Source organism: Odocoileus virginianus, chromosome 12 (genome assembly GCF_023699985.2).
Source record: "Odocoileus virginianus isolate 20LAN1187 ecotype Illinois chromosome 12, Ovbor_1.2, whole genome shotgun sequence".
Classification (NCBI taxonomy): domain Eukaryota; kingdom Metazoa; phylum Chordata; class Mammalia; order Artiodactyla; family Cervidae; genus Odocoileus; species Odocoileus virginianus.
Genome location: NC_069685.1, coordinates 17,419,137 through 17,563,315, shown reverse-complemented (window position 1 = coordinate 17,563,315; position 144,179 = coordinate 17,419,137). Strand labels below are relative to the sequence as shown.

Genomic DNA, 144,179 nt, shown 5'->3' with positions numbered 1-144,179 from the left:
TCGGGCTCGTCTGCCTGCGACCTTCCCCCGAGCCGCGGCTGGAAGAGAAGGAGCCCCGGAGCCTCTGCTCGGACGGCCCCAAGAGTCTGCTGGGCTTGCCCGCCTCGGCGGGGCCCGCAGGTCGGTGGGGCGCGCGAGGGGCCGCGGCGGTTTTGGCGGCGGCGCCCGGCATGTATCAGAGCCCGCGGCGGCTCTGCTCCGCCCTGCTGCAGAGGGACGCGCCCGGCCTGCGCCGCCCGCCCGGTCCGCCGCCGCCGCGCCGCCTCTCGCCCACGGCTGCCCCGCGGCTCCAGTCCCCCCGGCTCCTGGCGGCGGCCTCGGCGGCCCGCGACGTCGCGAGGTCGTGCTCCCGAACAGGTGAGTGCACCGCCGTTCCGGGCGGAGAACGCGGCGGCCGCCACCTGGAGACGGCGGGGATTGAATGGGAAGCCGGGGGCTGCCGGGCGGTGGGCTGCGAGCGGGAAGCGGTGCCTCTTCTCCCGGAGCCGCCGTCTCTGCTCTTTTTTGCCGCTCTGCTCTCGCTATCTCTTGCCTGGGGCTTGCATTGCGTCCGGTAGGAACTGGAACCGCGTGCTAGGTTTCCGTTTAATCCTTCCCGTTTGATGCCGCAGTTTCAGTATTTCTCGCTCTTGACTTACGTTATCTTTTCCCCTTCCGATGCCACAGATTGTGTTTTACTTACTGCGCTAATGGTGGAACATTTTATGCAATATGTCTATAAAGTTACACTTACCGATCATGTGGCCTGTGTGGCTTAGGTGGTCTGAATTTTGAAAAATGTATGAACACGCATTGACTCTTCGGACTTGAATTTTGGGGGACCCTTCCAGTCTTTATATTTATAGAGTCATCATGCGTCCTGTATACCTGGGGTTAAGATCTTGTAAAGGTGATGCCATCTCTTTGCCAGGAACCTGTTCTATAGGTCACGTGCTCTGGATTTTCCTTGGGTTGAGGGGAGGGAAACGGCGGGCAGGATCTTCCATGACCAGGGATCGAACCTGTGCTCCTTGCATTGGAAATGTGGAGTCTTAACCACTGGAACCCCAGGGAAGTTCCCTGGATTTTCCCTTTTCTGGGCCACGAAAGTATCTGGCCGAGGCCTCAATACCGCGGCCTCAATTTACATACAAGTTAGCCATACTTTTAAAATTAATAAAGCTTCTCTTTCAAAAGTGGGCAGTTTCGTTACGCTAGCAGGTATACTTTAGTCGTACTCAAGTTTACTGCTGTTTAAGATGTATGAACATCTTAGATCGTAAACGACTACCTTTTGCTCCAGAAGTTCTGTGTTACCTCTTTTATGCTGCCCTACACGGGTTGCCGGATCTTAATTCCCCCACCGGGGATTGAACCGCCAGGGCAGTGAAAGAAAGCGGAGCCCTGAACACTAGACTGCCAGGGAATTCCCAAGTTTTGTATTAACTTCAGAACAGATAGAGCAGTAGAAAGTATGTTCAATGTGGCTTTCTTTACTGAAAGTGATCACCCAAAATGTGATTGAAGTCAAGATACTAAACTCTATTCAGATGATTGGCCTCTATTCAGATTATGGGCGGATGTTTAGATTGAGACATACTGTTTAAAATCAGGATTTTCTTTTTGTAAAGGGACTTCGCTGGCGGCCAGCAGTTGAGACTGCGTTTCCACCGCAGGGGTCACAGATTCCACCCCTGGCCAGGGAACTAAAATCTTGCATGCCACCCAGCGTGACCAAAAATAAATAAAATTAGGATGTTAAACTGATTACTGGAGACTAAACTCTTTTGTTCTTTTTTTAAAAAGGGTGAACTTGACAGTCATTGAGATTTTCTTTGCAGTTCTGTAGGAATTTGACATTTGTGAAGTAACTGTTAGAATGGAAAAATTTCTAGAGGCACATTGTTGGGTTTGAGGTGGGAGAAGTAAAAGAAAATCAGCTGGTGTCTTCTGTAGCACCATATCTCTTGTCTTAACCTCTTACCTTAAATTTCCTGCAGGTCCTAGGGCAGAGTTAGCCAGTAGGTTCATCTTGGGAATACACATAGCTTGTGTAATCCAGATAGAGATCTATGCTGTTAGTGGGAAGAAAGGTCAGGACATGTTGGATCTTAGGCCTTTGACATAGAAAGATGTTTAATGAACTTCCTGGAAGTCCCCTGAAATCCCCTAGTTTTAGAAAGAAATTGAAAGGATTTATGGCTGTAAAACTATTACAAGACCTAGGCAGTTTTCTCATCTTGCTCAGTTTTGGCTTCAGCTGCTTGTTGGGAGAAACTCATGAATGCATTCATTTGCATATCCTTTGATCACTCATTCATAAAGTCTTTCCATTTCTCATCTGTCTCAATCTATTTGTGTTAGTCGTTCAGAAGTGTCCAGTTCTTTGCAACCCCATGAACTGTAGCCCGCCAGGCTTCTCTTTCCATGGGATTCTCCAGGCAAGAATACTGGAGTGGATTGATGTTCCCTTCTCCAGAGGATCTTCTGACCCAGGAATCAAACCCTGGTCTCCTGCATTACAGGCAGATTCTTTACCATTTGAGCTAGGTGCCACCTTACAGGAGGTAAAAGAATGTGAGACATAGTCTGCCTCTAAGGAGTTTAGTACCCAGTCAGAGAGATGAGTTTTGCACAAAGACCTGAGTGTTTCATGAAATAAGACACCTTTCATTATTCTCTTTCAGTTAAAGGTTTGCAAATGGCACAAGGGTGCTGGAGAGCATGAAGTGGTGATCATCTTGGCTTCAAAAAGTGGTTGGCATTTGAGTTGGTCCTTGACGTACAGTTAAAATTGAAAGAGATTAAAAACAGTTTGCTTGGGAAAAGCCAGGAGCAATGTGGAAGGTGTGAAGCATGGATGTGGCAAGGTGAGAGAAGAGGTACCTTGCCAAATGTTTCCCAAGATTCATAGATCCTATTGTAGACTTATTAAAAAGAATCGTTACAGGTGGGTCCCGAGTTCCACGTTACTTAACAGAATGACAACAATAAATAAAAAGCAGATTATTACAGGCCTCAAGGTTTAGACATCTGGCTAGAGAAAGTCTTCAAGGAACTGAAAGCTACACTTTGCTCCCTCCAGCATCTTTTGGGGTGCGTGTGTGCTGAGTTGCTTCAGTCCTGTCTGACTCTTTTGGACCCTATGGGTCATAAGCCCGCCAGGCTCCTCTGTCCATGGGACTTCTAGTGGGGTGCCATGCCATGTCCTTATCCAGGGGATCTTCCCAACCCAAGGATAGAACCCAAGTCTCTTAACGTGTTTTGCATTGGCAGGTGGATTCCTTTACCACTAGCACCACCTGGGAAGCCCCAATCTTTATTTTGGGGGAGGGGTGCTAAATCCCAATTGTTGACCCTATTTGTTAATCAGTTCCTTGATAACCTACGCCCTGTGGCAGTCACATGTCACTGCAAAGGTGAGTGCAGCCCCTTTGCAGTCATCAAATGCTGGGTTATTAGAATTTAAAGGGGACCTTTTCTCATGGAAGGATCACAGGGCCCATAGAGAAGCAGCAGCTGTCAGTTACTCTGCTGGATGAAATGTGGTCTGCTGTCATCTGTGGATTTCTAAATGCCATCCTCCAGATCCCACCTCCTCAGATAATGAAGAGTTGGCTGAGTTACTGTTCTCCACCACTGGAACACATTGCTTTTTTTCTTGGTACGATTTTAAAAGCAAATACCAGCTCATTTGAGGAGGTGGTTTTATTTAGTATGTCCTTTAACAATGAATAATCTGCTTATGAGAGAGAAGTGCAACAGCTTGTAATTAACAAGCTTCTATAGAAATATATTTTCTTTGTAGGAGAACCATGGTATTTGTTTTCCCATAGCATTCAATGGTAAGGGCTTAAGTACAGTGAGTTACTGGGGGCTTTCGAATTAGAAACCATTATATCAACTGATCTATAAGTTTTACTGAACACAGTACATCATGACTAATTGCATTGGAAATTAAGAAATGAGTGTGGCTGGATTTGTTAGGGAAAAAACTTCGAATGCAAGAGAGGAGGGTGACAAACAGAGATAATTTGCCTGGAAGCAAGTGTGGGAACAGGGGTGAACGGCGGTTGTGGGGGGGGGGGGGGCGGAGATTGACCCCTGGGCCGGGAAGATCCCTTAGAGAAGGGGATGGCAATTCACTCCAGATAAAATACCTACTGGGTAGGTTCCTCTGGTGTTTTGCTAGAAGTGAGGCAGGTATATTCTGGTTCTTGGAAGGAGGAAGGGACACTCAGCGTATATTTACTGTTGGGAATGACTCTTTAATCAGGATTCCTAGGACTTTGCTAACACTTGAATGGTTATCACATTTGAATAAAAGGATGATGCGCATGGGTGTTTAGTTCCATAGTAAACCCACTTGTACGTCAATGAAAAACAACTGAAATTTTGAATTTGTTATTTTTAAAAAAAATATTTGGCTGTGCAGTCCATGAAATCTTTGTTGAGGCATGTGGAATCTGGTTCCTAGGGACCAGGATCTAACCCAGCCCCCTGCATTGGGAGCACAGAGTCCTAGGCAAGAAGTTCCTGGATTTGCTGTTTTAGAATGGGGAGAGCAGCCTTCCTACAGGAAGGAATAAGACCTCAAGCAAAAATCTTAGCTGTCTTCTTGTCTCTACATGATCTCAAAGCAGCAGCTGAAACCTACCAGCTACACAGAATTCAGCGTCAGTGTCGGGGAGTGTCTAGGAGAAAGAGGGCTAAGAAAAGATCATACCTGTCAGATTTAAGTGTCTTTATGAAATGCAGTCCCCCCCCCTTCCCCCTGGGTTCCTCATCCAAGGTTGGTTGAATCCCCAGATGCAGATACCAAGGGTGTACATCATTATTTAAAAGGAGCTTGAGCATCCAGATTTTGGACATCTGAGGAGAGTCCTGGAACCCATCCCCAAGGGATGACTGTACTTTTTTTTTCTTTTAACACTATCAAAAGAATGCCTGATCATCTCAAATTCAGATCATCTGAATTTTAGTTTCTGCAAGTGGGTCTTGAGCATCTGCTAGTTCTGATGTATAGCCTGGGCAGACAGCCAATGAGACACTTGTTTTGCTAAATGCTTGGAAGCCTGCTAGAAGTTTCTTAACTAGTGTCCCCAGAAGTTAGTCTCCAGTAGAGATGGCTATTGGATTATGAGGGATTTGTGCAGAATGGTGTAAAAACTGCTTTTTCCCTTCAGAATGGAGTAGTCTGAGAAGTCCAGAGATACCTGGAGCCAGAATCATGGAGCAGTAAAGAAAAGTTGCAGTAGGGTGTCCAGGAAGTGCCTTGTGCATCGTTTTCCTTTGCCTTTCCCAGCCTGCCCCCCGACTCTGAGCGTCCAGTGCTTGGGCAGGTCCATCCAGTACAGGGTACGAAGAAGTTATTTTGCATGTCCTAGTGATGCCCTGGACATGATGATTTTCTGTTTCCTTTATGTTTTGCTTTCATGTTCATCTTTCAGATCTTTTCAGGTCAAATAGATTTGCTGAGATGTGCTCTACAGTTCTCTTTCCTGTGGTTCAATCTGAATTTTATTTGGAAAATTTTCATGACAATTTCAAGAAATGATTTTTTAAAAATAACATGTCTGTTAATTTTGCCTCAGAACGTCAATCTCTTTGACAGTACCAATTATCCTCTAGAAGTTTAGGATTGTTTGTCCTTGGGGTTCAGAAGTTCTATCAGGATAAATGTCTCAGTATCAGATGAGCCCATTCAGTCTAAGGACATACCATTCTTTTTTTTTTTTTTTGGCTGTGCTGGGCCTTCATTGCTGTGTGGGCTTTTCTCTAGTTATGGAGAGCAGGGCGTATTCTCTAGTCGCAATTTGCAGACTTCCCCAATGTGGTGGCTTCTTGTTGCAAAACGGAACATTGGGGTTCTAGGGTGCAAGTTCTTCAGGAGTTGCGGCTCACAGGCTCTTGAGCACAGGCTCAATAGTTGAGCATGGCATGTGGGATCTTCCCAGATCAGGCACTGAACCCACGTCTCCTGCATTGGCAGGCAGATTCTTTACCACTGATCCACCAGGGACAGAGCATTCTTTAGCCCAGGAAAATTTCTATTTCTTGGATTTTCATCACTATTTTATCAAATTCCCTGTTCTCATATTATTAAACCTCCTGCTAGACAGATTGTTGTCCATATGGATCCACCCTCTGTGGCTCCTCTTGCATTTTTAAAGAATTATCTCTTTATATTTCATGATTTTTGGAACATGCCTATTTTGCAGCTGTTTATAATTTTTGGACATTCTCTGCTCCTTTGTTCATAGAAGCCTAGTCTTACTTTGTGTCCTATATAGTTGTGTGTGCATATTTCAACCCCAGACCTTTCCTCCTGGGAGAGCAGTTTGCATTCTCTGTAGTTGGGGAGGTTTGGGGGTGGGGGAGTGCAGGCAGGCTCCCTTCTGTGTTCGCCAACGCTCAGCTCACCCCTCCAGCCACGCCTTCAGAAATATCCCTGAGGTCCATGGTTAGCGCCTGGTCTGCATTGCTTCCCTGCCGGTCCATCACTCTTGGGAGCCCTTCCAGGGCCTGTCTCCACGTCTCTGAAGTCTGCTTTCCAGCTGGCAGAGGCCACCCTCTTCTGTCTTGAGAGGGGAAGTGAGGGAGCTAGCAGCTGTCTCAAATACCATTGCTGAAAGAATGACCCTAACGATGGCCCTCTGTCTTTGTGGACTTAGCTTTGGGTTTCTTCAGAGCTCCCTTGGGAAAAGCCATATTTAATTTACCTTTGGTAGTTTGTACTGCATTGCCCTCCACTGTGGGTTCTCTGTTAATTCAAACCTGTCTCTGTCTTCCTGGAATTGTTTCTTAAGCCCACTGGTGGCATCCTTTCTGGTTTTACCCGTATTCTTTCAGACTTTAGAAAAACATGCATGTGTGTACTTTATTCCAGAAAGCTCTTAGGAAGGAGAATAATGTATTTTTGGCCTCGTGTCTGATGAGCTATTGTACATTCTTTATCAATTCCCATCTTAAAAATGAGTCATTGGACTGGAGATTTAAAAACTGCTGCCAGTGTCGCTACACATTTTAGATGATTCTTTTCCTACATGGGCTGTAATTATTCAAGCAAGGCTATGGAACTCTATATATGAAAGTTAGTTTTTCCCTGTTTTAAATGACGGAGTCTTTCGAAGTATGCACACATGGACTGTACAATTCACAATCTAGAGCAGGAGTCTGCAAACTCTGTAGAGAGCCAGCTAGTATATATTGGGCTTAATAGACCAAATATCCATTATAGCTATTCAGCTCGGCTGCTGTAGTGTGGACAAACCTTATTTACGGATGCTGAGTTTGGAGTTTTGCATGATTTTCACATGTCAGGAAATATTAGTTTCTTTTTCAACCATTTAAAAATGTAAGCAGCCATAGGCATCTCATACCAGGCACTGGGAGATGTATGTGGACCTCTGACCCCCAGGGAAGAATAGCAGAGCACTCCTTAGCCCCGTATTTCCATTCATAGCTGTGGACCCAGACCACCTCTTGAGCATCCTGGGAATGTTATGATGGGCGCCAGGTAGTAACCTACACCTGATGTCTTAGTTGGTGCAGAGCAGCTGGCACACCAGATTCTTTGTTTCTGCCTTTTCAGTTTTCTAGCGTTTTGCTGGAAAAGTCTGGCTTGTGCAAATGCTTGGCCAGCCCACTCATAATCAAGCACCAGTTTTAACACGCTAACCTATGTATTCGTTGTGGAGGGATTTCTCTTTCCTTAGCTATATTTTCAAGATGAATCTGGCATGACTGAAGGGACAGCTCCGCTTTGTCCAGAACGCAGTTGGGTATTCTTGTGTCTGACTCCTGCCTAGCAAGAAAGGTCACTGGGATTGTCGCACTGTGTCCAGGAGCTTGTATTTATAGAGCCGCTGGGTTGGGAGACATGACCTTCACTTGATACCTCTAGTAATGTCACGTGCCAGTAAAGCGGGTCATTATTACACCGCTTTGGACACTTGTGCTGTGCCATTGTGCACACCCTGACGGTGGTGACTTGGGCAGAGGGACGAGGTGAAATTGGACCTTTGTTAATGCCACGCGCGCCCCTGGCGCAGCTCCATCCGGTCATCCTGACTCTGGGTCAGCAGTGTCGGAGATGTTGATGAGCAGGGGTCCGAGGTGCAGGCAGCCCTCTCCAGGGCCAGATCCTTGGCCAATTGTGCAGTCAGTCTTCGTGTCTATAAAATGGAGAATACAATACCTACTTCGCTGGATCGTTGGAAAGATAAGTGTGGTACATGCTTGGCTCTCAGATGTTAATAGCTGCCCTTTAAACCCCGGCAAGAAAAGAACAAAATAGCTGTACTAGGTATAGCTCGCTTAACTCTCTTAACCCTCACAGTAACACAGTGAAGTAGGTCATGGTGATCCCCAGATGAAGAAACAGAGCCACAGAGATAAATAATTTGTTCAGGATCTGATTAGTGAAGAGAGAAGCCCTGATTTCTGGAAAACCAGGCGACCTACCTTGAGTCCATAAACAAGGCAGATACAGTCCCTATCCTCATGGAACTAATGAGTGAAGAACAGGGGTTGTAATTTAAATATTAAGGGTGACTTAAATAAGAGTAAGAAAAAGGGAGCCACTTGAACTTGATCCATGAAGCTGTGAGCCACGGGGACTGTGAATCTTCATTGATTTATTCATTAAGTATTAAATAAATATATTGCATACCCAGCATCCAAGCTGTTTTAGCTCGATGGTAATCTCGTGACTATTTTGAAGGTGGCCACATTTATTCAGGCGTCTCTAAGACCAGTGGAAATTAGCTGCTGAATTGTTCTCTAAGCTGTCCGGGGTGGTTGAGCACAGTGGCCAGCGGGCGGCAGCAGAGGCTGCTGTTTGAACGGGGCCTTCCTGCGACGTCAGTCCTTTTCGGTTTGCGGTGCTTTTCTCTTCGCTGGGCCCAGGCTAGGTCAACTCCAGCAGCGTCTCAGGTGTGTACCCAGATCATCCTGGCTTTTGTCTAGGTTTTACTTTTTGACCAGCATTTTCTTTTCCCAAATAAAAAGATTAGTTGAAAGAGTGGCACCATGTGACGGTTTTGGAAATCTCTTCATTTGAAAGTCTGGCTTAATGGATGACAGCTGTCTGCATCCTCCTACTTGCTTCTCCATTGAGCCTGTTGTGATATTTTGGTTAAAAGATATGAATCCAGTCTCTCACTGGTTATATAATCGGAGAGAATTATTTTAATAGCCTTTTATAATAATTGTGGGTAGCCTTTTGTGGTAGCTTATGTTAATAGTTATTTGCAACATCAAATCTGATACCATATCAGTGAACATCTTATTGGTTATTTGGGAAGTGTGGTTAACTAGGTCATGTGGCTCTTCCAGATGTTATACAGTATAGAAATAACCTTAACTATCACTGCCAATCTTGTCAGAAGTTTAAAAGGTACTGGGAACTTGTCAGGCTCCTGATGGCAAATATGTTTTCCAAAATTTCCTCTGGGAAATTTTTCTCATGGGCAAAAATACTGTCAGTTGTTTTCCGTAAAGTGACAGGCTCACTTCTTACATTTTAGTGGATGAATGTCTGCCTTGTATCCATATGTGCTTGACTAAAGTTTAAGTGAAGACGGGCGAGTTCATTTTGCAGGCCAGACACTCACCCGAGTGCTCTTGCTTAAGGCAGCGTATTTTATGTGCAGTACAAGTGTTTATGTGGGCTTTCCTCTTGGTCTGATTTAAAGATGGGTCTTCAGGGCTCCAAGTTAACAGAAGTGCTTACTGCCACCTCACTGAAGGACATTCAGGGCAAAGCAGGCAATTTAAAAACTGAATAATGGTGAAGAGCACAGTGGCCCCTCCCGGAGCCTGGGGCCACTGCCTGAGTCAATGCTGACAAAGCGGCCGTTTCCTCACAGTTGCGGATAAGGAAGACAGAGAAAGGATGCCTCAGTGTTGCTATGAAAACCTTTGCCCTGCATTTCTCCAAAGGTGTCTCAGACATCCCTAATAGCTCTTTGTCTATACATCTACATGTACTGTAAGCAAAACATGAAATCTGGATGATGTGTGATACCTCAGTACCACATGATTCCTTCTAAGCCTTCCCTCATTTATCTGCAGCTCTCCTCTTTCACAGAAATCAGACTTCCACCATCCATTACTCACTGTATCTGTTCAACCGCCATACCCATGTAAAGCATTTTCGGAATTGCTGACACCCACCCACCCCCACCAAGAGAAACAGCTTTGCTAACCTGAGTGCACTTCCTTTAGTCTTGAGCAGTTAAAAGCTGTTTTCGAAAGTGACACCATTCCTTTTTTCCTGAACCCCCTTCTGTGAATTTGTCATGCATTTGTAATAGATTTATTTGTCAGAGTCTGCGTTTCCTCTTGACCCCTCCACGTTGACCTTGTGAATTTTCACACACTAAAGGTCCAGTAGCTTTTGCAGATAAAAGCCTTTGGTCTACTTCCAGAGCACTGAAATGGCTGGTTTTGACGCCGAGGTTCAGGGGGAGGACTTGTCAGCTGCCTCCGCCGTCACGCCTGCAGTCTGCTTGATGGGTTTCTCCCTCTAACGTGTCAACCCTGTTAGCAAACAGACCTGTAGTCTGCCTGCTCCAGAGCTCAGTCCTCCATCTGTCAACAAACATCTCCCACCTGTTTCCAGTTTGCCCCTCTCTCCTGAACATCAGTCCTACCTAACTGCCAAACTCCTACTATTTTCTGCAAACCCTACCCAGTTTTCCTAACCTGTATTGGCAGCTTCATCCTTGTAGTTGCTCAACCACCCATCTTGGAAACTTTTTTGACTGCTCTCTCATAGGCCACATCCAAGTAAGTCATCAACAAAACTTGTCGGCTCCAATTTTGGATTTACTCAGAATCCAAGCACTTAAACTGGGGCTTTGATGGCCACATTGCAGTATGTCCTTCCTCTTTTTTGCTGCAAAGCCTTTGTCTTTAGGTGGTAGATTTAATTTTTGAAAACCCTCCAAAAGTCACAAGTAAGGTGAATGACAAGATATAGTAATCCACTATTGGACCAAAATGAGCTGACTTTTTTTTGAGCTGAGCTGGCTTTAATAAGAATGTGTTTTGGGATGTTTCAAGAGAACAGCATTGAAACATGTATATTATCTAGGGTGAAACAGATCACCAGCCCAGGTTGGGTGCATGAGACAAGTGCTCGGGCCTGGTGCACTGGGAAGACCCAGAGGGATCGGGTGGAGAGGGAGGTGGGAGGGGGGACCGGGATGGGGAATACATGTAAATCCATGGCTAATTCATTTCAATGTATGACAAAAACTACTGTAATGATGTAAAGTAATTAGCCTCCAACTAATAAAAATAAATGGAAAAAAAAAAAAAGAATGTGTTTTCCTTGAGTTTTCCAGCTAACAGCCCTATAAATACATTTCCAAAACCCAAACCAAAAAAGGACAACAGGGAATAATGAAATTAGAATACCCAGTTTAAGCAGTCTAGAGTAACAATTCTGATTCTACTGTAACTAATGATGATCACTGCAAATAATTTTTAATTGAATATGCTTGCTTCTTTCTGGTCCCTGCCCTGTCCCACCCCCACCCCTTATCCCAAGCTTTTTGTTCTTTTTTTATTTTGTTGTACTAAATCCTCTTTGGCTCATTCTTGGATCACATAGCCAGTGGATAGTGTACTGTCTTAACCTCATTTAGACTTGATTTGCTATGTTTAATACAGCACCACCAGTTCGTATATCAGTATCTCTGGTCATTTTGGTCTAAAGCTTTTGTTCTCTAGTTCCAGGGGTGGTAAGACTTTTCTGCGAAGGGCCGGATAGTAAACATTTTGGCTTTGAGGGCCAGAAATGATCCTGTCACATGTTGTGTGCTTGTGTGTATGTGTAACATCTCAAGATCAAGGACTGCAAAGTACATCTGGCTGCAGTTGGCCATCCCCTGCTCTAGTATTTTCTGGAAGAAGTGCTCCTAGAGTCAGTATTCCAGTTTTGCTGGATGTGAAATTCTTGGCTTACATACCATGAGTCATATATATAAAGCCTGACATGTTTCAAATATGTAACTTCATTTTCTTCTGGTCTAAAAACATTATAGTTGAAGTCTGATCCTCTAACTTGTAAGTTACTTGCTGTTTTTGGCCTGGAGTCCAAGGGATTTGTTTGTTTCTTTACAGTCCAGCTGGTGTTGGTCATTCTGGGTTGATAGTCTCAGGTATGTGTGTGTGTGTGTCCATGATACATGTTTTTTTAACCTCATAATTTTTCTTTTAAACCACTGACCTTTTTTTCAGCTTTATTGAGGTATAATTAGCAAACATTGTATGTACTTGAGGTGTTCTGTGTGATGGTTTGATATTTGTAGTAGTTAGTTAAGTCGCGAAGTCGTTTCCGACTCTTGCGACCTCATGGACTGTAGCCCGCCAGGCTCCTCCGTCCATGGGATTCTCCAGGCAAGAATACTGGAGTGGGTTGCCATTTCCTTCTCCAGGGGATCTTCCCAACCTAGGAATTGAACCCGGGTTTCCTGCATTGCAGGCAGATTCTTTACCGACTGAGCTATTAGGGAAGCCCATTGATATTTGTACACATCTTGAAATAATTACCTCAATCAAGCTAATTAACATGTTGCTCACATAGTGTGTGTTTGGGGGGGGGTGGGTGAGATCACTTAAGATCTAAGATCGCTTGGAGGATTTTAAGTATGGGATATAGTATCCTCAACTGAAGCTACCTTGCTATACATTAAACCTCCAGAACTTAATTCATCTTGCATGATTGAAACTTTTTACTCTGAAGAGTTTTTATAGTTTTTAGTATCAATACGTGTTTCATTTCCTTGCATTGGTTTTCCTGCTACAAGAACCTTTTATCCATATGTTGCATCTTTGCTTTAAATTAGTACATAGTATTTGCCACTATCTCTCAAGCTTTATTTCCTCATTTCTTTCTGCTGTGTGTTTTGTTACACATTGCCGCATTTGTAAGTTTTCTAATTTAGACTACTTTGTCATTTTCTTTTTTTTTTTTAAATAAAGTGAAGTCGCTCAGTCATGGCCCATGGGCTGTGACCCCATGGGCTGTAGCCTACCAGGCTCCTCCGTCCATGGGATTCTCCAGGCAAGAGTACTGGAGTGGGTTGCCATTTCCTTCTCCATGTCATTTTCTTAATATCTTTTAGCTTATTTTGCAATAGGATATAATTTTGATTGGCTTTCTGGGCATGTCTTCCAGCACTTTCATTGTATTAGCACATTATACTGTTCACTTTATATTGAAGGTTTTTTAAAAAGTTTTTAGGAGGAAGTGTGGTTTAGGATAACTCCTTAAATCTTCAACTCCTGTTGGACACAATTAACCTTTTTCACATTCATTTTCGCATGGTACTTGCTTTTTTATCACAGCAACCACCCTGAAACTCAGCTTGGCGAAGCTGATGTCATCAAAAGGATGCAGAGCAGTCCTGTTAAAACTGTGAACAGCTTCAAGCTGCTCATTTGCCTGGAGCCTGACAGATGTCAGATATTGGAGCCCTTGTGAGTTTGCCGTGATACCCCGACAGATTGGTCTACTGTTAGGCTATTACTGATGCTGGAAACCATGCTTGAGAAAACAGTATTTTTTTACTGCTTTTTGCTGAACTAGAAGTACAGAAGAAAGATTTTCAAAGTTGTACTACCAGCCAGGAAGAAAATTTCTTTGGACCCATGTACTCAGATAGGCAAGCAAATTGATAAAAAAGAATATCAGGCATCCAGGAAATAAGTGTGTGGACGTGTTCATGCATGTGCCTTTGTGAGAACAGGCTTGCAGGCAGTTGCTCGTACGCAGAAATGTGTATTGGGAAAACTAGTGTTTCTTTGCCTCATTTTCTCATTGGGGAACTACTTGAGTCATTGAAAAGGAATAATAGAGCATGCCTGCATCTTGGTCTTGATGTTTAAGGATAAATCCTAGAGGTAAACACTTGAATTTGCCTTTGTGACCTGCTATTTAAGGTGAATTCAATTGCTTGCTAGTTTCAGGTGCAATCAGCTTGTCAAATAATGTATTTTGTAAAGAAAACGTTGTGTCCTTCAAGAGAAGGCAAGGACGTGGATGAGGTCAGGAAATCCAAACCAGGAATCTTAAATATGGTTCCAAGCAGAATCTGGCCTAATTTACACTGTAATGAAGAGAAAACAAAGTTGACCTTTAAAAGCAATCAACTGCCTCCTAGTGAGGTGACAGACAGCTCTCCCCTCATGTTAACTTGTTGAAGACTGTGCTCTGTCGTCCCTAGTTATTATCCAGTTAGGTAAGAATCAGAAGCCCCAGGAAATGGACCTAGAAAGTGCTTCCTGCACCACCATTCCCCACCCACCCCACCCCCATCTCCAACTATCTCTCCCCCCACCACCGCCAACCTCTTTTCTGATTTTTTAAAAATCTGGCAGTTAGAGATTAGATTGCAGACTATACTGCTCAGTGATGTTCACAGAATCCTATAGAAAGCCAGAGCCCTATGAGAAATGGATTTAATCCAGCTGATTCTTCCTGTAACAGGGATCTGAGTAGATGACCTACTAAGAGCCTGCTCTAAGGTCATCTCGGAGTAACCAGGCTTTCTGACATCTGGCTGTTTAAAACTGGTCTTCAAGTTCTCATTTAAAATACATAGAAAAAGGAATGTGAATTTTGTTTAGCCATGCTTTTGTAAGACTGTGTCTATAAATTGTCTTTATAATTTATTTAAGTCTCAGGTTAGAATAAGCCGTAAAGATCAAGGTATTTCAAGTAGTTGTCCTCCTAGAAAGCTAGAACCTGGGAGCTCCTGTAGTCCACTCCATAGACCATGAATGTGGCAACATCGGCCCCAGCTTCTGTGGACGCTAACTGCTTTATCTTGTGGTCGCTCTGAGTGAGAACGGGAGAGAGGCAGGAGAAGGCTGAGTGTGTAACCATGTCTCCTTCCCTGCAGTGTATCCCATGGGAAACGGCACGAGCAGGCTGTACAGTGCTCTCGCCAAGACACTCACCAGCAGCGCGGCGTCCCAGCACCCGGAGTACCTGGTGGCCGCCGACCCGGAGCACGTGGAGCCCATCGACCCCAAAGAGCTCCTGGAGGAATGCAGGGCTGTCCTGCACACCCGGCCCCCGCGGTTCCAGAGGGACTTCGTGGCTCTGCCGGCCGATTGCCCCAGCAGCCACCCTCCCATTAGGGTCATGCAGTGGAACATCCTTGCCCAAGGTAGGCCTGCTGCATCTCTGCCTGTACCGCCGCCGCCTCGCCGCTTCTGCGCATGCCCGACGAACCTCCGCCTGGGCGGGGGCGGGGTGTCAGACGGGTGTGGGGGGCGGCTAGAGCCGGGGAGCTCTCACAAGGGGAGGTGGGGAAAGGGAGTCCTTTGGTTTTCACTGATAAATCCAGCGATTCAGAGGTATTTCCTTCTTACGTGTCGGTAGACTTTGCGTATTCAGTGACAGCTTCTGTCTCCCAGCACATCCAGATTTCAAGGCCCCGGTCTCATTAGCCTGAAATTTTCTGTTGTCTGCAGCTTTCAGTCTACAGCACTAAGATAGCGTTTGCCAGGGAGAGACTGAGTCTACCGAGTGGGCGATGTAGAATCTCCTGCAGGAGATGGGGGTGGGGGGGGGGGGGGAAGTGGTCTGGGTACTCTGGCCAGATTCTCATCCAATCGCATCTTTATCGTTTGAGGCCAGAGATGTTGCCTCTGTTCTCTGTGCTTCGAGATACTTGTTGCGGTAGAGAGGACGCCTTTCCTGGGTCTGCTGCGTTTAAAAACAGCGGTGTCAGTCAACTTTGTGTAGTGGTGCTGATCGTGGAGCTCTTGAAATTTTAAGAGGAAACCAGGGTCACCATTTCCCCCTCCTTTTCTGGAATAGAAGGGCATACTCCCTGACTTTTCCAAAATTTTGGATTCATTTTTTTTCTTTTCCCAGATAGAGGTAAAAGTTGCCCGTTCAAAATAGGTGTCATTTATGGTATCTATAAAGGCTTAGTACAGGGCTAAATGTATTCAAGAATATTGTTTAAAGCTAAAACTTAATGTTTTATGTCCTGGAATATGTGGCTTTATTATGTCTTCTGGAATAGAGACAGATAGTTTTAATATGAAAGAGTCAATTCCTTGCTTCATGTGGATGGTAAGAGGTAAAGTTTGGAGGTCAGTGCAGTAAGAGAATCCCCCCAGAGCACTTGAAGCAGAGAAAGTACTGTGAAGGTCTTAGGTGGCCTTACACCCAAGGAGACCCCCAGGTATTTAGCAGCTGACAACCGACCGGCTTTTGTATTTCAGCTCTTGGCGAAGGCAAAGACAACTTTGTCCAGTGTCCTATCGAAGCCCTCAAGTGGGAAGAAAGGAAATGTCTGATCCTGGAAGAGATCCTTGCCTACCAGCCAGATATCCTGTGCCTCCAAGAGGTGGACCATTACTTCGACACCTTCCAGCCCCTCCTCAGTAGACTGGGCTATCAGGGCACCTTCTTCCCCAAGCCCTGGTCGCCTTGTCTGGATGTGGAGCACAACAATGGACCCGACGGCTGCGCCTTGTTCTTCCTCCAAAACCGATTCAAGCTGGTCAACAGTGCCAACATCCGGCTGACAGCCATGACGCTGAAAACCAACCAGGTGGCCATCGCCCAGATCCTGGAGTGCAAGGAGTCCAGCCGCCAGCTCTGCGTCGCCGTCACCCACCTGAAGGCTCGCACCGGCTGGGAGCGATTTCGATCAGCTCAAGGCTGCGACCTCCTCCAAAACCTGCAGACCATCACCCAAGGGGCCAAGATTCCCCTGATTGTTTGTGGAGACTTCAACGCAGAGCCCACAGAGGAGGTCTACAAGCACTTTGCTTCCTCCAGCCTCAATCTGAACAGCGCCTACAAGCTGCTGAGCGCTGACGGGCAGTCGGAACCTCCGTACACGACCTGGAAGATCCGGACCTCAGGCGAGTGCCGGCACACGCTCGATTATATCTGGTACTCCAGGCAGGCGCTCAGTGTGCGGTCAGCCCTGGACCTGCTCACCGAGGAGCAGATTGGACCCAACCGGCTACCGTCTTTCAATTACCCTTCAGACCACCTGTCCCTAGTGTGTGACTTCAGCTTCAACGAGGAACCCTGATGGACATTTATAAACACTTGTCTGTGTCTTTTTAATCGCAGGGGTCTTAACCAGGGATGTTTCGGAAACTAAAATAGAATAAGTTGACTGAGGAAGGGTTCCCAGTTTCTCACTTCTTTCTTTCATTGTTTCCAGCATGCCCTTGGGAAGGAACCCCATTAGCTCACATTGAAACCTTCAGCGAAAAAGGTTTTTGCACTCCAGTATTGCTTTGCATTTTCTTCTTTCCCTTAGGATTAATTACATGTTGATCATTTAAGGGCATTGTATTAGGCTTGTTTTGAAGCTTTTTCTGTTAGAGGATACTATATTAAAATATTAGACTTGCTTGAGTCTCCCATAATTAACAAGTATGCAGGAACAGTTTCTCTAGGCATTTCAAGTTATTTATTTGTGTTTTTTAATATCAAGTTATGCATGGCAATATTTATTTTTTTATATCCATGTAAAATTAAATTATAACATGAACATGTTAAAACCATGCAAAACATAAGTTATAGAATAATTTATAGTAATTTTCTTAAAGCTTTAAAGATGTTTTTATTGGGGTCTAATAGTAGTGTATAAAGGAGGTATTTAGTCTTGAGGGGGTTTTGTTATTTAAGTGGAAATACCAGTTCTCCTTGATTCATTCTTCATAAATCTTTGCTATGCCTCTGTGTTCTCCATTATTGTGTTTCTTGAAGAGATTCCATGGCCAGTCTTCATTATTTAGTCACTGTTAACATTTCCGGTATTCCCTTGGAGTGCTGTTGGTATTCATTTGCAGTCACTCTGCCATTATTTGTATTGAAGGTGCTTTTGCACAGTAGATATATTTAGGGGCTGTTAGGTGGTAGTGGCTAAAGACAGTAGGACCTTCTTTTCAGAGATGGGAAACTATTCCTGGTCTGTTCATGAAGCTGTGGTTGAGATTTACTAAGATGGCCAGGTAACTGGTTTTAAAACATCTAGAAAGCAGAATATAAGAAGTTAACCTGGAATTCTCTTTGCTCAGAAATAAAGTGGTAAAGTTAACAGGTGAAACTCCTTCCTAATGAAATCCCAGAAAACAGCCCACTGGTAATAATATATTTTAACCCGTGAGTTGTAAATATTTGAGATTAATAAATTGTCTCTTAAAGCTAGTGTTTAAATATCTTGTCTTTTTAATGCATAGAGAATAAATTTGGTCTTTTAATTTTGTTAATGTGGCACCCACACAATCCCTGACAGTCAGACCTTCATTTTAAAGTGGACAAAGGTGGCTGTGTATTTGAAGGCAGCATCTGATGCTATATTTGTGAGGTATCACTGGTGACAAGGTTGGAGTCTGCAAAAATAGCTCCTCCAGGTATTGGAAATGCTTTTGAAACAAATGAGGGTTTCAATATATATCAAAATATCATTGTACCAGCTATCACCTGGTTCAGATCTTAACAGTGACTGAATTTGTACATTGAGAAGCAGAATACTGATTTGGACAGGCATTAAATACTGTTTACCTGCCCTAAAGCACACCAGTTTGAAATTATCATACCCATATCATAAGCAAATCTGGATGAGAATAAAAGCCAAAAAAGTGTTTCCATTTCAAATGTTAACAGGCTATGGGAGAAGGGTGGGGGTGGGTGGGAATGCCTCTGAGCAAAAGGGCTCCTGGAAATACCGACAGGTCACCCTTCAGTATTGCTGTGGACGTAGGCTAAACACATACTTTTGTATGCTTTTATCTGTATTTGTCTTCATTGAAAATGTAGTCATGTGAGCATTTTATGTAAAGTTTTTTTAGTAGTTTATAAATCTTGCTAGGTGGCACTTTATTTTTACTTCTCTAGTCTTTCTTTTGTAGACAGCTCTGCCTTGGGGACCATCAGTTACCTGAAGGCATAATGGCAAATAACAGATCTCTGTTCTAAATTTCTAAAATTATCAATATGTTCCATTACTGAGTTTCTTATTCCATGCCTATGTCCCTTTTGAGCCAGCTTTTCCGTTTATAGCCCATGATATTTTGACTACTGTTAAGAGTTTTAGAAGGTAAATTGTACGGATTCTTGAAGACAGTGAGAGTGGATTTTTTTATTCCTCCATGGCCGTATTTCAGGAGATATTTCAGGAGGTGGTAGGGATGACATAGTAAAGCATAATGGTGTGTATAACATTTGAGTCCCTTATTTTGGCTCCAGGATCTTTGCATATGACTTAAAAACTGCTCCTAATTTAAAATGGAGCCTAGGGACTTCCCTGGTAACGGAGCAGCTAAGACTCTGCACTCCCAGCGCAGGGTGCCCACGTTCGATACCTGATCAGGGAACTAGATCCCACATGCCATAGCTTAAAACTATGTGTCACAAGGAAGGACCTAGCACAGCCAAATAAATATTTTAAAAAATAATTGGGCCTAAAAAGCCCAAATAATCTGAGCAAAGTCCCAGTGGGACTAAATTCTAAAAAAGAAGAAAATAAAAACACATGCTAATAATCATAATTGACTTCAACTGGAAAGGCATCCAAAAAATGAATGTGCTTGAATAAGGAGCTCTTAACTTTTTTAAATGACATGTATAAAAATACAGCACAGGCAGGCTTTTATCTAGAGTGGTTGGATACTGGAATGGCAAGAGGTCTGGAGCTGGGCTTATAAAAGCAAATTCTGTAGAAGAGAATGGGCTGTAAGTAAAAGGACTTAGCTGTGACCACTGTGACTCGAGGGCCTCCATTTTCTCATTTAGATACAGCATCACCCCTACCTTGTCAATCTCAGATTTGTGAGATATTTGTAAAACAATAATGTAAATTTTTGGTAAGTCATTAAGTAAAGGTTTAAGGTTAAGGTCAGCGCTTAAGGTTCAAAGCAAAAAAAGGAAAGGGCACTGTACTTGATGTCCTAACATATTCATGATGTCCTAACAAGCCACTCTTAATCCTTCCATTTGAAAGGGCAGATAGTGTTAATAGAAATTAAGACCCAAATAGGTGAGGGGCTGTTGGGAGTGGTAAGATTTTTTCAGCCCCATTTGTCCAGGCAGATCTGAAGTTGTAGGTTAGTGCTTCAATTTCAGGAGAGGATGTCATCCCTACTTTGACCTGTTGCGATGAAACAGCAGTCACAACTCCAGGCCTGTTGTTTGCCAGATGTCTGTGGAAAGCTCACCTCTAAGAAACTATTCATTAGGACGCAGTCGCATCCATTCCTCTTGACAGAATATTTTGAGAAGCCTTGCAGCTTCTAGGCTGCTACTGGTAAACCAAGATGAAATCTCAGGATGGATTCCTATTTGCTTTGGCTGCTGAGACATGCAAAACCAAACCTTATAGCTGGATTTTAATTACTGTGTACCATTCTGTAGTATGTATTCCTTTTGCCGTCCTGCCTTTTTCTTCATGTCATTGTCTTTCACCTGCTTATTTTTGTTGACTTTCATTTGTTCTTACAATATATAAACTATCTAAAAGTTTTTCTTTTTTAATCTAAAGCAGAGTCTAAACTGCCACATCGAGCAGATTCAGGCTTCTAGATGTAGACCACTTGCATATTAGAATGCTGGATGTATAATAAGAGTATAATTATAATAAGAGTATAAATACAATAAGAGTCCTGCATCACAGGGAGGAAACACCAGGCAGGAGAGATGATGGAAAGCTGGATACGGGCTACCCCTGACATCTTAAGATTGGTAAACCTGAAGAGAACACCCAGTAAAATTCTGCAGCATTTTAGTATTTACGTTTGTGAGAGCAGGGATCACACTGCATGGTGAGATAGACTTACTCAGACACTAAGCTTGTTTTACCCCAACCCCTGCCGTTTTGTAGATGGGAGGGAACAGAGATTGAGGTCAGAGAAAAAGTTCTGTCTGGGTCTGCCACTGATTAGCTGAACTGAAACTGAGTCAAGTTTTTCTGAACTTTAGTTTATTTACAATACAGGGAATAGACCAGAAAATCTCTTGGGTTTCTTAAAAGCATTAAAACTGATTTGCACTTCAAAACAATTTGGGTTAATTGCTGGCAATTGTTAATTGCAATTGTTAATTGCTCAAAAATATTTTTGAAACATTTTGGAACAGATTGGATATACAGTTCTATGAAGGTCTCAAGAAAACTAGTGTGAACTTTAGCCATGTTTCATTTTGCCAGGTATGGCAGCACCTAGCTTAATTCACATCAGTTTCTTAAGTAACTTTACCATTTCTAAAACCAAAACCTTCCTTGGTAGGAAAATTTGTCTCTTATTCTTGTCCTTCTGTTTGTCACTCAGTCATGTCTAACTCTGTGCGACACCATGGACTGTAGCCTGCTGGGCTCCTCTGTCCATGGGATTCTCCAGGCAAGAATACTAAGGTGGGTTGCCATGAAGGGATCAAACCCAGGTCTCCTGAATTGCAGGGCAGATTATTTACCATCTGAGCCGTCAGGGACTTACCATCTGTGTCCCTAGTTAAGTATGTTTAAAAATTTAGCTTCTACTCCAAGAAGCAATTCAAAAGTGTTTTTTCAAACAATGGTAGCATTGGTGGCACTTAATATATAGCTTTCTGAAAGTAATTTCTTTTAGAGGACAAGGTACTAACATAGTGTACTCTTTCATAAGAGTTTTAAAAAAACTCATCCTAGTTATACATTAAAATGAGAAAACAGCTTTAGAATCAATAAAATATACAGTATATAATATCCTAAACTACCTTTTTCTGTTGAATGTTTTAGAAAAGCTTAGATTAAGACAGATGTCTAAATGTAAAATTTGTGACAGAGGTGCCCAAACCTGGCTGCATAATGAAATCACATTGAGTTTTTTTTTTTTTTTAAATACCAATACCTGGCTCCCCCTTACACACATTGTGATTTAAGTGGTATGGGATGTGACCTGGGCAATAGTATTTTAAAATCTTCCCAGGTGACTTCCAATGTGCAGCAAAGTTACCACTGTATTTTGGTGAATTCACGTCATACAGCCCAAATAATTTGCAGATTCTGTAAAACAGTTTAGTACCCAACTTTCATGCACTTATCACGTCATTAAACCTTGTAAAATAAGCAAGAGTTTTTGTTTAAACATACAGTGTCCAAAAACTCTGCTGTTTACAGTCTAGAGTTTTGTTTTTGTTACGGAGCATTTTGCATTAAATACTCATGTTTTTCTAAGTTCTCACTTGGAAGTTGTAATATATCATTTATAAGTCCTGAACCCAAAGCATTACTGCTGAGGTGCAGTGTTTAAAAAGATAGCTACAGGTATATAAAAAGTGAAGCAGATGTATGCCAAATCAAATACAGCGTACCCAGAGATATTGGGGGTTTGGTTCCAGACCACTACGAGTATCTCAATAAATAAAGCATCATGTGAATTTTTGGTGTCCCAGTGAACATAGAAGTGACATTTGTATGACAGTCTATTAAGTGCAATAATATTCTCTCCAAAAAAAACAAAACTATGTGCCTTAATTTAAAAATACTTTATTAACTCTAGTTATCATGTAAGCCTTCAGTCAGTTATTTTTTGCTGAAGGAGGGTTTGAAATATGAATATTACCAAAGAGATGAAACTGAGCAAATGCTGTTGGAATAAGGATGCCGATAGACACATGTTGACAGCAGTATTGTCACAAATCTTCTATTTGTATAAAGCAGAGTATCTGCGACATGCAGCATAGTGAAACGAAGTGTGCCTGCAAGTCTCCCTGCCACACTCGTGTTTCAAAGGTTTCTGGTGTGATTCAGGAGGCACATCAGTGTACTTGCCAAGGTGGGGAAACTGTCTTATTCTCAAGAGGACTGGCCAAGCTTTAACTGTGGAGGATGCTAACAACGAAGGCACTGAGGGACAGGTGAACCACAAGTACAGAGGACTCATACTATGAACAGTGAAAAGCTACAAAAGAGAGTTACTGGAATGGCTGGGGAACTGCAGGTAGGGTTCCCCTTGCCTCCCCAAAATACAGATCACATATGTAATGTCCTCACATAAAGTAGACCAGGAGGCTTAAAGGACCGCCCAGACATTGTTATTGTTAAGCCCCACTTGCACACAGGGGCCACAGCGGCTGAGCGTGAACCGGGTGCTCTGCCCCTTCCATCTGGTTTCAGGTCATCCCCTGGTGGAGCTGCCCCTGTTATCACTACATCAATTCTGGCGGCTTTTTCTTTGACCTTCCTCACTTGGTCCTTCCTGTACTTGATAATGTTCCCAGCACACACTGAAATGTGACCTCATCTGTCCTGTCGCCTGTCCGTGAACAGTCCTTGATCTCCACTTGCTCATTACTTTTCTTCTCTCCTAGCCCTTTATATACTTGATGTTTTTCAATCTTCTCTGAGTTCACGCAGAGTAGACTAACCCCCGCCTTTAATGGCTTCCATGCCTATTTCAGAAATATTTTGATGTCTGTCACCTTCACTTCAAATTCAGGTGAAGAAAGAGCAGTCCAGAGAGAGGCCATTGAGGCATGGGTCAACAAAGGTACAGATGCCTGAAATATTTGAGAAAATACATGTCAGTAGGTCTATAGCCTGGAGATGCCTAAAATAGAGTCAAGAGTTAAGACCTGGGAATGTAGGCAGATGCCAGATCAAAGGACTTTGGATATTTTATCTTTTTAGCACAAGATGCGCTGAAGAATTTAATGCAGTCACAAAGTTGAAAATACTCATTTTGGAAACTCAACTGGTAGCATGGAAAACAGTAGAGAGAGGCTTGAGAAGACTAAGCAGTAAGGTAGGGAGGATGGGAAAGGAATTTATTTAGAATGAACCGTCAATAGGACTTGGTGAAAGACTGGATGTTGGAAATCAACTGTCTAGAATGGCCTTTCAGGCAAGAGTAATTGGTTGCTGGTAGTGTCATTTATTGAGCTAAGAGGACAGATTTTAGAAGAGAGTTCAATTGGACATTCAGGAGGAAATAACCAGTAGGTAATTAAAGCCATCTTAAGACTTTAAGTCTAGCCTATGACAATATATTTGGTAGTAAAAACCATATGCATGGATGAGATTATTGAACAGTTATATTGAAGCAAAATCATAATAGTAAATACAACTATTTTATGGAGAATAAAACCCCATGGTAAGTACTAACCTTTAAATGGGAAAGCTGACAGAAAACAAAAGACTGAGAAGTCAGGCACAAAGTACACTAGAAGAGTGGTATCATGGGAAACCAAAGGGGAGTTTTGGGAGGGGGGTTCGGGATGGGGAACACATGTAAATACATGGCTGATTCATGTCAATGTATGGCAAAAACCACTACAATATTGTAAAGTAATTAGCCTCCAACAAATAAAAATAAATGGGGAAAAAATAATAAATTAATAAAAAAGAAAAAAAGCGGGGGGGAGTTTTAAGAAGTAGGCTGAGCACGTAGAAAAATGAAGTATCTGTTGGACTTGACTACTGGACTCCTGGAGACCTCAGTGGGAACTTTTTCTAAGCCAGAATTAACTGCAAGCTACTGAAGAACCATGGGCTGCTGGAACGAAGAAACCAAGGAGCTGTGAAAGGGGAAGAGGTGCTGAGGACAAGAGAACAGCACCCCTGCCCCCTTCCCAAGGCAGGCGCTCAGGATGGATGCTGGAATGGGGAGATGCTCTCACAGCAAGTGGTCCAGAAATGGAGTTCACAGCTCAGACCTCGATTTTCTCTATAAAGAGGTATACTGCCTGGTAAGCAGGACGGTGGTGAAAGGCTGAAACTGTTGCTGGAAGATGACCCAAGGAATAAATGGGCTGACTGCTGATTCACTGTTCAAAAGCCTGGCCAGACTGGAAAATATAGTGGCATCAAGTCATTGCTATGTGGTTCTTTGTTACAGTGGACACAAAATGCAACTACAAGTTATAATGGTTAACAGAAGGGTTGCAATTAAAAGCCATACCACTGATAATTCCCATCAGAAGAAATACTCTCATCATTACATACTGTCAACATGTATTTCTAAATCGAGACCTTAGGTGAACTTACTCTGCAAGAGACACAGAAGATGTAAGGTGGAGTGGTAGAGGGAAGCAAGCAGCCTTGGCTTAGCCTAATGAAAACCAGTTAGTAATACAGCACAGCTGGGAAAGAAATGCTCGTTTAAGATACGTCTCATTAGCTGTCTTCCATGTGACTTCCTGGGCTTCCCTGGTGGCTCAGCCAGTAAAGACTCTGCCTGCATGCAGGAGACCCAGGTTCAGTCCCTGGGCTGGGAAGATCTGCTGGAGAAGGAAATGGCAATCCACTCCAGTAATCTTGCCTGGAAAACCCCATGGACAGAGGAGCCTGACAGGCTATACAGTCCATGGCGTCAAAGAGTCAGACACGACTGAACGACTAATGCTTTTTCACGTGACTTCTTTGCCCTAACAGAATATTATGGGAGACATGACTCAAAAAATGAAACTGCAGTGCAAGAAAAGACAATAGTTATGTGTCAAGGCATATGATACAGATTTTGAAACGTGAAATATTTAGGAAATGTTTTAAAAGGAGGTAGAGTTTGAGATTAACCCCAAATGGGATAAGAATCAATGAGTTTTTCTTTGAGCTTTTATTAAAAAGTACCATCAAGTATGTTTATGGAAAAGATAAAAGATTACAAAGGGAGCTGTTATAAAAATCTGTCAACCTAAGTAGTGTCTAACCAAATGCACAATTAAAGGCCACAGATATTAAGTATCAGTTTAAATTTCTAAAAGATGTAAAAATAGACAACTTTTCTTTGTAGTAGAAACAGCATTATTATGTGGAGTTACGGGACCTAGCTTGTTGTGAAATGATGTTCCTCTGGTCCCTCCAGTTCCTAAAAGGGCTAGAGTATTATTTGTTCTTCCTCACCCAAAAAAGGTCTGATTGAGAAACAAATGGTCTGATTTCAAATATAAATTACTTAAGTGTGGCCAACACTAAAATAGTAAATTCATTATGGTTAAGTAGAACATTATAATAATTACATGACAGTAATTAGGAAGTGGAAACATGCAGGTTATTTGCCAAATATTAATGTAATGGAACAAAACAATTTCTTCTCGCAGCAGCTAGGAAGGAAAAATAGGACTTCTATTACTTCTTAACTAAAACATGTTTATATAGTAGCTTTTGAATATTGTTATAAATATCACCAGAGACCAAAACACAAGGTAAATTTCATTTCTATATTTCAGAAAACCTACTTGAATACACTTTGAAACAAGAGTACAACAAAATAGAATATACTTCAAATGTTGAATATACAAACTATTATAGTTCAAATCTGAACACTGGTACTTTCCCTCTTAAACTTCAACTAAAAAAAAAAAAAAAGGAAGAAAGAAAACTCCAGGTATTAAGAGTTACCTGACAAAAATCATGCTGAGCCTTAACTTCCAAGTGACAGTAGAACTGAAACGGATATGTCTGCACAGATGCCAGGGCTAAGTGAGTGACAAACAGGCATGTTATAGCAAAAGGCCAGAGCCAACTGTTAATTTGTCCACAATTAAGAAACTGACAGACTTAAACTACCATATAAAATGTTACATGTAAATTCTATAACAATACTGTGCTAGGTACAAGATTTTTAAAATTTTTCTTTTAATAAAAAAGCTTTACACAAACAAGCCATTAGCTTATTTCAATAAAGAAAACCGAAAATTAGTCTAAGGCCTTTGTTTTAAATCAGCTTAAGCTATATGATAAAAACAAAAAAAAAACACACTAGATCTTTTTTGCTAACCTCTTTCTGAAGCTTTTGGATCCATTCTTCAATTCACATTCTAAAATACCTATATTAGCAGTTTTCACATAGCACCAGTTAAGTGAGTTCTGTGTGAACACAGTAATAATTGCTGGTATGCATATAAAATGCATCAAAAATTGCTATATGTAACAACAAGATCACCCATCCCAATCCCTCCCCACTGAAAACTATATAACCTCTTACAGAATGTTAGTGTTCCAAGTCTTAGTGTAACTTGATATTGTAGTGAGTTGCTTGGTCCCTTTCAGTCCTTTTTCTTATTGACGGGTTCAGTTGTTTCCTACTGTAAGAGGCAGTTTTCTGTCAGCATCTCAATATGTAGTTCATTTCCCACTGAAACATGGGATAGGTAATTTATTTCCAGTAAGTCTGATTGTTTTCTTAAATGCACTAAAGATGTTTTAAAGTCTTCTGACTTCTTTCGATGACATCCTTGCAAATACTTATACCAGGACTATCACTAACATTCTAATGTCCACGGGAGCGCTGCTGTTTTATTTCTCACATGTTACCAGTCCTTCCGTTTTCATTGTTACAGGAAGGGCAAGAGCTGAAGGCGCACTGACAACCACTACGTGGGTCACTGTCTTATTTCCATCTGCTGGTTTTTCTTCTTGTACCAGCTGCAAAGTTTTCACATCATGTTCCTGCTTTTTCGCCACTGCTTCTGATTTAACCTCTGGCCCTTTTATGACAGCGCTGATAACCCGGGGAGGAGTCTGGCCAGATGCCTGTTGAGGGGGCACCGATAGTCTCATTACAGGGGCCCCGTGAGCTATTGAGACAGGGGTAAGTGCTCTCACAGCCAGAGGGGTGCCCACAATGTTAATGCTTCCCGATCCACTCAGATTCGACTTCGTCTGCAGCTGACACTGTGCAAGTTGTGTAGCTGGGATGGTAATAATTTTGGCAGGCTGCATGGTGATTTTGTCTCCATTTTCAGTAGAGGCTGGCATCACAGTAGGGATTGTCTGAATAACTACCTTTGGAGAGGCTGCTGTTGTCGGACTAGTGCTGGTTATTAATGGTGCACCTGCATTAACTGACTGAACTGCCACAGTTGAAATTTTCTGACCCAATGATGTCATTACAACAGGTACTTGCATTGCCACACGAACTGTCCTGGTTGATTAAAAAAAATAAATTTGATTATATGTAACACTAAATTATCAAACAGGTCTCTTTGAGAGAGAGAAAAAGATGAATGCAAACCCAACATATATAAAACTAGTGAACCCAATTTTACAGATGTGCCGAAAATCTCTGAAGTTTACAGCATGAAATAACATGAGATGAATATATTTAAACATGAGCTGAATATATTTATATATATATTTAAAAGCCTACATTAAATTCCATCTATAAAATCATAAAAATCAATTCAAGTAAGAAAAGACATCTACTTTAATAAGAATATTTTAATTAATACATTTAAAAATACCAAGCACTTTTCAAAGTCTTGACAAAGAGTCAGTTCTTAGAATGCAAATATTAAAAAAGGAACATCCCAGTTGTGCCAGAGTTTTCTAAAAACTAAACACATTACCACTACTGGTTTCCCTCACTTACCTTGGGGCTGCGGTTGCTGATACAGATGTGGTAGTAGTGGGAGACCTGGATGAAGCATCATGACCAGGGGGAGTGATGTTCACAACTCTAGCTACACCCTTCTCTGCTCTGGAGCAGTTCAGGGAGGCTGAGTTTTTCCCACCACGAACAGAAGTTGCTGCTTTTAAGAGACTTTCTGCAGACAATGATACTCGTTCTAATGATTTTTCATCAGTAGCTGCTGCTAAATCTTCACTACAGGTTTCACTTTTGTCATCATCTATGACCACTATGTTTTTGGGCATATCCTTGAACTGATATACAAGCCTCTGTCCTTCAACCTTTGCAAGAATACCCCTTTGGTAATAATATCTGTAAGGAAAAAGTATTAAATAAGTCAAGTATATTATGTTTGCCCCCCCACAATCCCCAAACAAAAATACCATGAAGAGATGCTAACAGAAACACTCACTCACTCTAGGAAGCGGTAAGGTGGGACTCTATTCGAAAGGCCAAGAATGTGAAGTGGCTATGAAATTAGAGCTTGGCACCGTCTACCCTATAACCCTGAAATCTGTGAATGAGCTAAACGCTCACTTTTTATTAAAGGAAGTTATCTAACTTGAATACAGAATGTATTGCTGTCCAGTTGGCCCTCTATATCTATGGGTTCCTCATCCATGGATTTAACCAACCACAGATTGAAAATGCTCAAGGAGAAAAAATTTCCACAAGAGTTCCAAACAGCAAAACTTGGATTTGCCATGTGAAAGCAACTACTTAAGATTGCATTTACACTGTGTTAGGTATTGTATCATCTATAGATGATGTAAAGTATATGGGGGATATAAGTGGGTTACAAGCAAACACCACCCCACTTTATATGAGGGATTTTGATCATCCGTGAATTTCTGGCATCCAAGGAGGGTTCTGGAGTCACACCCCTCAGATACTACTGAGGGACAACTAGATTTTATAGATACTGGTAAAAATTTAGTTCTGATTTACATAGGTTATAAAAGCAAGTTGGTGTTATATGGAAAAATTACCTAAACCATATTTAGTAAAAATGAATTTGTGGCATATGTGAATACTGTCACATAAACTATGTTCATTTACAAATACCCTTAAGCCGTGTACATTACAAAGTTATGTAATTGGGTTATGTACACAGAAAGTTTATGTATACATAAAGTTATGTATTTGGGTTCCTCAAACTGACAAAACTTATAATGGATTTATTGTGATATGAAAATTTTAACAAATTTGCAGAAACTAAAAAACAAATTCACAGTTTGGAAACTGTACAATGTTTGGGTTTAATTTTCTTAAAGGCACACATTTTCCACAAATGGATTTTCCAATAGTGTTCAAATTGTAGCCATCTAGACTAAACTTCTCTCTTCATCTGCCTCCAGATCCAAGAATTTCCTCTAGAAAATCCACCCAAATTAAAAGCTATAAATAGTAAGAGATTTTAAGAGCTTCTCTTTAAATATAAGGTTTCCCAGGTAGCTCAGTGGTAAAGAATCCACCTTACAGGAGACACAGGAGACCTGGGTTCAATCCCTGGGTCAGAAAGATCCCCTGGAGGAAGAAATGGCAACCTAATCCAGTATTCTTGCCTGGAGAATTCCATGGACAGAGGAGCCTGGCAGGCTACAGTTATGGGGTTGCAAAGAGTTAAGACACAACTGAGCACTCTCACACAAAGTATTAACAGACAGTATTAAGAAATAAATAAGTTTTCTTTGAAAACTCTTTGTGTTCTTACCTCAAAGCTCGTCCCATAGTTTCATAGTTCATGTCTGGCTTGTTCTTATGCTTCCCCCAAAGCTTAGAGACAGCCTTTGAATCCACAAGCTTGAATATGCCTTTTTCTCTCTGAGTCCACTTAATATACCGAGGACAAGTATTTTTATCTTGAAGTAGATCTAAAAGAAACTCCCACAGATAGGTTGTGTTTCCTTTGAAAAAAATTATAGATACTGATTAAAAATTCATCAACATAACTAAAAGCAAGTAGTTACTTACGCTGAATAAAAAATCAGCTTACTACTGGTAAAGAACAAATGTACTAAGAGTCTGCCATTAAATACTTGACTATGTTATCAATCATTTGTACAGTGTCAAACTGTGTTGTCTAGTGAATGACAATTCAAGAAATAACAGTTTTGAAACAATATAAGCTATATCATAATGCCATGCAGTTCTATTTCAAATCAATGACAGAAAATAATGTCTGGGATCTCAGGAGTGAAAATAAAGTGGACTTGTAAGACATTAAGTCTTGGAAGATGGCTAAGATTTGCATACCAGAAGAAAAGGAAGGAATGTGGGTAGGCAAAATAAGGAACTTAGTCCCAAAGAGAAGAGAGCATCATTCTTTTCTTTTTTTGGAAGGGTGGGGAGGGGTAGTGGGCAGTGTTATGAGAAGACTAAAGACAGGCTGCTGTTTTTCTTTATTCCCTCCGGTACGGAGGTTCTTAAACTGATGAGAGAACAGAAGAGAGTCCTGAGAAGATTAGAATACATATGCCACCACTGAACCACCGGGTCATCTCTAGGCTCCTGCTCATTAACCCTTTACTATCCTCAAAAATTCAGATTTTGGGGTGGGGAGGCTTCCACTACTCAATCTAAACACTGATGCTCTTCCTCTAGCATTTCATCTTCATCCTGTAATTTCCCCGAAAATTCAATAAATCCATTAACCCATAGTTGAGCCCTGTGTGCATTCTCTTGACCTAAAAAGATTAATCTTCAACTTTACAATGTTATTACATTTGTATCTCCGAAGACCTATTACATCAGTATCAATACCTAAAAACTCTCAGTGTTAAATCGCAACTTTCAACTACATCAGTCTCAGCTGAATCAAGAGGTATAGTTGGGAATTTTTATTCTGTTTATGACCTGGAGATAATAAGAACTCATTCTAGAAGAAATTTTTGTACAACAGAAAATGCCTTGTACATAGTAGAGGTCTGAATGCTCCTGCGTCTAATGAATTAGTTATAGTTAGACCCATTGACATTCTTCAGGTTATCTTTAACTGCTTCACTCCAGTTACCATCCCTAAGTTAAAATGAACAATTCTATTTCTGGTTTTAAGGAAAACAGAATTCAGAACAGGAAGCCTTTTTCATCAGACAAGGTAGTTCACAGAGTCTATGCAGACATCATAATTTTGCAGAAGATGAAGCACTGACTGGATTTTTTAATCCAGGTGTGACTGTAATGACCTTAATCTTCACACAGTAACACATTGCCTCAGGTTTAATAATACAAAACTGAAATTTTAATGAAAGATGATTTTGACTTGTAAAAATAGGTTACCACAAAATTTTTTTCCAGTGTTAAAACATAAGGTCTTTCAATATAAGAGATACCATTAATGATGGGAGTAATTTTAAAAACAGTAATAACTGTATATTTACAGTTCAAATTTCTAACACTACTAATAAAGTTTTAAGGTTTTCAATACAAATTAAAAATTAATACAAATTAAAAACCTAAGATGTTAGGAATGTAAAACAACCAAAGACAGAGAAGAAAATAAAACTATCCTAAACTTGTCCCAAACTGAGTAACAGTTCGTAAGTAAATGAAGGTTTACGTAACTGGATTTTTAAAAATCTAACCAAATTTCTTGGTAGATTTACTGACTTAATTTTTTTTATTAAAGACTTAATCCAACAAATTAAGAGAGCAGAGACTGTAGAAAGCTTATTGCTATTTTTGCTTTTAATGAGAATATACAAATTCAATATACACATCAATATTTTAAAAATACATCAAAGTTTTGTTTAGACATCCTTACTGACATGACTGAAATTTGTTGGTTGGAAAAGTAAATTCACCTTGCTTCTATCAGTTAAGAAAAGTATGTATCAGAAAGGAAGTCTTCGTTTTGTAAACCTTTTCAAATATAAGTGACTCCATTTGACTCTCCATGAGGATGGGTGTAAATATACACACATCATTCAAAACACAAGTGTGCATCAGACTGCACTCAGGGCCTTTTCCAAATCCAAATGCTTGCCCAGCCCCAGCTCCACTCCCTACGGTTTCTATATGCCTACAGAACCTCACTGGGTAAGGACCAGGCAGAGATTAAGTTTGAAAAAGCTCCCCATGTGATGCACATACACCCCTGATTAAGAATTACAATCCAAGACAGCACTACAGGGCATGTGCATGTACTAGAAGTAATTTTCCTACAAATGTACTTGACTGGGGGAAAAAAAAAATCCATCTCACCTACAAAACAGCCCTCCCCAAATTACCTTTTCCTTCTCTGGGTTTCTTCTTTATACCTAAGTCAGGAGACCCATTGGAAATTGGCGACTGCTGGGTCTTTGGTTTACGCCCAACTGAAAAAAGAAGATATTGAAACCATACATGGAAAACAGGAAAACTAACAGAAACATGATAGCAGGCTTTTTGATAACACATTATTTATGAAACTAGACACTAATTTATGGATTAATATACTGTGTATATAAAAGCTGCTTCTAAAAGGAATATTAAAAGCACTTCTACAATATAAATTACAGCAGTTCAGTTCAGTCGCTCAGTTGTGTCCAACTCTTTGCGACCCCGCTTTGCATTAATTGATAGTAAAATCAATGTACATGGCAAGTCAGGTACTACTAACCTATTATTTACATGGTCACAGTCTCAATTTGCTAACCTTTTCCAATAATGTAGCAATGGAAACAAATTCTAGTATAAACTTTTGTTTTCTGTTCTACAGAATTGTTAGAAAAAGCTTTACCTACCTATTGCAGAAGATCTGATAATCTGCGAAGCCCTTTGAGCTCAAATGAGGAAAAGTAAAAAATATTATTTTAAACACTCTCTACTGCTCTGAGCCAATCAATTCACCAGAATTTAAGCATAAATTTCCCCACTTCAACGTGCAGCTATAAGGATAAAAAAAAAAAAACCTTCCAAGTAATTGCTTCACATGTTTAAGAAATGTTTGTGCCCTTTCATTACTCCTCACTCACTTCTGCCCTAAGCCACACTCAAGACAGTCCAGTATCCACAATGAACAGAAAAGCAAGAGCTACACTTCTCTACAGTAAGGAAAGCATATTTCTGAAATGTATTGTGTTCAGCCCTCAGCATTGAGGATGAATGCTGGCAGGTGAGCCAAGTCTAAACAAAGAGACTGGGAATATTAAGTATAGTATTACTGATTTGGTGATGGTCATACACCTGGGATTTCTGATGTCTCTACTCTTCATTAACAACATTTATCTACAGCTAAATTAAAATGCCCTAATTTATATTTGAAAAAGCATAGCTATATATTCTAGGATTTCATCATGGTAATTCTAATCAATAAGAAGTATGTTTTGGCAAAAATTAAAACAAAGTTCACCAGTCTCCTAATTTAAAATAAGCTTAATTTCTCAATTTAAATAATATTTATATATACAAAGCAGTCAATAGCAAGACCAACATCTTCTCTGTCTCCTAAATTCAAGCACAAAAGCCCAACTCCTTAATGGAAAGGTTAGTCCCCAAAGGCTTATTTTCTTATAAAGCAGCATGTCCTAAATCATGTTACTTGACAGATAGGTTATTCATCAGTAGGAAAAGGGTTCTACAGTCAAATTAACTTTCAGAACTGCACGTAATCATCTCTTAGAGATTTACAATGCACATTAGTATATTAAAAGGTCTGGAAATAAAAATAAGGCCCTACTATTAAAAATAACCTACCTAACTTTATATGTCCCAAATGTACTTAACCACAAATGAATAATTTGTGGTGTTATATGTAATTTTTAAATTGGCATTCATTAAGACCATCTATTTTCAAATACGTAAGATCAGTATTAAATTGGCAAATTATTTCCTGGTTTATACCATACTATCATGTACGCAGATCAACCTATTTATCTAGAGATCTTGGTTTCCTAAATACTCCCAGCTTTTCATAGTCTTTTTCCTTTTCATTTAAATCTAAAATTTTCTTAGGTATTTTGTAACAGTTTGCATAAGATACAACCAGTCAAAGGCTACAGTGGGCAGTGGGTAAACAGGGTTTTATTTATATGTATGTCTTTTGTTTAAACATTTACAGTGGAAAGTAATTCTTCCTTCTAAATTCTCTCATCCATGCCTTTCTCAAATATATATATAATCTATAAGAGGGAAGGCAACCTGTGTTATTCTTTGTTGTGTCCCTCAAAGCAATGAGGCACACACCTGTGAACATCACAGCAATCTGAAATACTGCTACCTAATAAATGATTAGATAATACCATTATTTCTCACACAACTGTTCCCCTTATTTTTCGCCTTTAATTGTTTTTTCCCCCCAACTCTAAAATGTGCAGAAAGAGGCAGAGAAAAAAGTGGAATTAGGTGAGTACCCATTTACACAGAATCTCACTTCTTTCAAGTTTTAACTTTGATTCGAAAAGAAAAAAAGAACCCACTCAGGATGCTAGAGATGGATGGAGCACTGTGCGCCACCCCCACCACCCCCAACCCCCAGGATCAGATGAACACAGGTTTCAGCAGCAGTCAAAGAGTAAGTGGAAATGCTCTTTACCCAAAGGTGAGTTTAGTCCCCTCAGAATTCCCTACAGGCAATCTTGGTGTTTTAAGGCCAAAGATAGTGGGGAAGAAAATTGGGCCTTTTATTTTAATGCCCACAAAAGAGTAAGAAGATAAGGTTATGAAAAACAGAGTCAAGAATACTTTTCTTTTAAGTAACCAAGTACCTAAAAGGATCAGAAAGTAGAAAAATGTGCAGTGAATCCCTGATCTTCCTTCTGGGTTGTTCAGTCGCTCAGTCATGTCCAACCCTTTGCGACCCCATGGACCCCTTCTGTGTATCAAGTTCTTACTATAATCTCATTTTTGGGCTACTACTTTTAGGGCTCAAATATTAACTCCTTTAAACACTATGAACATGTTAAAAGACACAATTAACAATCTCAATTTTTTGAGAATATCTAATCAGTATAACATCGATCATAAATATAGCATGTATTTCCCATGTCCCTTGATGGAGAAAAAAGATACTAGAAAAAATTTCACCCAATTTCCCAGAAATTTATAAATACACCCTACCTTTTTTCTTTTTCATTGGTTCATGGCTATCTGGTGATGTCGGAATAGGAGAGGCATCCATTGGTTCAGATTCTTCGGTTGACACCTCCACTACAGTTTCTGTAATGACATCTGGCCTCATAGCAGCATGGATAAATTCTGGAGTTGATACACAAGGAGGGACAAACACTTCCACTATAAAAAAAAGTTGAAAAATTAAAATTTCCCACCCCCATTAATGCCTCTTAGCATGGACAATTCAATGTTTAGTAAAGGTGAGGTTATTAAGAATTCATCAAAGCAGGGGAAGAACTTGAGGTTAATTTGTTGAATATACAATACGATCTAAAGTATGTAAGTAAATAAATGCAAAGAAACTCAACCTGGAGAAAATGTTAATCTTCTGGGTAAAGGGGAGATCATGAGTAGTCAACCCCCTTGCTTCACACTTTAGGTACTTTCAAGTTCATTGTAGAAGACTTTGTATCATTTTGACAATTGGGAAAACAGTTGAAAATAAAACAGTATAACAGTGAGTTAATAATTATTTTCCTTCTACTTACTCATCATTATTCTCTAACAAGGTAAAACACACACCTGGTATAACATTAAAATGATAAAAGCATATTCAGTGGAAGTAAGCACTTATGGTTCTCTCTCTCTCTTTTTTTTTAAATAACTTTTGGCCACACCCCAAGGCATGTGGGATCTTAAGTTTGCCCACCAGGATCAAACCTGCCCCTTCTGCACTGGAAGGCCGAGTCTTAACCACTGGACCACCAGGGAAGTTCCTACAGTTCATTTTAAATATGAAAAAAAACCTGCTCATTATAGCCAAATGAGTATCACCTTTCAATGTTTTTCATTATAGCCAAATGAGTATCATCTTTCAATATTTTATTTAATGCAACAGTCCCTAATACTTTGGGTCACTGAAATGGTGCATACATATTTTTAGTATTCTATTACGTATAATAACGTTGCTCTGGCTTCCTTTCAATGTGCCTGAATAACTAGGATATGACACTTCCATTTCAATTAATACATACTACCATAGATGAATACACTGACCAATATGCACTAATTTTCTTCTCATATCCCTGAATAACACGGGATTACTACTCTAATTAAAAAGTACAGCTGAAAAAAAAAAAGTACAGCTGATCTTAGTATTTACTGTAAATCCCTAAAAGAAGCATCAGTCTTACCGTATTAAGTCAAATTAACATTTGGACATTAAAATTAGGGACAAAAAGATTCTCAAAGGCAATCTGTAAAAAGAGACCAAAACCAATGGAAAGCCTGAAGCCTGAAGGGAGTGTGAAGAGAGGTGGACACTATCCTCTCTCTTCCAGGGAGTGGTCCCAGAGCTGCTGCCCCTTATCGCTGAAGGAAGGACTCACAGTGGGCATGGGTGGCAAGAGCTCCCATCGACCATTCTCCAGCCATGCTCTAAGGGTTTCTCATGTACCCAGAGTTAAGGAAATGAGACACAATAGTAGAAACAGCAATTTGACATTATCTGTCTACAGTGGGCACCTTCTGTATCAATTATTTTGAAAATTAAGTATTTGAAGCATTTAAGACTTGGGAACATTGACAGGTAAAAAGACCAGTTACTGCTGTCACAGGTATTTATGTATAATAGACTTTGAGAACAACAATTCCCTTGGATTAAAAAAAAATTTTTCATTCTAGATACATGAAATGATAGGATATCTTTAATATAATAAAGAACAGTTCACATACCAGGACTTCTTGAATCTCTCAAGCAGGTAGGAGATTCCATATGAAGCAGGGCTTCAGCAGCTTCAATTGTCTTATCTGTACAGTGTGCATTACTGCCATGAACTGATGCTTCCACTGGAGGGAAAATAAGGTCCACTCAATAAAAATGCATTGAACACTTTACTGAACTAAATGCTCACGTTTAGTTCATAACTCAAAATAAGCCATTAATACATATTAGTCTATACAAATTACAGAAATCATTTAAAAACTAAAACAACAAACCTGCCACTTATAAAATGTATGTTGATTATAAAGCAACTATTGAGATTAATTAGAAATTTCTGAATCTTATCCAAAGGAAAACAAAGTCAGACTCTTGAAATTTGAACTCTGTATCAATTTTAGGCCAAAACTAACTTGGGATGGGGGGAAGAATAGTTGTAGATTAACAGTCCTATGAAGTCTATTGTAATTTTAACATACTGCTACTAAAATCGGGGGTTAACACCTAGCAGAATCAGTCAGAAACTCATATTTCTAAATTACTTTAATGAATTAGTTCAATTCTTACAAACCCTCCTGGTGAGTGCACTGGGAACTCAGAATTTTTCTTCACAATTATCTGCTTTCTTTTCAAGATTTCACTGGCCTTTGCTGGGTTTCACCCAAGAAATTTAGAAAGGCAAAAAAAGAGAGAGTGTTCCTATTCCCACCCTTCATGAAGCCTTTTCTAATTCTATCACCTTTTGTAACTCCTCTAATACTTACTTTATGCTTTGCTGATTAAATTATTTGTGAAAAAGCTTTGGTTCTAGTCTCTGCCACTTATTTCTGTAACCTAAGGCCAGTAATTTAAATCCTTGTATGGTCCAGTTTCCTCTTTCACTAAACAGTAATATTACTTACCGCATACAGTTTTGAGAATTAAATGCAGTGATTTCCTGAAGAATTTAGTAAAGGGTGATAACTTCTTATCACTACTATGTGATTATAAGCTCCATGAGGTCAGGGAGGGCTAGCTCCCTGGCCCCCCCCCACCACCCCCCCCCGCCCCTGCCTTTTTAGCCACACGGCATGGCATGCAGGATCTCAGTTCCCAGACCAGGGATCAAACCCATGCCCCCTGCAGTTGAAGTGTGCAGCCTTAACCACTGACTGCCAAGGAAGTCCAAGGGAGGCCTGTCTTAGTCATCCTCATATCTGTTATAGACCCTAACATAGATTCTTCATATAGTAGGTATGTAAGTATTTCTTTTATTTATTAAAGTTAAGGACAACTGACAGACCTTACAGAAAAGTAGCAATCCAAGCATAAACTCATTATCCTAATGATATATTAATTTCACATCCTGATTTGAAATACTGAAATTCTACTTTTTAAGAGGTTCTGAAACACGAATATGTTTAACAGTTTCTAATTTGATACATCTTTCTCAAGATGTCCTATCAAGGACTAAAAGAAATATACAAATTTCATAAACCACTATAAATTCACAAGTTCTACACACTAAAGACACAAATCTTTTAAAATTATTTCTAGTAAACTTTTAATTGAAAAGGATTTTTTCACTTAGTTTCAAAATTCACCAAGTGCTAAGGCCTCAGCCTTAAACACCAGTCATTTGGAGAGCATTTATAAAAAATCCAGTGACTGCTTTACCACCTGTTGCACATCATCCACACTCTCCACCAAGGTACCGAGTCTCTCCAGTTGCTCTTTCCATTTATGGAAATCTGCTCAAAGCTCAACGGCTCCAGAGAGGCAGCCAAACCTCTGAGTAAATCTATCTTTAGGTGACCCTGCTCACTCTTATCTGCAGCCTCACTGAAGCAGAGGATTCAATCCGTCCTTCTAGCTCAACTTTAAGAAACTTACCATTAGTAAGTATAAAATGTATTACCATTCTCAAGAATATTGTTTTCAAATTACCTCCCTACTCATGTGCACTAAAGAACCTTAGGAAGAAGCAGTTTCAGGGTTTTAAAGTTTATTCTAAGAACTTCATTCTCTTTAAAGTCGGCTTGTGTTGCAATTTAGCTGTTGTCTGAGGTGCTATTAATAAACTACCCTGGGTAAACTAATTCCTTATGTAATTGTATTAAGACACACCCTAAAATTCTACCATATTAAAGTTAGAGCTCTGAGTATTTCATAATAATACAGCAATAGAATCTTACCAGATATTTTAATGTTTTAAGTTATAAACAAAATTTCCCAACAGTTACATATTATACTGCCCCAAATTCCTACATAGCTTGAGGTATATTTTCTTTCTTTTTTTTTTTTTGAGGTATATTTCCAAAACCATGATTTCATGTTAGTTATGTCAGTGAAAATTTCCTAGCTCTTATTTCCAACCTCAACCTCCCCTTTTTCCCTAACTTCAAAATATTATTTCCCTAAAATATTGTACATGTACATAGTAAAACAAATAGAAAACATACAAATTTAAGGAAAAGATTATTAACTCACTTATAAATTTAGGATGAGAATATTAAACATGCATAAATTCTCTATAAACTAATGATCGGATCTTATACTCTATGTACAGTCAATAAATGGCTGTTCAGGATCTACCCTGTGCTACAAACCTGAGATACAAGTGTGGAAGGATCTCTGGCCTCATGAAGCTTATACAAATAGTTCAGAAAGTATCAAAAAGATAAACAGGAGTAAAATATTTCAAAACAAAGATGCAAAATAATTTGACAGTTTCCATGAATACTTAATCCATTTTGTTAAAAGGGAACACTATCTCCTTTTTCTCTTCTTTTGTTGACCTAAGTCAATAAGTACTTTTGGGAACAGAAATTTAAGAAATATTTTTCCTATGCAAGTTTCTGTAATAATTGAAAACTTTTCAATACTATTTTATACTTATCAGTAATTCAAATACAATTTGAATTCAATACAAATACAACTAAATAATAATTCAAATACAACTAAAATTCTGCACAGTTCTTAAGGTAAATAAGACAGTGTTGTGCCATCAAAGTTAGCAAACTTAGAAGTGGCAGTTGAGAATTATTATCTCTTACTTAAAACTTGATTTACTGGTGTTTTTCTAGGCCTCTGTATTAAATTTAAGGGAGTTTAAAAAAAAACTCATTTAAAAAATAGAAACAATGAAGCAAAAAGTTATCTGACAGACACATCATCATCTAGTTACCCCTAGTAGTTAGGTCTCTGGTCAACATTCCTCGAAAAACTAAATGTATCAAATAAATTTCAAAACTATTTTAATCAGTGTCAAAAATTAAATTTGCTTATGCCCTCCTTTACTATTGGTAAGAGTCTTGTTCCATTTCTAGCTTTCTAATCAACTGGTGTTTGTATGGTAGACGATTCCAGACTCACTCAACAGCTGTTACTAAATACCAAACTTGGTAATTAAGTCTGACAAGAGACGTACCTCTCAGCTTTGCAGAAGAGAATGCTGGCAATAGACCTAGCTCATAATAATGTTTTTAAAAGTCAAAAGTAAAAATTAACAGCAATTTGAGAGCCATAAGAAAAAATTAGAAAACACTTCACTAGGTGATAGTGGTATTCCCCTATAAGACCATAAACTAACATTTACAAGGCCATCATCACTCGGCTACCCCACCTGACTCACCACAGCTTATTCTCTCAAGCCCCAGGACTGTAACACTAACAGATGAGTAAAGAACACAAATGAACACACTGAAAAGGAAGAAAGGTAAAGGCCTCTAATCTTTACCTGTGCCCTTTGGCTTTCTACAGCTTCATTATAAGGTTAAGAACGGAAAGAGAATAAAATAATTTTCTAAAGTAGAGCTGTCTGATAACAAGAGCCACATGTAATTTTTAAATGTCCAGCAGCCACACTGAGAAAAGTTATTGGAAGGTGAAATCAGTACCTTTCATTTAACCCAGTATATTCAAAAACATTGCCATTTCAACATGTAAAAGAAATGTACATGGTAAAGAAGTTTTCTACTGTTTTAGTTTTTATGTTTTAATAAAATTTAAAATTTGGTTTATCCATTACATTTCCAATACTCAATCACCACATAAGGCTAGTCGCTATGGTACTGAAAAGTGTAGACTAATTAAACTATAGTACAGCTATTTGCAAACTTCTTTGGTCAAAGAATCTTTTTACACTCACAGGACCACAAAGAAGATTTTGCTTATGTAAGTCTCATGTTTAGATATTTATCCTATTTGAAATTAAAATTAAAGCAACTTTTAGTATTTTTTATAAAAAGTAACTTTTTTTTTTTCTATAAAAATTTAAAGAGTAGCTTTAGTTCACATTTCTGCAGATCTTTTTAGTACATAGTAGAAAACATCGGGGCTCTCATACTTGGGGCTCTCATACTTGCTTCTTCATTTGATCTGTTACACCCAGCCATGCAGCCTCTAGAAAACTCCTGTAAACATTCATAAAAGTGAAAAGGCACATGTCTTAGCATTATGAAAATAATTTGATTCCACACACTCCCCTGAAAGAGTCTGGGGGGACTCCCAGGAATTTCAGTTTTTAAGAACCGAGGGTGTAATTTAGTATCAAACATAATTAAGAACACCCAAATTCTATCCTCATATTTCTGTAAGTTTTAGCTTCTAAACATAAAATCAATGTGTGGACAAAAAATTATGATTCCGTTTCCATAAGTTTGACAATAGTATTTTGTCAACTTACAAAGTTTTTTTTTTTTTTAACTTTTCATAAATCAGAAACACTCTCCTGCCTGCCCCTTTCCACCAGTTAAATTTGTCCCTAAAGGAAACTGATGTTGAACTACCTGGAATGACTATTTACAGATTGATGACTTACTCTTTAACTCAATTTTTATGAATTTTAGTACTAATGCTGCAATGAATTCTAAAGAGTAATTTCTTAAACACATTTTCAAATAAATTTTTTAAAAAGTAATGCCATTCTTCCAATTTTATTTCAACACAGGCCCTCATTTTTTCATTGCCTGCTAAACTTTTTTTTTTCAAAATAATGATCTTTTCAAGGTTGATACTAGGTATTCCTGTTTATAATAAATCAGATTTAAGTTCAAATTTCATGATGAATTTTGACAAACTAGACAGATTTGTTCTGTCCGGGAAAATACTTAGGCTGCATTTCCAGAAAAATTTCCCCCCCTTCCCCCTTCCCTTCAATAACTCAGTTAACACAGAACAATACTTTTGGTTACCCTATTTCTCAATTCGCAAATTCTCCACTTTCCCAATTTTCAATTTCTCAAAAAAAGATGGAAAAAAAAAAGTCAAGGAAAGTATGTACTTGATAATAAAGGATAATATTTTAAACTCAAAGTCTTCAAAAAATGCAGACCACATGTACAAACACTTTTGCATAAATATTAAGGAATATTTATTTTTCCTTAGACTAAAAATGGGTCTAAATTATTAAATAAACTATATCTTGTGTCTTATTCAACATACAGACACAACCGCAAGCTCCAATTTGTTACAAAGATTGGTGAAAAGAAGTTAACCTCCCCATTACATAATGACCTTAGACAAATTCACTCACATGGTATAAATAAATCCAAGAAAATGAGAACCTTCACTTTCCATTAAATATATCTGAGCTGCCTATAGTTTTAGAGCTTTAAAAGTTAGTAGAGATCACCTAGTCAATCCTGTTCTCTTACTTAAAATGAAGCTTTAAAGAGCAGTTTAGTGACAGCTAGATGAAGATCCTTATCTCCTGACCTCAGGGTCAAGGCTCCTTCTCAAATATCATGTTGCCAGTGAAAGTTTTTAATAAAGTATGACAAGTCTTTACCGCAAACAAGTATTTTGTATGTTAAAATGAAAGTGATTTTTAATAAACAAGCATATTTACTACATTCTTCATTCAAACGCCTCTGACAACATAAACACTGATAACTAAAGCTGAAGTTGACAACTAAAGTTGACAGTTAAGTCTCTAAGGGAGGAAAATAAAAGCAAAAATATATCCTCTAACATCTTAACATATAATAGTAGTGGTAATTCTAAGTGCTTTGTACCTACTTAGAAACAACAGTTATGCTAACAATATTCAGTTTAAAGCTTATCTCCTCTAAAAGTTTTCCTTACTATCAGTCATTCTATTCTACACTTATCATAAACCCATATAGCAATCACTGTAATTAAATTTAACATTTATGTATTATATAGATTTTCACCTGTCTCCTCAATTAGACTCTAAAGGTTTGTGAGGAATAATCCTAACACTTAATGACTTCGCTCAAGGGAATAAAAGTATCATTGTGTCCATTTACAAATACAAACCCTTTAAACATTACTCTCCCAACATCACTGGAAACTGGCAGCAATAAAAATTTAGACCCATGATTCTTCATTTTTCAGGTCACGTTTCCTCCCCAACTTTTTCAATGAATAAACCTTAGATAAACTAGCAAACCTGTCTCAAACTTCCTTCTAAAACAGATTATAAAGGAATTTCAGATTACACGAACATAACTGCGGGAATATTTGAAAACAACTGTATTAAAATGTATTTGTCACAGAACACTATTATCACAAAAGAAACTTCAACTGTAAGATTTGTAAATACTTGTGAAATGCAGCAGAACTCGAAAGCAGCATTTCACTTAAAAAAAAAAAAATCATCAAAAGAAGATAGAACCTTTGTATTTTTAAAACTGTAGACTGTTTGTATCCACTCCTAGCAAAATATCTACAGATCACATTCGGTTTTGATAATGCCAAAAGCTTATAAAAAGGATCTTCTCTTAGCAAAATTAAGCCCTCTTATCTTCACAGTATTTTTCAAAATTCTAACTGCATGGGCTATCCTAAAGTTCTCATAACCACTAGGAACGCTTCTGAAAAGGTACACGCTCAACATGACTGACTTAATCAAAAGTATTGTTAGTACCAATAATATAAAACCAAAAATTCCATCCCTTAATTCATACAGTGTTATTAACAGACTGAATGTACACAAAGGGACCAAGTTCTCATTGTACTCTGCCCCCTTTTCACTAATATTTAAGATCTTGCTCTAATCAGAAAATAACTGTCAAATGTGCTTTCATCACTACTCACTGTGATTTTTCTTTGGGACTGTGCAGTGCTACATTTTAAAGATTAAGTTCTGTTAAATATACATTTATGATTTCTCCCAATCGAACTGAAACACACAGTTTCACCAACTAAACTACTAACTTCACTACCTAAAAACAATGGATGGAAAACAGACGGTAAGACCTTTCACAGCAATGCTCTTCGATGAATATTCCCCATCTTCCAATTCCCATCGATGGCGATATGAAATAGAACCCTGGGAAAGGAACATTATTGCTCACTACAGTAAGTAAATCGTATTCAAGCACTGCTACGCCTATTCAGGACTCTCACTGCGCTGTCTGCTATTAAGTAAAGCTGCTTTTTCTATGTAACTTAAGTCCGTGCCCTTCCGCTGCAGCAGTGGCGCTGCACATCCCCCACCCCCGCGGCCACTTCCGTGTTTACACTCCTCTTCCCTCCAATTCCATGCGTACATTGTCAGCTTCACTCCCGCCCAATCTTCATTGGCCCAGCGCGGGCCCGGAGTCCCGCCCCCAGAAACCAACGTTCTTATTTGGAACAACTCAGCGAGCAGATTGGAACCAGAGGCCTGTCAATCCCGTCCGTTCTGTCCTTTCCGAGGCGCTTCCGCTAAGGTGGGAGGCTTGGGGGGGAGGGGAAAAGGGGGCAATTCCTTGCGGAGACTTCCCTAGGGCCAAGACTCCCTCCCGCCCGCCCCACCTTCACCCACTGTTTACCAAAATAAACGTTCTTCTCTGACGCCCCAACGCTCCGGGGCAGGGGTACAAAATACATTCCAGGTCTTTTCCATTCTCCCCCCCTAAAAAAAACAACCCACGAGGGAAGGGGCATAAACCTACTTCTCCACTGCCGCCCACTAAACGAGGAAAGGGAGGCGGGCCCTTGAGAGAAACACCACCCCGGGCCGCTCCACGTTATTAAGTGACCCTTTCCAGAACCGTTACTCCTGAGACCGCACAAGGTGGAGATGTGAGGAGGGTCAGAGTTTTTTTTTTTTTTTTTTTTTTGGCGCGTATCGATCTACCGGACATGGCCTGGGGTTGCCTCGTCCATGCGGAAGTCGAGGATTTGTGGACCAAGTCTGAAAGAAGGATGGGGCGGGAGTGGCGAGCGTCCACCCGAGAAGCCCGCCGCCCCCGACCGCGGGCAGTAGCGGCCTCTCGGGTCAGACAGCGTGGCAGGCGCTGCCGGGAGACAACAGCCTCACTCACTTCCTGGTTCCTCAGCAACTGGGGTGAAGCGCACAACTCGTCCGCCCCCGAGTCCCCAACTTAACTGCGGTTCCGTTCCCCGGCACCCGCTGCCAGCGCTGCGCCCGGCAGCTGCCGCCGCTGCTCCACAAACCCACCCTGGAGCGACAGCGCCGGATTCAAGGCAGGTTACTCTCCAAGGTGATCACTTCCTGATTCGTCGCCTCCATTACTTCATTCACTACCCCCCTTTCCCCCGGCCGCCCCAGTGACTGATGGACATGGTCCCCCCTGCACTGACCGCTACAGGGGAGCCACCCCGCCTCCTGTGCACCCCCTCTCCTGCTGCACTGATGCACCGGAGGAAAGTTCCCCTGTCCTTACCAGCCCGGATGAGCAAATCCAGCTGGTTCGTGGGTCCCTCATGCAGAGACGTCGCCATGTTTATCCCGGGGCTGGAGCTGCTGCTTCACATTGACTTACACCGTGAGCAGCGGCGGCAGGGGAGGAGGCGGAACCCGCGGCCGGAGACACACGCCGTGCGGCCGACACACACTCACGCACTCGCACACTCAGACGCCCGGATCCTTGCGCGTCCTCCGACAGGAAGCCGAGGCCGGCCCGCCTCCCGCCGCCGGGCTGAGAAACCCCACCACCTAACGGCAGGGGCGGCGGCGGCGGCGGCCGCCTCGGCTGGCAACGCGATCCTTCCGCCCCGCGCCCAGACAGGAAGTCCCGGACGCCCGCCCCGGAGAGCGGCAGCGATCCGCAGCCGAGGGGGACACCTGAGGCTGGAAGTCGCCCCGGGAGCAGCGGCTAGGACGAGGCCCCTCGGCAGGAAGGGGCACATTTCACGCTCTGCGGAAAAAAGTCTGCAGTTGTCCCCACTCAAGAAAAGAGTCATTAATCAAATTTTCTTTCTGGAAGAGATCTAATCCTAGTCCTGCAGCTGTAAATAAAGGTAGCTGTTTAACTTGTTTGGCCGTGTCAAAGCTTATGCTACATGTAACCCGTTCACTTGAAAAGCTGCACTTTAAAACAGGAATACCAACTAAAAAAAGTCATACCCGGAAAACATTATAAAAGCTTTCCTTGAACAAAGTAAGGAGCATCCAGTTACTCTCTGGGACCGACTTTGTCCTTTCCCCCTGCAGAAGTGTTAGCACTCTAGATAACTATTTATTAAGAAACAACAGAACATGCCAACCTCTGAGAGATTAGATTATCCTCCCCCCCAGTTTGCTAGTCATGAAGTTTATGTACCCTCTTATATTTCTATTTGGTTCATTCTGAAGCAAACGTATTTCACATCATCTACTTTTAAAGATCTTTTTGATAAAACTAACCTTATTACAAATAACGTACATATTAAAATACAGTAGAAGCAGGAGCTAAACTGCCACACAGTGACTACAAACTTACAACACACGAAATCAAGCCTATAAAATGACTTAGATGAAGCATCATTAAAACACACAAAAAAATGCTTCCTTGGTTTCAGAGTTTCATAATGTTAAAAATAAAAAAAAACCCTGAAACAAAATGTTGCCCTATAGTTTCACAGTGCCTCCCTCCAGAATAAGTGTTCAAAAAGTATTTGCTGAATAAACAAAAGAAAATTTTGTTACTTATTTTGAATAACAAGGTGTAATTTTTATGACCTAGATTGAATGAACTATGCTGATAACTACAGAAAAAACTTTTTCCAATGGTAGTATTAATACGTCATTTTACAAATATTTGCCCAACATGTCAGAGCAACTTCAGAGTAGATTACACAGTCCATGACTTTTTCTTTTCTTCCAAATACTCACTGATTCCCTTGGACCTTTCCCCTAGTCCTGCCCCCATAATCCCCAGCCTCCCCAAAAAGAACCTATCTGCCATTTCCAACGTACAACCTTCCCTTAAACCAAACAGTGATTTCTTTCCTGTAGTTAGGTAAACTTGCCACCTATTGGACAAAACTGTATGATTGGTCCCTTTTTTTAAATTTCTCGTTAATTTAAAATAAGTATCATCCATTTACCGGGAGTATCATAAACTGAGAATTTCCAGATGAGAGAATGGTAAGGAATACTAAGGAGCTAATTTCTAGCTTTAGACAGAACACTGGAATTGGTAACAAACACGAATTTCCACTCTTATCAATCAATAGATATTAATATGTTTTGAAAGGAAGAGAGTAAAGTAAGCCAAAGGTTCATTTTTTCTGGAGGCAACAGTTGAACTTGGCTCAAAAGGAAACAAAATCTCTTCTCACTGTGGGAGTCACTTTGAAGCCTCATACATAACTTTCATCTTACTATTTGCTTCTTGAGGTATATCTTTTAAGGAAGATAACAGTGTGTGTCTGTGTATTTTACTCTGGGTATATCTTAATTAAGGGGATTCCCTAGTGGCTCAGTAATTATCTGCCTGCCAATGCAGGAGATGTGGGTTCAATCCCTAGGTAGGTAAGATCCCTGGGAGAAGGAAATGGCAACCCATTCCAGTATTCTTGCCTGGGAAATCCCATGGATATAGGCGACTGGTGGGCTACAGTCCATGAGGTCATAAAAGAGTCAGACATGACTCAGCTACTAAACAACAACAGAATCTTAATTATATAGACCCATATCTGCTGTATATTTTAACTTTCAAGGAAACAGAAGCTGTGTCTATTCCTGCATAATGCTTCAGAGTTAATATATACACATATTTATATTTGTGAAATATTAATAAAAATTATGTAGAAAGGCTAGAAAATATTCCTATATATGTAAAGCTCTTATAGAAACATAATTCCCTAGAGTTTAATGCAATTCTGTTTTGGTCCTATAACTAGGCTTTCAAAAGTCACCAATATAATAGGAATAACAAGCAAGGTGAGACCAAGTTACGAAATAGATGAAAAATTAAAATCCACTTTACTATTTTAGAAATTATAGCTGCTGGAAACATAAACTGGTACAAACTTTCAAGAAAGCAATGAGTGTCAGATATCAACAGTTTTAAAGAGGTAAATATATACTAATTAGGAATTTCATTTCCAGGGCCTAGTTTGAGGAAATAATGAAGAAATTTAATGGATCATTTTATTAAAAACATGTTCAAAGAATTTTTAACAACATGGTAAAATGTTAAAATATAAATGTGGCAGGACTAAGATATAATGCATTTCTTCCATACAATATCACTCAAGCCATGTAGACTTTGAAAATGTGTATATAATGCATATATGTGTATATATATATACACATCCACTACATACATCTGCATTTCTGAAGTCTTCAAGATTAAGCAGGTATTCATAAGCAGAATTTTTAAAATTTAGTAAAAATAGGTTAGCATGGTAGAAACTTTAGAGCAAATTCATATCCTGCTCATAACACTGCAGAAAGACATCCTCTATATCAAAGTATTGCTATGACCTAATAGGGGAAAAGGTAAATAGTAACTTTTACTGAAATCAAAGCCACCAGAGCAAGTGCTTTACCTTCAGTTTTTTCACTTATTCTGCTTTACATTTCTGTAACAGATATTACCACTGTGCTCATTTTATAGATGAGGAATGTTGAACAAGGTCATGGTGTTCAAGAGAAGCAGAGCCAGGATTTGAACCCAAGAACTCTTAACTCCATAGCCCTTACTCTCAAACACTTCCCCAAGCTCCAAAGTAACAAGGCTTGTTTATCCGTTATGATGCATTTAGTACCTACTTTTCTGAAAATTCCTTAACATTCCTTCCTTCAAGAGGTAGAATATAATTTCCTTCTCTCCCTTTAAGTGTAGGCTGAACTTAATGGCTCAGTTCTAACAAACGGAACAGAGTTGAAGTGATGGTATGTGACTTCAGAAAGTGTTTGATCTCTTGCTTCTGGGTCAATCTGAGGAAGCATCTCTGTGGAGAGGCCCATTAGACAAGGGACACTGGCATCCTGCCAACAGTCCTGTGACTGAACTCTCTAGGACACAAACCCTCCAGCCCTAATCAAGCCCTCAGGTGATTCCATCCTCATGAAAGATCCTGAGTTAGGAACCATACAGGTAAGTCAATCCCCAATCCTTAATCTCAAAAACTAGATAATATAATGTTTATTATTTAAAGCTGCTAAATTTGGGATGATTTGTTAATCAGCAAAAGATAATTAGCACAGAAAAGGAGCAGTTTAAATTCCCAACGCTGTCACATTTTACACCTTAAAGAAAGAAGGGAAAAGTTTAAAAAATGACCTGTAACTTTCAACTACAGAGTCCTGAGCAGTCTGTCTTTATAGTCTGAGCATCAATTCTTTCATCCTCCAGCCTCTCCATTTTAAAAATAAGTAAGTCATCAAAATATAATCATTACCATTAAAGTCTAATATGAATGAATGAACGAATGAATGAATGCATGTGTTCTCAGTCATGTCTGACTATTTGTGATGCCATGGACTGTAGCCCACCAGGCTAATCTGCCCATAGAATTTTCCCAGCAAGAATACTGGAGTAGGTTACCATGTCCTCCTCCAAGGGATCTTCCTCACGGAGGGATCAAACCCACATCTCCTGAAGCTCCAGCATTGGCAAGCAGATTATTTTTAAACCACTGAGCTACCTAGGAATCCAGGTCTAATATAACCGAAAATAATTAGATCCCCTTGGGTATTTCAATGATTTTATGGTCCTGGAATAGCCAAGATGGTAAAAATTCTTAAGAGGTATGTAAACATACAATTGTTTCTTACACCATACAGGTTTTAATGTTTTTAGCTTATTCTTTACTTCCTGTATTTTTTCTTTCTCTAGAAAAGAGAATCATAAAATGTTATGGTTGAAAAGGTGCCTAGAGACCACATCACCTAGAGATTTTGAAAAAATTAAGGACCTGAACTGAACATCATGATCTCTTTTCCTGACTTCCATGAATCAAATATATTACACTTTAAAACCAAATATGTAACCGTGTGCTCTATCAGATACAAGGGCAACAGGCTTTAAAAAAATTACAGGTAGGAATCAAATGGAGACATTTTATCCATTTAATGTCATATACATTTAACACCCTATAATTTTGGAGAAGGATAAAAACTTCCTATTTTAGTGATAGTAACTCTGTAACCACCAATGGTAGGGTTATTTGAGAATCGCCAGCTTTATCCAATGCCCTATTTTACACATCAGGAAACTGAAGCCCCAAGAAGTTAAATAATTTAACCAAAGTCACATGGTAGCTTATGATTCTGAGCTTAAAAATTCTACTAAACAATCTTCTATAAAACTAAGAAGCTACAAAATGGATGAAAAGTTAAACCCATTTTACCATTTTATAAATTTATAGATAAAATATATCTATTAGGACAACAAACTGGAATCAAGAGATTTAGGATCATTAAGTAAAGCTCAGTTCATCAATACTAGTAAGACAAATACATATAGGTATGCAAGTCTGTAGATTTACAAAGAGAATAGACTATCTCATATGTTTTTAAACTACTGTGGTTACTTCTCTGTTTTTAGTTATTTCTAATACTGATACATTTTATTTAATGTTATAGTTAGGTTTTATAAAATATTATTAAAATGAAGATGTTTGAACCCACATTATAGTCACATGTCCATTCATTTATTCAACAAATAATTAACCAGCACTTACTTTGAGCAAGTAAGTATTGTAGGCACTTTGTACAACACTTTCTGTTGTAGTCACCTATTACTACATCTGGTAACACTGAATTAGATAACAAAAGAAAAAAATTAAGCCTTCTCAGTTCACACAGAACCTCTGCCAAGGGTGAAATTCTTAGACAAGTGTGATATACAAAATTGCCTATACATGAAATTAAGACAGTAATGATAGTAAAGTTAGTAAGAAAGTAAGATAGTAATTAAGATAGTATATCCTACATTTACATGTATAAAAGCCTTCATAAGGTATGAATTTTTGATAGGGGGTTCATAAAGGAAAAATTGTTAGCAAAATATTCTGTTAGCAAAAAATAGCATTTTTTTCTGAAGAAAAGAAAACTATGACTAGTCAGATTCTCAAGGAGGTCTGATTCCCAAAAGTTATTTTATCATAAATTTTTCTCGGCATATGCATTTATGGACCATAAAAACCTATGATGAGTAAGGATCCAGCATGTACCATTTTTGAAACTGATAATCTAGCTTAGTTTTATTCATGTTTTCTGCATTTTACTTAAGCTATCCCTGGGCCAAACTCTCTTTGAGCCTGCTGATTCTTCTTTGAACCTACTGGTTTATACTAAGCAAAAAACTTTCTAATCCTTAGCAGCCACTCCTAGAACAACACATCAACTGATTCTTGTAGCTGGTCTTTTCTAATGGATGTTGGACAAATAATTGTCTTCCAAAAGCATCCCTTATGTGTATGACACTATACAAGGTGAATTAAAATGGTTAATGATCTATTTTAAATAACATTTATAAGAACTGATTTCAAGGACTTGGGTTCTCTATTATCATTAGGGAATGTATCTTGAATACTCTGGAAATAGTTTTCATTCCTGTGAAAGTACAAGGGCTATGCATGATTCTCGTTTGGCATATTCACAAAAATATTTACAGTGGAGTTCTTAACTAAAACATACTGCAACGTAAGTCAAATTCTATTTTGACTCTAAAAGGAATATTCAAATTAACTAATTTCTTCTCCTGTTACAATATATCTTCTGCACCTACCCACTGAAAAGTTTTTCAAAAGTCCCTTCAAGTTTTTAACTGCCAAGCCCAAGGACCTCTTCTTAGTTTTCACCTGACTCTACCTCTTCAAACAAATGACATTTTTGACTATCCATTATTAACTTTCTTCCCTTCATATGACTTTCACAATAATAGATTGTCTGTGTTTTTTTCCTATTTTCCTCAGTTGACTTAGCCTACATCTGCACAACCCTCAAATGTGACTGTTCTTCCAAAGCATAAGCCTTAGCCAGCTTCTCTCTCCATTCTCCACTCTCTGAAGAATGACAGTTGATAACCATGCACCACCATGACTTTCAATATTATTTCTGAACTAACTCAAAAATTAGCATCTCTAGGCTTGACTTAATTTTTTCTTTTTTTAGGTCTAAGTTCTAATTTCCAGTTGTATGGTAAATGTCTTTGTTTGGATAACCCACTGGTATCTAAAGGTCTTTTACCTACAAATCTCCTTTGTTTCCTCTATCAATAACATTACATCATCCCAGGCTAGACACCTTCAGTCATCTGTCTGTGTTCCTAGTTTAGAAAGTCATCTCTTAAGCAACCTAGAGGTCCATCTACAGATGAATGGATACAGAAATTGCAGTATATATATATACAATGGAATATTATTTAGCTGTTAAAAAAGAACACATTTGAGTCAGTCCTAATGAGGTGGATGGACCTAGAGTCTATTAGAGTGAAGTAAGTCAGAGAGACAAATACCGTATATTATTAACACATCCGTATGGAAGACTTAGAGAACAGACTTGTGGACACAGTGAGGGAATGTGAGGTTGGAATGAATTGAAAAAATAGCAAGGAAACATATACATTACCATATGTAAAACAGATAGCAAGTGGGAATTTGCTGTGTGACACAGGGAGCTCAAGCCAGCGCTCTGTGACAACCTAGAGGGGTGGGATGGGGATGGAGATGAGAGGGCCGGTTCAGGATGGAGGGGATATGTGTATACCCGTGGCTGATTCAAGCTGGTGTGTGGCAGAAGCTGACACAATATTGTAAAGCAATTATCCTCCAGTAAAAAAAAAATTTTAAGAGAAAGTCATATAATTTTTGAGGAAATTTTAAAATGTATGTGAAATTACAAAAAAAAACCATATATATATATAAAAAACAGACAGTTCATGGCCCCACCATCCAGAACAAACGATTGTTATCATTTTGTTATTTATACTTGAAAGTGTTGTTTCTCCCGAAGAAATAGTCCATTACAAATGAAGATAATAACACCTTTGAGAACTATCCCCAGTCTTCATTCACCATTCTATCTCTCCAAAGAAACCACTATCATGAGTTTCTGTGTATATTCTTCCAGCCTATTTTGTATACTTTTACGTGTTCACATGTGTGTGCATATATGCCAGAATGACATACAGTATTATTTTACATGCTTTGTGTACATAAATGACATTATACTATATATGCCATTCTAAAATTTGCTTTTTTCATTCAAGATTCACATTCTATCCATGTTATTATAAGTAGACATAGCTATGCCTTATACATACTTCAAATTATCTCAGAGCATAAATATACCCCATTTTGTTAAAAAATTATCTACTGATAGGCAAATAGAGTTGTTTCCATTTTTCACTTTTATAAACAATGCTGCAAAAAAAAGAATCTTATCTATGTTTTCTTAAGAATGCATGCTACAGTCTCTCCATAGTACATACCTGCAGAGAGAATTTTTAGGTCAAAGAATAAGTGCATTTTTAATTTATTACAAAATATAATCAGACTTTTAAAATGTTTGCCATCTCCTGGATGGCAGGAAAATTTTCACTGCTCCATTAATTTGCATATACCTAATAAGTACTGAGAATAAACATTTTTTTCACATACTTACTGGCCATTAACCGTTTCTCCTATGAATTTTCTATTCATATCCTTTGTCATCTTTCTATGACACTTTGTCTTACTTATGTGTAGAATGTTACCATCCAGTGTAATAACACTAATTATCTAGTGTACACTAGATAATAATAATTCAGACAGGTGTTCCAAATGTCTTCTGCCAGCCTGCTGTTTGACTTGGACTTTGGTTGGTCTATGGTATCTGTCCTACAAACATTTTAAGTTTTGATACACTCAAACTAATGTGTGCTATCACTTACAGTGTATTTTAAATGGCCCAAAGAATAAAAGGGAAATCATAAAGTAGTTAAGAAATATTTAGAAATTAATTACAATAAAAATACAACATGTGAAACTATATGCAACACAGCTAAAACAGTACTTAGATACCAGGAAATGAAAAGGTTTAAAAATAAATAAGCTAAACATTCAGTGATAAAGACGGGAAAAAAAAGAAGAAAAAATAAAAAGCAGGAAAAATGAAATAGAAAGCAATCATTTTTAAAAATACAAAAGATTCACAAAATCAAAAATTGATTTTGGAAAGGTTACTATAACAGATAGACCTCTCTGCAAGAGTTACCAAGAGTGCTCGCTTCGGCAGCACATATACTAAAATTGGAACGATACAGAGAAGATTAGCATGGCCCCTGTGCAAGGATGACATGCAAATTTGTGAAGCATTCCATATTTTAAAAAAAAAAAAAAAGAGCTACCAAGAAGGTACAAATATGATACAAGAACAAAAGGGTAGAAATAACCACAGATATAATACATACAAAAATAATATATCAGGATTATGAACAATTACACACTAACAAAGCTGAAATCTGGATGAGCTGTATAAAGAAACTGTGTAAGTTGTATAAGGAAAAAAATCAAACAGAATAGTAAAGCAGCAAAGAAATTAAAATATAGTCTTAAACTTCCGTTACAAAAACAAAAGAAAAAATTACAGACTTAAATGTCCTTTTTAGAAAATTCCAGCAAAATTTTAAACTAATTCTTATAGAAAGTGTTACAGAAAAATAAAAAAGTGAAAGCAACCTAGATTATTTTATGAGCCCAGTGTGATCTTGATTCCAAAATTAGATAAAGATAATACAAGAAATTATAGTTCCATACTACTTATGAAAGGCCCTTAACTAACAGTAAAACAAGAGCAAAATGATGTAGCCTCAAATGCAAGGAGAGTTCAATGCCTAAGAATTCTCCTATTAACTGATCACATTAATGAAGAAAAATCATAACTTATCAAAGAATGCTAAATAAGCATCTGATAGGATTCTGTAAAAAACTAACACAAAAGCAAAACCAATGTCCTACATGGAAATTCCTTAACCTGGTATATATTATATAGTAAAACCTACAACAAACACTAAACTTCAGGTTGAAACTTCTGATACACTCTCAAGATTTAGGAAGAAAACAGGAATGCAAATGAGAATGTAAACTGGTACAGCCACTGCAGAAAACACTATGGAGGGTTCCTCAAAAAACTAAAAATAGAACTACTTAGATCCAGCAATTTCACTCCTGGGTATGTATTCAAAGAAAACAAAAACATTAATTCAAAAAGATATATGCTCCCCAATGTTCACAACAGCAGTAGTTACAACAGTGAAGATACAAAGCAGTCAGAGTGTGAACCAACCCAACAAAGGATGAAGGAGACGCAGTGTGTCTATGCAGACAGACAGACACAGACACACAGACACACACACATAGACACAGACACACAGACACACAGACACACACACACAGACACACACACATAGAGACACACACACAGGCACAGATACACACAGACACACACACACACACAGACACACACATAGACACACACACAGAGGCACAGATACACACACACACACAGACACACACACACACACGCACACACGAATGCCACAGAAAAGGAATAAAATTTTGCCGTTTGCAACAGCATGGATGAACTCGGAATGTTATTATGCTTGGTTAAATAAGTCAGAGAAAGACAAATACTGTATATCACTTGTATAAGAAATCCAAAATAATTAAACTAGTTATTATAACAAAAAGAAACAGACTCAAAGATACAGAGAACATACCAGTGGAGAATGGAGACGGGGAGGGGCAAAATAGGAGTAAGGGACTAAGAGGTACAAACTACTATGTATAAAATAAATAAGCTGTTATAAAGCACAGGAAACATAGCCAATATTTTACAATACCTAAATATAGCATAACCTTCAATAATTATGAATCACTATTGTACACCTGAGACATACAATGTATATAATAAGTTAACTACACCTCATTTAAAAATTCTTCTAATTGAAAAAAATTTTAAGAGAAAATCCATTAACAAAAAAAAAAAAAAAACACCCAATAAATGCCAATTAATATAACTACTCTCTAACATATTAGAGTTTCTTGATCAACATCTTAAAAATAAAAAAGATGATTGGAGATTAGAGAGGAGAGGGCTGAGTTGTCCCAGCTGAGACCATCCTAGGCCATTAAGCTCCCAGTTGATCCACAGACCACCACAAACAGGAGAATAAAATGTGGTGGATGTCTATAAATCAACTATATTTCAATAAATTTTTTAAAAAGAAAAATAATAAAATTTAAAAAAATGTGGTGGATGTCTCTCAGGGAGAACTGTGCAGCAGTTAGAAACAACAGATTGGATACATACAAAGCAACATGAATGGATATTAAGAATAGTAGTTACTAAAAAAGAGACTAATATACATAATACCATTTCTATAAACTTTAAATTTATACAACAGGATATATATACAGTTGCTGTTTAGTCACTAAGTCGTGTCCGACTCTTTGTGACCCCATGGACTACAGCACGCCAGGGTTCTCTGTCCATCACTATCTCCCTGAGTTTACTCAAACTCATGTCCATATATACAGTTAATACACTAAAAAATACCCATTAATCAAATTAAATTTGATGGTTATGAGGGAGGAAAATTGGATTTTTATAAAAATAAAAAGGACAAAGAGGAATAAACAAATCAATTGAAAAATAAAAGTATGAAACACACATCTATTAATATTTTACTTTTCTCTCTATAAAAAGCTAGCTGTCCTAATATAATTTATTGAATAATTCTTCCTTTCTGTAAACCCAGTCTATTATGTACCAGGCATAAATATATGTTTACTGTGTTTCTGGGCTCTCTAGTTTTCTATTCTACCCAACTACTCATCTGCGGGCCAATAACACATTCAAAAATTTTATATAATTTTATGAATAGGAGGTTATGTACCACACATTTTGTTCTTTTGCAGTATAGACTACTTGTGGATCTCTATCTAACAGTCTGTCAGTTCCACCAAAAACAAGTCCTCTGAGAATTTTGACTGGAATGTATTGAGTTTACAGATTAACAGGGAAAAATTAACAGCTTTACCATGTCCAGTTTTCCATGTGTTTATGGGTTAAAGATTAAAGGAACCAATAAAATCAGTTTGGTCTGTTTTTCTATTGTTTCTTAAGGAAGTCATGTATCTCTTCATTTAGTTATGTCCCTCCATAAAGTAAAGTTCTTATTTCATACAGGTATTACATATACCTGTACCTAATTAAATTTTGAAAACTACGTGAATGGGATCTTTTTGTCTCGTTGCTCTGGCACACACAGCAACCCCCATGAGCCCAAGCAACGTTAAGATCTATTTGTCGCTGTTGTCAAGTTGCTCGGTAGTTGGGTGCACAGGCTTAGCCGCTCTGCTGCTTGCGGGATCTTCCTGGACCAGGGAATGAACCCATGTGCCCTGCACTGGCAGGCGGATTCTTTACCACTAGACTACCAGGGAAGTTCGAAATAGTGTATTTTGAATGATACTGATGTTTCCAGACATTGTTGAGATTCTGCTATGACGGTTAAAAACTGACCTGAATATAACTGGAAAAAAATATACAAGGTTGTATTTTATTTAGTTAAGTACAATGTTCTATATATCTCATTTATCAAATTTGTTAATCCTGTGGTTCAGTTCTTTGATGTCATTTTAAATTTTGTGTCTGCTTAATTTTTCAATTTTGGCAGAGGTGTTTTTAAAGTCCCAGTTTTGCAGACACATCAACTTAGCCTTGCAATTCTTGAAGTTTTTACTTTATTTTTTGGTGGCAGCTTGCACAGCTTGTGGTATCTTAGTAGATCTTCCTGCAGTGGAAGAAAGGAGTCCTAACCACTGGACCACCAGGGAATTCCCAAACGTTTTTACTTTAAATGATATTACAAGGCTATGTTGTTAGATGCATATAAGTTTACGATGATTATATTTTCTGGACTGTTCCTCTTAGCAGTTTGAAGAGACTTTGGCCCAATTAAGTTGTACCCTGAATTCTATTTTAGTACATTAGCTTTATTTGGTTAGTATTTCTCTGATAAACATGTTTTTCCATTGTTTTTATTTAATTTTGTTTTGTGTATCTGTTCAAAATAGCAGGCTCATGTTAAGATCACAATTGCCAATTTTAATATAATTGATGTTTTGGACTATTTCTACTATCTGCATTTATGATTTGTATTTCCATAGTTTTTTCCTCCCCCTCTTTTGTTGCTTTTTTGTTAGATTGGTTAAAAGTTCAATTTATTCCCTAACCTACCCCCCAACTTAGTACTTTGAAAGCCATACTTTCTATTTCTATTATTTTAGTATGCTCTAGTTACTTAAAATAAATGTTCTTTTCACTTCTCATCTTCTTCAGATCATGTTTCACACAGCTCCTATTTTATTCAAAGGCCACCAAAATCTGGTTCCACTCTACCTTTCTAGGCTTATTTCTCTCAACCATATACATCTACAAAGCCTAATTAAACTACATTACTTATCAGTTTAAACTACATTATTTATCAGCTTCTAAATAAAATACAAAATTTCTGAAATTCTGTTCTGGTTCATGATGTTTTCTGATTCATTCACTCAATCAACAAATATGTTATTCAAAACCCACTTGGCGCCTGGCTTTGAGCAATACCAGTAAACACAACAGATATGGTCTCCGGCTTTATGAAGCATGGAGTGAAAAGATTAAACAATAAATATAAACATAATAAAGTAAAACTTCATGAACTCAGACAAATTGTAACTGGGAGTTGGCTCCCATCTTGCACTCTGTTCTCCAACAGCAGTCACTGGAGAAAACGAATACCAGCAGGTGGCACCAAACCCCCTAAGTCTGACCTTGGACATGGACACCTTACTCAACTCCACACACACATTTCCTCATCCACACAGACTGACCCGGGCCATTTTTTTAATCTCACAATAATGTCATATTTCAAATCACATTTGTGATTTGAATTTTTCAGAATTACTTATTACTTTATCATGGGAGGTTACTGTATCATAAGTTTTGTAGGTGCTAATCAAAAGAGGAAAAAGGAATGGGAGTCTCCGACAAAATAACAGAGCTGTCACAACTGAGACTGCAGAGTATCAGCTAAAGGTCCTCTCTCTGAGAAAGTGACTTTCAAACTGACATCTGAAAGATGACCAGGGATTAAAAGCTAAAAAATGGAAAGAAATATGTTCCAGAAAGAGAACAGCATATGTGAGCACCCTAGGAAGATAAAGTTTGATTTAAAGGAAAAGTAAAAAGACAACCGTGTACGTGTATGTCTGGGGTAAGGGTACTGGGTAATTCATCAGAGTACAATGCTTATGAGCTTGGGCTCTGAAGCCCTAGCTAACTTACCATCTGACTTATCATCTGACTTTTCTTGTTCCACCACTTAAATAGCTGTCTAGCTTTAGAAAGGTTATTCAGCCTAGGGTTGCTAAAAGTATTAAATCTATTATTATATAAAGCCCTAAAAACTATTCCTGGCAATATAGTAATGATATATTAATGTTATAGTTTTGTTTTTTGTTGCTATTATTGTTGTTATTGTTTCTAGACAGATGAGAGGAGACAAACTATTCTGTGTCTTGAAGGCCCATGTTAAAAATCCTGAATATTGGGATTTCCCTGGTGGTCCAGTGGTTAAGAATTCACCCTTCAATGCAGGGAACATGGGTTCAATCCCTGGTAGGGGAATTAAGATCCCACAGGCCACAGAACAATGAAGCCCAACTGCCTCAACTACTCAATTGTGAGCCCAAGAGCCACAATTACAGAGTCCAGCGTCTTGTGCACCACCACAAGAGGTCTCACACGATGCAAGGAAGATCCCGAGTGTTGCAACGAAGACCTGACACAGCCAAGTAAGCAAACAAATAAACCTGAAATTTACCCCAAGTGCAGTCAGAACCCACTAAAGGTTTTTCAGGAAGGGAATATCACATTTCAATTTATAAATACATTTTTAAAGTCAACATGAATGAATTGATTAGGGTTGGGGGCAGGGGGCAGGAATGGAAACAAGATCTATAGGAAGGCCAAAGGCCATCACAATAGCTCATATAAAAAATAACTACAGGTTGGACTAGGCTAGTAGCAATAAAGTCAGAAAGAAATTGGTAGATTTATGATACATTTTGGTGGTAAAACTGATGTGACTTGGTAATGGACTAGGAGGTTAAGGGAGGAAAGGGTATAAATGATGACTTCTTACAATACCCAGCCCCAAACCCTGAATAAAGTCTTCCTTACTGTATGTACTTTAATGACTGTCACTGCATTTTTTTTTTTAACACTTCTCAAATGAGAGTTACCTTCCCAGGCTCAGCTAAAATATGAACTTTCCATCACAGGAGCTAATAGCTGTCTCCTCCTCACAACACTTTTTACATTATAAAGAGCTATTTTTCTAAATATATATTTTCCCTAATAGAGGTAAGTTCCTTTATAGTCTATATTTCTTGTTCTAGCACACATAAAAAAAGTGCTACATGCAGTACAGGCAGTCTTGGATAACCCCACAAATGGTCTCAAAGCCACGGCAACTTCTCAAATTGTTTTCTTTCCTTGAAAGGAATTCAGTTTGCTTTCTTCTCCTTTCAATTATTCTATCTTTGGGGATTCTGTTTCCCTTTACATTAGTTGCAGAATTAACTAGTTTTTCATTGGCATCCCCATTTCTTGAAGCCACCAAAAACAAGTATTTAGGGATTTTTTTGTTGAAGTGCTTGCTACTAATTCTATTGAAAAATGCAAGGTAACAAAATTAAACACAGGGTTATATTACCTTACAATAGTGGTCTTTAATTTACAGTTCCTGACTCCCTTTGTGAGAGGGTAAACTGAATGCCCCTTACTTTTATTCCCAAGGATGAGGTTCACCAAAAGTTCTTTCTTTTTTTGTGTGTGAAGGCCTCTCTTTCCAGAATATAGCCTGTAGATGAAGCCTAGACATAATAATCAGTGTCTTCTTATCTCAAGATAACTGGCACTTATAAGGGTCTCCTAAGTAGGCAAGTAATGTAGCAATCAAATTAAAAACAAATGCTATTCTGCCAGCCTTGTGTTTTCCAAACCAAATGGCTGAAGCTTCCTGCTGTAAATCCAAATAGATGCTAACTATACTAGCTGTTTGAGTTCTTTCTCCTCTTCAACCAAACCCTTGGTCCCCTCTTCAAAACAATTTCGCATTTTAAGTTATTATTCTAAGTCTTTATTTTGGGAGGATTAAGTTGCAGGAAAAAAAGGTGGTATGAAAAACAAAGCAAAAACAGGATTCAGATTCTCCTAAAAGTCGCATCAAACAACATGCATAACAAGAACTCCTTTTTCGGCATAACTCTTTTCTTTTTTATCTAACACTTTCTAGTTTATCTTTTGTAAGCTCATCTAGTCATAAGAAAATCTCTAATTTCTGGCTCAAATATATTTTGTTCAAATATATTCTTTAAAAAGTCCTGGAGGATAACTACTTATTATCATGCCTCAGTCTTACAGAAAACATATGAAAAGTATTTTCATTAAATTAAAATTTTTTAATTGTTCATTCCTTTTAAGTAAGATATATATCTTGGCTGACTTAAAAAGTAAAAAGAAATCAAACAGTTACAACGAAATGCTGAATTTAAACGTGGAGAATATGCAATATCTATTATAAAAATCTGTACTTCACCTTAATAATGTCTAAGAGAAAGAAATTAGCTATATTCCTTCTTCCCTTGATATATTCAATAAAAAAATTACAGAAATGTATAAAAAATTTTAAATAAAAATTAGTCCTATCTCATCTTCCAATTCCCAAATTGTAACTAAGCATCGCAAACACACTGAGTTCTTAGCCCTATTCCCTGGTTTTTTGTGAGTGGGAAGAAGTAGTCACTTATGTTTTTAACGGCAGTATTTCCACACGATTAAAAAAAAAAGAGGTGAGATTTACAAATGCTTAATTCCATTTGACTTGCTTCTCTGACCCTAAACCCTCTGCCTTAATAGTCAACTATGCCCTTATGAAAAAGTTTAAATATGACCCACCACAGTAGAAATAATTCAATCTGGAACTTACAGACTAACTACTAGGTTATTTTTTGTCTTTCCTTACCTTTCCCCAACCTTATCCACTTTATACTATTTTTCCTCAAATCCTTGTTTTTCTCAACTTAGTTGGTAAGCTTCTTTGAGGCCAGCCACGATGTTATAGTCAACTCTGAATCACTTACTCCCTAGGAGCTGTGACAGTACTTTCCATATAATAGGTACTTTGTACATGATAGATATTAGTTCACCAGTATCACAGCTGTGCTTAAAAACTGATGTATGGAGGAGGAAAAGGGAGAATTTACGTGTTGCTTCAATTGCTTGAAAAGAAATGGTTCGTGAATTTATTATTTTATCTTAACTGAAAATACTAACTGTACAGAACAATTTCAGGAGTTGCTAATTTATGTAATCTGCTTTGTGATAAAGAAATTTTACTCTAAGGGGGATTTACATATTTTCTCCACTAGAGCCTAAGTCAGAGAAGGCAACGGCACCCCACTCCAGTACTCTTGCCTGGAAAATCCCATGGATGGAGGAGCCTGGTGGGCTGCAGTCCATGGGGTCGCTAAGAGTCGGAAAAGACTGAGCAACTTCACTTTCACTTTTCACTTTCATGCACTGGAGAAGGAAATGGCAACCCACTCACTCCAGTGTTATTGCCTGGAGAATCCCAGGGATGGGGGAGCCTGGTGGGCTGCCGTCTATGGGGTCACATAGAGTCGGACACGACTAAAACGACTTAGAAGCAGCAGCAAAGCCTAAGTATTTCATGAATGCAGATATTTCCTCTTTTGTCCATCACTCTAACCCCATGCTTTAAATAGTGAAAGTCACTCAGTCGTGTCCAACTCTTTGTGACCCCATGGACTATACAGTCCATGGAATTCTCCAGGCCAGAATACTGGAGTCAGTAGCCTTTCCCTTCTCCAGGAGATCTTCCCAACCCAGGGATCAAACCCAGGTCTCCCACATTGCAGGCGGATTCTTTACCAGCTGAGCCACAAGGGAAGCCCATGCTTTAAATAGTGCCTGATACACAGCAGATGCCCAATGAATGTTTACTGGTGAATTAATTAATAGTAATGTACTACATCATCTCATACAAACCTGAAATAACGTTAGTACCTTTTCACCCTCAACAGCAATCTTTGTGATGAGTAAAATACGACACAGTAAGAAACTACAGTATTAACTGAGTTCTCACAGTGGCAGAAGCTCTTTTAGTGCTATCATTCCCAACAGCCAAGATAATGGTTCTCTTTCAGTGACAATAAAACTGTAGAGATCACCAAAAAAAAAGAGATAATGGTTCTCAAAGTATGATCCCTGGGCCAACAGCATCAACATCAGCCTCATCTGGGGACTTGTTAAAAACACAAATTCTTGAATTCCACCCCACTGAATCACAATCCTGGAGGTGAGGCCTAGCGATCTGCATTTTAATAAGCACTCCAGATGATTATGACGAATGCTCAAGTTTGAGAACCACTAGCCACAGAAATCTTTTTCATGGAAATCGAAGGGATCTCAAACCAACAGAAAAGTAAAGAAAGATCAGATGAAGCTTTTAAGAAATGTACTTGATGTACAAACACTAGAATGTTTTTAGAATAACTTAAGTCAAGCCATTAAGTGACATGAAAAACTACCATTATACAGTTGAGAGGTTTTTTCTTTTCCTTAGCAGAAATCATAAAACTGTATTCAGTAAGAAACATATTTAAAGTGGCTTTCAGGTCCCTACCATGAGCTATTAAGGAAAGAGAATAGAAGCAGAGCAGAATATGGAGAAGAAAAGGAAGATAAGGTAGACAGCTAAAATAAGACATGAATGAGATAGAGGAAAATTGTTTTTTAGATCCACCTGAAATTGAGCACCTTAATCTTAAATAAAGTATAAACCACAGTAGTTTTCACAGTCACATTATCTGTGACCTCATGACCAAGAGAAATCACAAAATGTTTTCATATTGTATTATAATTATTACATATTTCTCAAAATATAATTGATGATCATCACCACTTTGAAATTACAGCAGTAAATTTGATTTACCACTAAATCTCATTATTTAATACATTATTAAGGAAACATGTATTAATATATCACAAAAATAGCCTGAAAGCTATATTTCAATGCATTTGGTTCCTTGGTATTCCTAGGTATTTTATATATTTAAAAACGTTAAATATGACAGAAGGTCCACAGGTTTTACCACATGGCCAAAGAGGCCCACAGTACAAAACCATTAAAAAATCATGCAAAAGCTAATAGTTAACAGTTGTGTTAAAAGTGTTCTTGACCTCTTCTTAAGTTATGCGCCCCTTCACAAATCTGAGAAAATGTATAGACCCTTTTCCAAGTTTACAACGGGGCACAGGGCGTGCAGAAGGGACAATGATTCCTCCTCCTGAGACAGCATTATATCAAAGCACCCACATCTTGATTCCTAAAAGAAACGCTAGTTGTACAACTACTTTAATCTCTATTAACTTTTAGCTTAGTGTGGGCAATGAGCACATTTACAGCCCAAATCTGCAGAGGCAGACAACTCAGCGGAAAGTGAGTAAGAATAGTCAACTAGCTTAAAATCAGGAAACTGAATGAGGAGCTAAGGACTTCAGTCTTTATTTCAGGTAATGCTTTTATTGTCTTACTTTACTTTTCCCTTACAGTACTCAATATTTTGGAAACAAATTTGTATAAAAAACATACTTTGTTTAAAACTCAAAAAAGCTTCCCACCATCTTTTAGATAAGGCCCAAAAAACAGGTATAAAGTTTTCAGAGTCCTCACCAGTTAAGATTTTACCTTTCACTTCATTTTAATCCCCTTTCCTTGTCATAAATCATAATCTAGCCATATTGAATACCTTTCTGCTAATTAAATAGACTATGTTCTCCTTCCTCCAGACTTTCAGACATGCTATTCACTACATGGCTAATTACTTCAAACCTTTCAAATCTGTTTAAATGTCACTTTCTCATGAAGGCTTTCTCTGACCTCCTAGCCATTCCTCTGCTGTATGCTCTCTAAACTTTTCATGAATCCTATCATAACACTAACTCATCACATTTTATTGCAACAATGTGTTTAATTGTTCATCTTTTCCACAAAGCTGAAAGCCTGGTGAGGGCAAAGGCAGGGTCCTGCTTACCACAAGAATTTCAGCTCTGAGCCAGACAGGCTGCAGGTCCGCAGAAAGAGCTGGGAGAGGAATGGATCTGCCTGCAGTTTTAAAGCATTCCTATTTGTATACCTAAAAAGCCTGAGCTATCCCTACTTTGTAACACTTGTATCCTTATGTGCTACTCATTTAAAATTTTATGTAATCTGCATTTAACCCTCTCCACAGTCTGCATTACTTAGACACATTGTTATATATAAAATTGGAAGTTATTAGTGTTTAAAAAAACAAGTCTGAGTGAAAAGGAATGAATGATACTAGTTTCCCAAACTAAACAAATATTCTTTAATGATCTACTGTCTGGATATATTTATCTTTCCTTTTATATAAAACAGATGTTTCTTGAAAAGTATACAAATACCATTTAAAATCATTCCTTTTCACTTGTTTTATTAATTGATGGGGTAGTTCTTTGCTTTTGGCCACTCTCCAGATAATTAATAGTATGTAAAAAATATATTCAAAGTGTACTACAAATCTGTGGCTATTTTAAAAAGCCTTTAAAGGATCCTGTTTTAAAATGATAGTTTAAAAAGCTTTCTAGGTCACAAAATTCAACTAAAAACTGCCAATTATGATAAAACTCGTTTTTTTTTTTTTTTGGCTCTGCGGTGGCTTGAGGAATCATAGTTACCGAACTAGGGCCCTAGCAGTGAAAGCATCAAGTCCTGACCACTGGACCACCAGGGAATTCCCAAACTACCTACTGAGTTAAGTAAAAGCATCATATTAGAATACTTTTTCATTTATCTTATGCTTATTTTGTATACTTTTAAACAATATAGTTAAATGGTGCTTTAAATACCCTCTCTTAAAAGACAGTAAAGAATTTAGAGATCTTAGCATATATAGAGACCTCCACAACTGCAACTCCTCTCTCTCATTTTTCATAAACCTGATATTTTAATATCTAATTCCCAGATAATGGGAATTTCAGGAAGATTCATAATTGCATGATAACATAGTTCATTAATTCTAAGACATGTTTTTTCACATTTGGCATCTCTGAAATCGGTGTATTTCACAATTAATGATAGCCTAAAATTTACAATTGGCAGCATTTTTTTCTTTCAGTAGGCTAAAAATGTTTCTTACAATTGATGGCATCTCAGATGAAATAAAATACTGTCAATAAAATATTGAAAACTTTAATAATGCTTTCTAACTAAATCATAGTATAATTATAACTCAAACAATTCTAGAATCAAAACTAAATAAACTTAAGATTTACATTTTACCTTTTTAGAAGACTAGTGACCAGACTAAACTCAAGAAAATAGATAACTGAAAGAAAACACTTCTTAAAAAGTTATTTTAGGAAAAAGTATAGATTAGTAGCAGAAATAACAGACATGAAAAAAAAAAGAAACAGACTTGAAGATGTTCAGTCAGTAGTAACTTCCAAGGAAGTGGAGGCAGGCAATAGCCCTAGAGTTTTACCCATAAAAAGAAACAAGTATTAGGAACAAAACAGGGGATTTAATTTTAGATAGCAAATTATTTAGGGGGAAGAATACTATTTTAATCTTTCTCCTGTAAGGAGGACTCATTGTCAGCCTTTAAACAAAAATATGGTAGAGGGAGTAGAAATAATTGTAATTAAATGTAAAATTGTAAACATTCTTAATAAATTAAAGACCAACCTACCAGTATTGTCTTCCTTCTGGCTCAATCTGTTTCCCCTTCAGGTAATCCTAGGAAAGGGGCTCCTTTTCAGATCCCCAGTTTTTCATGTCGATCTTCTACCTCCCTGTGGCAACAATATTTTCTAATTAAAAGAGTCCTCTTGTGCCACAGGGAGGATTTCTGACGGTATAACAAATACAAACGTTATTCACAACTCATCATGAAGTCAACCTAGTCTTGAGATTCTTCAAGAAAGAAATTTGGTTCCTTATTTTTCAAGAGAAATCTGGTTTTTATTTTTTAAAACTCCATTTCAAAAAAGCTAATCTTTCATTTATTAAAAAAAAGCACTACTTTCTTGTTGAAGTATATAAAAATTCTTATCATTCATCTATCTTTTCAGCTAATCTCTAAACACAATTTTGTTGATCAAAAAAAAAAGCTTTCTGAGTTCTTTTGACAATTACTTTAACTAGTAAGACCAACCTTTTATATTTTGATACCTGGTTAAAAACCAAAGTCATGTTCCCAATAATCAGAAGAGAGTAGCCGGAAGCTATCAGATCCTTTTCAGCCAATGTTTGTTAGTAAAGATTAATAAAAAAGTCAATGTGCATTATAAAACCTGATGCTAATTATGCTTAAAACATACATTAAAAAAGATCAGCAGGGAATTTAGAAAAGTAGTAGTTATGTCCCCTCACTGGTAAGATTATAGGTGATTTTCTCTGTTTGTTTATTCTTTGCAATACTTTCCAGTTTTTCCAGTGAGCATGTATTGCTTTTAGTATACGAAAATAAAAAGTCAAGTTTAGGTATAAGCAAGAATGAATAAAACTTACTGTGATTTTTAAGATAAAGTTAATCTAAGTATGACAACATTATGGCTTTGATATATTTTGGATGACAATATTTATGTTCTGGATGAGTAGCTTTTAATACTTTAAATAACCCAAGAGTATCCAATAGCTTTTTTTAGCTTATATAAAAAAGAAAACACACTTAAGATTTTACATACATGATTCTTGATTATATTGCAATTCTAAGTCAAAACTCAATTTGCTTCGGTCTATATTTCCTAACAGTTATGTGTTAAACACTATATTATATTCAAATAAAATAAATAGAATAAAAGTATGGGCCCTGTATTCAAGGGGCTTGTATGCTTACTTTGAAAACAAAAGGAGTATATACACAAGAATAGTATAAGAAAGTAAATGATCAAGTGCCTACATTCAGTTGGTCTAACAGAAGATCAGGAGAGGGAGTGTGGGCAGTTTCATGTAGTTGGGCCTGAAAGTATGAATAATACTTGACATTCTTGATAGAAAACTTTATTTGAGCAAAAGCTCAAAAGCATAAATAGCACAGCCACGCAGAGGTCAGAAAGGAAACAGCTAGAGTACAGTGTTTCTGTAGCTAAGAAGGCCAGATTTAAAAGGTTCTACTTCTGCATGATTCCACGGGTCAGTGAATTTGGTAGAGGAGTGGACTTTGAAATCTGATAAACAAAAGAGCTTCAGGAGAATAAATGTAGATACCAGAGCACAGTAAGTTAAGGAAGGAACGAGAAAGAAAAAGTACAGACTTACGGTATAAAATATTTGTCTTTTTAAAATATCAAAGTGAAAGGAAAGAGAAGTACTACAACAGAGAAGTAGAGAAGTATTAAACAAATTTTGTGTTTCAATGTATAAAAGACCTTCTCCATATCTGAAGGCACGAAGAGAGGTGTTAATGAAGTTAAGGAACATTTATGGTGTACTTACATCACAAGCACTGTGTTTTATAGGTTTATTTTATATAATCTTCACAACCTTGAACTCCTATCTTACTAGAGTAAGATAGACTCTGAAAAGGTTAATTATTGTCAAGTAAGTGATAAAGCAGAAACCTGAAACCAAGACTAACTAACCCAATCAATACTCTTCCCTTTCCTATTAAAGAGAGCTACTTAAAAGGCTTAAAAGAAAAAAAATTAAGCTCAGGGTTAGTCACCCAGGATTTTCTATCATATTTGACTACTCTTTGGCTCTTGTTCACATCTTCAAAATGTAAACATTCCTTAAGGTTAATTTCTTAATTCTGTGTCCTTTGTTCTCCAGCACAGAGTGACAAATATAGAATTTAAAATCTTGTCCTGAGGAGATCTTTCAAATTCCTCTCCCCGTGGTGCTTTCATTTATTTCAGTGGTTTCAATGAGGATGATGCTCCAATTAGTCTCCTTGAGCTCGCTGTACTAAGCTTCAGTTGCACTAGGGAAGTCTTCCATGTGCTCTGCGGATCTACTCCCCACCCTCCTCTCTGTTCTGTCCCAGGAGGCTGACTTCCCTGGGCTCCTTCTAGGTGGCACTGCCCTCAAGTCAGCTATGTCCTTTGACCAAAGGTTCCAGATCCTCTCAAGGTAGCCCTCTCTCCAGGGTTCTCTTCTTCTGGGTCCCAGTAACCCTTCCCTCTGGCCCTTGGGCCAAAGGACAGCAATAACTCTATTATTGCTAGCTCATGAGTACCACGCTAATACTTATGGTCACCCTATACTCGCTGACATATTTGTAACTATTTGTAACTATCCATTCTTTAAATTATCCCAATTTGAATATGCCCTCTCTTTTGTGACTGGGATACTGACCATACATTTACATGTCTTTTTAAATACCTAAATATATCCCCTCAGATGCCCTGCTTCAAATCAAAATCAACATGCTTATTGTCAAACTTATGTGCTTTCCCCAAACTCCTTTATGATACTTTCATCATTATTAAGGTAAAAAAACTGAGTAATATCTTAACTAATTCTGTTTCTTCTCATAATCTATCATGCCAAGCCTTATTAGATCTTACATGGTAGTACTGCTCATATAAGCCCCTTCTGCTCCTACTGCTTCTGTGCACGGGCTTGGACGCTCAGTCGTGTCCAACTCTCTGCAGTCCACGGGATTCTCTCGGCAAGAATACTGGAGTGGAGTGCCCTTTCTCCTCAAGGGGATCTCCTGAACCAGGAGCTGAACCCAGGTCTCTCAGTCCCCACACTGGGCTGTGGGCTCTTCACCGTCAGCACCCCCGAGGAGGCCCCTGTTGCTCCCACCTCGTCTCAGCGCTTCCCAAGCCGTCCCTGCCTCATACCACAACAGCTGGTCTTTCTGCTTCACCGTTACAGTTCATCCTCTATGTACCGAGATACTAATTATCTATGAGCATCTACTCAAAACCCTCCAGATCTTGCCGTTTCTTATATGCTTAATTACCAACTCTTAAGTTCAAATCACACACTAGTCACAATTCCTAATGGAACCTATTAATATCTCATTTACTCAGTATCTCCTAAACGTATCTTGAATTTCTACATTCCACCCATTTGTTAACTATATTTCCCTCATTCTACATGCCATTCGCCTACCTGCTACCTCATCCAAATCCTATCATTTGTCTTCCTCCTTTAGTTTCTCTAAAACATTCCCTAATCCTGTAATTGAACTTTCCTCTTCTGAACATTTCTTTGAATTTATAAATAGTGCTCAATTGATTTTATGTTGGTTTATATTTTTTTATAATATATGTATCTTATCTCCACAAAATATAAATTACTACCTCCTTGTGGGAAACAAACATGTTGAACACAGTGCCCTGGCACATAGCAAACACAAAATATGTACTAATATGTTTTCACAAATTGGAGGGTTATGAGTATAAATATAGTTTAAGTTAAGGTACAAAATGAAGAAGCAGGTGCTAAAGAGCTCCATCTTTACAGGCAAGTCTTAAAAGTTTTCTAAGAAAACTTACTATTGATTGTATTGGTATGAACTTATTACTTTTTACATGGTAATCTGTAACAACCTTTTAAAATTTATATTATTTATATATGTATTTTTTTAAAGAGTGAACATAAAAACTGATTTCCACATCTTAGTAGGGAATCCAAGAGATGCCTCTCCACCCGCAACTCAACACATCAGTCTCCCCAGCAGCCTCCTGGAACTGCTGGAGTCTGCAGCCTCTGGCAAAGGTATTTCAGTCTGCCACAGTCAAGACCACCCTTCATCCATACTTTGTCACTATTTCACAAAAGTTCCTTATGATTACTAAACTTTAGCTATCATCAAAAAGCAACTTATAGGTTTAGCTGAATATGTCTGCTTTTTTAAAGTTTCAAATATATTTAGGTTTTCCTATATAACTTAAGAGAAGATTACTATTACACACAAGCTCTGTGAGGGAAATGAAGATGTTCAGTCTATAAAAAAAGTGAAGCAAGACAGCGTATAATTATCACTAACAAATCATTTTATACACAAAATAATGAAGACAGCTAAATGTACATCATTATATGATTTTAGTACTCCTGCCTGGATGACACTATGAATACTGCTTCTCATACAGACATGTATGTATGGGTATAAAGGAATAAAAGAAGAAAAACTTCAATGAAAACATACAGAGAACTGATATAACAGATCAATAAACACAATTATGAACATTTGTGGACTAATGTAATCTAAATGATAATGTAGGATCATTCCAAGAAGTGTTTCCCAGATGGGCAAAAGGCACTCTTTTCTATACAGATCTCATTTCTACCAATTCACCAAACAGAAACTGCCATAGCCATCTTATAAATATTCCTTTCCTTTCCTTCCCAATTATTTTCTTCTCCAAAACCTACATATGAGATTTAAATGAAATATTTATTATCACCACAAGAAATGAACCTGATCCAAATCCACTAAAAGGAAACATGTATTACAATAAGTCATAACAACCTTTATTCATCTGTGTAGGTTCTAGATATCAGGAGAATTAAAATTTACTTAGATTTTAACTCATGTAAAAATGCATTTTAGTCTTCAAGAAAAAATCAGCTCAGATTAACTGATTTTAAACTAATCTATGTATATTAACAATCTTACTAAGTTACCATGAGCCAGGGCATTTTTAAATAAATTAGTATATTGTAGTCTCCAAGTTCTGCATGCCTTATGATGAATAAATGTGAGTGTTCTGATTACAGATGTATGAGCCAGTAGTTTTCATTCTGAATTTGGCATTGTTTTTAAAAATGTTATATCTGAACGTTATATCTTACAGTGTTGTTCTGTAAAGAAAGCCAAGAATAGCTACACTATCCTATTCTATATTTTTAGAAGTAATATGGATTTCAGAAGTAAAACGAGTTTTAAAATCCATGAGCCAGAATGGAATTAAAAACAAAATGTAAGATGAACTTCTCAGTACTTTTAGGCTGTTTCAGAATAATGTAAGCTATTTATTAAAATTTCCTTTTAGTGTTGAAGAAAAATAAATCTAAAAAATATTATCAAGTATTCAAAAACTTCTTTCATAATGCCATTAAAGTAATAGTTCTTTTATCCAGACTTGGTATATGCTCTTTTTCGCACTTGATCTTAGCCAAAAGGCCAAGAAGCAATATATATCCTCTTTTTCGAAATTATAAATAATCACTTTTATCTCTGTAATGCAAACTATATCATCACCCCTCAGTGAGTTCAAGAAAAAAATAAAATCCCTTAAATGGATTATATCCACTTCCTATTTGGAATTCTTTTTGCCATATTAATTAATTAATTAATATTAAATTAATGAACTGTTGACCATTAACTGTATAACCAGTAAGATCTGGTGAACATGCTCTGGTATTTTAATGTGAATTTAAATTTCTACTGATACAAATTTAGCACTATAATTTTCATTTTTCCAAGCTTCCAATTTACTACCAAAATCATGGCTTTTCTTATTTTTTTTTGATCAAAACATTTCCCAGAAATTTCAATCAGTTCTATTTTTTTTATTCAACTTAAGCTATCACACTTTCCTTGTTTCATTAGTTCTATTTAGCTATGCTCCTATAATAAAATCAGTTACAATATCTACTTCAAAATATCATCCTGCATAATACTTTTATAAGTGCTCTTCTTTTCCTCAAGAGGAAAATTCATCTCCACCACTAAACTTGTAGCTTTAGACTGGAAAACTCTCCAAACTCTCAAAAAAAAAAAAAAAAAAGTATCTTCCTGCCACTTGCACTGTAAATCAAGTACTACTCCAGACTATAGCCACAAAGTCTTTATGAAGTGTTTAGCTATCTGTTTTAATAAAATGACTTGATTACCACTGCACACGGGGTTTGCCAGCACAGCTGTCATCACTGTACCTCCAAAGAGTAAGGTAAGTTTCAATCCCTCAGCTCAACAAAAAATAAAACTGTGGAGGAAGAACAGGTTTAAGCTGAAGGAAGCTAATAGTCCCAGGGGGTACAACTGGGCCTCAACAAGCCGAAAGACATCAGATAAAAAATTTTTAATCATGAGATTCTGCTACATTTAAAGAAATTTATCTGAAGTACTAGAAATTTTTATTAGGATTGCAAACCAAATATAAGGATTTCTTTTCCTATTAACTAATAAAGAAAAATTTTAATGTTTATTTTATAAAATTGTCACTACAATCTTTCTGGTAAAAAAACCCTTTTTTCTTTATGGTCAATGGCAAAAATGAAAAGGTTTCTCCAAGAATTATACATACTAATGCCCAACTAAACATACAGTTATCTCACCACCGACTTACTGAAATACCAAAAAAAAATTTTTTTTTTTCCAAAATTTCTAAGAAGACAAAAAAGCAAAGAGGAATTTGATACACTACCACAAAGATGCTTTTGAGCTAGAGAAAAAGAAATGATACTGCTCTAATGCTACTGGTTAAAATAAACTCTAATCTGCTATGAAATGAGGACACTTTATTTTTTTAATTAAGAAAAATAATATACTGGTCTACTGACTTCTACAAATAACAACTAGTCAATATTGCCACTCCCAGGGAAAAATGACAAAAATAGTTTTATTATTATCGGTCTGTAATTTAGAGTCAATGATATGAGATTGTTATACCTCAAAGAATTATTATGTAGAACTTCCTATATATATAAACTCTCTTAAGAAATGTTTCACTCATTTCCAAGCTATGTTAAATAGCATTAAAGAGAGATTTTTCGGTATATTATTCAATTGGCAGTAGTTATGTTGACACTTACAAAATGAGAAAGTTAAAAATAATGAACATTTTATGAGATGTCTACCTGTTTCCACATTCTCGGTCTCAACTTCTTGTTCTTCTGCCACATCTTGCATCATATAAGTCTCATCATCATAAACCAGAACCTGGGCTGCATAGCCCTGCTCTAATCTGGCACTTGGAACTGGCTCCACAATCACTGCTGGATATTCAGAAACCTTTCCACTTTCCTACAAGAGCAAATTTAAAAAAATAATCAACTTCTTTATTCACAAACTCTGAATTCATTTATAAATCCTTGAGTTCATATAGTCTCAAGGAGTTCAAATGAGTTTCATGTATTATAAATATGAATGTAAAAACCAAAGCAAGAGATGAAAAGGGTTCATTTTAATAATCTTTTCAAGTCTCAAAAGGTGAGACATATGTTAAACATTATTTTAAATAGTCAGGGCTTTAGGATTAAGATGGCAAATTAAAAACATGCATATAATTTCACTCTCTCATGAAAACCCACTAAAATGCAATAAAAGACTTTTAGACATAAACTCATAAGAAGAGATAAGAGCAACAAAATCTTGAAAGACTGATAGTGAATGGATGAATAATAAGTGGTTTAGCAGACCGAGGAAAGCCAAATCATAGCCTGGCAGCAAAAAATAAATGAGACACAACACACTTTACACTGGAGAATCCACAGAAGGCAATACCAATTACTTCTGGAAATAGAGGAGCAGCAGGTGGTGGAGAAAGAAGAGGGGGGTTAAAACAAGGAAGATTCCATTAAAGTTGTTTGAAAAGCACTTTTATTCCTAGACCTGCTCCCTTCTCCATGATGCTAGGCAACCGGCCCTTCCCCACCTCAGCAGAAGATTCGAGAGTTACTTTCTGGAGAGAGAAAAACAAGAGCATCTTTGAGGTACATAGGCACATTTACTAGTATCAATTCTGTACCCAAAGTAGAGTTCCCAATCAGCTTCTTAGTCCTCCACTTTTAACCATGAGCAGACAGCCAAGTATTACTAGTCATCCAACCAAAAACCTCTAACACAAAGCATACCATTTACTTACATATACATTTATAAATTTACATTCTTCACAGAAATAAGAGAAGATATATCCAAAAAGCAGGAACAAAATACAATTTAATAAAGAACATTAAAAAACAAAGAGTTCTGAGAAATTAAAAACACAATAGCTAAAATGAGGCACGGAGGATAAAACTGAGGCAGTCTTCCAGGAACCAGAGAAAAAAGAGGAGAGAAACGGGAACACTACTAGAGGATCAGTCCAAGATGACCAATGATAAATACCAAGCTCCTGAATAACAGGAGTTTCAGAAAAAGAAAACAGGGAAGAAAAAAGTTGGAAAGAAATAAAAGAATTTCAGAAATTTTCCTAGTATGGAAGGATATGAGGTGACCATTTAAAAACATCTACCAAGTGTTAAGTATAAACAAAGAATGAGACCGACACTGAGGCATACCACTGTGAATATCACAATTAAGGAACAAAAAGAGGATTCTATAAGATTCTTGAAAGAAAATACAGGTCATATACAAAGAATCAAGACTCAGACTTCAGTCTTCTCCACAGTCATACTGGAAGGAAGATGGATGACAATGGAACCATTTCTTCAAAATTATAAAGGAAAATTATTTCCAATCTAGAATTCTGCACCCAAACCATCTTATGAAAAAGTAAAGATATTCTCTCAGACATGAAAGATCTCAAAATGTTTACCTTCCCTGCATCTTTTCTCAAGAAGAAACTGGAGAGTATATTCCACTAAAAAAGTAAAAGTTTAATAAAGATGATAACCTAGAATACAGAAGGTCTAATACGGGAGAGAGGCAACAGCAGTGTTTAGGAGGATCGGATTGTGCAGAGAGGTTCCAGGATGCCTGCTGTGCACTGCATCTGAAGGGCAACTAATTCAGTTGTAGCAAAGTAACTCCTGAGACAACAGGATAAACTGTCATCACCAAGATGACCACTGACACTGGTCCCTAAGGAAAGGATGCCCATAAGCCTATTCCAGATTTTTATTTATATTTGGCTTGTCTTGATATATTTACTCACCCCACCTTCCCTTGCTACCTGATCAGCTGAGAACCTCCCAGATGTATTCTGCTTTATTTAATCTACTCCTAAGTTTTGGAAGACCACAAAGAGCTCAAAAATCAAAAATAAACAATGGCACAATAGCACTCTTTCCATATGATCACATACCTATTGAAGAAGGCTGCAATACCGAGCCCATACCCTAGCACTGCCATATATCTGATCAAGGTGGCCTTATGTTTCCAGGACTAACTCGTTACACTGCTTACGGGTTACCTAAGTAGAATCTCTGTAAGTTCAGTGAATCCGATGTCAGGCTGGTCAGCCTGTCTCCCAGAAGCTTTTACTAACTATGGTAATGCTGTCCCTTCCTAACTCTAAAGCCAAGTACACTATGCATTTTCTCAAAGTAAATAATGTGTTGTCTAGGAGATATCCAGAGAGAATAAAACTATAAAGAAAAGTAAAAGACTGTTAGCACATTAAGTCAGGATCATGGCACCTCAGGGAACAGGAATGGGGACAGGAGGTGCGGCACACTTAGTGTTCTAAAATGCCAATAATTTCTGTTTTTTAACCTGCATGATAGATCATATGTCCTCTTTTTGTTACTCTTAAATTGAAACATAATATCTTATATACTCTTCATTTTGTGTAAAATATTGCACAAATTTTTTAAATAAATTACAAAGCAAAGATAACGGTGAATTTTTAAAAAGAAAGTACATATTGAATATTAACCTTGAATTAACTGTGTATAAGGCAAGAAATGAGTCCAACTTTTAAACATTAGAAAAAAATTCTTTTTCACCAATTGGATACAGTGACAGTTGAATCTTCATGCTGATCATGCTTCTTGATCAGCTTTATAATCACAGCCTACTGACAGCTCCACCCAGTTAAATAAGAGTGATTAATGAGAAGCATGGGCAGACGGTTAAGAACTTGACTGCAATGCAGGAAACCTGGGTTCGATCCCTGGGTCAGGAAGGTCCCCTGAAGAAGGGAATGGCTACCCACTCCTATATTCTTGCCTAGAGAATCCTATGGGCGGAGGAGCCTGGTGGGCTGCCCTGCTTGGGGCTGCAGAGAGTCGGACACAGGGAGACCAACTCCAAGCCAAGGAACACCTGAAGCTGCCAAAAGCTAACAAAGAGGCGTGGGAGACATTCTCTCTCGCAGCCCTCAGAAAGAATCAACTCCGCCAACCTTGTTGTCAAACTCCTAGCCTGCAGAACTGTGACACAGTAAGTGTCTACTGTTCCCAAAAGTGAAATTTCCATGATTTTTTGCTTCCATTATCTGTCCAAATCCTTTTTATCCACTCAGGGCACAGATCCACAGGATCTTCTACAATCCTCTAATCTGAATCAATTTTTCCATACCAAATACTTCTAGAAAAAGTTGTTTCCCTATTATCACCACTGTACATTATCCTGTATTATAATTACCTGTTTACATATCCAACTCCTTGACAAGACACTAAGAGGACTGAGATCAAGAGCCCATTTTTATATCAAGAGTCAATTACTGTATCCTCCTCAACAATATACACCTCATATAAACCAAACTGTCATTTTAAGGACTTGTAGTTTGGTTCAAATAATGATACAAATAAGTCAGAGGGAAATGATTAACAGAACAGTCCTTCTGTATGATTCTATTTATAAACATATTTGTTTTACATATGTTTTAAAAAATCTGAAGAATATACCTCCAACTATTAATAACACTGAAAGACAGGTGAGAAGATAAAAGGAATTTTCATTTCTGAGTGTATCTGAATTTGTTTTTTACAATAATCCTGTATAAGAAAAATCAAAATACTTTTTTTCCCATTTAAATATAACAATGACAAAAAAAGAGAACAAATGAAAAAACAAAGGAAAAATAACAATTACTAAAAGATATATATATTAAAATGTATAGGGGTAATTTAAACAGAAATATCATTTCAGTATTATAAAACTTGCAGGATAATATATCTCAACTAATAAAATAAATTATTTAATCAACTTTACCGATGTATTTTTATGTAAATAAAATGCAACCATTTTAAGTGTACAGTTCTATGGATTTCTGTAAATGTAGAAATTCCTGTAACGATCATCACCATCAAGAAATAGAATACTTCTATCACCCCAGGAGGTTCCCTTGCACCCCTCATACCAGTCTAACTCTCACAATCACCACCATACCACCACATACTCCCCCATCCACCCACGTGGACAATCACAGATCTTTCTATCTCTATAAATTTTCTTTTTCTAAACTTTCATACATATGAAGTCAACAGCTTTGCTCTTTTGTATTTGAGTTCTTTGAGCTCGCATAATGTTAAGATTTATACTTGTCATTGCGTGTTCAGTAGACCATTTCTTTTTATTGCTGAGGCTCCCACTGTACTGACAGACCTCTCTACACAGGGTTTTAACACTTCTATTGGGGCTTCCCAGGTGGCTCAGTGGTAAAGAATTTGCCTGCTAAGCAGGAGACACAGGCTCAGTCTCTGGGTCAGAAAGATCCCCTGGAGAAGTGCATGGCAGCCCACTCCAGTAATCTTGCCTGGAAAATCCCATGGACAGAGAAGCTTGGCAGGCTACAGTCCATGGGGTCACAAAGAGTTGGCCACGACTTAGTGACTAAACAGCAGCAATACTCCTATTAATGTCTTGCTGCTCCTCTCCCTCCTTTTCCATTAAATATTTACCTACAAATCAAATTACCAGATCATATGGTAATTGTACATCTAGTTTTAAAAGGACTGTCAAATTATTTTGCAAAGTGGTCACATTGTTTTACATTCCCACTAGTAACGTATGAAAGGTTCAGTTCCAGTTCCTCTCCAAACATGCTCTGCAATTTTCACCATTCTCTACGTAGTAGTATTTCCTTGTGTTTTCACTTTGTGTTTCCCTGATGGCTAATAATATTGTGCATTTTAAAAGTGTACTTATTAGCCATTCATATAGTTATCAGCTCAAGTCTTTTTCTAATTTTAATGGATTATCCCCAACTTATTATTATATATCATCTGAATATAAGTCCTTCTATATATTCTGAATACAGGTTATGTGCTGTAAACTCCTTTCCAATCTTCGGTTTGCCTTTCCCTCCCTCCCCCTCACCACACAGCATAAAGGATCTTAGTTCCACACCAGGGATAGAACCTGAACCCCCTGCAGTGGAAGCCCGTAATCCTAATCAATGGACCACCAGGGAATTCCTGCCCTTTCATTTTATTAATGGGATATTTTTAAGGAATAGAAGCTTTTCATTTAAATGAATTTTATCATTTTTTTCTTTTAAGGTTTATGTGTTTTATATTCAATCTAAGGAATTATTGCCTGTTTCAAGGCTGAGAAAATTTCCTCATTTTTCTCCATTTACACTATTTAAACATTTAATTATATAATACATTTGGAGTTTGTCACTGTGTATGATGCAAGAAAGGACTGTAGTTCATTTATTTGCATAGGGATATAGTTGTTTCACCTCATCTGTTAAAATGACTATCCTTTCTCCACTGAATTACATTAGCACCATTACTGAAAATCCATCAGTCTTACACGGGACTATGCGATGTTCCACTGATCCTCAGGTCTGTCAGTATACCAACACCACATTATCTCAATTACTGGATCTTAACAGTAAGTCTTTAAATCAGGTATGTAAGCCCTCCAACTCTGTTCTTAAACCATAAATCTTCTGATCCACACCTATGTTATATTCCTCCATTTATTCAGGTGTTTAATTTCTCTCAAGGAGAGCAAGGAGAGATAAGAAAGCTTTCCTCTGTGATCAATGCAAAGAAATAGAGGAAAACAGCAGAACAGGAAAGACTAGAGATCTCTTAAGAAAATGAGAGATACCAAGGGAACATTTCAGGCAAAGATGAGCATAATAAAGGACAGAAATGGTATGGACCTAACAGAAACTGAAGAGATTAAGAAGAGATGGCAAGAATACAAAGAAGAACTATACAAAAAAAATCTTCATGACCCAGATAACCACCATGGTGTGATCACTCACTTAGAGCCAGACATCCTGGAATGAGAAATCAACAGGGCCTTAGGAAGCAACACTACGAACAAAGCTAGTGGAGGTGATTGAATACCCAGCTGAGCTATTTCAAATCCTAAAAGATAATGCTGTTAAAGTGCTGCACTCAATATGCCAGCAAATTTGGAAAACTCAGCAGTGGTCACAGGACTGGAAAAGGTCAGTTTTCATTCCAATCTTAAAAAAAGGCAATGCCAAAGAATGTTCAAACTACTGCACAAATGCACTCATCTCACACACTAGCAAAGTAATGCTCAAAATTCTTCAAGCCAGGCTTCAACCGTACATGAACCAAGAAATTCCAGATGTTCAAGCTGAATTTAGAAAACACAAAGGAACCAGAGATCAAACTGCCAACAGCCACTGGATCATAGAAAAAGCAAGAGAGTTCCAGAAAAATATCTACTTCTGCTTTATTGACTATGCCAAAGCCTTTGACTGTGTGGATCACAACAAACTGGAAAATTCTGAAAGAGATGGGAATACCAGACCACTTTACCTGCCTCCTAGAAATCTATATGCAGGTCAAGAAGCAGCAGTTAGAACCAGACATGGAATAACAGACTGGCTCCAAATTGGGAAAGGAGTACGTCAAGGCTGTATATTATCGCCTTGCTTATTTAACTCATGTGCAGAGTACATCATGTGAAATACCAGGCTGGATGAAGCACAAGCTGGAGTCAAGATTGCCAGGAGAATTATCAATAACCTCAGATATGCAGATGACAACACCCTCATGGCAGAAAGCAAAGAGGAACCAAGCCTCTTGATGAAAGTGAAAGAGGAGAGAGAAAAAGCTGGCTAAAAACAAAACATTCAAAAAACTAAAATCATGGCATCCGGTCCAATCACTTCATGACAAATAGATGGGGAAACAATGGAAACAGTGACAGACTATTTTTTGGGGGGCTCCAGAATCACTGCAGATGGTGATTGCAGCCATGAAATTAAAAGACACTTGCTCCTTGGAAGAAAAGCTATGACCCACCTAGACACCATATTAAAAAGCAGAGGCATACTTTGCCAACCAAGTTCCATCTAGTCAAAGCTACGGTTTTTCCAGTAGTCATGTATAGATATGAGAGTTGGACTATAAAGAAAGCTGAGCGCTGAAGAATTGATGCTTTTGAACTGTGGTGTTGGAGAAGACTCGAGAGTCCCTTGGACTGCAAGGAGATCCAACCAGTCAATCCTAAGGGAAATCAGCCCTGAATATTCATTGGAAGGACTGATGCTGAAGCTGAAACTGCAATACTTTGGCCACCTAATGTGAAGAACTGACTCATTGGAAGAGACCCTGATGCTGGGAAAGATTGAAGGCAGGAGCAGAAGGGGATAACAGAGGATGAGATGGTTGATGGCATCACCAACTCGATGGACATGAGTTTGAGCAAGGTCTGGGAGTTGGTGATGGACAGGGAAGTCTGGCATGCTGTAGCCCATGGGGTCACAAAGAGTTGAACACGACTGAGCAACTAAACTGAACTAAATTTGTCTCAACAGTATTTTGTAGTTTTCTATGTACAGATTTCATTAAACTTAACCCTTTGGTCTTATGCTGCTGTTAAATAGTACTACTTTTTAAATTTACTTTCTGAATTGCACTTTGCCAGAATATATAAATACAACTGATTTTTACATAGACACCTATTCTACATTTACTTATTAACAGTTGCACAGAGTTCTTAGGAGTTTCTATGTATATGATTGCATCATTTAGCAATCAAGACAGTTTTATTTCTTCTTTTCCGATCTGTAAGTCTTTTATTTTTCTTGCCCTGTACCAATTTTGCAAGTGCAGTGTTGAACAGAAGTGGTTAGAGCAGACACCCTTGACTTGTTCTCAACCTTAAAAGGAAAACATCGTCCTTTTCCATTAAGTATGTTTACTGTGGGTTTTTCACATATGTACTTACCAGACTAAGAAAGCGGCCCTTTATGACTAGTTTATGGAATTTGTACAATAGGTGTTGGCTTTTAGCAAATGGGCTTTAAGCTGCTACTGATACGATCACATGATTTTTCCATTTTCCTTTGTTAACATGGAAAATTACACTAATTGATTAAACCTACCTCCCTGGGATAAACCCCATTTGAGACATATGATCCCTTTTATATGCCCCGGGATTTGATTGCAAGTATTTTATCAAGAATGTTTGATTATGTTCATGAAGAATATGGACATGTAGTTTTCTTTTCCTGTAAAATCTGTCTGGTCTTGAGGATAATACTGACCTCATAAAATTCTCTTGTCCTCTATTTTCTAAAAGAGTTGTGTAGAATGGGTATTACTTCTTCCATAAACATTTAGCAGATCAAGAAAGCCATTTAGCTCTGTAGTTTTCTTTGCAGGAAAGACCTTGACTACAAATCCAAAGGTTACTTAAATATCTTATTTAAAAGATACTTTTAAAAGACTTCTTAAGTAAAAGATATCTTTTTAAAAGATTTCTTATTTAAAAGATAGAGGGCTATGCAGGCCTGCTTTTCCTTTTGGAATGACTTTCAAGGAATTGGCCCATTTCATCTAAGTTATCAAACTTATTGGCCTAAAGTTCTTCTTAATGTTTACTGTCTATAATAATGTATCTTTCATTCTTGATATTAGTGTATTTTGCCTTTTTCTTATGCAGTCTACTTAAGAGATTGTCCACTTTCAACTTCATTGATTTTGTTTTTATTTTTATTACTTTGTTCCTTCTACTTTGGATTTGATTTGATCTTCATATTCTAGCTTGTTGAGGCAAAACCTTACGATTGATTTTTTCCTTTTCCAAAGTAAATATATGAAACTATAAACTTTCCTCTAAGCACCACTTTGGCTTCATCCCTCAAACTTGATATACTGTGCTTTCATGTTCATTCAGTTTGAACATCTACTTTCTCTTGTGATTTATTCTTTAATCCATGGGTTACATTAATATAGAAGTAGACTATTTAAGATGCAAGTATTAAAAATTTTTGCAATCATTTTTTTTGTTAATTTCTAATATAATCCTGCTTTGGTCACACTTTCTCTACATAATTTTGATCCTTTGAAAGTTTTTAAAATTACTGAGATGTGCAACCCAGCATATGATCTACTTTCACTTACTGTCCATGTGCACTTGAATATGTATTCTAATACTGTTAGGCACAGTGCTTCATAGAAGTCCATTAGGTGAAGTTAGCTCATACTGTTATTCAAGTTTTTGATATCCTCATTACTTTTCTAATCGATCTATCAATTAGTAAGTGAGGAATGCTGCAAATTCTGACTAATACTGTGGATTTATCTATTCTTTCAGTTCTATCAGTTCTTTTCAGTTCTATCAGTTTATGTTTTATGTATTTTGAAGCTCTCATGTTGAATGCAAAACATTTAGGACTGTTAAGTCTTCTTGAGAAGATGGTCCTTTTATCATTTATGAAATGTCTATCTTTATCCCTGGTCTTGTCCTGAAACCACTTCACCTTGTTTTATGATTAATATTTGCATGGTATTATCTGTATCTATACTTTCACTTTTAAACTGTGTAGTTATACTTAAAATGAGTTCTTTGCATGAAACCAACAGATTTGGCTTTTTAAAAAATCTAATCTGCATTTTAAACAATATCTTCATTTAAATTGGGCTTTTTAGAATACTTACATTTAATATTATCAATAAAACAAGGTTTAAATCTACCAACTGCTCTGTTATTTACTTCATTTATTCCTTGTTCCTTTCATTCTCAGTCTTGTTTTGAATTAAGAATTTTTTTAGTATCCATTTTAATTCTATTTAATTTATATATAGTAATGGCTTACTATCTATATTTCTTTATTTTTTAGTGGTGCACTAAATCTTACAATGGGCTTCCCTGGTGGCTCAGCTGGTAAAGAATCCATCTGCAATGTGGGAGACCTGGGTTCGATCCCTGGGTTGGGAAGATGCCCTGAGGGAGGGGGCATGGCAACCACTCCAGTATTCTTGCCTGGAAAGCCCCATGGACAGAGGAGCCTGGTGGGCTACAGTTAATGGGGTCACAAAGAGTCAGACAGGACTGAGCGACTAAGCACAGCACAGCACAGATCTTACAATAGGCTTCCTAACAGATTACAGTTTATATCCAACAATGCTTAATGTAAAAAGCTTACAGCACTGCCTCCCATCCTTTGTTCGACTGTTGTCATACATTCACTTCTTTTGCTTCTTCACATTGCAAACCCCACAATTCAGCTATTATATACATACATATCTATATAATTCAGTTATTTTTGTCTTAAACAATTATCTTTTTAAAAAATTTAAAACAAATTTTAGAAAGTATTTACCTGAACATTAACTATTTCTCTAGCTTTACGTATAAATTTATGTACATATGCTTTAATTTGGTATCATTTTCCTTCTGCCTAAAGATCTTCCTTTAACATTTCTTATAATACACATTCGTTGGTGATAAATGCTCTCAGCTTTTGTTGGGCTGAGAAAAACTTCACTCTGAAGGACATTTTCACTGGATATGTAATTGTAGATTCACAAGTTTTAGTTTTGTGAAATTTAAGGAAGCTATTATCTTCTGACTTGCATAGTTCTAATAAAGATATCTGTAGTCATATCTTCATTCTTCTGTAGGTAATGAATTTTTTCCTCTGGAAGCCTTTTTCCTCCATGCTTCTCATTACCTCTTTGATAGGGTCTTTACTCAAAATTAACTGTCCAAAATGATTTGACCTTTACAGAATAAACAAATTTGAGTTTATCCAGCAGACTTCTTTTCTTCTGTGTTGGGCTTCCTTTTTGTGGGTTTCCTTTCAGTCGCTGGGTTTTTGTTGTGTTTTGTTTTTCACTGCAGCTTTTTCCCCTCAAAGCTTCTGCTTCTTAATGCCAAGAGCCAAATTCTTTCCTTTCTTCTCCACCACAGTCTTCTTGCCTGGAATCCCCTCTTCATCTGATCTGGCTTCTAATGCTGCTGCTGTCCACCTGAATTTTGTGGTTCTTGGTCGGGAGAAGAATGGTATTCTGGCACATGGTCTGTGAATATGAGTTTAGTAGCTTCAATGTGATTCTCAAGTTCTTCAGTGGATTCTTCTTCAGGCCTTTGCAGTGAGTCTTCCTATGAGGTGCTTGGAGAGCTCTCTGGATCTCTGGGGTTTTTAACGTTCTGCAAAGGTCTATATTAAGCATCTTGTGAATGGGGAGTTTGCAGTTACTCTTTACACCAAGTGCCAAACAGCTCATCTAACTTGTGGAAAGCACTTTCAGTCCAAATACAGAAACATCCCGCATGCCTACCAGGAGTAAGTTTCAAATACTGGGTTTGCTTACACTAAGCAGAGTCATTTCAGGGATGTCTCTGAAGGCCTTGATGATTTCACTGTCCTCATTAAAGAAGACGCAGGGTTCCCTGTGCTGGATACAGTGACAGCTTCTCATTTTGCCTTTGCCAGTTCTCATTCATTGAGAAGCACAGATCTTTTTGATATCATTCCAAGCCTTAAGTTTCTTCAGAAGCAAAACAATCTCCTTGGTCTTCTTGTAGCCTTCAACTTTATCTTCAGCCACCAAAGCAAGTTCAGGAACTTCCTCAATAAGATGACCCAACCAGCGCTGGTAACGCTGAGGCAGCCAGTGCAGAGCAGAGTATCACTTCTGCATTGTGTTCAGTCTGAAGTGCCAACATCACCAGGCCTTGATTAGCGCAAACATGTGGCCTCCACAACATATATTTCCAAAAGCTCCCTGGCCAGAACAGTGAGTCCCACCACCTCAAACTCTGGGAAATGGAGTCACAGCTCTGCCAGTGGCCCAAGACTCAGAACTGATTTGATGACCTGCTAATTCACTGACAGCATAGAGCTGTCCATTATTTTGTGCAAGTTGCTGTGAGTAAAGTACACAGTATCTGGTCAAACCGGAGACCTGAACACAGCAAGAAAAGAGGCATTTTTCCAGATGACTCCCCCTTTTTGGAGTACTTGTATCAATGAATGAGCACAAGCCATGGTGTGAGAGAAGGCCACACTCCTCTCAATAAGGAGAAGTTCTCTAGAAGCTTTTAAGATTTTCTTTTTGAAGTTTGCTTTCAGCAGCTTTATTATGATGTACCTCAGTCTGTTTCCTCTCTGCTTTATCCTGTTTAGAGTTTAAGATTCTTAGATCTGTGCTGTGCTTAGTTGCCCAGTCATGTCCATCTCTTTGTGACCCCCTGGACTGTAGCCCACCAGGCTCCTCTGTCCACAGGGATTCTCCAGGCAAGATGCTGGAGTGGGTTGCCATGCCCTCCTCCAGAGGATCTTCCCAACCCAGGAATCAAACCCAGGTCTCCTGCATTGCAGGCAAATACTTTACTGTCTGAGCCAGGAGGGAAGCCCATGAATACTGGAGTGGATAGCCTATCCCTTCCTCCACAGGATCTTCCCGACCCAGGAATCAATCCAGAGTCTCCTGCATTGCAGGCAGATTCTTTGCCAGCTGAGCTACCAGGGAAGCCCCTTCTCAGATCTGTGGATTTATATTTTCATCAAACTTGGGAAATTTTATAGCCATTATTTCTTTACATGCTTTTTATGTTCCCTTCTCTCATTCTGGGACTCCAATTACATTATGTTAGACAACTGGATATTGTCCCACAGGTAACCAAGTCTTTGTTCACCTTTTCTTCTTTTTTCAGTCTTTGTGCACTTCATGATATAGTTTCTATCCTTCAAATTCACTGGTCTTTTCTTATGCAGTACCTAATTTATTTGTAATCCTATACAGTGAATTTTTCTTTTCATATAGGATAGATTTCATTTCTAGAAGTTTCACTTGGTTCTTTTATGTCATTTAAATCTCTCCTCTGAGATTCATGTTCTCTTTATCTTTCTTGAGCATATCTGTAATAGTTGTTTTGAAATTTTATCTCTTAATTACCTATCTATCATTTCTATTTATTTTCACTGACAAATTTTTCTCCAAGTTTTAAGTTATATTATTCCTGCATCCTTGCATTTAACATGATTGGGTATTTCATATGTAAAATTTACATCATTGGGTGAAATTTACACATTGCTGTCTTATTTTAATAATGTTTACTATGACAGTTATGTTACTTGTGGATCAATTTTCAAGGCTTATTTTGAAATCTTTCTAGAGCAAGTTTGGACTCCCCTTTATTGCAGAGCTAGTTTAGTTCCACTTATATAGGCATGACCCTTCTGGAATCTCTAATGAGGGCCCTGGGCAGTTAACAAAAACTCTCTTTTCCAACTGGTTGAAACTCTAGCATCTTCCAGCCCTGAGTGAACTATGTAGATTTTTTTCAGTAGGTTCCTGAGTTTACACCTTTCTGATCATCCTTTACCTGGCTTCATGGAGTTTCTTACTATACCTGGGAGCTCATTCAGCCAAAGACTAGGGGGAACCAAAGGCTGAATTCTGTGTTCCTCCTCTGGGCAGGTTCTTCCTTTCAGATACCCTGCCCCTCAAATTAGCCGCATTCAGTTCAGTCGCTCAGTCATGTCTGACTCTTTGCCACTCCATGGACTGCAGCATGCCAGGCTTCCCCGTCCATCATCAACTCCCAGAGCTTTGCTCAAATTCATGTCCATTGAGTCGGTGATGCCATCCAACCATCTCATCCTCCATCAATCCCTTCTCCTCCTGCCCTCAATCTTTCCCAGAATCAGGGTCTTTCCAATGAGTCAGTTCTTTGCATCAGGTGGTCAAAGTATTGGAGTTTCAGCTTCAGCATCAGTCCTTTCAATGAATATTCAGGACTGATTTCATTCAGGATTAACTGGTTGGATCTCCTTGTAGTCCAAGGGACTCTCAAGAGTCTTCTCCAACACCACAGTCCAAACCATCAATTCTTCGGCACTCAGCTTTCTTTATAGTCCAGCTCTCACATCCACACATGACTACTGGAAAAACCATAGCTTTGACTAGGTGGACCTTTGTTGGCAAAGTAATGTCTCTGCTTTTTAATATGGTGTCTAGGTTGGTCATAGCTTTTCTTCCAAGGAGCAAGTGTTTTTTCTTTTTTGTTTTTGGAGCAAGTGTTTTTTAATTTCATGGCTGTAATCACCATCTGCAGTGATTCTGGAGCCCAAAAAAATAAAGTCTGTCACTGTTTCCAGTTTTCCCATCTATTTGTTTTCTTATCTATTAGTTGCATTATTTCCATGTTTCCCCATCTATTCCATTGTTTCCCCACCTATTCCATTGTTTTCCCATTTTTAGTTGCATTAGCCTCTCCAAATTCTGAATTTTGGTTCCTTGATACAGTGAGACTGTCACATTCTGCTTGGATTTCTCCTTCCCATGTTTTGGTCCAGAAAGTAGGTCCAAGCAGTAAGCCAGTGCAATCGTTTCTCAGGAAGAACAGTCCTGCACTGTCTGTGGTCCAACTGTCTTAATCCATTCATGTTACTATAACAAATACCAGATCAGGTGACTGAAAAACAGCAGAAATTTATTGCTCACAGTTCTGGAGGCTGGAAATCCAAGATCAGGGTACCAGAATGACTGAGTGGGGGCCTTCTTCCAAGTCACAGACTACTTCTTTTGTTCTCACATGGCAGAAAGGGCAAGGGGTCTCTCTAGAGCCTTTTTTTTCCCCTAGAGCCTCTTATAAAAGTATTGACCCCAGTTATAAAGGTTCCTTCCTCATTACCTAATCACCTTCCTAAAGCCCTACTTCCTAATACCTTCCTAACGATAATCATCTTTGGAAGTTTGGATTCAACATATGAATTTTGAGGGGTTCACAAACATTCAAGACCATAGCACAAATAAAAACTGTGGGTTCATATGTTTTGTTCATTTTCCTAGTTGTTTATGGTTGGAGTATAAGTCTGGTTTCAGTTGTTCCATCACAACCTGAAGTGGAAGAAGTCTCAATCTTCTTTGTCTGGAAGCAGATGCTCTCTAAAACTTGCATTCATTTTGTTTTTTAAATATACCTAAATCCTTTTTTATCTTTTCTGCATTAATTCCCCATTTCTATGAGACCTACCTGCTATGTATTTCCTTCTCAAAAACTGCTCTGGCTACTCCTCTATGTTTATTCTTCCATACAATCTTTAGGCCCATATGATCAATTTCTCCCAACTGGCCTTAACATCTGATAGAGATGGAATTAAATATATAGATTAATTGGAGGACTGACATCCTCCACAATACTGACCATTCCCATTTCTCTTACCCAAATACAAACTATATCTCTTTGTTTATTAAAGTCTACTTAAGTGTCATTAATTAGTTTGCTTCAAACAAGTCCTACATATCTTTTACTTTTATTCCTCAACATTTTATACATTTTTGTTAATTTTCTGAAATAGTTTATTTCCATGATTTTTTTTCTAGCTAATTACAGTCCTTAAAAGAAAGCAAGATATTTTTATATTAATTTTGTACCCACCAAACTATTAGGCACTCTTATTAGTTATAATGGGTTTTCATGGATTTCCCCTTGGTTTTCCTGGGTGATGACTCATCTTATCTATAAACAGCAATTTGGTCTCCTTTTTAGTAGTTATGTTTTTTTCATTATTTTGTCTGATTACAGGAAAATATTAAATAATAGTAGTGCCCATACTGACTTTCTCTCCAATTTCAAAGAAAATACTCCAGAATTTTACCATTAAATAGGATTCTAGCTCTTGATTTATATATATTTTTTAAATAATGTTAAGGGAATACACACTTATATTATTTAGGGTTTTTATCAGGAAGGATATTTAACTTCATAAAATTCTATTTCATCAAGTATTTTATCCTAACCACTATATCACATGTCATATTAGTAGGGATATATATTATATTAATAGTTTTCTTAAAATTGGATTATCCTTATGTATCTACATCCTATTTGGTAACTGGATTTTTAAATATATGACTATTTTATAAATGTATTACTATTTTATTTATGATTTTTATATCTACACTCATTAATAAGATTACAGTCTACTTTTTTGCTTTGTCAGAAATAGAATTATCCTAATTTTATAAAACACATTTATATAAAGCATAATCAAGAATAAAATTATGAGAAATAAAGCCTAAGCATCACTAGTAAGTCTCCAAATGCCCACTTTTTTAATAATTAAAAAAAATGTTTTGGGGTGTAATTGATTTAAAATGTGTTGCCCATCGTATTTTAAACATTTATTTTTTCTTCAGATTCTGAAGTTAAGGTAATAAGGTCGTTTTTTTCCCACCCCACCTTACATTTTAAAGTATAAGTAGTATATATATATTATAAATACATTCCTGAATAGTAGCTTATAAGACAAAATTCTATCTTTCAAATACCACTATCTCCAAAACTCACTTTAAAAACTTAGGAAATATTACAGATACTAGTGGCTTTTCCTTCTTCTAGGAATTTTCTTCCCCAGGTGTTTCTACAGCTCAATCCCTTATGTTATTTATTAGGTCGACACTAAAATGCCACCTTCTCAGAGAAGCCTTCCTTGTCCATTCTAATCAAAATATCCTACCAATTCTCTATCTACCTCTAGCCCTGATTTATTCTTCACAGCCATTCTGAAATATTTTATCCCCGGTGCCTAAAAAAGTAACTGACATTCAGTAAGAGGTCAATTAGTGTTTGTTGAAGGAATAAATGAAATGAAAGTAAGTAGGCATCCACAGGACATAATGTGAAGAAAAAGTTCCCGAGAACAGTTTCCTCCTTTCTGGTGACACTCTTCCTAAAATGCCTATGACCACCTTTTAAGAATACTGCATAAATCATTAGTCAATAATGTCTTGGCAAAATTATTTTCATTTGTCAGATTCTTTCTTTGGTAATAATCAGTTTGTCAAGCCATGAACACATGGGATTCCATGTAAATGAAGGGAGGTATAGAGAGTCTTCCAGAAACAAAGTGTTCTATTCATTTTCCCATAATGGTGGTACCCAGTCACCACAAGGTAAATATATTCTGCCAACTGTTCTTAGCAGCTTCCCCCACAGAATTAATATCAACAAAGTAAAACCACGGGGCAAAAAGAAAGTACCTGAAGAAGCAAGTACTGGATGATACTGGCGGGACAGAAATCCTGAGTCCCTCATTTCCTGGATGAATCATACTTGGAAGAGACCATACAGAAAGTGAAATTTCAAGAAGGAAGTAGGAATTGATTATGAAAATAAAACATGTTCTTTACCTTTGTTTCTCTTAGTAGATTTTCAAACAGTTTTAGATTCAAATACAACAGGAATATTTCAATTATCAAGTCCACTGAAAACAAACCCACTGAATTTGCCCATAGCTATCTCGGAAGACTGAAGAGACACCAAGCAAGCGAGAAAAAGAATCCAGACGCCAGAATCCAGACACACAGTCTGACATCCTAACTTGTATCTCAGATGTAATACTAAGTACCAGTAACAGCAGTATCTTTCACAGAATGTAGAAAAAACAAACTTTTTTCCTCTATTTTCCCATCTTATCTCTGGCCAAATATTTGACCATTGTTGTGACAGTATTATTATATTTTAATTTAGATAATTCCTAATAGTCAGTCTTTACCAAATGTTGGGAATAAAAGCCAGGCCCTCAAAGTCCATGTATTTCTGGTACTGTTGTTTTCTACTCCTATCTCTTATTCTTTAATGTTATCAATAACAACAAAAAAACAAATACACTAACATTCCAAAATTCTTCAAGTATAAAATTTCAAAACCGAGTTACTCTTATTTAAACATTATCTAAATTCTTAAGTATAAATAATATGTAATTAAAATACAACGGATTCTCACATGAATTAGAACAATCAAAAGACAACGGTAACAACAAAAAGAGATACAAAATTCTAAAGTAAGATGAATAAAATATCGGGATTTAGGTGCAGTATTTACTTATATACTCTAAAATCCAAAACAATGGGTTTTATCAGAGATTTACATTTATTTCTCAGCTAACACTACTGTCTTCTTTCTTTTTTCCCTCCTACTTCATTCCAAGATATGGAAGCTCCAACAACTCAGGCACCTCAGGCCCAGCACTACCTCCCTCAACTTTCTAGTACCTAATTATATGGGGACACATGACAGAGACATACAGTCTCATGCACTATACATTTCTACTCTCAAATACCTGTTTCCCATTAAATTCATTACTTCATGCATTGATTTTATGAACAAAACAGAAATGTAATACATTGGATGGCTAACCTCTTGATTTTCTACTCCATTGCTGGGAAGCTCCAAAATAGAACCTCCACTGTCAACCACTGCTGATGTCATTGTTTACTCCCTGAGGAAGCTTCAAACGCTACCAATCACTGTAACTAAAGGTTCATGGATGATTGTCAGTGTTACAGGTTTGCATTATCATCTTTTAAAAGTCAATAGAGAAGGAGTAGAGTTGATATCCAGAAATCCAGTCTTCTTAAGATGATTAACCAGAGAGCCTAAAAAGAAGAGTTTGAAAAATTATTTTTAGAAATACAAGGATATAAAGCACAAACCTATTTTGCAATAAAATTTTTTAACATTTTTATAAACTGAGAAAAAAAGAGCTAGGCTTATACAGCTCGTGTCAAAAGAGGGCAGTAATGAGCATTCCTCTTAGAGCAGTCAAGTTCACAATCTGCAGTTCTTACCAAGCTATTATTGCACATTGTCGATCTTATGATGTTTACATTCTAAGAAATAAAATGTTACAACTTTCTCCCCTTATGAAGATGTACTATTACTCCTGAAATAGTCTGGTAAAAATTTCTGAAATTTAAAAGAAGTTTTATGCACTAAAAACATAAAATGTGCTGGACCAAGACAACTTCTAGAATTATTCACCTATTTAACAAATTAAAAGATGTATTGGTTTGTAAATATTTCAGTCTTCCTTGGCTCATTTGGTTTGTTTATGTATATGAATTTATGTTTATGTTGTTTAGGTAGGTATATAAATAACTAATTAGAATTATCTTTTGCTTACAGTAGCAGGCTCATTTTGTGTTCACATTTTGTATACTCTATAAGGTCTGTAAAACAGATTAATTTGAGTTACTTATACTTTCAAATACAGTAGTTTGAAAATAAAGTAGTGAAATGACTTGGAATGCCTTTAATATTACTTTATCATTCTTTCTTCAATAAGTTTTTTGTTGTTGGTTCAAAATGCAATATAGCAAATGGTTTCAAGTAAACATAATTCAAGTTTTCTTCCCCTAGTGGAGATGAATGGCAATATGTACATCATCTTGATTTATGTATTAGATTATTTCTTAAAAGGTTACATTTTATTTGATTTTTGTGAACATTAAATATTTCACAAAGAAATCACAGGGCTTTTTAATAGAATTTTTCACACAAAAATTTCACACACAAAAAACTAAGCATATTTAAAGAGAAAATAATCATTTCTAATTAATCATTCCATTAAAAACACATCCTATGTTAAATATGAAAATAAAATAATAAAGAATTTCCATAAACTTCTACTGTAAATAGAAAATTCCTGAAAAAAGACAGAAATTTCACCTCACTACCTAAGACCCATTCAGTACTATTAGTCTTCTTCTTGATCTTATCAACAGAAAATGCAATAGGAAATATTTGTATCTTAAGAATAAAAACTAAGAGAAATCCTCAATCCCATCACATTGAATCTCACTATTATCACATAAGGTAACAATTATTTTCAATTTCTGTTTTCTAATCATACAGATAATAATAGCAGAAATAGATTTTACTTACAATTTGAATGTTAAGTAGTCTAAGCATCCTTCACTAGTTTCACAACTTGGCAAGAGTTAAAATATAAACCAGCAGTACTCTGGAACTACTAATGGGGGGGAAAAATACAGTATTAATATAACTCTACTAAAAATATTTTATTCAAAATAGATGTGATTCAGACAATATGTACTTACTACAACAAATCATCTCCAAGCCTGATGGCACACATTTTATAATGAACATAATAAATTATTTCTAAGCTACTGAAGAATCAAAAGTTTTTTAACAGACTTAAAGTTTTAAGTCATCACTAAATGACAATTACTGAATAACAACAGATTCCCACATACATAGGCTATACCCCACATTATGGGCTATATTTCAATCAACCAACAGGAGGATTTTAACACATGGCTGCAAGTATAACCCCAGAACTCCAGGAGTACTAAATCAAGTTTAAAAAGATTAATCTCAATTTTTAAAAATAATTAATTTTAAAAATTTAAACAAATTTTTAAATAATAATAAAAAAAGACTAACCCAGAAAACTACTACTGAACAACATTAATATATTATTGCCTGTTAAACTCTCCTGCCATTCACTTTTTTTGCTCACTGTTCAAAAGTTACCATTCACACAAATCCAAACACTCCAAGCCTCCTCAAATAGCCCTTATGTTTTCTAAAGCTGATCTGCTGACAGATGCACTGGATCTTAGGCCTTGTTCCATTCATTATTCCTTCTGTTTCGTTATCTTTCTCTTTCTTAACACTGGGTTCTTTTCCTCAACATCCAAATATTTATAAGACTCTCTCATCTGTTTGTTTTTTTTTTTTTAATTTCTTGGCCATGCCACACAACATGTGCCCACGCCCACTATAGTAAAAGCATGGAGTCTTAACCACTGGACCGCCAGGAAAGTCAAGACCCTCTCATCTTAAACATGACTCCTCCCTGACCCTGCATAACCCTCTAGCTACCACTCTAGTTTCTTCCTTTCTCAGATACAGTTCTACTTAAAAAAAAAAAAAATTGTTTAAACTGTGCCTCCACTTTCTGATTTCTACAGAAGTTTGGTATCCATCATCACCAAATGAAATTTTTATTAATTCTGGTTATCAAATCCAAAGGATACATTTCTGTCTTCATAGGACTTAATGTCTCTGAAACATCTGACACTGTTGATTATGCCCTCCTTGAAACTACCTTGAATTCTCCCTCTCCAGATACTCTTTTTCAATTTCCTGTTACAGGCCCACCCCTAGTTTTCAAGGAACTTTTAAGAGTACAAATGTAAGCCCATATACCATATGCTTAAATATTTTAAAGCTATAGACCAAACTAACAGGCTAGTAAATTTTATTCTATCCCACTATCTTGACATATATACTTTTATAAAAACTTAAAAGGCTAAGTTCTGATTTGGCATTCTCAGACTCAACATCAGTTGGGGGAAGGGGATGGGGAATGTGAAGACCATACTCCCCACCACCCTGCAGCCTGCCTTCTTCTCATCCCATCTTTGGTTCTACTCCATACTACAAGGAGCCTCATATATATACATGTGGACATCCCAAACAACATGTCTAACCTCTGGCTACATGCCTGCAAACAGCTGCCACTTGGCCAACCCTTAGGCCAGAGATACATACATGTGGTACAGTCTAAGAGGAGAGAATCAGGGAAGAGACCTGTGAAGGACCACGTGGACAGGAAATTTGGGGATACAAATACTCTTAGCTTGATCTAGAAATGGTTTCCAGATGGACTAGTCCCTCAAAATCCTCATCCTCTCAGGAGCAGTATAGCTGGAAAAAGGCCAGATGAGGACCTCTAAAGCACAAGGCCCAGACTAAGGTTCCTGCCTGGATAACTCTAAGGACAGAGTAACTCTCTAGTCAGTCCTGGAAGGTAATTCCAGGATCCCATCCCTCCTTAGTCCTCTTCAGATCTTCACACTCTCTCTAAACTATCTGAGACACTGCCCTGGCTTCACTCAAATCTATCTTCCAGTCTAAACCATTTTATGGGCTCCAGTTTGTCTACTAGATATTTTCTTGCCTATACTTCCCTGCAAATTTAAACAGCAAGCATCTATTCCAGGATATTCCAAGGACTACATTAATTAATTCAACCAATCAATAAATATTAATTGAGCACCTTTTATGTACTAGTAGTTTTCAGTGAGAGTTATAGTGACGAATAAAGCAAAAGTCCCGGGCTTCCCTGGTAGCTGAGTGGTAAAGAATCCACCTGTCAATGCAGGAGACAAGAGTTTGATTCCTGATCCAGGAAGATCTCACAAGCCACAGAGCTAAGTCTGTGCGCCACAACTACTGAAGCTGTGCCCTAGAGCCCTGGGAGCCGCAACTACTGAGTTCACATGCCGCAACTACTGAAGCCCGTGCCCCCGAGAGCCTGAGCTCTGCAACAAGAGACGCCACGACAATGAGAGACCCACACACAACTAAGAGTGTAGCCCCAGCTTGCTGCAACTAGAGAAAAGCCTGTGCATCAAGGAAGACCCAGCACAGTAAAAAATAAATAATTTTTTTTAAAAGCACAAGTCCTTATTCTTAAGCATCTTAAATTCCAGTGTGGAGAGAAGAAAATAAGCAAAATATGTATTACGCATGTGCAGATGGTGATAAAGGCTAAGGAGACAAATGAGCCAAAGGGAGAGAATATTTAGCAACGAAGAGGGTTGCAATTTCATACTGGGTGACCAAGGAAGAATTCACTGAAAAAGTGACACATGTGTGAAAACTCAGAAAGTAGGAATGAGCTGTGCCAATGACTGGCACAATGACTTTCCCAGTGAAAGGAAAGGGAAAATTCAAGATCTTAAAGAGGGAATAAGCCTGAGTAGTTCAAATATCAGCAATAGAGCTGGAATGAAGTGAGTAAAAGGAAGACAGAAGATGATGACAGAGAGGAAAGAGAAAGGGATGAGAGGAAAAGGGAAAGCCCTCTGTGAGGACCCTGACTTTTATCCAGGGAGAAGGATTTTATGCAGAGAGATGACCTGATTATTAAAAGGATCATTCATCAGATGCTGGATTGAGAACAGATAAGAGGACAAGGGCAGAAGCACAGAGATCAATTTGGAAGCTGATATCATAATTAGGTGAGAAGTGATGGTGGCTAGGACTGAGTGGTAGGTGAGTGAACAGTGAACTTTCAGAAATTTTTGTAGATAAAAGAAGCAAAATTGGAGAGCAAACTGGATGTGGGGTGTGAATGAAAGAGAAGAATCAAGAGAACTCCAGAGAAATCAATCAGAGCACCTGGACTAGCCATTAAGTGGGATGAATAAAAGTGTGAGAGAAACCCAGTATGTCCCAAACTGAACTTTTTCTCTGCTACCTCCCCAAAAGTATGATCTCTCCTACTCTGCTTACCTCCATAAACTATACTATCGCCTACACAAGTTGCCTAATAAACAGATGCTAAACTCATTGGTGACTTCTTTTTCCACTATCATCATCATCCTCTCTCACTCTTGACTCATCTCTATAATCTCATATGCTCTGCCCTAGTTGAGGTCCTTATCATCTTTTTGAAGTTGTAAGAGCCTCAGAATTTGCCTCTTGGCCTCTAATCTCCCCTCCTTTCCAGTCCATCTAACCACACCAGCAGGGTAATCCAAGACTGAATAATGTCAAGCCCCTCTCAAAATTCTTCAACAGTTCATCATTACCTACAAAATGAAATTTCAATCTTTGCAAGCATACTGATTTAGTAAGAACAAGTAAGGGGTCTAGGTCTCTTTTTCAGAAGTTATTAAACGTTCATTCTGATATGCTCCAGTATGGAAATCACAAATCTAATCCATGCTCACTTGTCCAGCCTCATCTTCCCTTTTTACTCCCTCCATTGTGGTTGTTTAATACCACAATTGTCTACAGCTCTCTATTTCTTCTCTCTCTTGACATCCGTCCTCTGTTTGCCCATTTGGCCAATTCCTAGCTGTCTTAACAGGTCTCAGCTCTAAAGCACCTGCATCACCAAAGGGATCAATATTCTCCGTAATTCTCTTCCCCCAATCCACATTATATACCTTCCTCACAAAAACATCAAGAAAATAAGTTTCCAGCAGATATCCACTTACTACCTCCAATGAACCATATCAAGCCCAACACTTAACGCCTTCCTTCAGTGCTCCTTAAAATCTTGCTTCTCTTTACCATCTTAATATTATCTTCTTACTACTTTCTCAAAGCACCAAGTTCAAATACACTAAACCAGGGGTTTCATGCAGCAGATACACAGTAAAGATGTGGTGGATACAAGGATAAACAAACATAGCCCAATAAGACAAACATCTTCACTGTTCACTACACAGACCAAGCTCATTCCCTTCCCTATCCTTCGGCTGGTTCCCTTCTCTCACCAGGAATGCCCTCTTCTTTGGTTATTCAAATTGTACCTCTCCCCCATGGACAACGTTTCCCCTATAACATCACCTCTTTCTTCTCTCTACTACACCAGTTCTTTCAGTAACATTTATTAAGCACTTAACTATATACCAAACACAGCAGTATGCCAAGAACACAAAAATATAAAGCTAGGACTCACCCTTCAAACAGCTTAGAGTACAGTAAGGAGAAACACTTAAAGCAAGTACATTAATGTAAATGTCATAAAGGAAACTACAAAGTACAGCGGAAAACATCAAAAAAAGGAACACCCAATCAGCCCTGGGGGGTGGGAAGATTCAAGAAACACTTCATTAGAGAATCACCATTTGGCCTAGGACTAGAAGAAGGGGTGGAAGTTGGCATAACAATAAGAGAAACATCTTTGAATAATGAATACTGACTCAACTCTCTGGACTAAAAAAAACTCTGAGAAATGATAGCAAACCTAAGTATCACTCAGAAAAAAATTCACCTCAGACTATAATTGAGTTACTTAGAATCACATTCTTAGATCACATTCTCCCCAAAAACAGTTTATGTGTATGATTTTATTTATATAAAGTATAAAAACAAGGAAAATTCTATCTATGATATTGGAAATAGGATACTATATCACAAAAGACTACTAAAAGAATTTTTTTTATCAACAACCTCAGATATTAATCTCCCTGCAATGTGGGAGCCCTGGGTTCGATGCCTTGGTTGGGAAAATCCCCTGGAGAAAGGAAAGGCTACCCACTCTGGTATTCTGGCCTAGAGAATTCCATGGACATTCCAGAGTCAATTCCATTGAATTCCATAGTCAGTGGGGTCACAGAGTCGGACACCACGGAGCGACTTTCACTTTCTTTTTCAGATAAGCAGGTGATATCACTCTAATGGCAGAAAGCAAAGAGGAACTAAAGAGCCTCTTGATGAGGGTGAAAGAGGAGAGTGAAAAAGTTGGCTTAAAACTCAACATTCAAAAAACTAAGATCATGGCATCTGGTTCCATCACTTCATGGGAAATAGATGGAGAAAATATGGAAACAGTGACAGACTATTTTTCTTGACTCCAAATCATTGCAGACAGTAACTGCTTTCATGAAATTAAAAGCCTAGTCCTTGGAAGAAAAGCTAACATATCTAGAGAGCATATTAAAAAGCAGAGACCATAAAAAAAAATAAATAAAATAAAAAGCAGAGACATTAGTTTGCCAACAAGGGTCCATATAGTCAAAGCTATGGTTTTTCCAGTAGTCATGTATGGATGTGAGAGTTGGACCATATAAAGAAGGCTAAGCATCGAAGAATTGATGCTTTCAAACGGTGGTGCTGATGAAGACTCTTGAAAGTCCCTTGGACAAGCAAGGAGATCAAACCATTCAATCCTAAAGGAAATCAACCCTGAATATTCACTGGAAGGACTGATGCTGAAGCTGAAGCTCCAATAATTTGGCTACCAGATGCAAAAAGCTGACTCATTGGAAAAGACCCTGATGCTGGGAAAAACTGAGGGCAAGAGGAAAAGGGAGTGACAGAGGATGAAATGGTTAAATGGCATCACCAACCCAATGGACATGAGTTTGAGCAAACTCCAGGAGATAGTGAAAGACAGGGAAGCCTGGCATGCTGCAGTCCATGGGGTCGCAAAGAGTCGGACATAATGACTGAACAACAAAATAGAGAATAAAGGACCAAAAAAAAAAAAGAGAGAAATATGAAAAACACACAATTCACAAAATTAGATATAAAAATAGCCCTTAAACATAAGAAAAGATGTTCAAATTCACTCACAGGAAAATGCAAATTTTTTAAAAATTGAAATACCATTTCTCTCATCTATCAGATTGGTAAAAATTTAAAAGTATAACAATAATCTGTTGGTAAAACTGTACATTTATACATTGTAAATGTATGGGAATGCAAACTGGCACACTTTGGGAGGGGTATTTGGCAACATCTAACAAAACTACATATGTACTTACCTTTTGAAACAGTTTTATTGAGATATAATTCACATATCATGGGTTTTCTGATGGCTCAGAGGAAAAAAATCTGCCTGCAATGCAGGAGACTCAGGTTCGATCCCTGGGTCAGGACGATCTCCTGGAAAAGGGAATGGCTATCCACTCCAGTATCCTTGCCTGGGGAATTCTATGGACAGAGGAGCCTGGTGGGCTACAGTTTGCGGGGTTGCAAAGAGTAAGACACAACTGAGTGACTAACACTAACACCTACATATCATACAGTTCACCAACTTACAGCATATAACCCAAAAGTTTATAGTACATTAATGAAGTGGTGCAATCATTACCACAATCTAATTTTAGCAACATCTTCAGCACTCCCTCTCAAAAAAACCTCATGTCCATTAGCAGTCCCTCCCCATCCTTCCCCAACCCCTAGTCCCTGGCAAGACTAATCTACTTTTATCTCTAGAGATTTGCTTTTTCTGACCATTTCATATAAATAGAATTTTAAATATGTGAGCTTTTGTGACTGACTTTTTCACTTACTATGCTTTCAGTATTCATCTATGTGTAACATGTATTAGTATTTCAATTCTTTTATTGCTGAATAAGATTCCACTGCATAGATATATCACATTTTATCTATTCATTCATCAATTGGTACAAAATTGTTTCCACTTTTTAACTATTATAAAACAATGCTGCTATAAAAATTCATGTACAAGTCTTTGTGTAGACATGTTTTCTTTTCTCTTGGTATATACCCAGGAGTGAACTGTTGGAACACATAGCAACTTTATGCTTAACATTTTGAGAAAATGCCAAATGACATCATTTCACATTCTCATCAGTATGTATGAAGGTTCTAATTTCTCCACATCCCCATCAACACATGTTGCAGGTAACCTGTTATGCAGTAATAATTTATACATCATCTTGGTAGATACAATAAAAATCACTTGATAAAATTTTATAATTAAAAGAAAAAAGCTGCCAAGACTTAATGGCAAAATATTTAAAACTTTCCCCTGATACTGGGAACAGAACAAATATACCTACAATTGCCACTTCAATTTAAAACCATACTAGCAATCCTGATCAGGAGAGTTTGATAAGGAAAAATTAAAAGGAGTAAGGAACTGAAAGGAGGAAATGAAGCTATCATTGCTTATCAACGATAAAACTCTATATACTGTAGAAAATTCAAAAGAACCTTTGGATATTAGAAGAAGAGGGTTTGCCATTTGTGTGGATACAGATCAATATATAAAAATCAAATGTCTTTTCTATATACCAGAAACAAACAGCAAATGTAATTTTTAAAAAGGATATAATTTACAATAACTACAAAAATAAAAGATACCTAAGACTTAGGAATTCACTGGCAGTTACAGAATTTCAGCAGTTAGGAATCAGCACTTTCACTGCCACATTCTGGGTTCAATCTCTGGTCCAGGAACTAAAATCTCACAAGCTGCACAAAGATATTTAAGACTCAATCTAACAAAGACCTCTATGGAGAAAATAAATAAATCTACTGAAAGAGATTAAAGAAGTCTTGGGAATCCCCTCGCAGTCTTGGATAGGTAAGCTCAATATCTTAAAGATACCAATGCTCAACAGATTTATCTAACAAATTCAATATGTGAAAATCGCTCCATCATGTCTGACTCTTTGCAATCCCATGGACTATATATATACTCCATGGAATTCTCCAGGCCAGAATACTGGAGTGGGTAGCTGTTCCCTTCTCCAGTGGATGTTCCCAACCCAGAGGTGAAACCCAGGTCTCCTACATTGCAGGCAGATTCTTTACCAGCTGAGCTACCAGGGAAGCCCAACAAATTCAACATATTTCCAGTTAAAAATCCCAAGAAGGTTTCACAAAAAACTTGACAAAGATAGTTAAGAGGGGGAAAGTATACACAAGAGAAACTGGCAAAAGTGAATAAAGTCCCTGGAAAAGAACTGTCCTACCTAGTCTAGTCCAGTAATTAGACAGTAAGTAGTGGTGTAGACATAACCAAATGTAACAATGTAACAGAATATAGAGGCCAGAAAAAGACACATGCATATTGGAAACAATGTAGAAAGAGGCAGTGTTAAAATCAATGGGGGGGGAGACTATTAAATGATGCTGGGACAAGTGATTATCCATACAAGACAAAAATTAAATTACCACCTCTCACCACTCATGAAATTACAGGTGTACTAAAGACCTAAATACAGGTGTACTAAAAACTTAAAGACCTTTTCAAATTAGAAGGAAATAGAGAATATCTTCATGAATTCACAGTTAAGGAAAAATTACTAAATACATGGAAAGCAAGAAACAAAGAATTACTAAACATGACTACACCAATTTTTTTAAAAATTCTTAACAGACTCCAAAAACAAAACTGAAAGACAAGACATTAGGTAAAGTAAGTCCCCTCCCTCCAAAAGGGGGGGAAAGGAGAGCTCCTACTAATTAATAAGAAATATACACAACCAAAATCTATTAAAGATTTTTAAATATATTAAGGCACACACAGATAAATGTGATGTAAATTCTTGTCAAGATTCTAGTTCTCAGGAATTCCCTGGCAGTCCCAGTGGTTAGGATTTGGCATTCACTACTGGGGCTCAAATTCAATTTCTGGTCAGGGAACTAAGATCTCTCGAGCAAGGTTTGATCTCTGGGTTGGGAACATCCCTTGGAGAAGGGAACAGTGACCCACTCCAGTGTGACCAAAAAAAAAAAAAAAGGTTCTAGTTTTCACCTGAATGATGGACTCATGTGTGATCACAAGAAACAACAATGACTGGGTAAATTATTCTGTGTCATGAATCACAGATGATTTATCTAATTGTGTACAAGCTGGTGAAGCACAAGCTGGAATCAAGATTGCCAGGAGAAATATCAATAATCTCAGATATGCAGATGACCCCACTGAAGAGCCTCTTGATGAAAGTGAAAGAGGAGAATGAAAAAGCTGGCTTAAAACGCAGCATTCAGTGCTCGCTTCGGCAGCACATACACTAAAATTGGAACGATACAGAGAAGATTAGCATGGCCCCTGCACAAGGATGACACGCAAATTCGTGAAGTGCTCCATATTTTTGCATGAGACAAGTGCTCGGGGCTGGTGCACTGGGAAGACCCAAAGGGATCAGGTGGAGAGGGAGGTGGGAGGGGGATCAGGATGGGGAATACATGTAAATCTATGGCTGATTCATGTCAATGTATGGCAAAAACCACTACAATATTGTAAAGTAATTAACCTCCAACTAATAAAAATAAATGGAAAAAAAAACTCATCATTCAAAAAACTAAGATCATGTCATCTGGTCCCATCACTTCATGGCAAATAGATGGGGAAACAATGGAAACAGTGAGAGACTTTATTCTCTTGGGCTCCAAAATCACTGCAGATGGTGACTGCAGCCATGAAATTAAAAAACGCTTGCTCCTTGTAAGAAAAGCTATGACCAACCTAGACAGCTCATTAAAAAGCAGACACATTACTTTGCCAACAAGAGGTCCATCTAGTCAAAGTTATAATTTTTCCAGTGGTCATGTATGGATGTGAGAGCTGGACTATAAAGAAATCTGAGTGCCAAAGAATTGATGGTTTGGACTGTGGTGTTGGAGAAGACTCTTGAGAGTCCCTTGGACTGCAAGGAGATCAAAGCAGTCAATCCTGAAGGAAATCAGTCCTGAATATTCATTAGAAGGACTGATGCTGGAGCTAAAGCTCCAATATTTTGCCACCTGATGCGAAGAACTGACTCATTGGAAAAGACCCTGATGCTGGGAAAGACTGAAGGCAGGAGAAGGGAACGACAGAGGATGAGATGGTTGGATGCTATCACCGACTCGATGGACCTGAGTTTGAGTAAGCTCCAGGAGTTGTTCATGGACAGGGAGGCCTGGCGTGCTGCAGTCCATTGGGTTGCAAAGAGTAGGACATGACTGAGCAAACGAACTGAATTTTGTACAACTGAGGTTGGTCAAAGGAGAGGTTTAAAACTGATTTTATCAGTTTCCCATCTACAGTATAGGAGGAGAAGGGAGTAACAAAGGATAAGATGGTGGGATGGCATTAGTGACTCCATGGATATGAGTTTGAGCAAACTCCAGGAGATGGTGAAGGACAGAGAAGCCTGGCATGCTGCAGTTCATGAGGCACAGAGTCAGACATGACTGAGCAACTGAATAATAATGACAACATCTAAAATGTGAAATCCATTCACATGAATTGATTCCTTTTAAATATGTTGGGGAGGGACTTCCCTGGTGGTCCAGTGGCTAAGCCTCTGAGCTCCCAGTGCAGGGGGCCCAGGTTTGATCCCTGGTCAGGGAGCTAGACCCCACATGCTACAACTAAGACCCAGAGCAGCCAAATAAATAAAATTTTAAAAATAATAATAATAAATATGTTGGGTAAACTAAATAACATTTATTAATACTAAACCATGGACAAACTTCTTTTTCCAATTTCCCAACAGGCTGTGTCAATTTTTTCTGATTTAGTTGCTTCTTAATGTAATTCCTAATTTGTAAGAAAGCTGTAGCAGCATAGAGGGTCACGGTTATCCTACTTGCTAGTGCAGCAACTATATCTAAACAGCCTAACAGATCAGTAAGAGGAAGGACAATTCCGTTTATACGATACTCAAGAAAAGGTCCCATAGGAACAGAAGACAGATCAGTGGGAAGGAGTTGATCTCAAAGGGCACAAGGAACTTTTGTGGGTGATAGCACTGTTCACATCTTGATTGTGGTGGTGACTGCATAATGATACAAATTGAATTTGTCAAAATCATGGAAATGTAAGGATGAATTTCACTACATGTGATTAAAACTTCAACAAACTAGATTTTAAAAGAGAGGACAATGCTACAAATTTAACCTATTAAAGAGACATTATTGTACAGTATTAACATTATCATCATACTAAGAAAAACTGCAGCTTGATAATCTAAACTTATGTACAGTTTAACTCACAACTTCCCCCCCAAAAAAACCCTTAACTGTTCTTAGCCACTTTATTGCTAAAATTAATCCTTTTAAATTTGGAACTCAATTCCTAAAATAGTTTGGATTAGTCTATCATTGTTCGATTTTTTTTAATTATCTACCAAGTCTGATGGAAATTATGTATGTAGTTTATAATGCTAATATGACAGCCTCAATAGTATCAATGTCTATTTTTTCTTTGTTACTAAATCATGCATTTTTATGCATTGTCCTCTAATTCTTACATAACCATATGAAATAGGAATAATTCTCCCTGTATTAATGATGACTATTTTAACAGAATTCTTTATGTTTAAGAGCATGTGCAACTTAAGAGCCTGTTGGCCACTGTATTCCCAGAATAGAGTAGGTACTCAATAAGAAATTATAGACTGTTGGCCTCACCTCTATGTGACCTTAGACAGTTATTTATCTCTTTAAATTTCAATATCCTCATCCATAAAAAGATAGTGAAACAATTCTAGGAAGTCAGTGTGTTTAGTTCTTTTAAGCCTTCCTATTAAGTACATGGCACACTATGAATACTGAATGAATGTGACCTTATTATTATCTCTTTGATAGCATTAGTCAGAATTGTATCATACTGCCAAAGCTTCATATTAACAATAAAGCAGTAACAGAATAGACGATTATACCTAAAACCTAACTGCTCCTCATGCCAAAATGAGATGTTCAGTGTTACCTGTTAAAACAAAAATCAGTACATTTTAAAGGGATAAAAAGTAAACTAATGAATCTTTTAAGGAAAGAAGAATCCCCTTCTGAAAATGGAACTTGAGTGTGAAAAGTTATATAGTTTACAAATATCTGGGCCCATTAAGTCAGGGTTGGAAATTATTTGGGCAGCAAGAGGTCATTATCATTGGACTTACTTTAGGGCAAGGTGAGTCATCTAGATATAAACTGGATCCCAGAAAATGACAAGATAAAAGAAACTGCATTAAATTATTTGAAGAGATTTTAAGAGTTCATTTTATAGAAGAAGAAACAGACTGAACAGGCTAATTGGAAAATCAAGTAAGATAACTTGCCAAGCAAAAAAACAATTCCGCATTTCAAGAGTCCTGCACCGTAGACAACAGTATCTTAAAATCCAAAAACAATTCCGCACTTCAAGAGTCCCGCACCATAGGTAACAGTATCTTAAAATCCAAAAGCAATTCCACACTTCAAGAGTCCCACACCATAGGTAACAGTATCTTAAAATCCAAAAACTCCGCACTTCAAGAGTCCCGCACCATAGACAACAGTATCTTAAAATCCAAAAACAACTCCGCACTTCAAGAGTCCCACACCATAGGTAACAGTATCTTAAAATCCGCCTTTACTCATGGCCCTGAGTTCTGACACACAGAAAAAGACACAGAATCACATACAGATAAGAAGTGAACTTAGATAGTTTGTAACATCATCCAACTTCTGTTTAAGGTATTCTGATGCTTTTCTTGCCAGGCATGTTTCAGTTGGTTTTTTCATGGACCAAAGAACTACAGTGGCCAGGTTTCTGGGTGTAATCTAACAAATGTTGGTTTGTTCAATTAATTTTAGGATGATGAAATCTAGGAGGGAATTATCATCTAAAAATATTCCAAATAATCAAACATTAGAGTTATTTAAAGAACTGATGAGCAAAGAAACAGCAAGACAAAATCAACCTGACTTGGCTGCCCACAGTTACCACTGGAGCTAAAATTGATAGCGCTGCCTAGCTATACTCCTTTAATATTTTTATCCTCCTGATATCTATTACCTCTTCACATACGCTTAAATTCCGGGGCAGTAATAAGGGAATAAGCATAACAAGGGAGGAACTGATCACATTAAGCACATCTTAGAAGCCAACCTATCTTGAAGATGCAGATAAGCAACAAAGGTCTGATTTTTTTTTTTCCCTGCTGCACCAAGAGGTATGCATGGAACCTGAGCCCCCAGCAGTAGAAGGGTGGAACCTTAAGTACTGGACTGCTAGGGAAGTCCCCAAAGGTTTGATCATTAATCAGTAACCCTACACTTAAATGAATATTCATTTCTATACTTACCCCACAAACTATCTGTAAGAAATACTATAATGGTGGAAATAAATGTTCAGCCACGTATATTCTATGAATAAGGACATTTCCAAATCAAGCAAGAACCAGATAAAAGAATACGTACTTGGACGTTTGGTTAGGGGAAAAGTAACACTCAAAAGTCACTGGCTTGGGTCTTCCCTGCTGGTCCAGTGGCTAAGACTCCATGCTCCCAAACCAGGGGGCTAGGGTTGGATCCCTGATCAGGGAACAAGATCCCACACACCACAACAGAGAACGAAGATCCTGCCTGTGTGCTGCAACTAAGACCTGGCACAGCAAAATTTAAGGAAAAACGGTCATTGGCTCATCCCATGACCACTGTGCAGATGTTTAGAGTCTCAAGCCTGGTCACTCTAGCTCTTGCACACCCAAAAGGAGATACAAGAAAAGACTTGTTTTGACTGGATTAAGGCAGTCAAGCAACTGCTTTATGGGAAGCTGAAGCAAGCGGTGATCTGAATGTATGGCAGATTCCCAGTCATGAAGAAACCTCAAATCTACTTAGGCTCTGTTCAGCAAAACAAACTGGGAAAATTTTTCCTTTTGAAGGAGAGACCCCTAGTACAGATCATTCTAAAGCCTCTGGCAACTTCTTCACTTTTGTGATTTAAAAGGAAGCAAAGAACTGCTCTTTACAACAAATTTTTTTAATATTCTGGTTCAACAGGATATGAATTCATTAGTGTGAATTTATTCTAGAGGAAAGTCAATAACCAGCCCAGCTTAACAGTATTTTTTCTTCTTCCAAACAACGAAGGGATAATAGTAGTTAACATTTATAGAGCACTTACTCCATGCCAGCATTATTCTAAGCCTGCTATATGTATTCATCCAGTAAATCTACACAATCCTACAAAACAAGTATAATTCCCCGTTTTACATCTGAGGAAACTGAAGCACCAGGAGATTTTTTTTTTTTTTTTTAAGGAACTTACTCAAGGTCAAACAACAAACAAATAGAGATTAGCAGTCTGGATCCAGAGTCTATGCTCTTTAAGTTTTTCTGCCTCATGATTATACAACTGTTTTTAACATTAAAGCTGTGAAAGAATCACATAGAACCTCTCCCACCTGACCCTGGGAGATTTCTCTACCTACTTCCTTATTGGCTCATAACATGGGCTAATCAGAAAAGTTCAAATACACTAAATGGGAATTATATATATCTTATCTATATAAGCATACATTTCTCCCTTCCCCCCCCAAAAATGGGGGAAGTGGTGCAAGGAGGGAATTAATTATTTAACTCACAAATTCTCTCATATCAAGTCCTGTAGGCCTAAGGGAGAAACTGACAGCATGAGAAGTTCTTTCTCCTTTGCTCTCTTTAGGGGTTGAGCTTTTTTTCTTTTAGAAAGAAGCGTTGGCCTGCAACTCTCTATTAGTAACAAGCAAAGCTTTTCAGGCATAAGCTTTCAATCTTAATTAAGACTTGCCCATATGTATTACACCTGGAACCAAAATATAAACTTTCTTATAGTATTAAATTAAAAGGGCCCTGCAGAAGTAGCTAGGGAGAAAAGTGCACCCAGTCTCTCACTTTGAGGCCTGAACTACTTATGAACAAATGCATGCCTATTTTAACTTGAAGAACTAAGTATTATCTTCTCCACTGCACCTGGAACTCTAATCCCTAGGCAAGAATCTTTGCCACTGTTACAACTGTACTACAAATTCAAAGCTTTAAAGACACTGATTTTTTTGTTGCATTTTTCAGTAAATTTCAAGGAAGAAACAGGAGAAGTTACTTTCCCTTCTATCCTTTATAAAATCATTTATAGAAAACCCTTCAGAAATTTACTCACTCAGAAGTTGCTAAAAAGAATAAAACTGTATCAGTTCAGTTCAGTTGCTCAGTTGTGTCCAACTCTTTGCAACCCATGGACTGCAGCATGCCAGGCTTCCCTGTCCATCACCAACTCCTGGAGCTGGCTCAAACTCAAGTCCAAGTCAGTGATGACATCTAACCTTCTCATCCTCTGTCATCCCCCTTTCCTCCTGCCTTCAATCTTTCCCAGCATCAGGGTCTTTTCTAACGAGTCGGCTCTTTGCATCAGTTGGCCAAAGTACTGGAGCTTCAGGCTATAATTAACTCCTGAGTTAAAAATGTTAAGTCACTGAAATATTTCTCCACTATTTCCCACCCCGCTTAGAAAAAAATCTAAACTCTAACGTGGTCTTTATAAAGATAACCCAGTGGAAGCCCACCCCACCTCTCTGATCTCATTCATCCCTTAATTTCTCTTTCACTGGCTTGCTGAGCTCTAGCCACACAGGCCCTGCTCCTGTAACACTCCAAGCTTGTTCTGCACCTCCTATTCTCTAGGCTACAAAGCTCTTCCAGATTATGAACAAACTGAATCCTCCTCACCCATCGTGCAGATTTCACCTCAAATACCACCTCTTCAGAGAGACATTTTCTTCATGGCTTCCCTCCCACCAAAATTATATCACATTTCCATGTAGCTGCCTTATCATTCTCTATTTGAGATCACAATACCCTACTGTGGGCTTTCCTGGTGGCTCAGCTGGTGAAGAATCCGCCTGCAATGCGGGAGACCTGGGTTCAATCCCTGGGTTGGGAAGATTCCCTGGAAAAGAGAAAGGTTACCCACTCCAGTATTCTGGCCTGGAGAATTCCATGGGCCGCATAGTCCATGGGGTAGCAAAGAGTCGGACACAACTGAGCGATTTTCACTTTACCCTATTTTATTTGTTCATTACATTTATCATTCTCTAAAATTATCTTGTTAATATGTTTAACGTATGTCTCCTCTAACAAAATATAAAGTTCCATGAAAACAAGTACTACATTTATCTCATTTACTATAATCTCTCAAGGAACTAAAGCGAATAAATACTATACGATTAAATGTGCAGGCTCATATAAAAACTTTGATATTTTATAACCATTCTAACACATTATATTGCTCTCGTAGGCTTCTTCTGCTGTTTTTACCCATTAGCACCTACTGTGAGAGAATTAAGCAGCAAGAAATACAAATAAACATGTAGACTTTGTAATATATAAGCAATTCAAAAAATGAACTAAGGTTTCAGAATTAATAGCATGTTTTTCAAATTGTACACTGATCCTACTTATCAGTAAACAATAGTATTGTAAGTAAATTGCTAATTATGTTTAAAAAGAAACTATCAGATGAAATTTAGCATTTATGAGTAATATACTTTTATGCATATCATGAAATACAGATTAAAATATTGAATATAATTTAGAAATAAAACAAACTTCATTTTAGTATTTATCATAGCTTACATATCATCTTCTACTTAAAATTTAATTTCATCTCCAAACAAAAAAACCATGTTTAAAAAAATTAAAGGAAAGTATGACAACTATAACTCATAAAATAGGCAGTCTCAATAAACATACAGATATTATTTTTTTAAAAAAGAATAAATGTAAATCCTGGAGTTAAAAAGTATTAACAATTTTAGAGTTGAAAAATATTAAGAACCAAAATTTGGGGAAATTCCCTGTATATCCAGCAATTAGGACACAAAGTTTTCACTGCCAATCCCTGGTGGGGGAACTAAGATCCCAAAAGCCACTTGGTGCAGGTGGAAAGAAACAGAAAGAACCAAAATTTTAAATTCACTAGCAGAGTTCAAGAGTGGATTGGAGATGACAGAAGAAACAGCCAATGCACTTGAAACTATATCAATCTGTGTGAAAGTTGCTCAGTGGTATCCGACTCTTTGCAACCCCATGCACTATAGCCTACCAGGCCCCTCTGTCCATAGGGATTCTCCAGGCAAGAATACTGGAGTGGGTTGCCATGCCCTCCTCCAGGGGATATTCCCAATCCAAGGATCAAACCCAGGTCTCCCGCCTTGCAGGTGGACTCTTTACCATCTGAGCCACCAGGGAAGCCCACCAATTACGAGGAAAAGAAAATAATTTTTAAAAATTTTAAATTAACAGATCCTCAGAAATATACGAATACCATGAAGCATGGCAACATACACGTAATGAGAGTCCTAGAAAAAAAGAATAGAAAAAATATGTGAAGAAATTATAGATAAAACTTACAAAATGGTTTAAAAATGTTAACCACTACATTTAAGTTTACTGAATCCAAAGGAGGATTACACAAAGAGATCCACACCCAGACATAAAACTGTAAGACTGTTGACTAAGGAAAGAAAATCTTGAAAACACAAAAACTACTCATCAGAAACAATACAGACCAGAAAGTCGATGACATATTCAAGATGCTAAAAGAAAAAAAATGCAGCAAAGAATTCTATATCCAGCCAAAGTACTCTTCAAATATAAAGGCAAAATAAAAACAAGCCCAAGAAACAAAGATTGAGATAATTCATTAGTAACAAACTTTCCTTATAAGAAATCCAAAAGGAAGCTCATGAGACTGAAAGGAAATAATCAGCCCATAAATCAATACATAAAAAGAAATAAAGAATACATAAACTGTAAATATGTGATACTTTATTTTTTGATAAATATTTTAAAAACTGTTTAAATGTTTTCTTCTCAACTATCTTTAAAAACATACAATTATATTAAAATATTGTAAAATTGTATTGTTGGGCTCCTAAAACATAAAAATTTCGTATGTATGATAATCTTGACAGGACAGGGGGAAAAAAACAGAGCAAAGTTTTTATATTTTACTATAATTAAATCAGTCAATTCTGAAGCAAACTGATAAGATACACACTGTAATCCCTAAAGCAACTTAAGAAAATAACTTTTAAAAATCCAGTTAAAAAACTAACAAAGGAATTAAAATGATAGCCTGGAAAATAACTATTAACTCCAGAATAGGCATTAGAGGCCAAAGAAAGAAATAGAAAAGAAATAAGACATATGGAAAATAACTAGCAGAACTGCATAAATCTTACCATCAATGATAACATTAAATGTGAACAGATTATGAATTCTCCAATCAAAAGGCAGAAGTGGTCACATTAATTTTTTAAAATAAGCATTTTAACTATATGCTGTCTATAAGATACACTTTAGATTCAAAACAAGTAAGTTAAAAAGAAAAGGATATGTAATGCAAAGAGTAAAACATAAGCGAGTTGTAGTAGTCAGAGTAACACCAGAAAAAATACTACAAAATGTATTAATGTGTATTATTATATCCATATATCATATCTAATACCAGTCCCAAAAATATGAAGCAAAAATTGACAGAACTGAAAGGAAAAACAGACACTTCAATAATAATAGACTTTAATATCTCACTCGCAGTAATTAATAGAAAAGCTAGACAGAAAATCACAACAAAGAACCAACTTGACCTGATACCTATGAAATATTCCACCCAACAACAGCAGAATACCTTTCTAGTGCACATAGAACATTCTTCAGAAAAGATTACCTACTAGGTCATTAGGATGTTTCAATAAATGTAAAATGAGAAAAAATACAAAGTATGTTCTCTTACTACAGGGGAGTTAAACTAGAAATTAACAACAATGAAATTTAGGGAATCCCCAAATAACTGAAAATTAAATAATACATTTCTAAATAACCATGGGTCAAAGAAGAAATCACAAAGGAAATGAGGAAGTATGAATTACAATTTTAAAAAGCAGAACATATATCAGAAAAGAAGATCTCAGATCAATAACCTAAGCTTCTACCTTAAGAAACTAGAAAAAGAAAAGTAAACTAAATATTAAGCAAACAGAAGGGATGAAATTACAAAGATTAAAATGGAAATCAGTGAAGCAGAAAACAGAATAACTTTTTTCTTTGAAAACGAAACTGACAAATCTTTTCCTAAAATGACTAAGTAAAAAAGAAGAAACATGCTACCAAAATTAGAAATGAAACAAAGACATCAGTACCTATGCTTGCAAAATTAAAAGCACATATAGGACTATTACAAAAAGAATGCCAAAAATATTAAATAGCTTAGATGAAATAGACACATCCCTAGAAACACAATTACCAAAACTAGTAACACAAAACTTAGCAAAAAAAAAAAAATCTGAATAGGTCCAGTGAAGAAACTGAATTAGTAGTTTAAGAATTTTCCAAAAAGGAAAATCTAGGCCCAGGATATTTCATTGATGAATTCTATGAATATATTTAATATATTTAATCCTTCACAAACTCATAGGAAACAGAAGAGGGAACAATTCTCAATTTATTCTGGGATTAAAACATTACAAAATCCAAAGAGTCACAAGAAAACTTCAGACCAGTATCTTCCGTAAGTATAGACACAAAAACATTCAAAACATTAGCAAACTAAATCCAGCAGCAAATAGGAAGAATTATATACCATGATCAAGTGGGATTTACCCCAGGAATACAAGGCTGGTTTAATTGTTAAAAATCAGTTAATATAAAACTCTATATTAATGGAATAAACGACAGAAACCACATGATCACCTCAGACATTAACGTGACCAACCATTCTGTTTTGTCTGGGACTAAGAGTTTCCCAAGAAGCAGGAGTTCCAGTACTAAAACCAGGATCAGCCTGAGCAACTATAACAGTTTGTCATGTTAAGAGATGCAGAAAATGCATTTGATAAACTTCAGTAAAGTTTGATTAAAAAAAACCTCTGAATAAAATAGAACTTAAAAGGAACCCTCTACCAAATAAAGAAATCTGCTACACAACATTTTGTCACAGTTAGCAACAGTGTACTGTATTCTTAAAAAATTAAAGGATTCCCTGGTGGCTCAGTGTCCAAGAATCCATCTGCCAATGCAGAAGACACCCTGGGGTCCAGGAACACCAGATCCCTGGTCCAGGAAGACCCCACATGCTGCAGATCAACTAAGTCCACGGGCCACAACTACTGAGCCTGCGCTCTAGAGCCGAGGAACCAAAACCACTGAAGCCCATGCTTCCTACAGCTTGTGCCTCGGCAACAAGAGAGGCCACGGCAGTGGGAAGTCAGAGCACTGTAACGAGACAGTAGGCCCCACTTGCTTCAACTGGAGAAAAGTCCAAGCAAGAACAAAAATCCAGCGTAGCCAAAAATAAATAAATAAAGAAAATGTCTTTAATTCAAGAGGGTAGATCTCATGTTAAGTGTTCTTACAATAATTTTTTTTTTAATTTAAGTAAAAGATTTGTACATGGAAGATTCTAAAACATCACCAAGAAAAATTAAAGATCAATAAATAAAAAGAAAATTTCATGTTCCTGTATTAAAAAATAATAATAATTTATATTATAAGGCAGCAATTTCATCCCAACCTGATCTACAGATTCAGTGCATTCCCCATCAAAATTCCAAAACATTTTTTTGCAGACAATGACAAGTCAAATTTTTAACCTTTACATGTAACCCAGAATAACCCAGAATAGCCACAATTTTAAAAAATAACAAAATTTAAGGATTTACACTACTTGGTTTCATAAATTACCATAAAGCACAGCAATGGAGACAGAGAGGTACTAGCACAGGACAGACATACAGATAATGAACCAGAACTGCAAGTCCGGAATTAAATCTTTACATTTACAAGCAATGCGGAATGACGATCTTTTCAACGAATGGTGTTAAGACAACCCGTTATGTGCGTGCTAAGTTGCTTCAGTCATGTCCAACTCTTTGTGACCCTATGGGCCATTGCCCGCCAGCTTCCTCTGGTTCATGGGATTCTCCAAGCAAGAATACTGGAGTGGGTTGCCATTTCCTCCTTCAGAGGATCTTCCCACATACAGCAGGTGAATTTAGACCCTTATTTTGTACCATACTCAAAAATTAACTCAAAATATATCATAAATCTAAGAGCAAAATCTATAAAATATCTAGAAGAAAACAAAAAGAAATCCTTAAGCTCTTGGATGAGGTAGAATTCTTGAAACAACAAAAGTATGATCTATAAAAGAAAAATTGGGAAATTAAGCTCCACCAAAATTAAAACTTTGGTGCTTCAAAAGGCTCCCATTAAAGAGAGAGAGAAAAGCCACAGACTGGGAGAAAATATTTGTAAAATCATGTATCTAAGAAAGGACCTGCATCCAGAATGTATTATAAAAACTCTTTCACGTCAATAATAATTCAACAACAGGCAAAAGATCTGAATGGCTTTTTCCACCTAAATGGATATATGAATACCATATGAAAAAATGCTTAACACTTTGCATCTTTAGGAAAACTGCTATTTAAAATCACAAAGAGTTAAACATTTCATAGTACAATGGCTGTAACAAAACAGACAATAACAAGTGTTGGCAAAGGTATGAACAAATTGTAACTCTTATACACTGTTGATAGGAATATAAAATGTGGCCACTTTCAAAAACAGTTTGGCAGTTTCTCAAAAAGTTAGATGACCCAGAAATTCTATTCCTAGGCATCTATCCAAGAGAATGAAACCATATGTCCACACTAAAGACTTAAACTTTCAAGCTTCATTATTTGCAACAGTCAAAAACTGGAAACAATCCAAATGCCCATCAACTGGTCAACAGATAAACAAAATATGGTATATCCATACGTCAAAATACTATTCAGCAATAAAAAGGAACAAAATATTGATGCATGCTACAATATGGATGAATCCTCAAAACATTATGTTAAGAAGCCAGATGATAAAGACTACATATTCTATGTTTCCATTTACATGAAATACCCAGAAAAGAAAAATCTATAGAAACAAAATACAGACCAGTAGTTGACTGGGGCCAAGAGTGAGAATAAGGCTTAACTGCAAAAAGACTAGAAAGAATTTTTATAAGTGATAAAATGTTCTAAAATTGGCTTGTGGTGATAATTTAACAACTTAATATATTTACTAACAAATTATTAAATTTTGCATCCAGAATTAATTTGGGGTATTAAATAACTCAAAAAACTAATTTTTAAAAAAAACTGTATATACCCGGGAGAAATGAAAACATATCCACACAAAAACTTGTAGAAAAATGTGCATAGCAGCATTGCTTGTAATAGCTAAAAAGTAGAAACTCTAATGTTTATCAACTAATCAATGGATAAATAGTATGTGGTATATCCATCCATACCATGGAATATTACTCAGCAATAAAAATGAAATGAAATAATGACACATGCTACAACATGAATGAACTCTCAAAACATTATGCTAAGTCAAAGAAAGCAGTTATGAAAGATCACACATTGTAAGATTCCATTTATGTAATCTGTCCAGAATGGAGACAGAAGGTAATCAGTGCTCGCCTAAGGCTGAGGGTTTTGGAGGAAAATGGAGAGTAACAGTTGATGGGTATGAGGTTCCTTTCCGGGGATAATGAAAATGTTTTAAAACTGATTATGGTGATAGTTTCACAACTCTGTGAATATATTAAAAACCACTGAACTGTACACTTTAAGTTGGTGAATTGAATGGTAGGTTAATTATATCTCAAAGCTGTTATTATCATCAAGGACAATAAACCTTGGTGTACAATCTGTGAGCAGGTAAAGCCATCAACACTGATAAGAACCTACCACAGCCACAGTTCCAATCTATCTACTTAGGATAGAAAAATCTCAAAGTTACAAATTCTTTCCAACCTACTGTGATTATTTTGTAAATGAGTATATATGTCTGAAATGAAAAGTAATCATTTATCAATTAGTTCAATCACTAAGTTTAAAAAAATACTGACATTAAATTGTCCAATTTCAAATGCCCAAGATATATGAATTTCCTATTTCATGTTTTTAGAAGCTATCTCAGTAATACTCATATAAACTCACTTTGTAAACTATTACATCATATTTAGACCTTATTCCTAAACCCTTTTAAATGCAATCAGCTTCCAGCCTTATATAATGTCATTCTACCTTCTGAAGAAAAGAAGAAATTCTGAAATTCAAATATCCAATCCTATCTTTGTAAAGAAGACATTCTTCTGTGCATTCTGGCACTATTCTGTGACCACAGCACTAGACAAAGTGCATAATTTATCTCACGATACAGACTCACAGTTAAAAAGAAAGGCAAGTCTGATTACTAAACACCAGATTACTGTTCTATCATCACCGGATTAAAATTTAAACCACACAGTTGAAATAAATGTTGCTAAACACAAGATAGGGGGTGAAATTCACAGTTGTACAATCAAGTGTTCGCCTCTTACTTCTTTCATTAAGTACTATGAACTTAAAGGCTATTCTGCAGCGTAGCTAGCTCCTACAAAAAAAGAGCCCAGGATGCTGGCACATGAGAAACATTAGTAACGATTCGATCTAGATCACTCTTGGGGTAATGGAATATTTTCTCTGTCCTCTACTGACATGCAATAAAAATGCCCCAGTAGAGTAGAGAGGGGACTCGGCTGCCAAGCTAGGAAAGCTGCTCAGGCAGTCAGTTCCAGCCCTACCCAAGCCTTCCCCGTCCTCCTGCCGCGTCCCCCCCACCCTCCAACATCCAGGAACACGGTCCCTGAGGGCCAGCTTCACGAAGAGAGGCTCCATAAGGCGGTCACTGGACGCGCGTGTTACCAAGCCCGTTTTTGTTTTGTTTAAAAACCAGATTCCTGTCAGAGCCCAGCCTCCCCACTCCCGCGGGAACAGGGGGAAGTGGCAGCGGGGGGCCGGGGTGGAGAGAGAGAATAAAAGAATGACCGAGTACAACCTGCCGTGCCAGCTAGCCGCAGAGGGCAGGAAAGGTAAGAGGCGGCTAGGAGGCCCGACGGCGGAGGAAACTGCTCCCCAGCCGTCCACGCCACTCCACGCGGCCGCAGCCTCCCGGGTCCCGCCCCGGGCTCGCCGCCCTGCCCCGGCGCCGGCCGCCGCCTCCCGCCTTACCCGACCCTCCCAGGACGCGTTTCCTCTAGGGCCGGACCCCCGCCCCGGCCTCCTCGCGGGATAAGGCGGGTCAGTTCAGTCCGCTTCTCGGCAGAGGTGACTCGCGCGGCGATGTAAACACAGCCAGACCAGCTGCGCGCGGCCCATCCCCCGCGCCGGGGTCTGTAACCTCTTCCCTCAGCCCTGCTCCGCGCCCCGCGCTCCTCGCGGGCGGGCGCGCCGCGCGCCTTCCCCTTTCTCCAAGTCCAGCTCCCCGACCGTTGCCCCGGGGCACTCAGCCCCCTTTCCCAGCTCCCGGCCGGTGTCACCGCCACAGCCTCCGGAAAACCCTCCGCAAACCCCGGAGCAAACAACACAGGCGCCGGGCGGGGGCGCGGAGAGAGGCGGTGGCACCCGGGACGGCAAGCCTTTCTCGCCGCACCCTCCGCGCTCCCTCCCTCCCACCAGCCTCGGCGGCCCGCGCTCTTACCTGCTCTCCGCGTCGCCCGGGAAGACCGCCGCGTCGCTTTCCCTCCCGGCAGGGCCGCGGACTAGCCGCCGCCGCCGCCGCGGCGTCCGGAGGGAGCCGGGGCCTCCCCGGCTGCCCGAGCCGCTCCACTGGGAGAGGAGGAGACAAAACAGCGGCGCGCCGCCCCGCGCAGAGCCCCCCGCCCGCGCCGCCTCACCGACCCCCTAACCGCCGAGGCGACGGCGGCGACACTGAGCGCGGCGCGGGGAGCAATGGTGGCCCCCGCCCTCCACCCCCCGCCTCGGCTCCTCCCCCTCGGCCTCCTGCCGCCGCCACCAGGACACTCGAGTCCGCCTCCCCCACCCCGCCCGCTCCGAGCGCTCCTCCCCTCCCCACGCGGCGGCGGGCGGGGGGGTGGGGGGGAGCGGCGGCACCGCCAGTCACCGCCGCGCCTGTCAAACCCCGGCCGGCTATTTATACCCGGCGGGGCCCCGCCGCCCTGGGCCCGCACCAGCCCGCCCAACGTGCTTCCGTGGCCGTCTCGAGTCTCGCCCGCCCTGTAGCCCCCCAACTTCTCCCAAGCCCGCCTTCTCAGGTAAAGACTCTCGCCACTTGTCCCGCTTCCTGCTCGGCGCCTTGGCCAGCCTGTTCCCGACTCCGACCCCGGCCTGGGACTGGCGCGGGGGCTCCCAAACGCGGGCCGGCGCGTGGGGGGCAGCGGGGCCGCGCGTGCACCTGCAGCGGCCGCCGGCCCGGACCGCACTCACACGCCCCTGCCCCCTCTCTGAGGGCCCCCGCGGGCCCGGGCGGTCACCCCATCCCCGTGCTCTAGACTCCCGCCCTTCTGCAGGGACGGCCCGGCCCTCGGGCAGCCTGACAGTCACTGAGGGCCGGAGGTTATGGAAACTCCTAGCCCGGGTCTCCAGCATCTCCACTCCGAAGCCTGGACTAAGTGGAAGGCGGGGGCGCGGGCGGGCCGGAGCGCGCCGCCGGCCCCGCCCCCGGTGCCTCCCCGGCCGGTGACGCCCGGGGAGCCACGCCCCTCCCTGCCCGCGCCCCTCCGCGCAGCCTGCTCCTCCTCCTCCCGCTAGCCTGCAAACGCCCGGCCTTGTACACCGCGGACCCCGCCCCATTCCCAGAAATTACCACCCGCCCAACGGCCGGGCCGCGCGACGGTTGGTGCCCGCGTTTGCTGACGGGCGGGCGGCGGGGCTCAGCGCGCAGCTGCGGAGCGCGGCGGGCCGTCCCCTGGCTCTGGCCCCGGGGAGCTGCGGATGCCCGCACCGAGCCATTGTCGCTCCTCGCTCGGTCGGCGACGGACGAAGAAGTAACTGAAGTCTGAGGATTGTCGGTGCGGAAATGCGGGAGAGTGTTGGTGCGGGAGTATTTGGGAGCCTGCGAATTCGAAAGAAAAGGAAAACCCAGCTGTAGCGGAGAGCTTCTGGTTTCCCCCCTTTCACACAAAGAGGAATCTCTGAGCAGGGCACTCACGCGCCTCCAAGTACACAAAAGCCCCTGACACGGTGCCCAGGGTTGCACTGCGTTTGTAGCGCCTCGTTAATGATCTTTCTTACGCACAGTTATGCATATAAACGCCTCAATCTATTCCCCCACCAACACGCTTGGCAGAAGCCGCGTTTTCTTGTGTTTATTCAACAAAGAACCGAGACTGTCCCAGTGCGCGTGGGGACCGATTCTGGTCCCCTCCCGGGCTCCTGCAGCCGCACTCCGATGGACCCGGCACAGTGTTCAGCTGGTTCGTTTCCCAGGTCCAGTCACTCTGTTTGAGGCTCCACCGTCAGTCCTGAGCGAAGGAAAAAACCTGAGGATTATAAGAAATAGCTGTTCTTGAAAGTAACGTGGGAACCGTGGAAATAACGCTACAGTAAGGCTCAAACTTCAAAGAATCATAGGAGGCCCTCTGATAGAAGTCTCTGAAGAGCGAGAAGTTTAATGATCTTCTCTTTCTTTTTTAAATTTAATAATGCCTGTATATTTACTGGGATGCCAGGAGGGTTGCGAGAGGATTCTTTCCTATCCGAAAAAGCAACTGTGGATACTTTTTTTCTTAAGAGATTTTTGCTTTAAACATAGGGGAAATCTGGATAGCAAACAGGGTCAAAGAGATCCTCTGAACTCTGATGAAGTTTTAGAGATTCCTGAGTTTTAAAACATAGCGACTCTTGCCACTTTTCTAAATTAAAGAATTTATAAAGTCTTACAACATTCAAGGGCTTCCCTTGTGGCTCAGCTGGTAAAGAATCTGCCTGCAGTGGGGGAGACCTGGATTTGATCCCTGGGTTGGGAAGATCACCTGGAGGAGGCTACCCACTCCAGTATTCCGGCCTGGAGAATTCCATAGACTGTATAGTCCGTGCTGTCGCAAAGAGTCCGACACAACTGAACGACTTTCCCTATAACATTCAAATCTTTCATACATTAAACAGCATCCTTTCTAGGGCAGTATTTCTAATGCCCTATTTCCTGTAAAATAGCCTATCACTTAAGGGAACTGTAAAGAATTGGCCTGCAATGCAGGAGACTCAGTTTCATTCCTTGGGTTGGTAAGACCCGCTGGAGTAGGAAATGGCAACCCACTCCAGTATTCTTGCCTGGAAAATCCCATGGACTGAGGAGCCTGATGGACTACAATCCATGAGGTCACAAAGAGTTGGATACGACTTAAGCGCCTGAGCATAAGTTCACTATTGTCCATTTTTTATATTTGTAAGGAATTAATATTCAGTACTACTGTTATCTCCATGACTATAACATGACATATTAAAGAGTGTGCAACAAAGCCCTGATTTCTAAGTTAGGAACAGATTTGGTCTGTATATATAGAGACCAAATATTAATAAGATTATATGTATACTAGGTAGAATAATTTTGTACTTTTTCTTTTTTTACATACTTTTCTGTTTCCCTTTTGTTTTCACTAAGAAAATCTCTTTTTAAGACCACTTTTAGACTCTTCAGCCTGCCTTCAATATGATAGGTGAAATAAGAAGAGATTATCATCACTTTTATTTTTTTATTTTTTTTAACATTTATTTTTATTCATTTGGCTGCATAGAGTCTTAGTTGTGGCATGTGGGATCTAGTTCCCTGACCAGGGATCGAACCCAGCCCCCCTGTATCAGGAGCACAGAGTCTTAGCCACTGGACCACCAGGGAATTCCCTATCATCACTTTTATATCAGAATGTTAAGTGGGAGAAGGACCCCTTAGCACCTACTTTAAGGGTGGAAGTGGTAATCAGCATGAGGAATGAAGGAGAAGATTAAATTCTCCAAGTGGTAGCCTATAAATGATTTGTCCCTCCCAAATTGAAAATTCTCATTTTGGGGCAAATACTTGAGCACTATGAGTTATAGTTGATTAAATAAGGCCCTATTCCCTTTCAAAGTGAATAATCCAAGAGAACAAAGGAATGCCATGCTGCCTTTTCTAACCAGTATTCTACTGGTCATACAGACTACTCCTAACTCAACGTGGGATGGCACTACACAAGGACATAACACCAGAAGATGAACATCACTAGGGCCATGTTGGAAGCCAGGTATCGCAAGGCCCTGACACAGTAGTGAATTCTGAGTGACTGACATAGGTTTTAAACTTGTTGGATTCCCTCATTGCAGGTGGGCAAATCACAGGTTACCAACAATTATGTAAACTTTATAAGAACAGTCAGAAAAATCTCTTCTTGTCTCTTTAAAGAGTAAGGGGTTCTGGGCAACTGTCCAGTTATACTCTGGTGTTGGTGAGTTCCTGTATCCATCCCTCCAACCAGCCCTTTCTGGGCATCTCCAAAGATAATTATTCATAACTCTCCCATATCCTGTGTCTGCAAAGGAACCCAATCCCCAAACTCATGTTTTGTTTTAGATACCATCTTGCCTTTTATAAGTCAGAATCTCTTAAACATTGTATGTTAATCAAGTTATAATAGGCCTGCCTGAGAGAATGATGAAAACCAAAATAATTTTGGAGGAACATGTTAAGTTTCCATAATTCAATGAAATAGTTCTTAAGAATGAAATTTGTACCATCAAATGCAACCAGATAAGCAGAAAGTGTAAAGTTTTTAATATAGAATGGACACCAAATCCTCTTGAGTTACATGTGTAATTTTACCATGTATTTTCCATGTTTTACCATGTTATTTTCTTGTAAAATAAGTACTTAAAATCGTTTCATAACTTGAGTTCTTGATATACCTACAAAGCAGTCTTCTCTTTAAAACAGTGCTTTAGTTGGAAGCATTGTATTTATTCTAACCACATATAAATTACTTTCAAAAAAATAAAAATAAATTACTTTCAAGGAATATTTTATTAGTTTTTAAAAATATTTGAAGTATTTAGCATGGATTACACTTTATTCTGGTTAGGATTTCTAATATTTTCAATGGTAAAACCAACTTTTGTAAGCAGATTTTGCCTCCTTATCTTTATCATTAAGTTAAATAATTCCATGGAATTCTCCAGGCAAGAATACTGGAGTGGATTGCCATTCCCTTCTCAGGGATCTTCCCAACCCAGCGATTGAACCCAGGTCTCCTGCATTATAGGCAGTTTCTTTACCATCTGAGCCACTAGGGAAGCCCATAAAATTAAAAGTTCAAGTGAAATGTATATGAAGATATTTTATTAGTGATTTAGGATTATATTTAATCTTTAAAGTTTCAGATTTAGCACTTCCCAGGTGGTGCTAGTGGTAAAGAACCTGCGTGCCAATGTAGGAGACACAAGAGACGTGGGTTCGATTCCTGAGTCAGGAAGATTCGGTGGAGTTGGAAATGGCAACCTGCTCCAGTATTCTTGCCTGGAGAATCCCGAGGACAGAAGAGTCTGGTGGGCTACAGTCCGTAGGGTTGCAAAGAGTCAGACACGACTGAAGCAAAGCAAGCAAGAAAAGTTTCTGAATGAAATTGATTTCTTAATAAAATTCAGGATAAATGCTATAGTAGTTAATTAAAACACAAAGATAAATGTCTTCCGTGGAGAAAGATCTGAAATAAATTGCCATATCTTCAGGCTGACTAGTTTTCAAAGACACTTAGCTGTTTCTTTCATGCTACTAAGATAAAATGAGTTAGTAGAAATTTTTCTTTCCATTCATTTCCTGGATCACCCTGAAAGTTAGAAAAGCACACCAAAAGCCATGTTTTTCCCATTATTTATTTACTTTCTTCTCTGGTGGTTTTTCCTACGGTCAGCTAATCAGAATGAGTAGCATCATATTTGTAGTAAATAACAGCAGTGATAATAATACATTATTGTTATTATTATACGTGATATATTATTATTAGATTAGATAGATATAATAATAACAATAATATTGGCTCCTATTAGTATACATATAACTGGATACTTTGTGTTCATTAATCTTATGAATTCTGTATAATTATCCCATACTATAGTTCATGTTGAAGGTATGAGAGATTAAGCCACTTGTTCAAAGTTACATAGTAGAGGGACTTTTCTAGTGGCCCAGTGTTTAAGACTCCATGCTTCCATTGCAGGGAATGCAACTAAGATCCTGCATGTTGCATGGCAAAAACATTAAAAAAAATTTTTTTTATAACGTTATGCAGTAGATAGTGCAATTGGAGATTTACTCCTCCAGAGCCTGTGTTCTCAACCACTAACACTGAATACACCTAAAATGCAACCTTGTTTCAACTGTTCTTGTCCAAACATCAAGGATGAAAAGTATTGCCCTCTGCTTCAGCCTTGACAGCAGCCTCCTGTCCTATTCCCCCTAAATTCGTAGGGCAGGGCCCCAACCTTGCAGCCCTGCTCACCTCTGTTGGCATCCCTGCTCTGCCTAACGCAGCAGGCACTGCTGCAGACAGCTGAATGTTTCTGGCTGTGTTCCCTATCTGCCTCTCCAGACACTCCCTTTTCCTCTGGTTGCCAACATCTTCTCTGTACTCTGGCCTGTGGCTCCTATATCCTGTTCTTCCTGTCTGTCTCATTGTGTCTGAGTAGACTTTCCATTATCTGCTGATGACACTGACTGCTAAGCAAAAAGAAAGGGGAATTTAAGGCCGGGATAAGAATCCAATCAATATGGAGGATAAGAGGTCACAGGAGAACCATAATTGAAATGTGAATGCCAGACAGAAAAGAATGGAATAAATGGGAAGGGGAGAGTTCTAAAATACTGTGAATGTATATGAAAGACTGGACACTCTCATAATGTAAAGGAGAAAGGGAAACAAAAATAGTTCTATGGTTCAAATTAATATTCAGCTGTCTATGAATTAGTATAGTAATTGATAATATCTGTGCTGACATGTGGTCAGAATCCTGTGTGTGTGCTCCATTGTGTTTGACTCTTGGACTGGCACTCTTGGACTCTTGACTCTTGGACTGGCACCCCGCCAGGCTCCTCTGTCCATGGAATTTTCCAGGCAAGAATACTGGAGTGGGTTGCCATTTCCTACTCCAGGGGATCTTCCCAACCCTGGGACCAAACCCATGTCTCCTGCATCAGCAGGCGGATTCTTTACCACTGAGCCACCTGGGAAACCCTGGTCAGAGTCCTAAATACCAACAAAATGCTTTTGAAATTTAGATTAGTGTAGATCTAGTAATAGTGTAGATCAAATGTGTATTTTCTTTTAAGCTTTTTTTAATCCTCATAACAACACAGTCAGGAAGGTGTTATCATTTTGCAGATTATGAAGTTGAGGCAACTGAAGGTGTAGAACAATTTTTCCAAGACCAGCAGCAAGTGAGTAGTGGGGCCAGGCATGGAAACTAAGCAGACTGGCTCCAGAGTCCCTGCTCTCAACACTGCTCAGCTTCCTCCTGCTCTTCTTCTGCAGCATCTCCAAGGCTAAGGCGACGGGTCAGGCCGGCTTCTCCCCATCCTGCGCTCTCCTGTGATTTAAAGTAGGTGAAGAGGGAAGTGGGAGGGGGGATCGGGATGGGGAATACATGTAAATCAACGGCTGATTCATGTCAATGTATGACAAAAACCACTATAATACTGTGAAGTAATTAGCCTCCAACTAATAAAAATAAATGACAAAAATAAAATAAAGTAGGTGAAGGAGCCCAGTTCACAAGTCAACAAACCTAAAAGTGGCTTACATTCTACTAGAGAATTCCAGAGTCCACTTACAGTGTCTGCATTGTTATTTGGTTGCCTGAATGGAGAAAGAAAATTAAAATATACTCTATTTTTTAATTAACTATTTGATATGCCAATAAAATAATTTTCCTACATTCATTGGCTACATACTCTCTTCTTCATGATGATTTTGCAATATTAATTTCATGGAAAGAATAGAAAGATCATTTTTTTCCTCTAGCTTAGAATATTAAAATTTGGTTTTTATTACTGATACTTTAGAAGTGTTTCTGTTAGCCTTATAACTTATTATTGATAATATATACATTTTAGGAAAGTTTTCAATTTGCAGGAATTTCTATCACATTTCTTTCATATAGAAGTAAGATTTTAGTTTATTCCAGTTTTCATACACTGTGACTAATCTTAGATATTCTTTGACTTTGAAAACAGTATTTGAAAACTGATATGTATAGGATGGATAAACAACAAGGTCTTACTGTATAGCACAAGAAACTATATTCAATATCCTGTATCATAATGGAAAAGAATATGAAAAATAATATGTATGTGTACAAGTTAGTCACTTTGCTGTATAGCAGACATTAGTTCAACATTTTAAATCAATATACTTAAGTAAAAATTTTTTTAAATGCCTCTTAGACAAAAAAAAAATTAGTTGCTATTTGATGTTCAGTGAGTAGTGATGATGAATCATGTTATCACTATGGATGTCACTTTTTAATGTCAAATCAGTCATGTACTTACATATTTTGCCAATTTATTCCTAGAGTCATTCCTGTCAACTCTGGTATAATCCAAAACCTTCTCATTACTTATTTTCAAATTTATCTTTTCCTTTGAATGTTTGCTTTGATTTGTTTTGAAATTATGATCTCGATTTCTATTTTTGATGTAACCATCATCTTTATCACTTTTGTCTCATAGTCCTTTAATTTTTGTCTGAATAAATATATTTATCTAAAATTGACAAATTCAATAATTTTCAAATTTAAATTTTAAAATAAAAAGGTACTCTTCATATCTGTTCAAATCAGGAATCTAGTTCTTATTTATTCTCTTGAAATATTCCAAAATGCCTTTTCAAATTACAGTTAAAATGCACATTCAAGCTTTATGAATCTTTTGAATAAATATTTTACCACTCATTTGTATATGAGTTTCTCTTCTGAATCTTCATAATACATATTTTTAGAATCCTCATCTTATCACTGCACCTATGTTGCAAGTCTTGAACAGTTTGACAGTGGAGAAACTGTCCTATTATATGGAGAGCCTGAAGTGAAATAAGTTGGCATGTGTGTTTAAATGCTCCATCTAAGGATTGGTGATGGTTCATCTGACACGTGAACCTGAAAAAAGAACATGTAACTGTAGCAAAATACTGAAGTCGTCCGCAGCTTCAGGTAAGGTGTGGAGGCAGATTTCCAATACTCTCCCAAGAGAAAAAATAGCCAGAAATGGCTGGTGCAGACTACAAGAATGAGTGAGTAGAGAAAGAAGACAGATCTGAACCAACTGTGGTTGAAAAGTCTTACTTTAACAAATTTTACAAAACACTCATCCATGTGAGCATGTTGGTGAGACTCATTCTGGGTTCTCCTTAGCAGTCAGTTAAGAAGCACTGAACTTAAAGTTTATTAACCTTAGGCCCAGCTGTCCACCTACCCCAAAGTTCTCCAAATGTGCTGGTTCCCTTATAATACTCTCCTTTCAGCTTAGGTTACATCAAGTTGGTTTCCATTTTTTTGTTTGTTTATTTATTTCCTTTTTTTTGGTTTCCATTTTTTGCAAACCAAAATATTTCCTACAAGACTCTGTTTTTCCCAGATTACTGCATTAAACCTATAACTAGTATGCTTAATACTATCCCCAATCCCAATTGGTTTTATACATCCCTGCCAGATAAATCTCACTATAGCATAGTCCTGATGATGTCGTTGCTCAGAACCTCTGAGTACAAACTCCTCAACTTGGCATTGAGGGTGGTGAGTTTCAGAACACACTGTCCCAAAATATGGCACCTTGGCATACTAAATATTTTAAACTGAAGGAGTTTGATTAAATACAAGAAGCAAGGTCACTCTGACTCCTCTTCCCCCACCCCTTCTTTCCTGAAACAAACCCTAAAACTCTCCTGTGAAATGTGACCTCTCTATCCCCAGGAAGGGAGCATCCTTATCTCCAAAGACAAAGGGACACCAAGAGGAATGATAACCAGAGGCCTTGCTAACTTTCCCCTAGTTTCTTACAGTTACCTCGCATTCCTTAACTGAACATACTCAACTGTCCACTCTTATCCAAAAGTGAAAGTGTTAGTCACTCAGTCCTGTCCAGTTCTTTGTGACCACATGGATTGCAGCCTGCCAGGCTCCTCTGTCCATGGGATTTCCCAGGCAAGAATACTGGAGTGGGTAGCTCTTCCCTTCTCTGGGAGATCTTCCCAACCCAGGGATCAAACCCAAGCCCCCTGCATTGCAGGTAGTTTTTTTACTGTCTGAGCTACCAGGAAAGCCTACTCTTCATCCAGCATAGCCTAAAAGCACACTGGTCTGTTTCTCTGGGTCTTCATTTCTGTATGAAAACTCTCATGTCCTGTAAAATTTATATTAAATAAGTGTGTATGCTTTTGCCCTGTCAGTCTTGCTGTGTTGGTTTACTTCTCAGACCCAGCCAGGTACCCTAAGAGGAAAACTTCCCTCCTCCACAGCGGCCTCTGTGTAAGGACCCATGGCATCTCTCCAGGTCAGCTTCCCACCACCTCCCTTGGTGGAGGCGCGGCCCGGGCAGCCCACAGGCCTCGGGGATCACACCCTGAACGTTCCCACCCCTCTGCCTCCACTCAGGATCCTCCTCTACACTTCACTTCTCTGCTGCGCTGGCTGTCAGAGCTACAGATCCTTCAAGGGCTGCCTCAAACGTCCTCTCAATTTATGAAGTTTTTCATGAGTTCACAACAGATCTCTATTCCCCAAGGTAAATACGATTTTTGCCCCACTTCGACTCACTGTAGCTTTTGTCGGTTCTTAACTCCTCAATGACGCAGTATTTGTCCTTAGTTTATTGTCACTGTATACAGCAGTCTTACATCTTGTGTGCATGGTCAGTCGCTTCAGTCCTGTCCGACTCTTTGCAATTCTATGAACTGCAGCCCACCAGGCTCCTCTGTCCGTGGGGGGATTCTCCAGGCAAGAATACTGGAGTGGGTTGCCATACCCTCCTCCAGGGGATCTTCCGGACCTAAGATCGAGCTTGGGTCTCCTGCATTGCAGGCGGATTCTTTATTGCTGAGCCCCTGGGGAAGCCTACCTTACATCTTACTCAGGAGTTAGGCTCCAAAGTCAGTGAGCAAGGACCAAAAAAGTTATAGTGCAAAAAACTCTCAAAATTTCCTAAGAAGGTGGCAATTCAGAGATTAATAACTGTTCTCCTGAGATCAACAGCACTCTCTTTCAGCATAATCAAAAGACATCCACGGCTGTACCCTAGCCGAGATGAGTTGCCCTGAAAGGAAGAACCCTGCTAAATGCACTCTGAGTGTTAGTCGCTCAGTCGTGTCCTACTCTTTGCGACTCCATGAACTGTAGCCCGCCAGGCTTCTCTGTCCATGGGATTCTCCAGGCAAGACTACTGGAGTGGGTAGCCATTCTCTTCTCAGGGTACCTTCCTGACCCAGGGATGGAACCTGGGGCTTCTACACTGCAGACAGATTCTTTACTGTCTGAGCCGCCAAGGATCACCTTTGGCTTGGCGAACTGCCCACGCTGTGAGTCACAGAAGCCCAACAGGACAGTCCTTCATCTCCCATAATGCACTCCCTCCAAAGTGAGTGACAGCCGAGTAGAAGGAGAAGAGGGACTGCCCTTCCCATTTAAATTCTCCTCTTAGCCTCAGTTCCTATGAGCTGAATTCATGTAAAGTAAATGCACCCGTGATAGCATTTTGACTCCCGGCTCCACCATTTACTAATATGTAACCACGGCCATGTTATTTAATCACTTTCTCTACACCTCAGTTTACATCTGCAAAAAGGAACAGTGATAAGTCCTAATTAAATTAATGAACTTGTAACGGTTAAATTAGTTAGCTTGTAAAATAATACTGTTTACCTTCTAGGCTGTAAATGAAAATTAGATGCACTAATATATGTAAAGCACTTAGGAAAGTCTTGGCATGTGATAGTGCTCAATAAATATTGCCTATTTTTAAAATTTTAAAAAAATTTTACTGAAGTATAGTTGGCTTAGGATGTTGTGTTTAATTTACGCTGTACAACAAAGTGACTCAGTTATACATATATATTCTTTTTCACATTCTTTCCCATTATGGTTCATCAGAGGTCACTGCCTACAGTTCCCTGTGCTATACAGTAGGACCTTGTTGTTCATCCATCCTATATGTACTAGTTTGCATCTGCCAATCCCCATCTCCCAATCATCCTTCCCTCTGCTTACCTCCCCCGTGGCAACCACAAGCCTATTCTCTAGAAATATTACCTATTATTATTGCTTATCTTTCTTTCTTTTTCTACTCGTAAAAGTTTTAGATGAGAAACACTTAGAAGAGTGCCTATGATAGAATACTCCATAAGGGTTAGTTATTATTATTATTATTATCATTTCACCACTACCGCCTCCCTATTGAAAGTTTCTTGAGGACAGGGACATTATCTTACACAACTTTATGTCTTTGCAGTGGCTCAAAATAGTGCCTGGTACTTATGAGTCACTCAAAAAATAGTCAAACATCAGATAATGCTGCCCCCCTACCAAATTACTGAGTTACATTGATTTGATTTTCACAGTTTCATAAAGAAATAAAAGAAATGCATATCCATGAATACCTGAATAACTTTTCTACACTCTTAAACTGTCTTTACCATTTTCAGCAAAGTTCTTCACTGTAAGAACTCCCCCAGGTGGCGCTGAAAAACTTCCTGAATAAGGAGTTATTCAAGTACCAGAGTTGGAATGTGAATTACTTGGGGGTAAATGTTGACTTTGGCTTCTCTGAGTTTTACTAAGGACATTTGTACTGTAAAAGCTGATCTTTAAAGCTCATAATTCGCCACCTGTGGTTTGAAACCACCTTGGAAATGATGCCAGGACACCAAGAAATATAAAATCATGTGTTTGTAACTGATTACAAATCTTTTTGTATCTTAGATCTCCTGTCTTTTAAATAAAGATAATAATATCAACTGACCTCAAAAATGTGACAAATAATAAATGTGAAGCTTTGGAAGTTAACGTTACTAGAAGACTTAGTTAAAAGACATCACAGTCTATTAGTTAAAAGTCTCCGTTGTCGATATATATGTGTATATAACTGATTCACTTCGCTCTACGGCAGAAACTAGCACAGTATTGTAAGTCAATTAAATTCCAATAAAAATTAATTTAAAAAATAAAATATTCCACTGTCAGAGATACATTTTTCTACACATGTACTTGTTTAGGAAGCTTTTCGCTTTTTACAGCTCACATCTTTCAAAGGGACCACATGGAGGGAAAGAATGGGAGACTGTCAGACCGAAGCATCTTTAAATAATCTTTGCCATCAATGAGATGCAGAGGTGTCAGTCAGATAGAGCTCTGTCGACCCAGGTAGGTGTCAAATACTCCTCCTAGTTTAACAAATGGGGAAATGTTCTTTTCCTAGCAACTGGTGTGATCGTTTTTGTTGCGAATGAGACTCTCCTCTGTTGGGAAAATTCCACGGTTAGCCTGCTTGGAAGCTGAGACCTCAGGGAGAGGAATCACTGCCCAGCCTAGAACAAGGAAGGGAAAGGGATTGCCCTGGAGAGGGAGGGAGAGGAGGGGGAGAGGAGGGGGCGGGTGGAGCTGTTGAGAAGATGGAAAGCTAACCATGCCCTCTGAGATTCATCCTTCCAGCAATCTCACACATCCTGGGAAAAGTTACTAACATCACAAAGTACTTGTCAGATAAGGAACGCAGTGGAAAACGGGAGAGTGTTCCTAATGGCCATCTTTGCCTAAAGTAGAAACCCAAAGAACCCTGAGGAAGCAAGAGCTTCCTGGGATTCACAGAAATCTCTGGGCAGGATCTAGACTCTCACAGTCTATAAATTATGAGGGTGCTAGCACCAAGGATGGGGAGGCCCCAATCCCACCTGGTTTACATTAGTAGTAGTAGTAAGATAAAGGTAGCTTATTTACAAAATTATGAATCTTTAAACAAAATTTTAAGCAAAGGGAAAATAAGAGCTAAACATTTTTAAGTACTTTTGTTAGGGGAAGCACACTGATTGAAACCACCCACCCTGGCCAGGCACCATAGTAACCATTCGCATGAGTTGTTTTATGATAGGAGTTCCTGATAAGGAATAGGGAACTAGTAAGTCACCACCAACCGGAAGAGTTCGGGAAAGGTCGAAAGAAGACACCGCGCGTCCGTCCACTTCCCAGAATCCCTCTCGCTAGCATCCATCCATCTTGGCGTGCACCACCAGGAAAGACTCTGAATTTGATTGATTGGCCAAAGGCCACCCGGAAACTAATCCCATCACCATAAAACCCGAAACCATGATCCATGCAGCAGAGCAGTTCTCCTGGGTTCCCTCACCCTCCTGCTCTCCACCCCAGTGCCCTTTCCCAATAAAATCTCTTCTTTTGTCAGCACATGTGTCTCCTCGGACAAGTCATTTCCGAGTGTTAGTCAAGAGCCCAGTTTCAAGCCCTGGAAGGGGTCCCCCTTCCTACAACACTTTTAAGTAAAACCATAGAGCATTTTGCCTACAAAACCAGGCAGACCACCGTCACTATGAGAGCCGAAATAAATGACAAGGGAACTTCCTTGCTGTGTTAACAATTTTGAGCAAAATTTGGGAAAATACTTTAAAATGGAGATTGCTTTACTGTAACACTTATCCAGAAATTAGGGGTCCTCAAACAGAAATACGGATTTTATCCTTTCTTATCTGAAGATTTAATTTTTTAGAATAAAGTTAACCATTTATCTTATTACAAAAATAACACATGACCATTTTAAAACTTTTAAAACACTAAGAGGATAAATCCATGTCTTTTTTCTAGCCTCCATGAAATTCGAAGATCATTCTCAGTATGGTATGAATAGCTTGTGCTGAGAGTGAATTAGAGGTGAAGGTTGTAGAACTATCCTTGTAGCTTTGGTAAAAAAAGATAAAAGAAGAAAGAACTTTTCACTTCATCCATTGAATTAGCTGGGCTCCCAGTGACACATGACAGAAACTAACTTGAACCAGTTTAGCCAAATATGGCAATTAATTTATTGGCTTACATATGCAAACCATAGGACAGGGAAGGACAACAGGAACAAAACCTCTCACTTTCAGGATGCTCCCTCTCCATCTTTCTTCTCTACTTCTCTTGTCTGGGTTTATTTTCTCAAGTTATTTGCCACCATGAGAAATACTATGGGCTTCAGGCTCACATCCTTACGTGTCCATGGGCCTCATAGGTAGAAAGTAGACCTATAACATGAGTGCTATTTCCAGAAGAATAGAAAAAAGTTGAAAGAAAAATATTGTTCACTATATTCTTTGCTGCCTCTCCCACCACTATGCTAATACACGTAGTCTTCTTCCCATACATACAATTCCAAAAATGCCCTTGTCGAGCCACTAATGATCAACCAGAATCTTCATTGGAAGGACTGTTGCAGAAGCTGAAGCTCCAGTACTTTGGCCACCTGATGTGAAGAGCTGACACATTGGAAAAGACCCTGATGCTGGAAAAGACTGGAGAAAAAAGGAGAAGGGGCGGCAGAGGATGAGGTGGTTAGATAGCATCACCGACTCAACGGACGTGAGTTTGAGCAAACTCTGGGAGATAGTGGAGGACAGGGAGGCCTGGTGCGGTGAAGTCCATGGGGTTGCAGAGAGTCGGAGACGACTTAATGACTGAACAACAAACCACTATGTAGCCACCCATATCCCTGTCCCAGCTCCAGGATCTTTATGTCAATTCATGATCAGGATGGATGAGGGTGCCTTGTTACCTTATAACTTAAACAATAAATCTAAATTTCCTCAATGCGCCTAAATATACAATGGTGGAGAAAAAATAAGATAAACATCCTTCAAAAGGAATGTTCGAAAGAGGAAAAACAGAAAAAAGCTTCACTCATAGCATACACTACTTCTTGCTGGAGAGAGAGGGCAAGTTTGAAGACGCAGATCATTGACTCTCGGAGGGCACAACAAGGCTATGTGTGTATACAAAGATGTTAGTTGAATGGGCAGAATTGTAAATGTATAGATAGGTTATAACTGCTGCTGTTTCCACCTGGTAACTTTTTGAGTCCAAACATTTGCTAGGGCTGCTTGGACATTATTGGATCCAGTGGCATTTAACTTGAATGGAATCTAGAAAAAGAAAGATACACTGTAGACATATATCAAATTGTTACTTAGTACATCTTAAAATTATACAATGTTAGGGACTTCCCTGGTGGTCCAGTGGCTAAGATTCCAAGCCCAGGGGGCCCAGATTCTATCTCTGGTCAGGAAACTAGATCGCACAGGCGGCAACTAGAAATTAGGCATACCACAATGAAGACTGAAGATCCTGCATGCCACAGCAAAGACCTGGCACAGTCGAATAAATACATACACAAATAAATAAAATTATACAGGATTATATGTGTGCTGCAGTTTGTGGGGTTGCAAAGAGTTGGATGCGACTGGGCAACTGAACAACAGCAATATATGTCAATTATATGTCAATAAAACTGGAAAAAATAAAGAATAAATTTTTAAAAAGAAAAGGGAGGGAGGGAGGAAAGACTTTCAAAAGGAAAGAAGCACTTGCTATCTTTTATGATAGACATTTACACCTTATTGTCTCCCTGAATGTGGGATTTATGCAAGTAGATCTGAGTGGAAGGTGAAGAAACTCCTAAAGGGAGAGTAGGATGTCCTTCTCTTTTTTTTGAGGGGAAATTTTTAGCGAAAATAAAAAATCTTTAACTCTATGAAGTAACAAACGTAAGAATGAATAGTGACAAAGAAAGCAAATCCATGAAATAGCCAGTATCTAGAGAACATCTTTTAAAAAAAAGGAGCCATGCTAACATGGCAGCAAAGATAAGCAGATGACATTTGGTTTTTAGACTGACCTTTCTGGTATTTAGATGTTGGTTATTTAAAGCCAACTGAGATAGTGGGAGACCATATTTAACCCAGGGATCCCACCTGTGGAATAACTATGGGAGAAGAATCTGATGCTGACCTGACTTTGTACCCAAAGTAAAGGACTGGGGTTGGGGTGGAGGAAGCAGCTACGAAAGTGTCCTCAGTAAACAAGCATGCTAAATAATTTCTTATTTTATTTCACTATTCTGAGTTCGAAGAATTCACTAAAAATACAGTCATCTGCACAGAGCAACGTGAGGCAGCAAAAATCATTCCACACGCCACAGAGCAGCTAAGCCCTGCGCCACAATACAGACAGGATTCAGACATATTAAAGTTTTAGGAAAGTTAAGTTTACACAACTCACAAAATATAAAAGTTAAATTATACTAATATAAAAGTTTTTCCAATCAGAAGTAATACCACGTTATTCATATACAATTCACCCAATTCTGAATGTAAAATTGTAGATGAAATGAAAAATAGAATTTAAAAAGTGTGTATTTCCTGGATTGTTTGAGTTATTTTATTTTGAATATCTTCGTTCCATTTGTATTTCATTACTTAAGAATAGAGGAAACCATCTCAATGAAAGAAAATTTGCAGCATCCTGTCGATCTTTATGGAGAAATGTAAGATCCATAATAGCATCATCAATATAACTAAAATATTATTATAGTATTTATAAAACTAATATAAATGGCTTATAAATTTTCACCTTGACTTCTGTGTTTAGGCTACAAAGCAGCAAATGTTCCTCAGACGCCAACCTCTTAGACTTCGCCCTTAGTGTTTTTGAGTTTTGTGTCTATGAGATTCTTAGGCAGTGGGCAAATGGTTCCCCAGGTTTGGGTTTCAAAAAATAGCTTCAGGGACTTCCCTGGTGGTCCAGTGGCTAAGACTCCATGCTCCCAGTGCAGGAGACCTGGGTTACGTTCCTGGTCAGGGAACTAGAGCCCACATGCTACAACTAAAGATCTTGCATGCCAAGACTGAGACTCAGCACAGCCAAACAAATAAAAATAAACAGGCCTTCCCTGCTGGTACGGATAAGAATTTGTCTGTCAATGCAGAGGACACAGGTTCCATCCCTGGGCTGGGAATATCCCGCGTGCTGTGGAGCAGCTAAGCCTGTGTGTCACTACTGAGCCCATGCGCTGCAGTCCAGGAGCTGCAGCTACTGAGGATAGTAAGCCCTAGAGCTTTTGCTCCATAACAAGACACCCCACCATAGTGAGAAACCTGTGCATCGCGAGGAAGAGCAGCCCCTGCTTGCAGCAACTGGAGAAAGCCTGCAGCAACAACAAACACCCACGGCCAAAAACTAATTAATTAACTTTAAAAATAATAAGTATATTTTTAAAGTAGTTTAATCATTTTGTTGAAAGTGAAAAAAATAAAAGCTGACTTTCACATTGAAGCTTTCCTTTCTTGTTCTTATACCCACAGGAGGGAAAACATTATGTAACCATTCTGAGTGAAAAGGATATTTGGTATTTTAAAACTGTTCAACAAATTATTTTAATAGTTGAGTGGTACGTTTGAAAAATGTTCGATTTTAAATTATGTTTGAAATTATAGATGGCAGTGCATCATTTAGATACATTATTAAATTTGCCACTTCACTGATTCATTGCTTTTTTTTTCATGACCAAAAAGTAATATGTTCCAGATCTGCACTATTCGGTCTAGTAGCCACTAGCCATGTGAGGCCTTTGAGCACTTTCGTGTGGCTTGTCAAAATCGACACTTGCTATAAGTGTAAAACACTCTGGATTTCAAAGACATACCAAAAAAGTAAAATAGCTCAATAACAGTTTTTTTAATTGACAACATATTGACTTGATAATATTTTGGATATATTGAGTTAAATATACTAAGACAGTTTCACCTGTTTCTTTTTACTTTTCTTCCTGTGGCTTCTGAAACACTGAAAATTGTGCCCATAACTGGCACTATGTTTTTGATGGACAGTGCTGTTCTGAACAGATTTTCTTATAGCAGGAAGAGCTTGGTTAACCCTTGTCTACACATCCCAGAGAGAGGGAGGTGAGGGACAATGTGGGCAGTTCTCCTAGGAAGGGAAAACTTCCAACCTAAAAAATAAGAAATTATTCTTTTGATGGGATTCTGGAATATTTGTCTTGAACTGTATTACTCCCAAATCTGTTCCAGCGCCATGATTTTATGAAGTTTTTCTTTTTAGGTTCAACCAGAAAAGTGAAATCCTCTGACACTTCTGTCAATAATTTACCCAAAATATTTGAAAAGGAATGTTCCAATGTGAACAAAAAACAGTATAGTACTTTTCCTTCTAGGATAGAATGTAATAAAATTTACAGAAATATTTCCATGTTAAAAAAATTTTTTTAATAGAGCTAAGTGGCAGTAAGACCAAAACTATGTCTTTCATCATCGCCTGGCCTTTGTCCATGTAAACACAGGGAATACACAGACAGAATCTTTCCAATGACTTATTTCCTTTGTTCACACAAAGCATTTAGATGCAGCGCACTAACTCTTTTCAGTCCTCTCAAGCTACACTCTTCTCTTCAGAGTACGACACACAAAATCTCAAGCTGCATGCCTTGCACCAAATCCCAGTTGCTTTCCAGCATGAGAGAGAAATCGCGTGAATATTTGCTTCCTTCCTGACTTGCAGTTGCGGTTGGGTTTGATTCTGCATCCTCATCAATTGATCATGCCTCTCTTCTTTTGCTTCGGTTTTCTGCTCCTCCCTCCTCCACGTGCTTGCCCCCCGGCCACGCTGTCTCTCTTCTCTCTCTCTCTCTCTCTCTCTCTCTCTCTCTCTCTCTCTCTCTCTCTCTCTCTCTCTCTCTCTGGCATTTCTGGTGAGCGTGGTGCTGGAAGCTCTCCGACTGAGTGCCCTCTTCTGTTTAAAAACTTTCAGTGCGCATCCAGACAGTACCTTGTTCTCAAACAAAACCAGTCCTGAAACAGACAAGCTAGCAGGTTTGTGGGCGGGTTGAAAATTTGTGGGCAGGTTTTACATGGAAGCTTCTGAGAAATGTGGGGGTCAACAAACAAGTTCAAAAGGACTTTGTTTTCATTACCTCAACAACAGTCAGTCTGAAAATTAGTTTTGTCTCACTTTCTTTATCCAAAACTATGCCTAATACCTTTTAAATTCCCATGTTTCTGATTCAGAGAACATCAACACTTTTAGAAGTCGCACAAAACCAAGTTTGCTTGCTTTCTCGTTAGACAGGGTGTATCTATCTCGCTACATTAATGTTGACATTTTTCATATCATTTTAACAGAAGGGAAGGTATGTTGAAAGCATCATCATAATGAGGACAGTTCCATTGCCATCTTCCTTACCTGCTGAAGGGGCAGAAAGGACAGAGGATAACATTCTCCATTCTAATCAGATTACAACTGGGTGGGAGTGGGGGAAATGCTAGCTCAGAAGCATTTGAGTGAATTTAGAGATCATTATACAAAGAGAAGTAACTCAGTTTAAGAAGGACAAATATCTGACATCACTCCTATGTGGAATCTAATGGGAAAAATGACACAAATGAACTTGTTTACAAAACAGAAAGAGACTTACAGTTATCAAAAACAAATTTATGGTTACCAAAGGGAAAGGTGGGGTGGGAGGGAGGGATAAATCAGGAGCTTGGGATTAATATACACACATGACTGTATATAAGATACATAATCTACAAGGACCTACTGCAGGGCACAGGGAAGCCTACAGTCTTCTGTGATAACTTACATGAGAAAAGAATCTGAAAATGAATATATGTATAACGGAATCACTTTGCTGTACTCCTAAAACTAACACAGCATTGTAAATCAACTATACGCTAATAAATTTTTTAAAAAAAGCATCTGAGATAGAGACACAGAACAAAGAATGAGGGTAGCGTCAAGGTCACACTGTGGATGGACACTCAGGTTTCTTTCCCCATCAGGACCTTCAACTTCACTCCTGTCCGCTGTGACCCAGACTCAAAAGGACAAAGCCCACACCCAGACTCCCAGATCTGACCTTCTATACTGTGAGAAGTGAGGATAAATTAGCCATCACTTTACTAAAGTTTGTTTGTGAAGTGTCCTTGACCTTGACCAGATTAAATTATACTGCTACCAGTGGAACCCGGTGTTTTGGTTATTTCTCATGGTCCCCACACTGATAATTCCAAGAGCCGTGATTCTCACGGTTAAGAGATAAATTTGCTTCCTCGTGAAGTTGTGATTTTTACCAAAATATAAACTTTGAAGTTGCTAAAATGAATGTGAAATGGTGCCTACTATATTCATTACTTTCACAGCGTAGAGCTCTCTTCTGGGAGTTTGGGGATTCAGGTTACCATTCTCGTATTTGCTAACTGGATTTCTGACTCATGACAAGTCGCATATACACTCTAAGCCTCATTTTTCTCATCTGTGAAATGAAAATAACAAATCTACCTTATCTTCCCCAAAGTTTGTTGTTATGAGGATCAAATGAGATAACATGTAAAAATGATTTTAAACTATAAACCCGAATGGATGAGGAAGCTGTGGTACATATACACCATGGAATATTACTCAGCCATTAAAAAGAATTCATTTGAATCAGTTCTAATGAGATGGATGAAACTGGAGCCCATTATACAGAGCGAAGTAAGCCAGAAAGATAAAGACCATTACAGTATACTAACACATATATATGGACTTTAGAAAGATGGTAACGATAACCCTATATGCAAAACAGAAAAAGAGACTCAGATGTATAGAACAGACTTGTAGACTCTGGGAGAAGGCGAGGGTGGGATGTTTCAAGAGAACAGCATTGAAACATGTATATTATCTAGGGTGAAACAGATCACCAGCCCAGGTTGGGTGCATGAGACAAGTGCTCGGGCCTGGTGCACTGGGAAGACCCAGAGGGATCAGGTGGAGAGGGAGGTGGGAGGGGGGACTGGGATGGGGAATACATGTAAATCCATGGCTAATTCATTTCAATGTATGACAAAAACTACTGTAATGATGTAAAGTAATTAGCCTCCAACTAATAAAAATAAATGGGGAAAAAAATAATAAATAAATAAATAAATAAATAAAAATTAAAAAAAATAAAAACTAAGATTTTCAATATTAAAAAATAAATAAATAAATAAACTATAAACCCAAAGGTGTCACTAACAAAATATAAAAGTAAACAATCTCTTTTGGGTTTGAAAGTGAAACCAGTTTGGAACCCAACTTGACGTGTAGAAGAGTTCTGTTTTTTATAAAAGTTTAGCAGCAGTGTAACTGATATAACAGGCTTCCCAGCTGGCCATAGTGGTAAAGAACCTGCCTATCAATGCAGGAGACATAAGGGTTAAAAGCCCTGGGTCGGGAAGATCTTCTGGAGAAGGGAATGGCTAAGCACTCCAGTAGTCTTGCCTGGAGAATTCCATGGACAGAGGAGCCTGGTGGGCTACAGTCCATGGGGTTGCAAAGAATCGGACATGACTGAAGCGACTTAGCACACACACACACACACACACACACACAATTGCTAGAACTGTCCCCAAGGGCTTAGAGACAGACACCTTAAAAACCATCATGATCAAGATGTATAAGGAGAAAAGTTTCAGCTGCAGTGGAATCCAGTGGTCCCCAAATCTGAATGGTCTATGAAGATTTTTCAAAAATGTTTAAAGTTTTAACTTGTGGTAATAAATGTGTAATATACAATTTACCGTCTTAACTGTTTTTAAGTGCACAGTCCAGTAGTGTTAAGTTTATTCACATTGTTATACACAGATCTCCAGAACTTTTTCAACAAGCAAAACTGAAATCCTATACTCATTCAACACCTTCCCATTTCCCCTCACCTAGTCCCTGACCTCTACCATTCTCCTTTCTGTTTCTGTGTGTTCAGCTATTTTATCCACCTCGTGTAAGTGAAATCACACAGTATTTGTCATTTTGTGACTGGCTCATCTCACTTGGCATAATGTCTTCATGGTTCATCTGTGTTGTAGCATGTGACAAAGTTTCCTTCATTTTTAATAATATTCCACTCTATGTGTATACAAATTTAGTTTATCCTAAATGTTTATCCAGCTGGTGAACCACCTGATGGACATTTGGTTGCTTCCACCTGGTCTAGGTAAAATCATTGTTATAATAGCAATGTCGTGCTCATAGTTAGTCTGCACGGTCGTGTCTGACTCTTTGCAACCAAATGGACTGTAGCCCACCAGGTTCCCCTGTCCATGGGATTTCCCAGGCAAGAATACTGAAGTGGGTGGCCATTTCCTTCTCCAGGAGATTTTCCCAACCCAGGGATCGAACCAGCCTATTCTGCATTGGCAGACAGGCTCTTTACTGCTGAGTTATCAGGGAAGACATTATATATGAGAATACTGAAATGGAGAGCAGAAAGGAGTCTGGAGGGTTTTTTCAGTCTCACACTTTTGCATTGTTTAAGCTGTTTACAGTGAGCATATACATTGCTTTTAAATCATTTTTGTAAAGATATTTCTATGGGGTGGGGGGAGGGGCAGGGAAGGGAACAAATATGTGAGAAACAAGTGTGACAGTCACAAGTGGGAAAGAGGCTGAAGTCGCAGCTCTCAGGCTGCCTGACTGGGCTTGTTGAGCACTGAGATGTTTCCTTATTATGAGCACAGAGTTCAGAGGTATGCTCTGAAAATAACCTGGAACCCTGGGCATAGAATGGACCTGACTAGTTACCTGGTCTAATTTCCACCTGGATACACAACTTCCTACATCTCCTTTATCTCAACGCTTACTCAACAGCTTCCCACCCATCCTGTTGCTATAGGCTGATTGTTAGAAAGTTCTTTCTTATAGTTAATATGAAAACTGCCTCCCTATAAGCAGTCATTATTCACTCTAGTTCTTCTCTCAAGGGCACAATAGAAAACAAAATCAATTCTGTCTTTCATACGCTAGCCCTCTGTTGCCAGCTTCCATGTCTATCCTTCTTATCTTTTATGAGCCCAGTAAGCATCCTCGTTCAATCTCCATGTGAGCCTACATTGTTTCACTTATTTTCCTATGAACTCAGTTTATCTGTTTTTAAATGTGACACTTTTTATTTAAATGTGGAAGTATTACATTTTGTGTTCAGTTCAGTTCAGTTCAGTTCAGTCGCTCAGTCGTGTCCGACTCTCTGCAACCCATGAACTGCAGCACGCCAGGCCTCCCTGTCCATCACCAACTCCCAGATTCCACCCAAACCCATGTCCATCGAGTTGGTGATGCCATCCAGCAATCTCATCCTCTGTCATCCCCTTCTCCTGCCCTCAATCTTTCCCAGCATTGGGGTCTTCTCAAATGAGTCAGCTCTTCGCATCAGGTGGCCAAAGTATTGGAGTTTCAGTTTCAGCATCAGTCCTTCCAATGAACACCCAGGACTGATCTTCTTTAGGATGGACTGGTTGGATCTCCTTGCGGTCCAAGGGTCGCTCAAGAGCCTTCTCCAACACCATAGTTCAAAAGCATCAATTCTTCGGTGCTCAGTTTTCTTCACAGTCCAACTCTCACATCCCTACATGACCATTGGAAAAACCATAGCCTTGACTAGACAGACCTTTGTTGGAAAAGTAATGTCTCTACTTTTTAATATGCTATCTAGGTTGGTCATAACTTTCCTTCCAAGGAGTAAGTGTCTTTTAATTTCATGGTGGCAATCAACATCTGCAGTGATTTTGGAGCCCAGAAAAATAAAGTTTCTCACTGTTTCCCCATCTATTTGTCATGAAGTGATGGGACCGGATGCCATGATCTTAGTTTTCCTCACTGTTTCCCCATCTATTTGCCATGAAGTGATGGGACCGGATGCCATGATCTTAGTTTTCCGAATGTTGAGCTTTAAGCCAACTTTTTCACTCTCCTCTTTCACTTTCATCAAGAGACTCTTTAGTCCTTCTTCACTTTCTGCCATAAGGGTGGTGTCATCTGCATATCTGAGGTTATTGATATTTCTCCCGGCAGTCTTGATTCTAGCTTGTGCTTCCTCCAACCCAGCATTTCTCATGATGTACTCTGCATATATGTGACAATGTACAGCCTTGACATACTCCTTTTCCTTTTTGGAACCAGTCTGTTGTTCCATGTCCAATTCTAACTGTTGCTTCCTGACAGGTATACAGGTTTCTCAAGAGGCAGGTCAGGTGATCTGGTATTCCCATCTCTTCCAGAATTTTCCACAGTTTATTGTGATCCACACAGTCAAAGGCTTTGGCATAGTCAATAAAGGAGAAATAGATGTTTTTCTGGAAATCTTGCTTTTTCGATGATCCATCAGATCGCAATTTGATCTCTGGTTCTTCTGCTTTTTCTAAAAACAGCTTGAACATCTGGAATGTTTTGCATGCATGTGTGCTAATTCACTTCAGGGTGTCCAACTCTGTGTGACCCTATGAACTGTAGCCTGCCAAGCTCCTTTGTCCACAGGATTCTGTAGGCAAGAATACTGGAGTGGGTTGCTGTGTCCTCCTTCAGGGGATCTTCCAGATCCAGGGATCGAACCTGCATCTCCTGCATTGCAGTTGGAGTCTTTATCGCTAAGCCATCAGTGAAACCCTAGTGTGGACTAAACAAAGTATCATAAGCTGTACTTCTATTGTGCAACCTAAGATTATATTAACTTTTTCAGCAGTCATTTTGTACTGTTGGTTCTATGTGAGTTTATCATCACCTGAAACTCAGGGATTGATATCCAAGTATCAATTCATTTCTGTCTGTTTTGTTTCCTTATTGAAAAATTACAGTTTGACTCTGAACGCAAGCCTATTTTTCCAGCTTGATGTTTTGGTCTGTCAAGCTCAAAACTGTAAGAAGGTAACAAACTTTCTGGGTTTTTTTCTTATTCCAAAAATTATTGACACATATTCACTGTGATTAAAAAAAAAACTCATATATATATAAACAAAAAAAGAAACTAAAAATTGCTAGTTAATCCATCATACTGACCTTATTATTCTTACTGTTTTGGTATAAAAATAAATATAAACAAAATAAAAAATAAAAATAAGTGTTTATATAAGTAAATCCATCCCCACTTCTTCCCTTTTAAATAAATTATTCATAAACTGGCATTTACATAAAAATCTTTTTAAAAATATTTATTTATGTGTTTATTATTTATTTGGCTGTGCTGGGTCTTAGTTGGAGCATGCAGGATCTTTAATTGAAGCTTGTGGTATCTAGTTCCCTGACCAGGGATTGAACCCAGGCCCCTTGCTTTAGGAGTTGAGTCTTAGTCACTGGACTACCAGGAAAGTGCCCCACTTCTTTCTGTGCATAACAATATTTTTTCCAAATAATTGGACTGTATCCAGTGTTTCATAACCTTGTTTTTTCACCTAATAATATGTTTATGACTCCTTTCCCATGTTAAATATCCTTCCACA

The 144,179-nt window shown here is 38.4% G+C and overlaps 3 protein-coding genes, 2 non-coding genes and 1 pseudogene across 19 annotated transcripts in view; 4 read left to right on the top strand and 2 right to left on the bottom strand.

Annotated features, from left to right (window-relative positions):
• NOCT (nocturnin) overlaps positions 1 to 17,715 on the top strand; it is a 17,810-nt gene extending 95 nt beyond the window's left edge. The window contains exons 1-3 of one of the 2 annotated variants that reach the window (XM_020908533.2): positions 1 to 357; positions 14,898 to 15,167; positions 16,237 to 17,715. The exon at positions 1 to 357 is cut by the window's left edge and continues 95 nt beyond it. In XM_020908533.2, the coding sequence (XP_020764192.2) occupies positions 171 to 357; positions 14,898 to 15,167; positions 16,237 to 17,060 (1,281 nt within the window). In that variant the 5' untranslated portion in view covers positions 1 to 170 and the 3' untranslated portion in view covers positions 17,061 to 17,715. Of the gene's footprint in view, positions 358 to 8,894; positions 8,917 to 14,897; positions 15,168 to 16,236 lie in introns of those variants that run through there. The other variant, XM_020908536.2, reaches the window with a different exon arrangement.
• A 7,832-nt stretch (positions 17,716 to 25,547) lies between these two features.
• On the bottom strand, positions 25,548 to 118,786 carry ELF2 (E74 like ETS transcription factor 2). 14 transcript variants are annotated; one of them, XM_020908537.2, is made up of 11 exons: positions 118,568 to 118,786; positions 93,908 to 93,995; positions 92,381 to 92,619; positions 74,191 to 74,356; positions 37,129 to 37,242; positions 35,401 to 35,574; positions 33,087 to 33,125; positions 32,592 to 32,678; positions 30,077 to 30,269; positions 28,324 to 28,674; positions 25,548 to 27,876 (listed from the first exon to the last, which is right to left on the bottom strand). In XM_020908537.2, exons 3-11 carry the CDS (start codon positions 92,450 to 92,452, stop codon positions 27,249 to 27,251), a joined length of 1,824 nt encoding a protein of 607 aa, XP_020764196.1. In that variant the 5' UTR covers positions 92,453 to 92,619; positions 93,908 to 93,995; positions 118,568 to 118,786; the 3' UTR covers positions 25,548 to 27,248. The 14 variants fall into 14 exon arrangements, with proteins under 14 accessions (XP_020764196.1, XP_020764201.1, XP_020764197.1 ...); XM_020908542.2 differs by having other exon boundaries at positions 35,401 to 35,538; XM_020908538.2 differs by lacking the exon at positions 118,568 to 118,786 and adding an exon at positions 118,099 to 118,197.
• LOC139037938 (U6 spliceosomal RNA) lies at positions 54,488 to 54,594 on the top strand. Its single transcript, XR_011490876.1, has one exon. It is a non-coding gene; the product is annotated as a U6 spliceosomal RNA (small nuclear RNA).
• Positions 81,615 to 92,374, bottom strand: LOC139037741 (large ribosomal subunit protein uL4 pseudogene; annotated as a pseudogene).
• On the top strand, positions 103,261 to 103,367 carry LOC139037931 (U6 spliceosomal RNA). Its single transcript, XR_011490869.1, has one exon. It is a non-coding gene; the product is annotated as a U6 spliceosomal RNA (small nuclear RNA).
• On the top strand, positions 114,854 to 132,294 carry LOC110147192 (uncharacterized). Its single transcript, XM_070475814.1, has 6 exons — positions 114,854 to 114,895; positions 117,824 to 118,042; positions 118,128 to 120,431; positions 125,235 to 128,629; positions 131,133 to 131,259; positions 131,984 to 132,294. The coding sequence occupies exons 1-3, from the start codon at positions 114,854 to 114,856 to the stop codon at positions 119,376 to 119,378; spliced, it is 1,512 nt and encodes a 503-aa protein (XP_070331915.1). The 3' UTR covers positions 119,379 to 120,431; positions 125,235 to 128,629; positions 131,133 to 131,259; positions 131,984 to 132,294.
• Positions 132,295 to 144,179: the final 11,885 nt, after the last annotated feature.

Excerpts from the sequence above, each read along its gene's own strand:
- ELF2 (XM_020908537.2), bottom strand. The coding sequence starts at position 92,452 with ATGACATCAGCAGTGGTTGACAGTGGAGGTTCTATTTTGGAGCTTCCC. Across the intron at positions 28,675-30,076 it reads ACTATGGGACGAGCTTTGAG|ATATTATTACCAAAGGGGTA; the intron begins GTAAGAACACAA and ends TTTTCCTTACAG. Across the intron at positions 27,877-28,323 it reads TCAGCAACCGCAGCCCCAAG|GACAGTTCGTGTGGCAATGC; the intron begins GTAAGTGAGGGA and ends TTAATCAACCAG.
- LOC110147192 (XM_070475814.1), top strand. The coding sequence starts at position 114,854 with ATGACGATCTTTTCAACGAATGGTGTTAAGACAACCCGTTAT. Across the intron at positions 114,896-117,823 it reads GTGTTAAGACAACCCGTTAT|ATTCCTGTCAGAGCCCAGCC; the intron begins GTGCGTGCTAAG and ends TTTAAAAACCAG. Across the intron at positions 118,043-118,127 it reads ACGCGGCCGCAGCCTCCCGG|GGCCGGACCCCCGCCCCGGC; the intron begins GTCCCGCCCCGG and ends CGTTTCCTCTAG.